The sequence below is a fragment of the Corapipo altera genome, unplaced genomic scaffold, assembly GCF_003945725.1.
Source record: "Corapipo altera isolate COAL_440 unplaced genomic scaffold, ASM394572v1 61411, whole genome shotgun sequence".
Classification (NCBI taxonomy): domain Eukaryota; kingdom Metazoa; phylum Chordata; class Aves; order Passeriformes; family Pipridae; genus Corapipo; species Corapipo altera.
This window is the reverse complement of record NW_020884875.1, coordinates 21,012,860-21,127,301: the sequence shown is the minus strand read 5'-3', so window position 1 is coordinate 21,127,301 and position 114,442 is coordinate 21,012,860. Positions and strand designations below refer to the sequence as shown.

General features: G+C 40.9%; 1 protein-coding gene across 1 annotated transcript; it reads left to right on the top strand.

Annotated features, from left to right (window-relative positions):
* Window positions 1–33,034: 33,034 nt before the first annotated feature.
* Window positions 33,035–107,822, top strand: EGFLAM (EGF like, fibronectin type III and laminin G domains). The gene is made up of 23 exons (XM_027635291.1): window positions 33,035–33,155; window positions 50,489–50,601; window positions 52,533–52,616; window positions 54,206–54,232; window positions 58,574–58,691; window positions 58,944–59,079; window positions 65,559–65,725; window positions 73,894–74,009; window positions 74,254–74,590; window positions 77,069–77,169; window positions 78,390–78,490; window positions 79,564–79,708; window positions 81,601–81,790; window positions 85,484–85,609; window positions 86,365–86,608; window positions 90,984–91,095; window positions 92,646–92,762; window positions 96,820–97,000; window positions 101,486–101,564; window positions 102,398–102,541; window positions 105,001–105,084; window positions 106,157–106,260; window positions 106,789–107,822. Exons 1-23 carry the CDS (start codon window positions 33,035–33,037, stop codon window positions 106,941–106,943), a joined length of 3,102 nt encoding a protein of 1,033 aa, XP_027491092.1. The 3' UTR covers window positions 106,944–107,822.
* The last annotated feature ends 6,620 nt before the right edge of the window (window positions 107,823–114,442 follow it).

Below are 114,442 nucleotides of genomic sequence, written 5' to 3'. Positions count from 1 at the left end.
CTTTCTTTCTTTCTTTCTTTCCTTCTTTCCTTCTTTCCTTCTTTCCTTCTTTCCTTCTTTCTTTCTTTCTTTCTTCTTTCTTTCTTTCTTTCCTTCTTTCTTTCTTTCTTTCTTTCTTTCTTTCTTTCTTTCTTTCTTTCTTTCTTTTCTTTCTTTCTTTCTTTCTTTCTTTCTTTCTTTCCTCTTTCAACATGGCTTCTCCCACTCTCATCCAACCACTCGAAGGAACCTTTCCAGCATTTGAAAGCAACACAAAACAGATCCTCTCTGTTAAATAAAAGCATTCAGGAAAGAAACTTTTGGAGGGGAAGCGGAAACACTGAGATGAGACTGGGCAGAAGGACCTGTTGAGCCCTGGTGGGGTCCACGGGCCACTGGCCCCCTCTGGCGGCCATCGCTCCGCGATCCCCGACGACAGCAGCCTCGGACGGGCACTGTGGACCTTGCCGTGGCTCGGGTCACCCAGCGTTTTGAAGCTGCTTGTGTGCCTCTTTTGACTTCCTTGGCTCAACAATTTTCAGTTGTCGAAACCACTCTCCATTTCTTCGTTAAGTCCCGTGCTTATCCTGCATTATATAAGTGGCTCGAAAAAATGTTGGCTGCTCTACCATCCAAAAGCCTGACATCAGAATTTAGAGTGCAAAAACGCTTACATGATGCTAGCCTACTCTTTCAACTGGTGCTATTTTAAACTTACAAATCCCCCCTTATTGATTGAATACTCTTGCCATAGCACACTTGTGTAGATTTTTACAAGGGGAAGCACCAAGAGAGCCTCTGGTCAGAGCTGTACACTGTGCAAAGCAAATTCTGAACTCTGATATGGATTTCTTCAAATGGCAGCTCATATCTTTAGAAATTGCTGCAAGTTTGTGTAAAACTTGGGATACTGAACAGTAAAAACATTGACCTTGATCTAAATTTTTGCTCCTGGGATGCTTTGTCTAGTAATATGTTAACATGATGAAGTTTCAGCTTTTTCTGACCAGTGGAACCTCCCTCATTACAACTGAATCCTACTAGCAGCAGGCCTGCTGTCCTTAGTGATCTTTCAATGCTTAAACTCCTGCACTCACTATGATTGAAGTGATCATATTGTACAGATGGGTCTTCTTGTTTCTCCATATATTTTGTGAGTTTACAAGTTTTGATACCGTAGTATCTCATCTTTGTGCACTTTCTGTATCCTTTTGCACCACGATAGCAGCGCATAAAATGATTACAGTTTCTTCCAAAGCGTTATAAGAGACCTCTTACTTTTCATTCTTCATCAAGCTTTATTAATGAGAAGAGTACTCTGCACAGGGCTCTAAGCTAAGACCTCACCATAATTATTCAGATTCATCTCAGGGTTAAACATAAAATATTAAGAGAGATTCCTTTAGCAGTGTTGAAATACCATAAGTGAGCATATCTGATGCTGACCATGCATATGATATTCCCAGCAACTGACTGACATGCCTTCAAAAGATCAAATTCAGCCTTCCTTGTGTGATGTAAGATAAAAATCTGGCCTAGGATTTAACTGTACCTGGTAATTAAGTTTAAAGTTTAAAGAACAATAAGGCCTCCCAAACCTCTCCAGGCCTACAGTAAGCATGCAGGAATCTTGGTTGCCATTTCTGCAAACTGTTTACAATTCACATACCTCTTAAAATCCAATCCTGATCTCAAATTGCTGCTCATAAACAACATATCAGAGATTTGATGTATGAGGGTATGTTCTGAATTTCCCTTTGCTAGCTGTAGCATGGTTAACTTCTAGCATTAAAAACCCCTCTTATATCTCTTATTACAAGCAATGCTCAATTAACTACTTGAATATATCTCTCAGTCAACGTGTTTTTTTGGTGACTGGTGATGGGAAGGCAGATACAACATGCTTTATTCTCCTCTTCTTTCGCTAGCTGCCTCTAAATGAGTATTTTTCACAACTGGAGTAAGGCAGCCTCTCTTAAACATCCTGGAATTTCTGTGGCACTCCATCTGACAAACCAGATGTTGTCAATCTTCAAAGCGTGATAAAAAGCTGACCTTTCAGTCAATGCTCTTCCTCAGTCTTAACACATCAGTGTTTATTAGTGAACCTTTGTAGTGCAGTAATAATTAAAAATTGTGTATACTCTCCTGTTTCATGAAATGTACTTTTAAGGAGGGAGGAAGGTCTTTGCGGGACATACTGTTCAAATAAGAAAGAAAGAAATTACACACCTGCATTTACATAACTTTATAATATAAAAAAAAAAAAATTAAGGTCTCTATCTCCAATATTAACTTTCATGAAGACAGACAAGCATCCCAACACATATGTTACTCTGGGGAACTAGAGAAATTGTGCAGAAGTGAAGTTTGAGCTGATTCTAGAAGAATTGTGTTTCAAGAGAGATTTAGGGGCAAGAGAATTTGGAGAGGAGAACTGGGATGCACAAGACTGACAGGAGAATTTTTTAAGGTAAAGAACAGGAACAGCTCTCTCTCATTTTACCTTGCCCTCCCTTTACTTGTGTTTAAGTGGTAAAGATTATGCTTTATGGGCTCACTGAAATCTGTCATGTCCTGAGCTGGGATTGTTCCCAACAGTCATTGATGTAAGAGGTTATCTCTAAGAGACAAAGAATGAGGACCTTAAAAGAACCAGAGATACCACTTACACAGGAATATGCAACGTTAATGTAGCCTAGTCTCAGGGCTATTTGCAGTTGAGCCTCTATTCTTGCACTGTGATATCCCCCAGGGTGGCCTTGCTCTTGCCTGGGGCAGCCACCGGGTATGAGGGATGATACCAAATAGTGTGGCAGAACAGAGAGCACGGGGGAACTCAGTTCAGTCTCCATGGCACCACTGCAAATTAGATTTAGTAGAGACATGAATCTACATGCCATAGCGCAGAAAGGATGGGTGTGACTTTACAGGAAGAAAACAGCACCTCAGGAATGTGTTGGAACTCTTTGAAGAAGCTCTTGGTTATGTGAACATGTGCTCATCTCCAGGAGAATTTCGGTGATGTTTCTCAAAGTGTCATAAACCCACTAATCTATAAAAGAATGAGATTAAAGGTCCCTCATAGATCGATAACTAGTTACAGGTAGAAATATAGAATATATATTTCAATCCTCTAGTGATCTTTTCCAGGACCTGTGCTATGTGACTTGATGTAGAAAAAGGGAGTGAGAAGGTAATAAATTTTGCATGTGATAATAAATCACTCACACCAATAAACAGAAGAAACAGCTAGGAAGGATTATACACCCTGCAGAAAGATCTCATGGTGTTGGCAGGTTAGAGGATACAATACCTAGTGAAATCAAGTGCTGCCAGACATGAAAAAATGCATTTGAATGAAAAACAAACAAATAACCCCCCCCCCCAAACCACCACCAACAAAATCAACCACCACCACCACAAAAAATCCCAAACAAACAAACAAAACCACTAAAAAACCCCAAACATAGAAAACAAACAAACAACCCAAACAGGTACAGGAACAGATTCAGAACTAATTACTACCTCCCAGGAGGGAGACTAATAACAGAAATCTGTGAAAATATCAGCTCACTTTACAATAACAGTTGAACATAGAATAGTAAGAGTTACTAGGAGAGAAAAAGGGTCATACCATTATGATACTCCAGAAATTCATGCTCTAAGTGTATTCTGACCACTGTTTTTGACTCAGAACTGCTGTCACTGAGAGGACAGACCTCAAAAAAAAAAAAAAAAAAAAGACAACATTTTGAAGGGTGGCAAAGATGCAGCAACATTTGTTCAAGGATCAACTAAATAGGCAAGGATTCTGCTGCCTTCAAAAAAGATATGCTACAGGGGGAAAGGAAGAGGTGGCTATGAAACTGTGAGGAATACAGAGAAGGTATGTAGAGAGTCCAATCTCTGGGGATAAAGGCACTTTTAACAGTGTGTGTTGTGATGGGACAAGGGGCAATGTTTTTTTAACTAAAACCAGTCTATTTAGATTATATATAAGGAAGAAGTTTTCTTACAAGAAAGGTGGTGAGGCACTGGAACAGGTAGCTCAGGGATGTAATGGATGTCTGATCTCTGGAAACATTCAAGGTCAGGTTTGATGGGACTATGAGTAACCCGACCTAGTGGACAATGTCCCAGTTTATAGCAGGGGGATTGGACAAGATAACCCTTAAAGGCCCCTTCCAATCCAAACTATTGATTCTATTATTCTTTTTAATAATAATGTCAGAACTAGGACACGTTAAATTAAACAAGGTAGTACCAGACTTGACATCAAAAGGAGGTATTTCATCACAGGCACTGAAGCGTGCAAAACACTGGCATGGGTTTGTGAATGCCAGAAGTTAGCATGAATTGAAAGATAGGATTCATTATTTGAATGGAAGAAAGTGCTGTTTAACATAAAGAGGAAACGGAGTAGTTTCTGTGCTAGGAATGGCTGGAGGCTGGAAAGGTACTCTGAGAAGGCCTGTAACTCTTGAGGAGATGTTTTGGGAGAGGAATGCTGAACTGAGTAAATCTACAGTGCGACTTACTTACATTCTTATGGCTGGGAGAAGTAGCAATGGGAATGTATGGGCTGTCCAAGATCCTTTTAAGATACGAACTTGTCAGCCTATGATGATATTTAGGGTTCTCTACTTTCACCACTGGTTTTATCATGCAACCATGTGCAAGATCACATGTGGTATCGGAAGGAATGCCTCTACTGGTTCATGTGAGCTGCCAGACTGCAATGGAAGAGTAGAAAGTGCTTGTGCTCTGGGAAACACACTCAGAGTAGCAGATGACTTTCCTCCCAAGAACTCAAGTGCAAGCACCCTTATGTTTCTAACAACAATTCTGCCTAATGCTGTTGTGCTTGCAGGATTATCTTTCTCCTATTAGTGTCTGAGAAACTGCATACCCATGACAGTAGCCTTTTTTCCCCACTAGGTGTCCCACAAAACCAACAATTACAGTCATTCTGCTCAAACTGCGCTTATTTCAGTCACAGAAATTTATCATCTTTAAAATAAGAGGTTTTACTAAAGAGAAAGGCTTTATTCGTCTGTATACTAGTGTTTGAGGCAGTACTGCAGATGAAACTTAGTACGCCAAAACACATTGATTAAACTAGATTTCAGTAGAAATTTATTGTTGAAAACTGGACTTTCTTCAAGGGTTCAAGTTGAGAAGTTGCAAATGTCTAACTACACTACAGGGGACACGAATGAACAAACCAGTTAAGGACCTGGTCGTTTTTGGGCTGTGTATTCTGCACAGCTCACACACAGGTGTTCTTTGCAAAGAAGGTCCTATCTTGTTATTAAGAGTGTTTGCGGCTTTTTTTTTTTCTTTTGGGGTACTGCCTTTCTAAATAAGGCTTTTTCTTTTAAAATTTCAACTCTTATATCTCTAAATACAGATAAGATCCCCATATTACTCTGCTTCCTCTTAGTAACTCTTCTACTGAGGACACGGAGATTTAATTGTCTGAGGATCACTATATTTTTTTTATTTGAACAATAGCCAAGAGCTTCTGCTCCTGCTTTTGAGAGAGACAACAGTGGATGAGTGAGCTAAAAGCTTAAAGCTGTTGCGATTACTGGCTCTACAACTAGCACAGTGTCCTGGAATTCCCCTTCTGTGCTATCTAGGCAGCTCAGTTTGGGAGACCCTGTTCTAAGTGTTGCTAAACTACATTTACATTTTTGTTGCTGGTCGCCATAGAGAAAAGATCAGTTTCTATGCCTCCTCTCACCCTCACAAGGAAGTTTTAACTGCAATATCTCCTCTCAGACTCCTCTTCTCCAGGCTGAACAGATTAAGTACCCTCAGCTGCTCCGCATACAGCTTCCCCTCAAGGCCTTTCACGATCTTTGTTGTCCTCCTTTGGACTCTCTCTAAGACCTTAATGTCTTTCTTATGCTGTGGTGCCTCAAAATGCACACAATATTCCAGAGGAGGCTACCCCAGCACAGAGCAGAGTGGGGCAATCCTCTCCTGTGACCAGCTGGCGATGTTTTGCCTGATGCCCCTCAGGACACAGTTGGCCCCCTGGCTGCCAGGGAACTGCTGATTCAAAACCAGGTCATTTATGAAGATATTGAAGAGGACTGGGCTGAAGAAGGAGCCCTGTGGAACCCCACTAGTGTCTGGTCACCAGCCTAATGTTACCCCATTCACTATAACTTTTCATGACCAACCTAATAACCAGTTGTTCGCCACTTGCATGACATGGACCTTGAGATTAGCTCCGTTGGTTAGAGTCTGGTGCTTATAATGCCAAGGTTGTAGGTTTGATCCCTGTAAGGGTTATTCATTTAAGAGGTGGACTTGATGATCCTTGTGGGTCCCTTCCGACTCAAATTATTCTGTGATTCTTTTTTTATGCAGCTGTGTTTTGTTCAGAAGGATACTGTAAGAGACAGTATCGAAAGCTTTACTGAAATCTGAAAAGACTACACCAAATGGCTTCTCTTGATCAACTAGGTGGGCTACCTTGTCATAAAAGGAAATCAGATTTGATAAGCAGAACTTTCCCCTCATGAAGTCATGCTGGCTGTGACTGATGACTGTGTTGTCCTTCAGGTGTTTTTCAATACCTCCCAGAATAATCTTCTCCATAACTTTACCAGGCACTGAAGTGAAACTAACAGGCCTGTGGTTCCCAGGGTTCTCCTTCTTACCCTTCTTGAAAACTGGGACAATATTAGCCAACTTCAGTCAACTGGGACCTCTCCAGACTCCCAAGACTGCTCAAAAATCATGGGGAGAGGTCTTGTTATGATATCAGCCAGCTCTTTGAGGATTTTTGGACGAATCCCATTAGGTGCCATAGATTTACAGGATGTCAGCTGGAGCAGCGGATCCTGCACAACTTCAGGGTCAACTAAGAGGTTACCATTCTCACAGCTATGTTCCTCCATGGACTCTGAGACTCCCTTAATCTGTCCTTCATGTTGAAGATAGAGGTAAAGAATGCATTTAATACATTTGCCTTATTTATGTCTCTGTTTGTGAGATGACTATCCTCATCCTGTAACAGGCTGATGCCGTTGGATTTTCTCCTGCAGTGGCAAGCAGCATCTCTATATTCCTCCCTCATCACTTGACCTTGCTTTTACTGGGCATACACTTTCCTTTTTTGTCTTAGCTCCTTATCTTCATTCTTTATGTTGGTGTTTCACTTTATCTTAAATAACTTTTCCCTTTATTTTAAATAACTTTTTTTGTTCCCTCATTTTTACCTTCTGAATATAATAAGAGAAATGATTGTCTCAGCCATGATTTTCTTAAAGTATTTAATCCAGTTCTGTGTGATAGAATCACTCTCTTTCTTTGTACAGAAAATGTCTCTTGCTTGCACATTTCATATTTAAATCTGGTACATTCATAAATGTTTGAAAACCATTATTGATTATCTGTGAAATCAGCATAACATGCTTAAACAGAAATGAGACTATATTATTGTATTTTTTTAAAATATCTGCAAGCATACTGGTTCTGTCAGATAGAAAACTGAGCCTATCCCAGAAGCAGAAATATGTTAGTTTAAGGATAGTATTTTTACTACTTGTTTTTATTTTACATTCTGCTCAGGTGTAAATATTTTGCTTGATGTTTTCCATTACAATGGATTGTTCTTTTCGCATTGTATGAGGAGGACTTAAACTTCCATATTAGAAAAAAAATGGCTTATTGAAATTAATATAGCAATTAGTCAACTACATAGGTAGCGCATTTTGCATTTCAGAAGAATACAACAGTTCCCTTTTTTTCTTCGGCCCACTGAGTTTATTTTACGGTTGGAAAACACATTGTCTTCCAAGAATCTTGAGAAATAACATCTGAGTAAAAAGTGCCAGAAAGGCATCACACTTGCAGAGTTAAAAGGGTTTTTATCTTCCTTGGGTGATTTGTTGTCATTCTTGAAAAAGTCCTTTTGGGGTTTTGTTCTTTTGATGTAGAGATCTAGATGAAAAAAAGAGATCTATGTTAGTGGTTTAATATGTACACTCAAACCTGATCCAACACACAGTGAAAGCAAAAGACTTCCATTAGCTTTTATGGGCCTGATTTGATGCCTTTTAAACATTAGCATATCCTCCAGTGCAGCAGCTGATAAACTGTTGCTGATTGTGACCTTTGAAAATGGAGCATGCCAGGGTTTTTACGCTCTTCCAACAGGATCCCTCCAAGTTAATCATTATGCACCAATATCCTTTTGTAAAGCCAAGTAAGAGAAACATTTGTTCATACTAGTTACGTTTTAAATGTCTGCCACTATCCCTTTAATTACACTTTCCCCTTCCTATTTATTACCTCTGTAATTGGATTCTTTCAGTATGCATAACCTGTTGGGATATAGTTGGTATGAAAGGTACCTTAGGAAATAAGGTTTTATTTCATAGGGAATTGTTTTTAAATGTTGGGTATATTGGTCATTGATTTCATTTTTATTGCACTCTGAAATCATAAGCCACTTGAACAGCAAACTCTTATATCCTTAACAGCAAATAGGCAATGAAAAATGAATAATACATTTTATTTATGTTGCTTCCTGCAAGTTCCATCTAAGCCCATAGGGTGAAGATTTAATTTTCGTTGGACTGTGTAGCAAGCAGCTGTGCATCCATAATATATCACAAAGTAAATAAGATCATAGAATCACAGAGATACTTGTATTGGTGCATTTAAAAACAAAAAGAAAAGTGGTGAACTGTGCTCCTGTTGAATAAGGCCCTTCTTTTTGTTTCTGAGTTCAATTTTTACCCAGAGATCCCACCACAGACAAGTACGGTGGATTTTACATTCTAGTGAAGGTGGATGAAAGTAAATTGTACTTAGGCATCTAAGGAAATGGTTGTGGGTAGATAGATCATTAATTAGGTATCCAACTTAACTAGCTTTGCACACAAGTGTTAGAGCGGCCTCTTGCTTATCCCTACCACAGACATCAGACATATCTACTACACAAGCTCTTAGGAATTTGAGTGTCTTGCCAGCACTCAGATGGCTATCTTGATGTTAGTAAAATGTGGTGGTGTTCTCCAGCACCCTCCCTTTCCAACCCATCCTTCTTTTCAATGGTTCATTTGCTGCATTCTTGCCAGCAAAATAACCCAGGGTTAACCTGAGCTATTTTTGTTTTGTGTTCAGCCTCTGCTGGGATTTGAGTGGTTATTATCAAAATAGGTGCACAGTCAGTTCTAAAGAAATAAGAAGATAGGGAAATGAACAGGCATAAGAACAGGATAACTAATTGGAGCACTATTGTGGCAGCTTTTCAGGCAGTAGAATCCTTCTACTAAGCTACAGCCAAACAAAGATTCAGAGGTGGCCTTTGCAATGCCTAGAACCACTCCTGTGGCACAGATGGGACAGCGACACTGTCCAGTCCTGGAAATCCCCAGAGATCTGGACTCCACTGAGTATTTCTGACCCTGCATGGCTGAGTGGCCTTCAGAAAGTCACACTTCTATAGCTCAGTTTTCTCATCAGCTATGCAGGTGTTACCTTTTACTAGTAAAACACTTTCAGTCTCACTGGTGGCTGTCTAAGAGCTGGGGATTGTCAGGACTGTGATGCAGCGTGAGACTGTGTGATATTGCAGGTAGGTACTGAACATAAAACAGTCCTGTGAAGACTTTCACTAACAGACTGTTGACACTCATCTGGGGGCATTTTCTTCTACAGCCAAGGGAGAGCAAGTAGAAAGGCTCTTCTAAATACAGTATACTATGTATAACAATTATCTTTCTTTCAATGGAAGGCTTTGTGTCTATCATCTCTGATGCTGGTAGGCAGAGCTAGACCCCTGGTAGCCACTCCTTCCTCCTACCCAGGGAAGGTTGGTATCATCACATTGAAGTTTTCTTCCATGGTTGCCTGTAATACCTGGGAAAAATGATACAGGAGGCCTCTCTCAATCCTGGGAGCCTCTGTCCTGGGGGTTCTTTTGAACTCTTTTTGTCCTACAACACTCTGGGTGTTTTTCCTGACAAACCTGGTGGGCTGAAGTAAGGACTGTCCCTGAAATACAAGGGTAGCTCATATGCTTCGCTACTACAGTTTTCAGCTACTTTAGTTACCTTCATGTTTATAAGATTTCCTTCTTACAGTAAAGGCTAGGACCTTACTTATTTTCAATGGAGGCTGCGCTGCTGGGTTAATCTCATAGCTCTGGTACATAGGGCTCTTAGTGTGGTATTGTAATGTTTACAATATGGATTGAATCAGGTACTCTTAAAGAATAAATGAAGATCAGATGAATAGTTAATTTGGGAACAAGAAATTTCAGTGAGTTCTAGTTTTTCTGGATAGGTCCTCCACCTGTGATCATTCATTGCTAAGCTAAAACCCTCTTCCAAAAGTTCCTTCTTGTTCACCACTATTTTTGGTTTCAAGTGTCTCACCCCCCCACTTTGAAATAAGCTCAAAGCTCAGATCTTGCCTCACAGCTTCTCTGTCTATGTTCTCTGCTGCTCTTTTGTCCTCCCAATGCCTTCCCCAGCCCATGGTTGTAGTTGGCTCCTGTTTTTATCTCATCTCCCACAGATGACTGACTTCTACAGGTTCAATCAGCATTGAGTGCATTAGGCAAGTGCCTTCTCAGCACTTGGCATGATGTTCACAGAAAAGAAAATTAAAACTCCTGGTTCTTCTAAATCTTCCTGTGAGTCTTCTCTTTGGAAGGGGGTGAACTTTGTATCTTGTACAGGACTCTGCTATTCACCAGCTCTTAAGCCATTGAGGATTTATTGCCAAGATCCATTGCTGACATATGTGTTTTTCTTGAATGTTGCAGCAGGAGTTAGGATACAGCTTTGCTGATCAAGCAGTGATATTGAACAACAATGGCACTATACATGATCAGAAGTATTTTTCCAGCCAGCAGTCTTGGCAGCACAATGCCCCCTCTCATCAGGAGATGCCTATGGGTATGCAGAATACAAAGTCAGACTGTGTGCAGGAGCTGTTTAACTGAGCAACACTATGCTCTTTACCAACTATAGGCCACAGTGGAAAGGGGACCAGGGCATGGAAATTCAGACTGAGAACAAAACTTAGTTCTTGGACATAGAGACCAAACCTCATAACAGCAAAACTTGTCATGCAAAGACCCGTTCAGCAAGAGCTGTTCCCCCTAAAATGTATTACTGTAAGTGCTCTGACACAGGAAGAATATGTGTCTGTCCTATTTACCACGTAGTAAATTGGATACAGCACAGCCTTTAATCCTTCTGCTGTAGGGAGGCCCTGCGATATAGGAGGAAGTATCATCAAGTAATGTCTGCGCAGAGATTTCTGAGAAATCAGTTCTGGAGTGATGGAAGGTTATGGAGCTACTCAGAAGTTCCTTTCTCAGCAAAGGCAATCAATCTTTGGGATGTGTAGGGATAGAGTATAGTGTCCATATCTAATAACAACAGGTTTCAACACATACCCACAGAAATCTCTTCGGTCTCTACACGAGTGCTACATAAACTGTGTGAGAAAGGAGATGTATTTGGGAGTCTCCTTTTTTTTTTTTTTCTCTTAATCTGGGTGGAATTCTGAGACTGAAGGCTTCAGAGTCACCATCCTTCACAAATGTTATTAACAACAAATGCTACTAAATTGTAGTTATTATTTGATGGTCACTTTCCACATGAGAATCAGTCTAGTAGATCCCATGCTTCTCTTGTTTCTGCCAAAGTTGGACTAGTCATCCCAAGGGCTCAAGATGGGAGGTGGCATGCAGAGTGGTTGTAATATGTCCTCTGCTGGTGACATCAGTGATACCAATGCATCCAGGTGGATGCTGCAGGGATTTCTCCAACCTTTCAAGGTTGCATTGTGGTGGTGAGGTGAATACACATCAATGTGTTCTATCTCTTTCACAGGGAATAAATGAGACAAGCACTCACAGTGAGATAACCAAGATACTGCAGCTCCCTCACTGGTCAATGACCTTCCTGGACAGACAAGCCTTCTTCACAGCATGATCCTATACCAGTGCAGGGAAATGTGCTTAGGACTGCTTTGCTGTAAACCACCTGTGTCTGCTTTCCCAGTAAATGGGGACTGCTTTAACTGCTGGTGTCAAAGAAGCCTATCCTGGGCTGAAATACAAGTGTTCACAGAGAAATTTGCTTGAGCTTGGCTGAAGAGGGTCTGTGCATGGACGAGTCTGGGCAGAAAGGGACCTCTCTTTGGAGTCCTGGTACAGTGTGGCAGTGCAGTGTCTTTGCTCCTCTGCAAACAGCTGGGCTCCTCTAAAGAGAACAGAAAATAATCACATTTTCTGGGTGTCCAAAACCTCATCTGCACTTCTGATCTGTGGAAGAAACTCCCATTTCCATATACTGGGCTTTACATTCAGATTTCTCTTTTTTGCTTATCATTAAAAGCACAGAAACTGCTGCACACAGTAACATATTCAACCTCCCAGCATCTGTGTAGAGGAGGGAAGGAGCCTTCTGGTATGCAGCCCCAGGCTCAAGTCCTGTTTCTTTAGGAAAGCAGCAGGGAGAGAAGAGAGAGAAGATTTTTCCCCAAGTACTGAAGTTGCTTTTCACACGTATTTTTACTGTAGTAACATTATGTGTTAGCTTAGTGTATTTAAATGACTAGAAATTCGGAGAATAAAGCACTCACTGACAAAGGCACTGACCAAAGACAGGGTGAGTCAGCTGGAGCTACTACAGCTAATGTAGGAAAGTACTTTCACCTTTTGTTGCTATCGTATGCTGGTATGGGTGTTTATGTGTGTGTGTGTGTGTTTAACAGCCTGGGTGTAGAATAAAACAAATGTCATTCCCTTGACAAAAAATATTAAACATCTGACAGAAAGTGTATGTTCAGCAATTGCATTCCACATATATTTTCTTTGCTTTTTAATTTATTTATACAACTACACCACTCACAGCTTCGTGGTCCTTTGCACTCAATGAAATAGTTTCTCTGTGGATAGGATTCACTCTTTTGTCTCTGTCTTACGTACTGTATGTGAGAATTGGAGAATCTAATATACAAAATACAGTGCAATAACAAAAGAAATAACAACCAACAGTATGAAAAAAAATTAGATCTATATGGCATGAATACCTCAGAGATAAAAAAAAAGACTTCATTTCTGCCAAAGGAAAATGGAGAAACAGAGAACAATAATATAAATGCTCTAGCAAAACACTATATTCCTAGGCTTGCTCTTCTGATTAATTCCTAATAAAATACACAAGCTTTTCTAGTTATTTAAATCCAGTCATAATATGAGTTGCTTTTCACTGATGAATTCATAGTCTGATGGCCTAAATTTAAGAGAATGGTGGAATCTGAATATCCTGCATCATCAGCTTGTGAATCAGGTGATGTGCAGTCAGCCAAAACAGATTGGTGAGGTAAAATTATAGAGGCAATGAACCTGAGTCTGAATCTTGTCCTTATCAATGCTGATGGCAAACTTCCCACTGACTTTAATCTAAATCTGTGTTTGTCTGTGAGGTTGGATAAATTATTATTAACTTAACACTATGCAATATAAATGTTAAAAGGGAAAAAAGAAATAACAAGGACACAAATTTTAACATGAAAACTAATCATTATATTTTATATAAACAGTAAGTTTTGTTCTCAAACTGTAAATTATCCTTGGAATTTACTCTTTTGCAGATTTCTCTAAAATTGAAGATCAAGAAAAGATTACATTTTCTTTCTGGGAATTTCCTTGTTGCATTAGAGAAAATTAAATCTGAGTTAAGATAGAAATTTGAAACTAAGCATTGACATTTTGAAATAACACTTTTGGTTAGTTTCAAAATGTTGTTTTGGAAAATGGAAATATTTTCTCAAAACTGGTGTTTTTCCAGGGGTGGATGGGACTCTGGATTGGAAAATGCAAGAAACTTTTCTCCTACACTAATTCATCTACCTGACTTTGGAATTTGAGAATGAAGCTGAAGCAGTTCTTTAAATGAAAATTGAGTGTTTATAAAGAAGAATAAACTCCAGTGACTCTCTATCTGTATAATATTATTTCATATAATACATTTTCTGCATTTTGCAAAGCAGAATGGAAGCAGATTATACATCTATGCAGTGTTAAGCATAAAGATATCCTGGTTTCTACCACAGCGCACTCAAGAATCAAAATGGGTTTGTCCAGTTCTCTGTAAGTTTAATAAGCCAATGCATAGGGCTTTCACACATCCAGGGAGGTAGCTCAAAACACTCACTCTAGCCCACTTTTTTTCCTAAATACTTCTCAAGAAAGTACTAAGTGCTTCTGCTGCTCTACAGATGTTCCAGGCTGCTGCTGCTGTAGCTGCATCACTCATGGTCTCTGGAGTCTAACTAATGTCTAACACATTTCAGCTCTTTCTCGCTTCAAGACCATCACTTCCCTGCACTGACTTTGATTTTCTGCAGATTTTCTCGAGGTGAAAAGAACCCATGCTCCAGACAAACTCAGACCCCTTGTGCTGGATACAGAGCTGATACTAATCTTGCTAAGCTTAGAAGCTCAGCTCTAATGTCCAACACGGTAAGTCGGCCTCATCCTGTCCCAGCTTCATAAATGAAGATTTGGAATTTAGCCTTACATGATGGTTCTCACCCGGACGAGCCAGTTGTTTCAGCTGGGTATACTAAGGACAGGCCTGAGATGACCAAAATCAGCAAGACAAAGTTGGTAATGACTCTTAACCAAAGATATGCTAAGCTTAAACTCACTGCCCCAGCCTTAGTGCTGGTAGACAGACACTGGGATTAGCAGTGTAGTAAGGACTGCACAAGGGCTGAGATATATAGATATGGATATATATGTAGATAAATATATAGGTATATGTTAAAAAAAATTAGCCCTTCACAAACTACACTGTTCTGTGTCTCACCTCTTCCTAATCTTGGCCTAGCAAAGAGATGCAGGTAGCTATCAAACTTGGCTTTCCTACCTGCTCCAGTGTCTTGCCCACCATGCTGCAACAGGGGCCACACCAGGCTTAGCCCACAGCAAAAACAGAGTGCTCTTACTCATTCCTCTGCTCTTTATCTCCCCACCCTCTGAGTCTGAACTTGCTGACATGAAATTACAGTCCATCTCCATATGTTACATACTGATGTGCTTTACTATCTGCTACAGCCAAGAAGCAGCACTGATTCTCTGCTGCATGGGAGAATCTAGATTTCCCCTGACATAACATGTCAGATATTACTTCACAAACTTTGCACTGTTACAGTACAAAATCAAAAATCTGGACCCTATTTTGATTTTTTATTAATAGCTGTTTGATGCTGGTAACCAAGTAGAAAATAAGACTGTTTCCTGGAATACAGTGAAAAGCAAATGGAATTACCACTTGCTGCAGATACTCCAAGTTAGCTTCTCATTCTCTCTGAGAATGGAAGAGGGTTAATTTTTCATGACTTTGCTGTCATCTCTCCCTGTGAGCAAAAGCAGAGTCAGTGCAGCCACGTCTGTCTGTACAGGTGCCAGACAGAGCACTCCAGCCACCTTGGATGAGCTCAGTATAGCACCAGGACATCCTGTTTCTTCATCACTCATTCTCTTTCGGTGGTTTATTGATAACACAAACACCTGCTTGTGAAGCCAGAAGGCCTCTTGCTGTTAAGCTCTAAGTTGTACTGGGTAAGGAAGATCCCAACACTTCACAACCCCTCACTTCCTGTCCCCCCAGTTCGAAAGTGTGTGTGTGTTTTGTTATAGTCCTCTCTCTTCGAATTGAAAAAGTGAGGTAACTCCAGGAATGTCTTGTTCAAATGATGTCTTGTTCAAAGGGGATTTTTTTGAAGTAGGGCCTGCCTGTAGAGGTAGGATAAAGGGAATTAATTTTAAACTGAAAGAGGATTCAGACTGGATATAAGAAGGAATTTTTTTTATGGTGGGGGTGGTGACACACTGGGACAGGTTGCCCAGAGAAGCTGTGGATGCCCTATCCCTGGAAACAGTCGAGGTCAGTTTGGATGATGTTCTGAGCAAAATGGTCTAGCTGAAAGTGTCCCTGTTTACAGAGAGAGTGATTGAACTAGATTAGCCTTAAAGTTCCCTTCCAACCCACATTATTCGGTGATTCTATGATTTTTATCAGGATAATTCTTTTAGAATATGTATTTTCTGTGTCCAGTGTAAAACACCATAACACCTATATAATGTCTGGTGAGACTGCTGCAGTTATCACTGGGCTGTGAAGGGGTATAGACTGGAGAGGTTTCTCCTGATTCTCCTGAATTGCTGTCCTGAAAGTGGGACTGGGGAGGAAGGAAGACTGTGAATGTTCAGAAATAATATTATTTGCTTTAAAATAATATAAAAAATAACCAGGTGAACAAATTTCTCTTCCACAATTGCCTTTTGTTATTCAATTCTTTAGGATTTATGCAGAACACCCATTTTTGCCTCCAGTTTAAACTAGAGCAACTGTGGTTTAAAACTAAATATTTAATTCTACACATGATCATGTGACTCCAGGACCTGAAGTTTTACAATGCACAAAATGTCATCTCAAATATTTCCTTTAAAAATGGAGGGATTCAGAGCTCCTTTAGCATTCCAATAGAGTCCTGAGCTGGTTTCTTCACCTTTGACTTCCTATCTTTATGATTCTCCCTAGACTTGTTTCATGTCTCTGACCTTACATACCCTGCACACTTGCATGCTTGGCTCCAGTCTTTTCCCTGTTGGAATTTGCTCTTCACTGATCCTACTCTCTTGCACTCACCATCTCTGTCTATCAAGACACATCTTCTTTTTGAGTATGTCTCTCAAATCTCCCTGTTTGTCATTATGCTAAACCTGTTTTGGGACTGTATCCATGTACTTTCATCTTTGACTTGAAAACAAAGTGGATTTTATCCTCTCTTTTATTTTCTTTTCTCTTTTATCCTCTGTTTGCCTGTTTATGGCAAGGCTGCACTAAACATTCTAGCACTTCTCTCTGACAAAGCATTTTCTGGCTCTTTGTGATTGAGCCATATTATGATGTGGATGCTGGTACCACTTTTTTGCATGCAATGTTCACTATTATTCTTTTGTTGTTCTGCCTTTCTCTTAGTAATTTATGTTGGGTATGCCATTGCCTTGATTATGCATTCACTGCATTTACATACACAATTTAGGAAACTGCACGATATTAGTCTTGCTTTGGAATGATGGCTCTTCTCTTTAATACACTGACTTGTTGAAATGAAGATCCTGTCATTCGCTCACTAGAAGGTAACCATTCCATTTCTCTACCAACTGGAAATATATCCATTTTATCAAAGAGTAATTACTGAGCTACACAGACTTCCAAGGGAAGAAATTGAGAGCGGGATCATTTTGATGAGGTCAAGAACGTCTCATAGGCCTAATACCCTACAAGGATGGTAAAATTTGCAGGACTCAATGTCTAGTCTAAGTCATTGTTCTCCTTTTTTCTAGGAGGACAGGGAGGAGCGATAAAGTCACTGCTGGTGTAGAGCCCTTTCTCCGTAGTACTTCATCCGGTTCAAAGGGGAGAAGTTTAGCTGTGCTGTTCCATCTCTGCCCACCTTTTCTCTGTCCAATTGCATAGGAGTAATAGCAACCATTGAAGAAGTAGTTTTATACCTCAGACTGGGCTGCTGAGATGCAGCGTGAAGGTCAGGTAGGACAGGACCAGCTGTACCTACCAGGTAGAGCCAGGTTGTGAGGGAGGGGGAGAACTATAATCTCCCCTTTAGTTTATTTACTCAGAGAGGAGTGAGTGGAAGGTTCCTTTATTCACAAGAACTGTTCTTGAAATGTTCCAATTGCCTGCAGCATCGTTCAATTTTGCTTATTATCCATGTGCATTTTCCCTTTTTTGTGTTAGTTGTTTCATGAGGTTTTTTTCTCCAGGGTTTTCCAGCCTTTAGATCCTCTCTAACATCTTCCAAGGTAAAACCTCACTCTAGAATTATAGCTGAAAAAGACCTTTAAGATCATTAAGTCCAACCATCAGCCTAGCAGCACCACCATGTGCACCATTAACCATGTCCTCAAATGCATACTCGCATGGTTTTTGAAGACTTCCAGGGATAGTAACTCCACCATCTTCCTTAGCAGCCTGTACCGATGTACAGGGAGACGATCACTGCCCTGGTCCTGCTGGCCACACTATTTCTGACACAAACCAGGATGCCATTGGCCTTCTTGGCCACCTGGGCACACACTGGCTCGTGTTCAGCTGGCTGATGACCAGCACTCCCAGGTCCTTTTCCATAGGGTAGCTTTCCAACCCTTCTTCCCCCAGCCTGTAGCACTTCCCAAGGTTGTTGTGACCCAAGTCCAGGACTCGGCACTTTGCCTTATTGAACCTCATTCAACTGGCCTTGGCCCATGGACCCAGCCTGTCCAAATCCCCAGCCTGTCCAGATCCCAACTGATCCATCAAATCTAAAATAAGAAAGCAGTCCTTTAGGGCTGGACTGTGAATTTCCAACCTAAACTGAGATGAACGGGAGGAGCAGCACAACCTCAGGTAGAGGACAAAGTGTAGGTTTTAGCCTTAGTTCTTGCCCCCTCACTTTTTCTGGAGAAGCTTGTATCTCTAGCCTACATAATTGCACCACCCCCTCCTGTCCTTTTATCATCAGCCACCGACAGTGGTTGGTTTCCACAGGAATGGGAGGAACTTATTTATCCCCACTGCTGCCCATTTCTTAAGTAAGTCACCACTTTGCTTCTCATGGTATGAGGAGAATGAAGGTCTTTTTATTTCTTTCACCCAGCAAGTTGGAGCAGTATCAATTTAGTTCTCAAGACAGCATGTCACACCAGCAAATAAATAAATAAACCCCAATGATTCCCTACAGCTTTGACAAGCCTGCACTTTAGTGTTTGATTTCTGAGACTCACACTGTAGCTAATTGAAAAGATCTGTTTACATTTTTTTTCTAAGAGCTCTGTATGACATTCAAACTATCTCATGCACATAGAACATGGGCAGGGAACTTAAATCCTTACAACATGGCTAGGTATTCGTAAGGGTTTAAAGGGAAATAGTCTCTTAGCACATGGCCCCTGTGCTCTCATTCATACGAAGAAAATTAGGCAAATTTTTTACCACCTAGAAAAATTTTTTTTTTTTTTTTTTTTTTTTCTAGAGTTCATGAACAATGGGTTTGCAAATAGCAAGAGAAGTGGTTACAGCATGTGATTATAACCAGCAGCAGAGCATGTCTGGATGGTTTGTCACAGCCATAATGACACCAAGCCTATTGCACTCAGAGGTGACAGATGTGTCAGTTGGGTTCAGACACCTGTGCTGCCACAACTGCTTCAAAGTTAAGGACCAATTGCAAAATGCTTTACTATTATGTAGGTGTGTTTCTGTGCAAGCTGTGGCTTTTTTGGTGTGGGTTCTGGGCTCTGGGAGTAAGTGGTGCTGCAGTGCAGCTGTGTGCCACAGCCTGAAAGCCAGATCATCCTGGGAAGATCAGAGACGGAGCACTGTAGACATCCTCTTCCTGCTGTGTCTTTCTGGTGGTGCTGGACAGAGAAAATAGTAGTTATTTAAGAATTAAAGTCTGCATAAAGTTAGCATCAGATTAATAGTTAGAGGAAAGGTTACAGTATTGGCTTTCAGCTGTACATAGTAATGCAATACCTTTCAAAACGAACATGAAACTGTTTTAGGCTCTTAATTGCATGACATATGGGCCTCACAAAATAGATTTGGTTACTTGAGGTCTTGATGAACTGTTGGGCTACAGAAAACAGAAATATATAAAGTTTATTGATCAGGGAGGCTAGAAGAGTGAGCCTGGAATAACTGCCATTTTACTGCATGTAAAGGAAACAATATTAGTTAGATCCAAGTGGCTCTCTTAAAAGAAAATATCATGACTTACTTTTGGGATTGGTACAAGAATAGAAATAAATCAAAGAAAAATTAATCCAGGGAAGATATAGAAAAGTATTCTTTAGGAAAGAGATCTAAATATGACACCAACAAGGCAGCACTCATTATATTTTCAGATGGCTTTATCCAAGAAGCAGCGTGATGTCTCACAGACACAATACAATGGATGCAAGCTTCTGTTATTCTGTTAACAAAGTGCATCTGGAAGCCCCTAAAGATCTGAGAAGTTTTTATGGGCATAAGTTTGTTCTTTATTTCATTCTTTTGAAAATATTTTTTTCCTTGAAGGTGGCTAAAAGGGGAACAAACACACATACCTTCACTATGTAAAACAAAAAGTAAAAACATTCTATGATGCTAAATATAGTATTAGAATACTTTTAATTAATAGGAAGACTCAACAGCCACTGTCTTCCTCCTGGATGAGTGAGAAAAGGAAAACCTTGAAGACTTTGAGGAAGTGTTTGGAAAACACAAGCTACATCAACACTGGGACTCTCTCTACTCCCCACACTACTGTAAGGTAATTTGCTGGGGCCAGACCTTTGGTCACTGTAGGAGACAGTGTTTTTCTAAAGCTGATGAAGTCTCCTAGGAGCTGTCCCGACTTAAACCTACAGAGGATCTGACCTAATATATTACAAAAGATAATATGGTTGATGTAAAGAGGGCATACATTTATATCCTTATTGGCCATCTGTCTGTTTGGCAGCAGCAATGTTGACCTCAGGAAACGTGGCTGCAAAGCAAAGACATTGGTGGCATTTGTTGCTATGGCAGTTCCAGATGAAGGCATGAGCTTAGAGCTACATAACAAAAAAGTACTCAAGTGTCTCCCTTTAATAATATCCTTGGATTTCCTGCATCCAATGGCTATGAGATTTGATTCATTTATATGGGAAAAATAAAAATAATGTGTAATACTTAGTAACTAGAATATAGAAAAACAACCCAGTTCATTCCACCTAATCTATAGTTATGCATATGCTCATTATCACTTTTCTGTCTTGAGCCTGATTCTGAACTGAAAAATGGTAGCATAAATCCACAATAGCTCCACTGATATGAGTAGAGATGGATAGGCTACTCTGAGTATAAGCTGTTGTATTTTTACTTTCAAACTGTATAAAGATCAGCAGTTACTTCCTTCTAAAAAGAAAGTAATTTTTCAAATTTTTGATAGTATTCATTGCTTACTAGAGTATAAACAAGAAATGGACAGCTACTCGATGTAGTTAGAGCAACCATTTTCCTGGATTTTCTTATTCTGTCTGGAAATTTTGTCTGGACAGAATTTAAGAACTTTTGGACATATTTTAGGAACCCTGGGTACCAGGCCTAATGAAGCAGCAGGTCTGATGGCACGCATTAAGTATCCACATCCCACCTAGTACGGAGGATTTTTATATTAGCAGAGCAAGTACTACACCATGCGCACATGGATATGTTTCTGAAAGGAAAACCTTTAGTACAGCAGTACTAATGAAATTATAATATTACAGAGTACTTCAGTTCAAAATAATTTTAAAAAGATGTGGCATATAGTAAACCACTGTCTTAAAAATGTGACGTTCTCAATTCTTATAGTATAGAAGCTGCTTTTTTTTAATTAAGCTTATAATTTCATTTTTCCCTTTAGCTCCTCATTTTCAATATTACAGCTTATTTAGTGGAGCCTTAGCTTTACCATCCTTGCTACAACATATCTGTGCAGATACTAAGACTATACAGAGGATCCTATTAATCTGCATCATGTGCACGTGAAGAACTAAGGCAGTCTCTAGGGGGCTGGGTCAATAGCTTCCTCTCTCTTGTCTTGGTAAACCAAAGCATAACTTGTCACTTCTTCACTTTTTATTAGAAAGTAAATTTGATGGGTTCTTCTGGTGTCCAGAGGAGATTTCCGGACTCACTAAGACTATGTAAGAGTTTTTTCGGTTGCTATATTCAAAGCAGTGTAGCTTGGAGACCTTCATGCTTTTTAGAAGCTGGATACAAAATCCTACATATGTGCATAAACCAAAATGTGAAGAGAAGTTTACCAACTACAGCAGGTGCCCTTTCTGCCTTGAACTGCAGTAGAAACCGAGTGGTTGCAGCTTCATATGGCCTCATCCACAGGGGTGTTAAGCATTATGCCTGAACACCTCCACAGTCACCTCACAAATGTGAAATCCTCTAAAGTCATTAAAAGATTTTCTGTTGATTTTATCAGCTTTGGTTCCAGTCCAGTAAGGCAATTGCACTAATAAGCTTTGCAGAACTATGTGCTCTAAATAACAAAGTGTTTTATTCATATTAGATCAACAGTAACAAATGCTAAATCAGATAAGTGAAGAACTCATATTCAAATTACAAGCTGAATATACCTTTCCGTTCACTTTCTCTAAGAGAAAATAAATTGGTACATCCATTGCAAGGGGACAGCAGGCCAAGTTCACACATAACTTTAAGTCTAAAAACACTGCCTCACAGTGACTTCATCCCTGCAGTTGGGATGCCATTGATCTCAGCAGTAGGTAACAGAGAAGCAAAGGGCAATGTGGTCAGCATTGAAACTAGGGTGGTAATTTTAGGAAAACAAGCTTAAAAGGGAAGAGGGAAAAGAGCATGCTGTCCTACACCTCACCCATCCTGCAAGATGACATGACTGCTGAGTGGAAATGCAAGTCAAAACTGCCTTGGCATTAGACAACTGCTGGAAAACTGCTGGCCTTGAATTTGAAAGTCAAAGGAAATTGAGATGCATGAACAGGCCAGAGGGCAGCATAACTGACCAACACCTGAGGTATCTTTAAATAGACTGCCGTGGATATCACATGTGATGTGAGCCTACAGCTGCCCTGCACAGAAACAATTGAGCACCTTTAGAGTTATGAATACATCAGTGGAATGGAATGGTACCCTCAGCTTCTGAAACAGCATTACAGATCAGCACCATTTTCCTTGTACTGTCTTGCAACTTGCCAAGACATTTGAGATCTGAAGTATGAATCCACAACATAGTCATTATGAATTCAAGAAAAACTGGATGATGATTCCTGGTCCATACAATCTGCTGCTCTATGACTACTCAAAAGTTCATTTGGTCTTGTGTTCTTGGGGAATCAAAGAATCTCCCAATTCCCTTATATTCACAGTCTGGACAGTTCCTGTGCCAGTGACTGCTGCCAAACAATCACCCTTAGTAGTCACAGATGAACTTGTCTCTCAAGAATTTGATAGAACCTAGACACGGTGCTATGGGTGAAACAAAAGGAAATTTCTGTATTGTTTAAAACACCATTCAGCCCAAAAAATAAGAATCACAGTTTTATGATAAAATGACTACCTCACTAACCCAATAATTTTGTATTTCTAGAAGCAGGAGGCTTTTCTGATGATAAGAAAGAGGTAAGATCGTATTGAGTTAGGTTTATGAAATAAATAACACATCTTCCTTGTGTTTTCTTGGTCAAAAAATCAAAAGGTTAAAGATTTCACAACTTATTTACCATGTAATCCTATCTTAGTGCTGTCAGAACCTTTACGGTTCATTGGTTGGATCTTGCTACCAGCTATTTTTAAATAAGTATTATTACTCTGTTAGGGCAAGTATTAAAAACAGTTTTTATAGATCTTTTAAAAAATTTATGATTTTCAAAAGCTTCTTAGAGGCTTATCAAGCTACAAGACAGCTGAAATTAACTATACAGTATTCCCTCTCTGTTTTAAGACAGTGAACTAATCTGTGGCAAGTGAAGTTTTCAGTGATTTTTGGAAAGAGAAATAGCAGGAACATCTTAGATGAATCGATGCACAAATTTAGTTGGAAACCTCTTACCTTTCACATTCATGCAAATTGGGAGACCATGTGATACCTACAAGTGGGTTTTTTAATGTCAAGTCCCAGAGGTGAACTGGTATGTAATATTGTATCCAGCGTGATGTGTTCAAAACCTCAGACTTCAGGAAAATAACTGGGATCTTACGAGGTACGTGGTGCTCATTCAGCAGTTTTCTTCTTGATCCTCTGAATTGGAAAGGAAAATTCAACTTCTTAAGACTTCTGCTTTTTCCTCCAGTGGTTATATTTCCCTATGGAAGGAGTGGAAGGGACTGACTGAGTGAAAGTGAATTAGCAGTTCTCGTAGTCTTCCACTTCTTCAATGGCCTTCCCAGAAATTTCATTTTTTCTGCAAATCCCTCCTTTACTGCTCTTCCCTGCAGGCAAGGAGGGTGGTGAAATTCACTGATTTCCAGTGAATAAGGAAATTCACTGGAGCACAATGAATAGGTATTAGTGAGCAAAATAAATAAAGCTGCATATGATTGCCCTCCCTATCCCTTGCCTCTCAGGAATGTTATCAGCATAAAAGTGAAATGATAAAATTGGAGCAATATTCACCCCTTCTCTTGCAAAGATTAATAAGAATCATATTCCTTCTGCACACAGAGCAGAAACAGACAATAGTGCCCTTGCCTCTACTGTATGGGTACTCCTTTCAACAGAATGAGAATTAGGAGCAATTTGAAAAAGCCACAAATTGCATTATTTCTCACATGGGGTTTCCACAGAATTCATCCCCTCTCCCCCTTATCTACTGTAAATAAACTATACAAGTCCAAAGATACATGGAGTCCACTGTAAAATCTGAATGGTTCTTTGTGATCCATGTCTTCTTTCCTTATTCTTTTCTCAATAACTTGGATGAAGGTACAGAGGTCTCCTCTGTTTGCTGACAACATCAAGCTGGGAGGAGTGGCTGATACCCCAAAGGGCTGTGCAGCTCTTCTGAAGGACCTCAACAGGTTGGAGATGTGGGCAAAGAACCCTCTGAAATTCAACAAGGGCAAATGCAGGGTCCTGCACCCGGGAAGGAATAACCCTGGGCACTTACACAGGGTGGGAGCCAACCTGCTGGAAAGCAGCTCTGCAGAGAAGGACCTGGGACAAAATGCCCATGAGCCAGCTTGTCCTCGTGGCCAAGAAGGTCAATGGTATCCTGGGGAGCATTAGGAAGATCTTTGCCAGCAGGTCGAGGGAGGTGATCCCGCACCTCTGCTCAGCCCTGGTGAGGCCTCAGGTGGAGTCTGTGCTCAGTTCTGGGCTCAGCGCAAGAGGCACAGAGCTACTGGAGCAGGTCCAGCAGAAGGCAAGAAAGATGATTAAGGGACTTGAGCATCTCTCTCGCAAGGAGAGGCTGAGAGAGTTTGTTCTGTTCAGCCTCAAGAAGAGATGACTGAGAGGGCACATCATCAATGTATATGAAGTATTTGAAGAAGAGGTGCCAAGAGGATGGAACCAGACTCTTCTTGGTGGTGCCAAGCAATAGACAAGCGGCAACGGGCAGAAATTGATGCACAGGAAATTCCATCTGAACATAAGGAAGAACTTTACTGTGGGGTGACCAAGCACTGGAACAGGTTGCCTGGAGGGACTGTGGAATCTTCCACACTGGTAATGTTGAAGAACCATCTGGATGCAATTCTGTGCAATGTGCTCTAGGATGGCCCCACTTGAGCAGGGAAGTTGGACTGTTGGACTGGATGACCCACTGTGGTCCCTTCCAACCTTACCCATTCTGTGATTCTTTGATTCTGAAGTCCTGATTAGGAATCTGAGGGAACTACCCCAAGAAATTACATCATAATATATATATCTATATAAAATCATAAGCAGGAGCTACGTACCAGGCTGCGAAGTTTACAGATGGAAGGGTGGGAAGATGATACATACTATACTAAGTAAAAAAACAATGAAAGACAACCTTTGAAGTCACGTTTTTTGAGAGCAGCAGGAGGACTGAAATGGGAAAACAAATATAACGATGGTGCCCTGAAGTCCTCAGAGCATTGTGGATCATTCATTTTTCTTTATATTATTTTCATAAACAGAAAAGACAGAAGAAAAGAAACCTATATATAATTTTCCCAACACCTCCTACACGTACAAATAAATATGTAATATTTGCTGCAAGTAAACTTTACAAGTGTCTAAAGCAACACTTATATTTTTTAAAAAGCTCATTTCTTCCTACTGCTGCTTTTTGCTACATTTAACATAGGTCCAAGAGAAGAATGTGCTTTTTTAAATCACCAGAAATAAAACTGGAAATTATTGACCTATCTGAGATGAAATGGTGAGAGAGACGTATAGATTCTTAGGTGAGAATTTTTTGGAAATTTTGTCTTTGTGCTTCTGCTGTTTCTTTGTAAGCTGAATTACGAACAATATGAAGAAGTCTCTGAGTTCAAAACAATGCTTTCTCTACTTTACGAAAACACAGACAAAGAAGATAAAAGGAGAGGGTATTAAAAACTGAAACCTACAAATCCACAAACAAATCTGATAGAATAACTCAACAGCTTTCTCATAAACTACAAGAGTAAGGTTTGGCTCTTAAAAGCTACCACTCATGTTGCTAGCCCTATTTCCAAGTGGCTCCTTGTGCTTACAAATCTTCCCATCTCGAAGTTGAATTTACTCAGATGGAACGGTCTTTGGAGCTTACCTTGGATGTTTGTAGAACACTGGTACCCTAATCTATGGCCAAAGGGCTGTCAAATTATTTGGTATACAAGTAAGAAAAAGCACTATTTACAAAAACAAGCTTCCAGGATTAAATTTTGGATTTGAACATATAGACTACAACACTCATTTTGGAGTGTTTGCACAAACGAATGATTGTGCTCACTGCTAATCACATTTATTTTAAATTTTATACAAAGTAATGAAGTTGGCCCACAAATAGAACATCAAATGTTTATTCAGTATAATCCTATTGTTTTAATACTAGTTAAATATGACATATACATGCACATATATGCAGTTCTGCATACTAGTTCTTAATTATAAATATACTGCAAAGTGTCATTCTGTGAGTAATAAAAACGTATAATGTTAGGAAAAAGCACTTTATAATATGATAAATACTAAAGCAGCATAAGTGAAAATTAGTGAGAGCAAAAGAGTGAGACAACAATGAGGAATATAATGGTTAATACTGGCCAGGTGACTGCAGGGCTATGGCCACTATTTTTCTTGTTGCTCATCATCCTCCCATTCCTGCTTTTGTTCTCAGCATTTGCTTTCTACATGGCCAAAAATTTTGAGCACAGCAAGGATTTCCATGCTATTTCTTTGTCTCCGTGTGTAGAATTACTAGTCTTGACTGGAGTTTGTAAGTCCTGATAGAATACAAGGAACCAGTGACTTGTAATTAATAAAACTAGTCTGAAACGGAATAGGAAGCAAAGAGATGGAGGAACTGAAAACCAGACTGGAATAGAGCAGGAAGCAGGAAGGGTAGGAAGCAGAGCTGACAGCATAAAGAAAGAAGGTTGTAAAGACTCTCTCATGCAGATCTGATCAGTAGAGGTCCTTTTTTGTAGCACAGTTATCCCTTGCAGATGTTCATGTGTGTGGCCTTTCTGGTTATGCTACAGCCAATCCATGTGGGACCAATGGTGGACAGAAAGAATCTGAGGCCTTGGAAAGTGTGATGGACTTCAGACTGTCAGTCTGGGGAATAAATATATGGAAAATATTTATTTACGTGACAAGAGAAAACCGATGCTGTGTTGTTTGGTTTTGTTTTTTCAGCATTTTATATGTGTAAATTGGTAGTATGTCGTTGATGTGCAGTTGTTTCTGTATTAAAACATGAGTAAATAGCAGGCAGAGATTGTTTTGGGTTTCTTCCCCAAAATGAATTAAATCAAGGCTCCATAGACTGTCTGATGGAAAGCAGAGAGACAGCAAGAGCCTTGAAGGCTCAGTTCAGACCCAGATCCAAAATAAGTAGAAGGTGTAAGAAGCTAAGAACCTAACAGGATAAACTCATCCCTTCACTGTTTCAAGGTAGTTTAAATTTACCTTTAAATTAACCTTTATATATTTCCTAATAATGTAGTAGGGAATAAACACTACAAACTCTGCAGGGAAACTGGAGTGTCCATGACTGTTACTCCCTGAGTCTGTTGGGCAGCCTGAACTTACTTCCTGACCTGTTCAGATGTACGCTGGCTTGGGGTATCGGAAACAGGTCTATCCAAGTTACTCAGTTAAGCCAGAGGAAATCAGTGTATTCAGAAGAGTTATGGCTTTAGGTGAAATATTGCATATTGTCATACACATTCCACGCACATCTATGGCATTTTGTGATAAATGAAATACGAATTGTAAACAACTATTAAATTGTCAGGTAATTAATTATTTGGTTTGGGGTTTTTTTTACCTGTTAGACAACTATTTATAATAATGATTAGCAGAAGTAATGAATATATAAATTCATGAAACATCACTGCTCTCTGATTAAATTATAATAAGATACCATGATTTGTTTGTTACTTCTGTAAAATTAAACTGACCCACTAAATTAAAGTTTGCTGATTTTAAATGATATTACATTTGTGACGTTTGTATTTGAAAACCAGTGAGTAATCATCCTTCTATTTTCCATAAATTTATGAAGTTACTAAAGCCAATAAAAAGATCCTCACTTCTATATAATTCAATTTATCACATGTATAGATTGGTATAATTCATAGTCAGTATCCAATATCTTATGTTGGAATTAATGCCAGTATGGTAAAATAGGTAGAATGACCTCGGCATACTAAAAGAACCTTAGTAGGCCAAGAGTTTGTGCTCTTCCTTTGAGAAGAAAAAGAATAAATTCCCAACAAAAATCTATAGTGGATCATGGACAAACTGACACAAAGCCGCATATTCAGAATTTGTTTTTTTGAAAAATGCTAGATTATTTAAAAAATTAAAAAAGAGGGAGAACAACAAAATTTTTGAGTCTTCAGTCAAAAAAAAAAATCCATTCTTCATAATTATGAAAATGTACACATTCTTAATGTCTTAAACTGCCCCCACCACTGTCATCATCAAAAGAACTATAAAGGTGTAAAATATTCCATTTCAACATAGATGTCTCCATTTTTATAATGCTACCTCTAAAGATTCTTCACTGGTTTTCTTTTAATTCTATTCTGAACTAAATGTGTCCACATGTGGAGCAACTCTGGAAAATGTTATAAATTTACATGCCTCTTTCAAGTGAAGACAAGCCCTAAGGCAAAGACATGGCTTTTTTGCCCTCATGAATCACAGTGGAAAAGCCTGTTAACCTCACTGGCCAGACTCCTACACTCTCCAGTCTTTCCATGTGCTCACTTAACTGTCCACAGAGAAAGGTTTCCCTGTGTTTACTAAATACTTTTAGGGTAAACATCCTGTTTTAGGTCCTTCCACAGCAAACTCCTTGCTCAGTAATTTATTGTAAAATCAAGTTGAAAATAAGTGTAGGGATTTATTTCTAACTACGAATGACTAACAGTCTAGATATCTGCTTTGTTTCTTTGAGCGTCCTCACGTGCTAACATTGAAATTTACCCCAAAAATGAAGTCCTGTTACACTGGACTTCCAAAACCCGAAATGGAGACTATGGTCATGCTTGAGCATTTGGTTCTTTACATTTGTATCTATTTTTATCCTTTCAAAGAAAACGAGTGGCTCTTGATTTCAGCACTTGCAAATCCCAGTTGCAAGCTAAATCAAGTCAAACCTTCTGGATGGAGCTTTTAGAGGGATCTGGGTATGCAGAATTATGAGACAATGTTTCTCCTACCCTCCCAGAACGTCATTCCTTGCATTCCTATTGCTGTATGTACATGTGTTGCCTCTTAGAGAAGAGATATGAGGGAAAAATTCTGTGCTCTGCATTGTATCCCCTTGCTTTCCAGACTAAGAAACTGCAGACTGGAGTCTGATTCCCTCCTATTGCTACGGAATGAGAGAAAGGATGGAACGTTTGACCTGAACACAGGTCAACAATCTCCAAATTCGTATGCTGGCTTATTTAACATCTTCCTTGATGGAGCACATTTAGCAGATAATGATGGAAAACTGTCTCCACCACCACTAGACTCCTAGGTTTATGGATTTTCAAAAATTTTTGTCTCAGTCCTTATCAACTACTATTTACAACCACCGATGAACCAGGCATGTGACAGATAGTTTACATGTCTTTGTATTCTCAAAGTCAGAAAAAAAAAATCTCATCACTAGCATAGAGATGGCTTCAGGGCTGAATCCAATCACAGACCATTGATTAAGCCAAATCGAGACAAAACAAGTTGCAGGTGAGGATAAGGAGAAAAACTGGATGAACATGCAGCCATGGTGTGTCATTACCAACTGTGCTTCTCTAGCTCGGCAGAGTCCCTCATGATAAAGGTAATTTTTTCATCTGTAAAAGGATGGTGTGTCTCACAAGCTGGTCTGGGACTGGCACATGAATCCCTCTAAAACTCAGCACTGTCAGAATTATGTTAGTTAAAAACTTCACTCATCTTGCCATCTCCCAGATCAATGAATGGCAAGGCATACATTTATCTTTTAAACCTAATTCTAAGTTTTAATTCTAGATCCTCCACTAAAATGCTTCTCCCTCTGGAGAGAGGTTGCAATAACAAATGTGGGCCAAGCATTATTAATTATAATCAGTATACTTCTGGAAAACAACAGGGACTATGCCAATGAGGAGAGTGTAAAAATCTTACCAGTGAGAAAGCCACTGGGACTTATGTTGTTATTTAGAGGGAACTGAATGGGCTTATGGGGAATTGCTGTTGTCGATAGGATTTTCAAGAAGAGCACCTCGCCATACATCCAGAACTGAATATCCCTCTCCACCATAGCAGAAGGCAAGTTTCCAATTTGCATGGCTGCAGAGATAATCTCCCAAAATTGTAATTAAAATTACAAAATCTATCTGAATCTTATAGTTGCTGGAAACTCAGTGGTGTAAACTTTGGTGATGCAGTCAGTTTGGCCTCCATATGCCCAACTTAATCAGAGAGTACTTTTGGTAGACAGGCATATGTGAGAAGACAAACTACAGTGGCTAACACGAATACTGCCAGAAAAGAAAGTCAGAGGAAAGAAGATAGAGATAGGGGTGTGAAAAAAGGAAGAGATCAAGTAAGAAGAAAAGCAGAAATAGTAATGCATTTGATGACAGCACACTGTACAAACAACAATGGCTTGGAGGACATATAAGGCTGAGTCTTTGCTTTTCTCCACCCTGGCTGTGATCTGTCTGCCATTTTTACTGGTGAGTGAGCAGTCCCATGTGACTTCCAGGCACATATGGAATCCAAAGTTTATTCTCTTCCCTGTGAACTGCAGTTTCACATCACACCCACTGCCGCGACCCGGGTTTGATTCCTGGTCAGGGAACTCCTCTGGGTAGATGGAGTTTGTCAGCCCTGTAAGGCCATCCATCTAAGAGAAGGTCACTCTAAACAAACCTATGTCCTGAGGACCTCACTGCCACCATCCAAGCTCGCTCGGTCCCGGCAGATGAACCTTAGGATTAAATGGTGGGCTCAGTTCAGCGCACACTGTGTCTCACCTAAAAAATCCACTGCGCAGGCTCGAAGGGTAATAACCTTTCCCAAATCTTTGTTCGCGAAGACTGGCCATGACAGTTCCTGACTCTGCCAGGAATTCCTGCCATGAGTCCTGCACTTTTCCTACACCTACTGCAATTCCTCCTCTCTGCAAAGGCAGATTGATAAGGGTGTGAGAGAGATACACCACTGGCATCCCAATTATGCTAAAAAACACTAGTCCTCACTTTAATTCCTGCAGCCTCAAGCATACTCTCCTGGCAGTGATCACTCTGAAACTTGCGTTCTGCCCTTTCTAAGAGGACCAGGTGTCTGCCTCCTTTCCTTGTCCCTGAGGTAAGCAAGGGCTGTCCTCTCAGCTGTTTCCTGTGAGGACTTTGATTCTCTTCGACTTTGTCATGAGGTACGTACAGTGCTTTTACAGTTAGGGGCTCCAACTCCCTTCCTATAATCTTCTGTCCGAAAGGACTTCATCGTAATTTCCTTGTCTCCTCTCATACCCTGAAAGGGTACAGATTTCCTTATTTTCCTACATCAGCATTGTTCCCACAGAGAGACAGCTTTTCTTCTGATGTCTTCCTGGGTTTTCTCCACATGTCATAAAATTACAGCCTGGAACTCATTGAACGGAGTATCAGTGTTATGAATTCAAAAAGAGACTGTATAAACATACATAATTTATATGGACATCAAACCCACTGAAAGTTATCAAAGTAAACAGCAATATAAACAGATGAAGGTGATTTCCAACCCAAAGCCCACACAAACCCTCAGGACATAACAACTCTGGTGTTTCAGGGTTTATAACTAACCAAGCTTAGGATGAGACCTGAAGCAGAGGGTAGATAATCTCATGTGTGCTGGTATTAAGTTTTTGGTACTTGCCTCTCTGTCTGTTAAATTTCAAAGATGGGATACCAGACCAAATGGATTTGGTCTCTTGTCCCACCAATGCTATATTGTTCTGAAGGGATGTTTTGGTCTTCTTGCTTATCTCTGCTTTTTTGTGGGATCTTCAAAACCCAGAGCTTCCCCTTGCCTTGCTCCCCCCAGCTCTCCCCATCCCTTCTAATCTCCACAGGAGTTTCTATATTAGTCTGAGTGGCTGGATAGGTCTCAGCCTCCATCTGGGGGGATTAAACCTAATTTATCCTCTTAATTCAGCAACAACTTCCTCGCCAAATCCTCTTCCTATCTTCGCCTTTGCCCCACAACTTGGCTAGTACTTCAGGGTCGTACCTCCGAGGAAAAAAAAAAAAAAGGAAGAATCCCATGTCAATATCGATGCTCCCCGGGGAGGGAAGCAGCCGAGCTGGGATCTCGCAGGGTGGGACGGGCCGAGGACATCTCCCGGGAAGAGGGACGACAGGAGTCCCCGCTGAGGAAGGGGTGACACCCCGCCGCACGGCACCTAGGGGTGGGTCCTGGCTGTCCCCGTCCGCGGGCAGGGTTGGCCAGCCGAGGGGCCCCGGCGGCACGGGGGTCTCCCGGCAGGGGACGCCCCGACCCCTCCATCGGGGCTGGGCCGGGCGGCGCCACGCGGGGGAGGTGCCGCGCAGTGCCCCGCGCCGGGCGGCCGTAATCCCATCAAAGGGCCGGACCCAGCCTCCTCCCCCCTTCCATTTCCGTCCGTCCCCGTCCCTGTCCGGTGCAAGTACCAGCCCTGCGATCCGCTCCGCTCCAGCCCGACTCCCCGCCCGGTCGCCGCCCGCAGGGGACGCGCGGCGGCGGCGGCCCCCCTCGCCCGCGGCCACCGGCCCCCAGCGCCCCGCTCGGGCGGGGGGACGCGGCGCACATGGAGGGGCCGGGCGGCTGTCACCGCCGCTGTCACCGCCGCTGCCTCGCCCTGCTGCTGCTCCTGGCTTCGTGCATTGGGTGCACGGCCGCGCCGCGCAGGAACATCCCCCGCCGGCAAGGTAGGGCGGGCGGCAGAGTTGGACGGAGGGTGCCCGCCCCTCACCGACAAAGCGCCGGGTCCCGTTAGCACAGGGGCTACCCCTGGCCGGGGACAGGGGGCCGGGAGGGTGACGGTGTCGGGGCAGTGCCTCGGGTCGGGCCGCCGGGCTCCGTCTGGGGGAGAGCGCCCGTGAGCGGGTGCCCGACGGGGCGTCCGCTTCTCCTCGCCCTGCCCTGTGAGCCCCTGCTGTGCCCACTCACGGGGAGGAGAGGATGCCCAAAGGTAGTGGTAGGGAGTGTGCCACCGAGAGCCGTGAAGTTGCGGAATCGGTGTACGATCCGTTTCTTCCGGCATCTTGCACCCAGTGCTGGTGGGTTCGGTCGAGTTACAGACCAGGACCAGATTGAGGCTACTGCGGAAGGAGTTTTTCCCTGGATCCCGTAACCTGCGGTGCTGCGTGGGCAGAGTTAGGATCCAGGTGAACGTCTGAGCCGGTCTGAGGTGATCTGTCGGCAAGGCTGTGCTGTGGCTGTGACATGTATGTGTGTGGCAAGCGAATAACATAAGACATGGAGTAGTAAACGTGAAAGGAAAATTACTAGGAAAGCAATCATTTTGTCCAAATATGTAGTTATTCTGTACCAAGCATGATGTGGTCCTGATCCTACTTCTGTCTGAGCGTTACCCGTGTCCTGCGGGAGTGTTCTCACGGCTGTCGGGGCGGTTTGTGCATTGATTGAGGAGGTTGTTCATGGTCCTTAGTGGCTGAAAGTTAAAACTTGGAGTCTGAGCAACTTTTACAGCCCTTTTACAATCTGCAGTGTATGAAACACTGAGGTAAAATATAAACAGCGAGATGGGACACAGTGCATGGTAAAGTTTGACATTCTGCATGCTTTAAAAATCGTAGTGCTAAGAGAAGATAACTATGTTCAAGACTGTGGAGTCTTTGAGGCCAGCTGTGACTTTTATCACTGAGTACACTGGGATTGGTTCAATTGAAAATATAGTAAGTTTAGTAAATTCTACCTCAGCTCACAAAGTGTTTGTAGCTTCAGATCCTTTTTGTCTTTATTCCACAGTGTTTAAAGATTTGCATTGCTGGTTTTTAGAGTCGTTACTGTGCATTCTCTTGCTTCTGAGAGAAAAACCCCAAATGACTGTACAGTTGGAATCCTAATACTTAAATACAGCCTGAGCTTAAAACCCTGACTGGACAGATGGCTAATTTTACTGGTCTGACCTTGTCTCTTAGGGATCTAGTCCCATGATCCTTGCTTGGCATAATAGCTACCATTAAGTACTTGAGGAAATTAGGCAGACAGTCGTTGTGAATGAGATGATTAGTAGCTTGTGTTAAAAAAACTGGATATGTGAAGTTGTGGATGGAAAGTTATAAATATTTTTAAATATTCCTCTACTGTAGCATACTGATGTATTTGTTTCCCCTAGTTACAGCAGAATGACAGACCTGGGGAAAATGAATTTCAGTGCATTAAAACAGTTTAAAGCTTGGAAACTAATTGTAGCATTGTGAAGGAGATGAATTAGTATGCTAATATTGTGTTTACTTTTGTTAGTACATATTTTGTGTTCACTTTTTATAACATATTTCAGGTTCACTGACTGATTCAATCATTCCATTTTTACTTCTTCTGCTGTATAAGAAGTAATGAGTTTTATTTGGAACAATTTTTTCTACAATTTGTGCAAACATTTGAATATCCACTGGTAGCAAGATTTGAAGAGGGAAACCCCCCAGACAGTTTGTGTGCAACACTATATGATTTAAATCCCATCTGCATTCTGCCCAGGGCTATTGTAATTGCAGGCTTCTGAGAACCCCATGGCTGAGTCCTTTCTGTGAAATGTTGGTATCAAAACACTGAGAACAAGTGTAGTAACTCATAAGTAACTCATATCTCTTCCTTATTCTGCAGTACATCACATGCTGGGTGGTTAAGAGTGGAAAGGAACTTTCATTTACTCACAGCTCCAAAATCACACAATCAGTGAATAAAGAAGAGATAAGATAATGAAAAGTTCTTTAAGATATTTTTTTCTTTCACTTTGCCCTTTTAGTAGCAACAGAAGTGAGACTTCTACAGGAATTGTAACTGAGGTGAAAGCTAAAAGTTATATTGAGAGAGAAGTCATAAAACGAGTTCATATTCAATAACAGGAACTGACTGGGAGGTCCTGTGACTTGAAAGAAAAAAGATAGTAAAATGCATCTCCATTTTTCCCAAGTTTTAGCTCAGGGCTCAGCTTACAAAGATCGATTTTGTAATCCCAAGAAAGCAGCTGACTGAGAAATCTGTTTGTGAAGTTAAAAATATATAGTCAAATGGTCAGTATTGCAACTTCTTAAATTAATCTTCAGGGAAAAAGGCTGTCATGCTCAAATCTGAAACATCCTGATGACTGCTAAACTCATTTGAACATTTATTTACAGTTACATAATACATTTGCTGGAGACAAGGAAACAGGATGACAGACTCCTTGGGAAGGGTTTAAAACAAATCCTTAGACACTGTGTCGTGAATAGCATAGCTGGGAGCAGATTAGCCTGGGATTCTCTATATCTTGTATTCCCAGAAGTTGACACTCTTACTGCTGCTTTTGCATTGTTTTCTTGATTTTACCTTCTGCAAAAACACAGGTTTTCACCATTTCTCTTTCAAGTTTCAACTGGGTGAAGATTAGAGAGTCTAAAACTAGCCCCCACTATGTTACACTGCTGCTAATGTAAACACAATAATGTTGAATTTTAATGGTTCTATGATTTTAAAGAATTAAAGGAGAAAGAGCTGACCAATTAGCTGATTTCCTGTGGATGTTCATGGCATAAAGTTGTTGCACTGTATTGCATTGATGCTTTTTTAGTAACAGAGTGAAAAGTTCCAACGCCCTGTAGAATAATAAAACCGTTAAGTTGGTCTACATGGAGAGTAAAAATAACCATATCTGATGCGTAGGAATGCTGCTTGTTTTATATATATATTATGCTTGCCAGCTAATATAAACAAAGAATTCAGCTTGTATCTATTTCCCATATGTCCCTACCAGTAGACATCACTGGCTTTGTGAGGAAGTGCTGGGGGAATCAGATCGGGTAAGGTCTGAAGACTTTACAAGAGAATAGCACTCAATATCAGGGCCAGATTTTGAAAAGAGCAGAGAACCTTGGTTAGCACTACAGTAAATGACTTTTTTTTTTTCCAAAGAACTTGGCACTGTGATACTTGAATTCTTTAGAAAATCTGACTATAATAAGAGCTGTTTGATACAGAACATTTTTGGAAGTCTAGCCATATTTAGGTATTGAAACTAGTAAAACTGCCTTAAAATTAGGTCTACAGATATAAAAATGTAGCAGCCTTTGGGAAAGAACGTACTTGCTTGAGTTTTTAAATATTACAATTTTTTTTGAGCAACAGTAGAGTGAATTGTAATTCAGTGTCATAATAAATCCCACATGTAAATCATGGAAGGCTAAGGTTGATTTGCTGCTGAATATGAAGTGTCTTAGAAGAGGAAAGAGTCTCAAGCTAAATGATTCCTAACATGAGGGCTGCAGAGCTGTCAGAGATAGTGCGTGTCTGTGAACTAAAACCAATAAAGAAGATGTGAATAATTTATTCAAGGGAAGATTAATATCAATCTTTTATTGTTTCAGAAATATCTATGTCTTCAACATCAATAAAATCAACCAAGCACTAATTATATATGTATTTATCACATTTGGGTATTAGTTGCACCACAACATTATGTGTCATTCCCATTTTAGGTGGACTTGCTCTTGCTCTGGAGTCCACACTCTGGTAAATCCAGTATGTTTTCTGGTTTTAGTTAGCCTCACTCACAGCAAAACATGTTGTGTCCTGTCCATCCTGAAATTGCTATCTTCCTCTGTAAAAGGAAACATTCAGTAAACGTTTTTCTTGGGCACCATTTTCCCAATGCCCCATCTAAAATGACTATTCAGACTTTCACCAGCATTCAGAAAGGTAAAATAAGGCAAGATATTTTAAATATTGGTGGAACTGTACTATACCACATATTGGGGTTCCCAGTGATGCTTTGGAGAGGAGTGTTTTTTTTGGAGTTAAGGCACTGGGGCAATCCTTGGGAAATCTTTCTGCCCTGAGGCCGTCACAGACTGTCTTTAAGAGTTTACCAGTCCTCCTGAGGCCAGATTCTCATTTTTATAAATGGGATTAGAGTGGTTTTATGCTTTTATCCCTTTCCAACCATGACACATTAGACAGTGGTAAGACTTGGGATAAGCATAGTTTTGCCCCAATTTTAATCAGTGTTACTAGACTTTAATTTAGTGATAGTATGTAGGTAAATGCCTCCATATCTTCCAGAGTTCCTTGCACAAAAAAACACCCTCTTTTTCTCTGGCAGATACGCAGATACACTGGACTAGACAGAGCACAGCACTGTGTACTGTGTACAGCTTATGAGGAGCACACACAACAGTCAGACTCATCTCGAACTTAATGGCAGGGATTCTGAGTGTCAGTCATCCAAAGGACACCTGAAGGAGCAGAAGAGTACCGTGTCTTAAAATGAAAAATTTCAGAGAATGAATTCCCTTCAATGCCCCTCAAACTCATCGATTAGCTAAGAGTATACTTGGGTCTTTCCTGTTCCTCGGATCACGCTTACATTAGGACTCAAACTTGTGCCCGATTCTGTTTCTCACCCTTTAATGTGGTCTTATTGAAAATAAAATTTATTAAAAAAAGGTGCCTAATGTTGCTGCTTCATGTCCTCAAAACAGGACTGATAGAACGTTTTCAACAGGGAAGTGAAACCCTAAAATGACCAAAGAAAGTTTTTCATATTAAAAGTTATTAAAGGATATTAAAGATACCTGAAATCTAAGTAAATTGCCATGAATAGGTCTTTGCAGAGTCTGTTATTTCATTATGGAGTGTACAGTTTGGCCATATTTATCGGTGAATGTGCACTAGTGTTCTGTGATCACATAACAAAAGACTTTTTAAGCCACAGGTACAGGAGACTATGTTGGCTGTGTGATCTTGAATGAAATTTCATAATGGTTTTCTGTGCAAACAAATGATCTATCTAAAAAAACCCCCCAAAACCAAACAAACTCCCAAACTGTTCTTCATAACTAATTCCAACTGAAAGGAAATAATTTTGAGTAGGGCTAGGCAAAATTTAATTTCCTTTTATTTTTTATTTTTAGTGAAGATGCTTATATATGAAAACCAAATTAGTTATTTCATATAACATGAACATCCAAACCACAGCAAAAGATGAACTTTTTTTTTTCAGACTTTTAGGCTTGTTGAGCTGAGAACAAGCACAGCCAAGTTCATCTTTGAGAGTAACTGCTTCAGGAGGGCTTAAGCCACTGCAAATTGGATGCTTAGGGGGAAAACTTCATCACGAGGTACCTAAATAGCCTAGAGAATGATACACTGTGTGATGATCCATAAAACTCTGCAGGTGAGAGGTGTATAATGTGAAATGCATCAAATTCATGCCAGTTCTTCTGTCGAGCACAGTGTAACTACACCCAGGAGTAAAGATTACCGTTGAGGAAAGTCAACGGTATATTGGCCTCGAATGAAAGAGGAATCCACACAATATCGGCACAGGCAGCCATTTGTTCAAAAGGAAGAGAACAGCTATGGGGCCGTGGGAGAAACACTTTGTTGTGTTGGTGGCTTGCTGACCCTGCAGTTGGATAGTCAAAATACATTGGCTTAGTTTTCTTAAAAAGATCTTTCATTCAAGCATTGCCAGAATTAACCTGGATAATTTTTAGAGCTAGAAGATATAAACCATATGCAGGTGCTAACATATTCTGAACCTGGCTTTCTGAGTGTAACCCCAAGTAGTGATAGGGTGTGTTTCTTATATATATACATATATATATATATAAAATATATATATAACTATATATATTATATATAACAATATAATTATATATATGATATATTATATAATTTTATATATACACTATATATAATATATAATTATATATTATATATTATAATAGAATTAATAATATAATATAATAATATATATAATAATGTGATTTTTATATATATATATAAACCTTGTAGTTAATAAGTAGTGATAGGGTGTGTTTCTTTGTGGGAGAACAACAGGATTATGAAAGCTGGAAGGAACAACTTTAGAAGAAGACTCACCACAGCAGCGGCTTCTTGGAATCGATCAAAGCAGAGAAAAACAACTCCTTGCGTTTTTATTGTAACTGTTTCCCCCCGAGTTATGTATGTCCCCTGGTCCACGTGGTTCCCCCCCACTTACAGCCATGTAGTCTCCCCTTCCTCTGATCTACAGACTTTGTTGTACCTGCCTTTCCCCAAACCCTTGTTGACTATTGGACACAACCACCCTGTATCTCCCATTGGTCAGTGGGCTCCCAAGCGACTCCCCTGCCCCTGTACCTCAACCCAATCACAGCTCTCCTCCCCACCCTCCCCCCGAACCCATTTAAACCGCGCATTTTGAAAAATAAATCCTCTTTCTGCCACGGAACACCCCGGGAGGTTTGGTTTTTCTATTCCCTGCTCAAGGGGACAGTGAGACCAGACTCCCCCAGGGAAAACCAGCAGAGAGCAGCACTCAGATCCGTTAATTGGAGCCCAACGTAGATTTGGGAAGGGCTTTACCCATGTTTGTTGCAAACACATTGGTGGCTAAAAAGGCCAATACGAGATAGACACGTCTGATTGCAAAAGGCACAGCAGAAAGACTCCTTAGATGGTATATTCTGCAAGACACAATTCTTTCTGCGTTGTCTTTTCTCCCCAAGGGTGATCCTGCATGCTTTCTCAAAAGCATCACCAGCATTATAGATGGTGTGTATTATAGATGGTGTGTCTCCAGGCCTCCCAATTGGAGGCCAGAGTAGACCAACTTTGATGATCAATATGGCCAAGGCTGAGATGTTGTTTCAGGGAGTCCTTGTATCTTTTCTTCAGGGCTCCTTTCTTGCGGCAGCCGGTGGCAAGTTCACCATAAAGCAAGATCTTAGGGAGGCGGTGGTCCTTCATCCTGGAGACGTGCCCTGCCCAACACAGCTGTGTTCTCAGCAGCACGGCCTCAATACTTGTGACTGCTGCTTGTTCTAGAACAAATGTATTGGTCACATAATCTGACCAGTGGATGTTTAGGATTGTTCGGAGGCAGTGTTGGTGGAAACGTTCTAGGAGTCGCAGGTGGTGGCGGTAGATGACCCACGATTCAGATCCGTATAAGAGAGACTAGACAGCAGTTTCTTATACATATATATAAATAATATATATATATAAACCTTATAGTTAATAAATACTTTTTTAATTACAGTGCAGATAGCAGTCATGTTAAGAGAGTCCTTCTGAGAAGACACTCAGCGGTTCTGAGTTTCCCCGTGTCCTTGGAATATAGTCAGTCTAGTTTAACTCATACAGAAAGATCTTTGAAGATGGAAGACTCCCAAGCCATGTTATGCTTCCCACCTCTCTCAATTTAAAAAGTAATTTAAAATTGCTGGTATCTGTAAAAATCATGACAGAGTCAAATATCAATACCTACATTTAGAGTTTGCACTTTGAATCTTTGAATCTTTCTAAGATGATGGGAAAGGGGCATCTTGTGAATGTTGACCATGCTACTTTCAAATACAGAAAGTCATTCTGATCCTTCTGATATGTCAGAGGCATTGTTACACATATAAAGTTTTAAATCAAGACTGACTTTGTGTTGCTGGGCTCATAAATCTTCTGAAAAAAATCCTAAAGGCAAAAATTATACAGTATTTTACTGAAGTTTAATTCTTCCATGCATGAAAAATTTCAACTAGAATATAATTTTAGGAAAAAAAACCTTGAACAAAACCTGCAAACTACAAATGATGGAAAGTAGGTGTCTAGGACCAAAACTTTTGTGGTTTAATTAGACATAGCAGAAGCCAGAATTTGTTTCTCGGAACGGAAATGTGAGCTCTTTTTCATATTCTGGTTTCTAGACAATTACAGGAGAAGGTAACATGTTTCTAAAAATAAGCAAACATTTTATGAAAATGACTGTTTACAGAGATGTTGGTGTTGCAGCTGATACTCCAGCCATGCCTGGAGGCCAGCATTCTGCTGGCATTTTTAGTTCCTGTTCCCATTTCATGATATTCTCGTGCCCACATGAACTGTTGTGTGCAGGTTGCTACTGTTCTCATCTTAATGAACAGTCATAGTGGCAGCACTGTGATGTGTTGATTTATGCAGCCAAGAGTTGTGACTCTGTCTATGTGTGTGTGAAATGACTCACTCAGTAGTGTGCTTGGTGCCTTCCAGCCATTTACACTTGCAATGTCTTAAGATCATAGGATAGAAGAAGAAACCTGCAGAATATAAGCAGTTCTTTCAGGCACTTCTAGAGAAAGGAATAGACAGTAACTAAAATGAGTTTAAAGGGGGAAAAAGTAAGCTGTTTGAACCAGCTGATGGCAAGAGAAGGGCATGGCTTGCGTGAGATAGCCCTGGTAGAGGTTTGGGCCAAAACGTTTCTTCAGGCTGCAGAAAACAGGGTGCCAGTGGAACAGGGAATGCTTTGAGAGAATTATGGAGCATTAGACACTAGCTTTGTAGATGTCAAAACTGTGACTGGGTCTTGTGCTATTTTTTTCCTTATGTATTTGGTCTTTATGCTGTGATATATTTCCATCTCCCATTGTCTCTTGCAGTGAAAAAGGTTTTGTCCTTTCCTGTCATTCTCCCAGCTTTCACATCCTGCTGCTTGTTACCAATTTTCTGGATACACAGCCACATACTACATTAAATTAGTGCAGGGATTCAGGTTTAAAAACCACATCTACTTCAGTCACTTAGTAGAGACAAAGAACTTCCTCTGGTTTTTACTGTTAGTGCTGGTGAATGGAGACGCTGACTGCAGAAGGTACTGAAATTGTCCCATTTCTTATGGAGGAACTGTGTTGGAGAAGGATTTCCTGCTCCTTGAGAAGATGCTGGATTTCCTCCCTAACCTGGCCTTCAGCAGCTTTTAGTAAAACTTCAGTTGCCATTGAGCAGGTTTCTCCTGTCAGGTTAGGGTCACTGTGCAGTGGCAGCCTTTGTGGATGTGCTCTTGCACTCCTCCATTAGGAGGAATGTTACCTGGAGGTCAAGCGAGATGATCCTTCCTCTCTATGAGGGGGACACATCTGCAGTACTGGGTCCAATTCTGGGCTTCCCAGTAAAACAGGAGACATGGATATACTGCAACAAGTCTGACAAAGAGCCACAAAGATGAATAAGTGGGGAGAAGCTGAGAAGAATAATTCAGTTTTGGGAGTAAGATACTTGTGGGGATCTTAAAAATGTTTATAGCTGTTGGCTGGAGTAATGAAGATGGAGCCAAGCTTTTCTCAGTAGTGCCCTATGACAGAACTGGAAGAAATGGGCTCAAAGTGAAAGCAGGAAATTCAATTTAAATATAATAAAATACTTTTTTTACTGTGAGGGTGACTGAGCATTTACCCTGAGATGCTGTGAAGTCTCTGTCCTTGGAGATATTCAAATCCCATTAGGTAAAGTCATGGGCAACCTTCTTCAGCTGAGCCTGCTCTGAGCAGGGGTTTGGACTAGGTGATCTCCAGAAGTACCTTCTAGCCTCAGCCCCTCTGCGATTTTTCAGTGTGTCACAAGAATCTCTTGAAAATGTCTGTTTCAGGTCTCACATTCAGCTTCCTTTGGGCTGTCTTTCATCCTGTCATGGACTGGAAATACCAACTGGACAAACTACTCTGCTTTCTACAGGGAAATGGGTGTTTGCTGGAGTTTTGATCGGTACAAAGATGTTTGGTGGGAGGTTGCTACCCTTTGTCTTCTGTAGCTGTATGAGGCCTGTGCCAGAACCTTGGGGATAACAAACCTGCACATTTATTTTGCGATCCTTTCTGGTACATGACCAGATAGCTTGTGAGTAATGAGTAATGAGGTTCAAAACAATCACTCAGGATTTGGAGGGATTGTGGGAAACCATGATGCTACATGTCTAGTCCTCACCCTGCACATTTGTTGCTTGTCACATGGTCAGCTTTGTCCTCTTTGTACTTTAATCTTTTTGCACGTGTGTCTGTAAAGTGTGTGTGATTGTAATTTTTTTCTATCTGACCACTTTTCAGGAAGATCCCATTGCATTTTGTTTCTTGTACTAAGAAAGCTATTTCTTCTAGAGCTGTTTTGTTCTGAATTTCAGCAAGAGAGAAATACGTAGTAGATAAAGCAAACAGATTAAGGGACATCTAGGAGAACATTTTTCAAGTATCGTGAACAATTTTGCCAAGATTCCTGTTAAAGATAATAAGATTTGGATAGCAAACACTTGAAAAGTACATCCTTAAGTGATACTGATAGATGGTAAAAGAAATTTTCAAGTTATTTATTTGAAATTTTTCAGTTTAACTGGCCTTTTTATTTATAGATATATTTTTAACCATATAAGGAAACTGTATTTTTGATAATAAATACAAAGTCTTTTATATATGGTTCTCTTATATATTGCACCATGTTATAAATGCTCAGAACATGCAGCAGACTGACTTTTATCCTTATTTTTGTCATTTCATTTCACTTCAGTGAAATTCCTGCTTAGTAGTTTATTTTCACCAACAATACCTAAGACTCAATCATGAACTTCAAGCACTATTTGATCAACTTTGTTAGTGTTTTCCTCTTTCTGCTTTGAATTGTTTTCAGAGTGCCATGCTTTCTGGAGCTCCTGTAGTGGTAGTGCTTCCTAGCACCTCAGATGCATAACCCACGAGATAAAAGAGAACAGCTTTCTTCTCTTATTATTTTTTTTTTATGGTGGAAATGGGTTGAATTCTATCACATGGCTCAAATCAGTGCCAATAGGAAGGGAGAAGCCCTGGGATAGGAAGGTGGAGAGAAATGCCTGGAGGAAGAGGGATGGAGGAATGGGGAGGTTGCAAAGGGAAAGGGATGAGACCTTCCCCTGGCCACTGGCAGTGAGCAGCTGCTTTTGCCCAGAGGAAGGATGGAACTGCACATCTGGATCCCTGGATTTTTTTCAGATGCAGTTTCTCCTGTGCTCACCTCAGGCAGCCTGTGCAAACCCATGAGGCTGCCTGGGTGGAAAGCTGCTTTCTGCTGGTCCTCTGCTGAGTGGCCTCTTAAATGATGGATGCTCACAGTGTAGTCCAGGTATAGAAAACTGTGGAGGGAGACAGGGTTGGAGGGAATGCCAGGACAAGCTATTGGCATGCTGGTTCTTAAGCAGCCTGTCACACTGATTATTAAAGTCTGTTGCACAGACAAGGTATCATCCTGTTTCTTGATTTCAGCTACCTTCTGGCACTTAACCCTCTGAGACACTTTTTTTAAAAGTTATTTGAAAACTGGTGAAGCAGCCACTAAGAGGGCAGGCAATGGCAGGACAGGCAGGGTGCTGGCAGCAGGCAGGGCTAACTGCAGCCCACCAGTCATGGACACATCCACAGGGACAGGACATGACAGAGCCCAGCCAGGAAATCCCAAGCCAGGAAAAATGTTGAGCTTTGCATTCAAGCAGTCAGTAGGCTGGAGTAGTGTGAGGTGAGCTTCCGTGCCACCCCTTCTCCAGGAATGGGAGCCTGGCTACCATTTTCCTCTACCAGGCCAAGGTGCTGCAGAAATGTCAAGAATTACGGCAGCCATGCCTCAGCTCTGTGGCTTTAGCAGCCAAAGCACAAGCCGGATTTTAAGGGACTGAGCACTAGATTTTAACTCAGACTTCCAGAAACGCATCTGAGATTATGCAGGTGGAGTGTCTTGGTGAGGCTTTTTACAACCCTTTCATTTACTCTGGAAGCGGAAAATGCTTCCATCAGGTGAAATATTTCACCAGGTTTTCTCAGATGCAGGTACAGTATATGCAAGTTTGCTTTTGTGTTAATCAAACTGGCTCCTGATTGTGTTCCTCTTGACAAGACAGGTTATAAACTAGGTATAAACTAGACCTTTGCTCAGAGATATGATGTCCCCTGTTTTTATAGCCTTCAGCACCAGGAATTCCCCAAAAGTGATTCCAGTGTGTAACCATCCAAAGAAGTTTTTTCTATATCTGTTTCTTAATTTTTTTTTTTTGAGAAAGCAGTTTCTGCTTTTCGTTCTCAGTCCTAGAAATCACTGTGCACTGTGCAGAGCTCACTTCCTCTCTTCTTCCCTTCTCTGCAGAGTTGGAGCTTCCCAGGAGCAGACCTCTGCTCCAGGGAGGAGTGTAGGGAGGGAATCAGGGCTTCCCACTGCTGTCTTTCTGTTCTGTGGCCTGCAGGGCCAAGGCAAAGCAGGAAAAGCTGCGACAAAGTCACCAGTGACATTGTGGCTGTTTGTAGTTAATGAGATTTGCTGTGTTACACTGTAGCTTAAGTGCTGAGCTTTGTCTCCTTCATTCCCCTTCCTTAGCCTATAAAACCCCTGGTGACTGTCACCTCAGATGTACCTGTGGCAGATAAGCGACGCATCAGAAAAACATCACGTGGGTCCAAGCTTGTTACTGTTATAATGTTGAGGGTGTTTTTTCATTGTGTTTTTTTTTCCCAGTATTTTTAAAGGACTAATGAAGGTTGGTTTAGTCTCTCCAAAAATTTGTGCACTGTGGTCTGGGTCAAAACCCATGATACCTTTACAGGCCCATGTTACCTGCCCTCTCTGCACTGGTATTCAGTGTGGCAACATGTAGGTGATCCAGTGGATTTCCTTTTGTCAGGATCTGATGCAGTCAGAGGCAACTTATTCAGAGGAATGACCATCAGGGTTTTCCCATTTTTGTTGTTGGTTTTTTTTGGTGTTGATGTCGCTACTCTGGGTGCAGAACCAGGAGAGACTGGTTGAGATTTTCCGGTTTCAAGTCATTGTCCTTTGTAGTTATTGTGGCTGCAAGATTCTTGCTCTCTGACGTACTGCTGCTGGGCAGTGGGAGCTGGAAAATGCTTCAAAGAAATATAAAAAAGGCACATTTTTTTCATTTAGAATTTCCTGACCTTTTCCGTTTGTCATGCTGTCTTCCTTCCACTCTGGTGTTTGCATAACCTCGTTCTGTCTGTAAAATGAAGGGAAACAAGAAAAGACCTTATTGCTGCTTATTGTTTTATAAATAAGGATTTCACCAATATTTCAGTGAGAGAGAGTGGACCATAATGTACTTTGTTTCACTTCTAGGAATGGGCAAGCTGTTTTCCTGGAAAGGTGCTATTACAATGATAAAATGTTATTTCAGTAAAACTTGGGGGTTTTATGAATTGGTGAATGCAATGAAATAATGTTTCAAACAGAAGAAATTCAAGGATATTTCTGGAAAATCCTTTGTTCTGAAAACTTCAGTTTAAGTGTATTTGAATTCTTTTTCATGAGGTCTTTTTATTCCTTTTTCTTCTCACTGTGACATGTTAGTAGTGATAGCTGGCATTTCATCAACAAATTTTTCATGTTTCATGGAACACAAATAGGAGACACACCAACCTGGAAAGTAAGGAGTACTTCAGTCAGTATGTCTTAGCTGTTACTCAGGGAGATTTAAAAGTAAAATAGTGAAATGCTTATCTCCTTTAATTGGCCTGTGCCTTGTCATTAGTAGTAGTACAGAAAATGTAGTATAAAGATTTTGGTTTTCGAGCCCACAAACTACTAAAGATGAAATGAACCATCTGTTTTCCCTGAAATGTATTACCGCATTATTGCATGAGGAGTGCATGAGTGAATTATTTGCATATTATTTCATGATGTGTAAGTATCTGTGATTACCTGCAGGCCTTGAAACAGCAAATACATCTAAAAAGAAAAGATAAAATGCAAAATATAGTTAAAATTCTAAAAGAAAAATTTCTAACACCAGATATTACATTCATCACTACTTCTAAAAAAATCTGTATTCTGTCACTATTATTTTAACCTAATTTAAAATTTAAATCAGTTTTGAAGTTTACTCTAGAATAGTAGTACTATTAGTACACTGTAAAACAGTAAAGATGAATTTTATCCAACTCATCCAAAGCACTTCAGATGTGAAGCTTGTGAACATTAGAAATGGTTTGGTTTTTTTTTTTTTTTTGAAGTTGGGTTTCTTTTCTCATAATTGTTCATCACTGTAGTAAGACTTTGGGCTCAGTCCATGACTGGAAGGAAGAAGCTTGCCTGTGTCCACATAAGCAGTTTTCTTGCAGTAGTTGAAGGAAAAGATCAGGCTGAAGAGATTGCTTAATTCATCGCAGTAAAGAATAGCATCATTGACTGGCCCAGGCTGGGGACCATTCCCAGGAGGCACTTAATATGTGGAGAGAGGTTGTTGTATGTAGCAAAGGGAGCCACAATGGAAGCAATACTTGTATTGAGATGGGATAAGCTTTTTTACCATCTTTAGTTTGAATTGTTTTTGTGAAGTAAAAAGTTAAATAATGGTCATTATTTGGAAATGGTGAAATTTACTTCATCTGAGGGAAAGGACTCATGTATTCTTCAGCTTACTTGGGGAGCTTGTTTGGTGACTTCTTTACCGGTTTAGCAGTTTTTGCACATTTTTAGAAGTACAGAGCCAAAGATGTATAAGCGAGAAGGGAAATAGCTGTAAGCAGAAAAGTAAACACAATATTGTCAGCTCAACATTGTTTATCTACAGCCAAATCCTCACTAACTTCTTGTATTTGATATACTTTCATAATGTATAGTCATAATATGTGTAACAGTGCTCCCCCTTAGTTAATGCCTTCTTTACATGGGACAGGAGTCATTACTTCCATTACCATCAAAGCATTTTGGACAATATTGAAATTTCTGTGCCCGATGGGCCAGAAAGGAGAACAACGGTGTTTGTACAAAATGTGTTTACTTGTCTTTTTATATAAATTGATTCCTTATTCTTTATGATTAGAGCAAATCTCCATGCCTTCTGAGGTATTCACCAGGCCAAACTGCAGAGCACATTGGCAGAAGGGATCATCACTGAGGCAGATTTTCAGAATATGTACAAGCAGTGAATATGTCACACCTCCCTTGCTTGCAGATTCCCAGTCCAGTGGGCTGCAGAAGGGAGTATGCTCTGTTGTAGTTTTGCACTGTGAATGGTGCTACCAGGTTAAGAGATTTTGTGCTGAGTTTTGAGAAGAGATTTGACCTGAACTCTTTGGGTACAAATACCCAAAGAGTTTACCCTTGGAAACTATTTTTATTTTTAATAGTCTAAACATGACATTTGACATAAACCCATAAATATTTAGACCAGTTTCAGTATCTGTTTCTAGTGTGCCTAATACATGATGCTCTGTAAAATCATGCAAAATACATGAAGCTCATATTAATCTCAAAACAGTTTGTCAGTAAAGCAGCAATATATGTTGCAGCAGTTGTGATCAGCTGCAAACCACTTTGATATGGTATTGCAGCAGAGTTGTTCAAAAGCCATGACACCTCCTGCAGCTCAGTGCCATAAACATTGCTTGTGACAGATCCTGCAGTCACTTTGCCGTGGTTGCAAAGGGAAAATTCAGTCCAAAAATGGACATTTTTTGCTTTCTGCCTGGTTTTGTGAAATTAAGACTCTTGACAACCAGCAGTGACTCTGAATGCCCTGATGCACACTGCTAGGCTGTCAGGGCAGGAGCAGTGACAACAGAGGACTGTGGGACTGCCACACTGCATGAGATACTCCTCTCTGCCTTGCCCTCTGTCCTCCCCAAAATAAGTCTGTGCATGGGTCAGGGATGCCACAGGCCTTCCTTTTCCTCTTGGCTCCTGGCTTGGGCATGAGGCAGCCCTCTTCCTGACAAGGGGAGTGCCGTGTGCACTTCTTTTTGCACAGTTTTATCACGGAGAGGGCAGGAGCCAGTGGTGTGTGAGTGCTGAGCTTCATTTGAGGCTGCTTCTGGATACAGTGCTTACACCTGGTTCCCAAGCACGCAACCTGCTACTGCCCTTGTTGTGCTAGAGAAATTTCAAACTTCTATAGAGTTTTCTCTAAATTCTAGGGTTAATTAAACAAGGAGGATAGAAATATAGGTCTCTCTGACTCCTTGCTCTTATTTTCCCTGTCTTAGGCCAAGGCTTTGTATTTACTCCTCCAGTAACAATTTATAGGCCAGTGTAACTGAGGTCAGCATTTGGCTCTCGGTGTCTCTTTCATCAGCTGCAATCTGGAGATAGTAGTGTTTTCTAGAGCTGAGTGAATAATTCATGACATGGCTCCTTATTTAACAGATGTTGCCTCTCTGTTTGCAGATAGTCTGCAAATGGATTTCATTTTGTTCAAATTTATTTGTTGTTTCAAATTATTCACCAAATACTTTCAGCAAATAATTTTATTGGCCTAAAGTGCATTCAGAATATGAATTTGAAACCTGCCTTACATGACTGTTTGTCATTGCTAGTTAAAATTTGTTTTTTTGGCAACTATGCCTTCCAGGAAACTTGTCTCATAGAACTTCCCCAGAAAGTAATACAAGTATGCCATGAATATGTTAAGAGTGAATGTTTAGGGGGTATTCTTTCTTCATTATTACTAATGATGTGTGATGTCAATCTGCCTCCCTGAGTGTTGTGAAGATTGGAAAGGTGTTTCCTGAATGTGAAATGTTTCTTAAGCGGACAGCGATACCGTAGCCCTGGCTGCTCATCTCTGCCTCTCCTTTCAGTTGCACATGGTACTTGGTAGTGCATGGTTCCAGCTACTGCTGAGTACAGGGCAGGAGGTGAGCACAAGAGGTAGCACTCTGCTGCCCCAGGAACAAGCAGGAATCCGAGGGATTAAGTCTGTGGTAATGAAGAAAATGGGTAGGGGCCCAGGGAACGTGGCAGGATTTGATTCTCATCCATACCATTGAACTCCTTTCCTTCCCCAAAGATATCCATACTGGTGTGGTTCATGAGCTGTGCTGTCCTTCAGACCATTCCTGGGAGACTTTCCCAGCAGACTGAATCTGCGCCACAGGCTGTACAAAGAGTATGGATGTGTGAACATCCCTGTCTTTTGATCCTGGGTAGTATCCAGCATCTCAGGAATACATTTAAAAACCTAGGGGTTGCTCAATGGCATTGCTTGAGGCACTGAGTTCTCCTGAGCTGATCAACAGCTTTTCCACTGGGAAAAGGAGGTGTCCCCCTTTGCTCCCTCTTTCCTGGTATTCCACTTCCACCTTGTAAGGCAGAGGTGGAAAGGAAAAAGGGACACCCAAGTTAAATCTGAGTAGTGGGCTGTGTTTAATAGTTTGGAATGAGGGGCAGCATAGGTCTATTCTTCAAATCCATACCTGCCAGGTAGCTAAAGGAGAGGGCTTTTTGTCCCGTGGCTACTTATACAATGCTGTTTTGTTTTCAGCAGATAGGCTGGGGCCTCCTCTCAATATACTGCTGGATTCACTGAACTGCACAGCGTTCAGCGTGCAATGGAAGATGCCAAAGCAGCACGCGAGCACCATCACGGGATACACAGTAAGTGATCCTTCTGCTCCATGGCCTCAGGCTGCACATGTGGCACAGTGAACTGGGCGGGCAGGAGAGCCCGTTCTCATAACAAACAATGCTGTCACCTGGAGAGCAGTCAGGAGACAGTGGGCTTGAACAGATTGAACGGTAACTTTAAGAAACAAGCAGATCACGGTTTAGGAACAAGCTACGATGGGAATTTGGGTTGGATACCAAAGGCTTGCAGTGGATACCAAGGGCTTGCAGTGGATATATATTGTTTTTCTATTGTGCTTTCCCTGCAAGGGTCTCAGTGCTTTCTGCAGCTGATAAAACAGTAAAGTAGAGCAGAGCAGGTTGATATCACACTGTACATTCAGATCCTTTGACTTGTGCTTCCAGCCTGAGAGTTACTTTAGCAGGAATATCTCATGCAAACCAACCTTCTAAAACTTCCCAAACTGGCAGCAGGTACAAGAAAAGGCGTGTTTCATAGTGTCTCTTCCCCTGATAGGAACTGTACTGCATAGCATCCCTGGGAGCCTGGCTACAGCCTTAAATAGCAAAAGGGATTTTGCTTTATTCCCCTTCCACCTCAGAGTAGAGTTTCTGTTAAAGAAGCTGAGTGATTTTCCTGTTTTAACCAGCAATTTTGTAAGGGTGTCTCTGACCTGCACCAAACCACCATATTACTCTTCTACCTAGAGGGCAAAAGAGAATGGCTGGCCTAAACTGCTTACAGTGTTTTAGTGTGCAAGCAGAAGAGCAATGAGCACTAATATGCCATTCAATCTTTTTTGTTAGATATTGCTTTAACCCAGGTATTCCATGGCAATAAAATTCAGTCCCAAAATGGAAGTTCGGCAGTGGGAAATTAGCACCAAAAGTGTGGCAGGTTAACTAGGATGTGTTGTTTTCCCCTTCAAGAAAGAAACCCCAAAACCGAGCAGATTTTTTAATCAGCATTTTTTGTGGAAGGATATGAAATTTTGAGGAAAAACGTATCCAAATTTCAGTTTTATATGAAAAGATGGGAAGCAGAATGCTCCTGACTGCCTTTATTATTAATGTACACTAAAAGAGTGAGAATATTCCCTGAGATAGGTACTTCTGGTACATATGTTCCTTCATCCCATTGTCTTGTAAATGACACCAGTGCAGCCCAGCTGCAGGGTTGTTTTTGTTGTTCTGAAAGTGCTTGTAGTCTAGAAGTAAGAAGCACTTGGCCAGGACCTGCCTCAGCTGGGCTCTGCGTGTAGTTGGGTCCACCCTTCTGTGTGAAAACAGAGGTGCAGTGAGTAAGTGGCTAAAGTCATAAAGAGTTTTCACTGTTCATGCAGTAGATCAAGCTTCTGAGCTCCAGTTTGTTTTTAAGCCTTGAGCCCATGGGTGGCATGATAATAAAACCAGTGAGAAACAGCATTGATAGAGCTGTACCCAAATCATCTTCACTGTATTAACTTTTGACCCTTTGACATCTCCGGGTCTCTGTGTGCAGGAAAGTAGACTCTCTCTAATTAGTCTCCAGTACATGACAACAGACATGGAGAGACATTTTATGATAGAGCAATTTTTATAATGTCATAATCATGTAATGTCAACATCTTCCTTATAAGAAGGTGTCTAACTTGTGCAGGCTAGTCCCACAAGTCTTTAGCTGTCCATGCTGGCCACAGACAAATGATGCACAATTCAAGTTGTTTCAAGTCTGCCCTAAAATCTAGGCTGTGTTTCATATCTGTTCAGCATATACCCTGTATGATGGTATCCTTTGGTCACACTGACAAATTCTAGCCACTGAGAAGGGAATGTTAAAGGACTTTAGCTTTTCATACATTCGAAAAGGTAGGAGGTTGTGGGCTCAAATGCTGTCCACAATATGATAACAACGCACTCAAAAGTCACTCTGAAGCACTGAGATATTGCTTTAACTGGTTTGACTATGTCTTCTTCTCAAGGTCTTTTACTCAGAAGTTGAAGGTGACAAAGCAGTTAAACAGCTCTCACATGATGTTCCCCTGAGTTTGGATATGATTAGCATGGTGAGTATTTCTTTTCACCAACAGTCAGAGCGCTGGAGAAGAACATACAAGTGGGAACTTGCACATGTCTCTGTTGTCTGACTATTTTATCATGTAAAAGAATTGGAACTTGTTTGTATCTTCCTAGTACTGACCTTTGACATCTACTAAAATAGAACTTTGAATATGCATTTTCTGTGTGTATTCACACATGGAAGGGGTGGAATTGCTTGAGTCTGTGCGCAGTTAGAGTTGCAATATCAGTATATGTGTATTACAGTGTCTTGATGCAGGTGTGTGAGTTAACACACAGAGTTTTCAGTGTGTTTTTAGTCTCTGTGTGAGACTGTGGCCTCCTGAAGTATGTCTGCTTTAGTTGCACTTTTTCCAAGTTCGTCTCCTAGAAGATTCCCTCAATTTCTGTTTTTTTTCTTTTGTTCTTGAAAGCATTACTTTTTCTCATTGCTTTTCTTTGTTTGTTTGTTGTTTTGTTTTGTTTGTCTCTTTGTTGTTTTGTTTTGGTTTGGCTATGTTTTTTCTTATATCTCTCCGTTGCATTTTGTTTTTCATTGTCCCCTTCTCTTTCCTCCTTTCCTTTTTCTTTCCCACTTCTTTCCACTTCCATTTGTGAATGAACACTGCCATCCTATTCTGTTGCACGGCTTAGCAGTTAGTGCCAAAATGAAAGCAATTCTCCCTGCTTCTGGGTGGTTTTTGTACTGTCTACTTTTAGATGGTATTCTTGAAGCGTGTCAGTGCTTCCTCAGTGCAGAGAAGCTGCTCCTTGAGATCAGCAAGTTGGGAACAAAGATTTTCTGGACTCTGCTTGAGCAGAGAGTGGAAGTGTTGCAGGTTGGGTGCTGTGAGGGGAGCACTTTCACACCATGCTCTGCAAAGAGCAGTCTGTCCACCAGACAGCAATGTTACCAGCACAGGGAACAAAGGCTTACATGTGCTCACAGAGGACCATTGCAGGCTTTCCAATCTTTCTTTAGTTATCCTTCTTCATCATTAATTTTTTTTCCTCCTTTTTCTTCTGCTCATCTTCATTCTCCTTTATTTTCTCACCCCTCTTCCTTCAGTTTCCCCACCTGATGTTCAAGAAAATGCATTCACTGATTCCTTCTGGGCAGTGCTTGGAAACCTCCCCACGAGAAGTGTGAATGAGGGGGATGCTCAGATTTCCTGCAGTTTTCCATCACTCTGGTTGTCAGTTCTGAATTCTGCAGGTTTCTGGTATCACAGTGAATGAAAGAATATTATTCCCGTGATATATTTTTTCTTTATTTACACATTATTTTTTCACTTCTTATCTTTATCTCTGTTTCCTCTCTTGCCTTTTTTTTTTCCCTAAAAAACATTCCTGCTAGTAGTGCCAAAAAAGATAAAACAGCACATTGTTTTTTTATCTTAATCTGACAGCAGTACTTCTTACTCACTGGGAGGAGAGTCTGTATACCAATACTCATGCAGATGATTAAAAGCCAAATAGACTGCTATGTGCTGCAACATTTACCTTGTTTTAATTCCCTGACCCATTATTTATATGGTTTTGCCATCCCTTATTAGTATGTTAGTTCTTTAACAAGTCCTATTTTGCTTTTTTCCAGGGTCAACTTGAAGGACAAGCAATTTTTGTAAGTATTGCTTCACATGAGACTTGGTCACAGCTGTGATTTAAAATGGAATTGAATGTTCCTGACCTGGTCTTTCCACAAATTCACACACAAAATTTAATCTCAGATGTTGATTATAGTTAGCACTTAGATCTTTCGTGGAAAAAAATACAGCAAATAGTAGCAAAAGCTCAAAATCCAGAGGCAAAGTAGCTCCCTTTTTACCAATGGATAAACCTTTTTTTTACTCATCATAGGTATTTATGATTTTCTTTTTTTGCTGGAGTAAACTTGTGTAAAGAATGAGATACATCCAGGCAGTGAGTACTTAAAAGTGATGGGGACAGCCAAGTAATCAGACACACAGTAAAAGGGAAGAACAAAGTCTGGGACTTGGAGAGGAGATGGAGAGGAAAAAATCTGAGCCAGTCCAGCAAGAGCCGAGAAGGAGGAGAAGCTCAGGAAGAGGCCAGCCATGAAATGCCCAGGAGGAAAGAGTGGGAGAGTAGCTACTGTATAAAACAAATTTGGAATAAATACTAAGTCTCTTAATGGCTTTGCAGCTGGTGAATCAACTGATTATTTCCAGTATGGCATGCAGTCCAGTCTAATTCCCGTGGGCAGTAAACAGGCTGGCTTTATTGTGATGGGAAAGCAATCAAGTGTTGCTGAGATTCGGTTTAGACAAGGGCAGAAATTTCAGTGTTTAACAGAAATCCCTAACACCAACAACCTCTTGCAAACTTTTGTTTCCTGAGACCTGTTGTAGGAATGGAGAAATCTCATGAAGTTGGTGAATCTTGCCCAGCTTTCATGGTCAGAATTAAGGGAAGTTTGGTTAACTATAGGAGGCTGATGTCAGAATGAGACCTCGGGATACACTTGAACCAGGACTATCTGGTTCAGTCCTTGCTGAGCTGAGTCTGGATTGTGACTTTTCAGAGCTGAAGTTCCATGCTGGGCCCTTTTGTTCTGCTTGATAAAAATAACACTTCTGAGGGGTGCTTGTGGAGAAGTATGACTGGCTGGGATTAATCAGCTCCCAGCTGTCATTAATCCTCAGGAAGTGGTGTTCTCACTGAAATACTTTCTGTTATATTCATACCAAATTCAACAGAAATCTGCAATAGTCTTGTGGTTAAGTCTGCATAGTTCGTGTTTCCATCACTAAGCCGCCTCTCCTGGTGCTGGGTACAACCCTGTTGCTTTCTTAGAGGCTTCTCTGTACCGAGTGGGATGGTTGTAGCAAGAGGTGATTTGCACTGCCTGTTTCTGTGCAAGTGTGTGTGCATATGCCTGTGTCTTAGCAAGTGGATAATGTATTATAGCTGTATATCATCATGAAATAGAGAACATGCAAGTGACAGCAGCCAGTCTGATTTAGTAAGGTGGTTGTTTGTTATAAATGGGCATGGCATTTAGGAACTTGAGCACAAGTAGTTAAAAAAGAAGAAAAATCAATAATAATTAGTAGACTTTAAAGATGGGAGGTTTCAGGTTGGGCACAGAGCCCTGGGGAGCAACAGTGCTCCCTGTCAAATCACTATACACACCAGTACAAAATGGGAAGTGACCAGCTGAGACCAGTAGCGCAGAGAAGGAATTGTCATCAGGGAATACAGCATCATTAAACCCAGCTCAGTTCCTGCAGCTGTGCTGTAGTTAAGAGTTTGAAGTGTTTTTGGATTAAAACAAAACAGAAAACAGACTTTCTTTGGAAAATAATTTGTAATGCTAGTTTCTGTGAGGCAGCTTACTGCATAGCCTCACAAGCAGTTTCAACACACTTGGAGGGAGGGCAAGCTGTGTGGCTGGGCTGGGAGGAATATATGGATTATTCTATGTGCAATTGACTCTTCTACCACAGAAAAGGCATCACAATGCTTCACTCCATTCATCGATGTGAGATTGTAATGAAAATATCAAATGCCATTTTTTTGGGTTTTAGCAAGAGTGTTCTGTAAGACAAGAAAGTGAGGTTGGTGACTAGTGAAGCCTTATCAGCAATGTAATGTCCAGTTTGGGGTATCATGCTTCAAAATATAGAGGCAATCTGAGTCAAGGAAGGATTACAAAAATGATGGCAAGTTCACTCTTCCATATACTACCTAAATTTATTATCTGTGAGGCCACTCTGTCTCTTCTGGGAGGGAGAAAACTTAGGTTTAGGTTTTAAGACCCATCTCCTAAATACACGTCAAAAAAAGAGATGAAACATGTACCCACAGACTGCTGGACAATAGGGTACAAGGAAACATGTTTCTTCTCTAGGATTTGATTTGATTTGAAAGTGTTCTGGTGTAAGGTGAGTATTCCCTGAAATTGCTACAGGTCAGGGTAGCTTTATGGTGTCCTGAATCTTCAGTTATTCATTGATGTCCTGATTCTTGAAGATTAAAAGACACTTGGTCTCATGGATAAGCACTGTATGTCCAAGAGCTGTGTTCATGGAGAGGATGTTGCTAGAAGGAGGCAGGTAGCCACATGTGTAAGGCATGAGGTTTTGAGGGTACGCATGTTGAACTTAAAGACCTAAGTAGATATTAGGACTTTGGCCATACGCTCAGTGAGATTCCTTCTGTTTAGTTCATTGTAGACTTGGGTCTGGAGGTAATAACATGAGGCAAGTACATGAATATCCAACTCACTGTGGAGAACAAGGTCCCAAATAGTGTGAAAACAATAAGACAAATAATGAAGAACTTTTTTTTCCTCAGAAGAATGAAAGAGGAATACTGGCAGGAACAAATGTACACAGTTTAAATGCAGACAGTCAGTATGTATGGCATAGAGGATAGAAAAGCAGGAGTAGGGTCACTAGTATTGTCACCAGGAGGAGGTGCTGGGTTTTCAACAACTGGATTCTCAGATCACATTTTGAAAGATCTAAAAGATCTTTTGAAAGATTTCAGTGCCTTCAGCTCTGAAACTGAAAGACCCAGATTAATCTTTCAGAGTGAGTGACCTTGCCACCTCTCCTTGGACAGTTACTTTTCCAGTATTGCTGTCATCTCTCTCAGGTTCATCTAGACCATTCAAGCAGATCAAGGGTGAATGATGGAAAAACAGGATAATGGTCAGGTGGTCCATGTTAATAGGAAATCAGTGTTGGAGCTCCAAAACCACAGCCAAAGGAATGATAGATGACAGGGTGTTGCCAAAAAATGTTGCAGTAATAACATAAGTTCTCCGAAGGGTAGAGAGGGAGAGTTTTTTCCAAAAGATCATAATAAGAAGATTTAGCAGTTAATAAAATTTTAGGATTGTTTACTATTTAACTGGAAATGCAGATTTAAAGTCTGTTCCAGCACGAAAAGTATATCTCCGCATTTTCACATGTACTGTGACTAATGTTTTTAATATCAGAGAATGAAAACTGGAAAAAAAATCTCTGTAAAATACTTTTTTTATGAGACCTTTCTCCCCCTCCAAGAGCAGTCTGTGGTGTAGAACCTGGTATTTCTGTTACTTGTATATACTGTCAAAATTCCTAAGTCTGAGATTAAAATAGAGACTAGAGGTAGGCTGCAGGTAAAGAATACTGAATTTCTGTACACATGTGCACATGATCCAATAAAGATCAGATCTAGTGTCTGAGGCTCATCCGTTGTATATTCAGCAGCCAGTGATGAAATATAATGTTTTGGTGACATTTTTTAATTTCTGAGAGATTTGAGCAGGCTCCTCTGAACAGTATTCAGCAGCACAAGGTCTTCATATGGAGTTGAGCATTGCCTCCCTTACAGTAATTGTCTGTGGGTTAATCTTTCTTTGTTTATAGCAGAAGGACAAATAAGGGAAATACTCACTTCAGGTCAAGGCTGATAGCTGAGCTCATAAAATTGTGAGAGACAATGGGATAGGGTTCTGCTCCATGAGAAATTAAAGATCATCAGTTCACACTGCATCAGATTGCTTCATTCTCAGGAGTTTTTATGGCCTATGAATTTAAAACAAAAATAAAAACAACCAAAAAAAGAAAAAAAAAAAAGAGAGAGAAAATGCACCAGGCTGATACCAAATACCAGCAATTGGCTCAAGGGAGAGAATAGTATGTGCCTTTGACTTCACCAAGGGAAAAACTGGATAGTAAATGCAAATGATCTACAGCCTTATGAGTTATGCTGAGAAATGGATCCAGGTCATCCCTATGGATTCCCCTGGGGCGAAGCTGCAGCTTGAGAGGAAACACATGGTACTGTTTGAGTTTGTTGTTTCTGAGCTGTTCTGGGCTAGGGACAATCTTCCTGGGAGAGTACATGGAAAATGACCTGTAAGATACTCAAATCCCAGCTCACAGCAGCATCCCCAGTTACAATGGAGAACTTTCACACTGTGCTTGTCTCCTCTTGACTCTGGCAGGATGTTGTCATTGGTGACCTGAAGCCAGGCACTCCACATCGCGTTAGCATTGGAGCATATGGCTGGGCAGGAAAAGGACGACCCAGCATGCCCAGAGAGGTGACAACCTTATCCCAAGGTAATGCCTGATACAGGGCTATGTTGCAAAACTGGAAAGGCACATGTCTGTAACACTCATACCTAAATCTCTGTCGTATGCAGTAATATAATATTTTGCTATTATTTTTACAAAAATGTGGGGTTTTAAAGGGGCAATAGGTGAGAGGAAAAGCCTATGAATTTGATTCCTGGGTCTGTGGGAGTTAGGTCATTGTGTACAGTAGCCCAATTTTTTCTCTAATGCTATTCCTTTGCAATTCTTCTGGCTTAGATAAGTGCATGCCCCCGGCCCCACCCTACCAGCCCCAGATTGTGGTAGTTTCTGATTCAGAAGTTGCATTGTCCTGGAAGCCTGGAGAGAGCGAAGGAAGTTCTCCTATCCAGTACTACACGGTGGAATTTATCAGGCAAGTTTGCCAGTGGAGCTTGAATTTCAGTGTTTGTGTATTACAGTGGTTTTTGATTTTTGTTTTTGGTTTTAACCTAAACTGCACTATTAAACAGCATATAGATCCATTTCATAACTTATTTACTTACTGTGTATAGTACACTTTGTTTTCCTCTCAATACGTGTTGAATTACCATGAAAATTTAAAGACAAAACCAGAAATAATACAATTTGTTATAAAGTCACCAGTAAATTGTTCTTTCTGATTGAAGAAAAATAAGGTCTGATTTGATCTGTTCCCTGCAATAATGGCTTTGGTGAATGAAGTTTTAAGTTTCTCCTGTCATCAAATGCTGTCAAACTATGCTGAGAAAAGAGTGTGTGGCAGAGCAGTTCCCCTGGGCCAACAGTCCTCTGGGCTGCTATAGGACATAATCCAAGCATTGAAAATTCAGTATGTTAGGCAGTTTTACCTGAAAAAAGTTATAGAACCATAAAATTGTCACAGTTGGAAGAGACCTTCAGGATTATTTAGTCCAATTGTCAACCCAGCACTGCCACTGTAGTCCATAAACCACTAAACCGTATCACCCAGTGCCAGATACAGACACCTCTTGAACACAAAGTCATTTGGGTCTTGAGCTTGTAGGATGTAGACTTGCTTTTTAATGTTAATGCTAATCAAATTTACATGAAATGTTGGTCTCTCTGTTTAGGGTTTGGGGGGAAAGGGGGTGTAGATGGGGCTTTTTTTTTTTTTGTGTGTGTGTGTTCTTTTACATTGAACTCTCTAAAATTTGCAACAATAGAACTGAACTGTGACAATTTACCAATAAAGTTGCTTATATAAGCTGCATAGGAAGGGTCAGGAGGAGGTGATTGTATCTGCAAGCACAAACAAGTATTGGTACTTGACTGTCCATGTGCTTTCGTGAGCTCATATGTTCATACAAAGCTGTTTATTTGCATTTGTTTGCCCTTATGTTTACTCTTACAGTGACTGCAAAATTCAGCCTTTCGAAGTTTAATCCTTTGAGTGAATACTTGATGACAGGTTTTGGTTGAGGTTCCTGGATAAGAAGAGGGATTGCTTCTTTAACTACTCTGTTCTGTAAAGGTCAAATATTGTTCTTCAGGAAAATAGAGTAATTTTTGATAAAGAATTGTTGTTGTTGTTGAGATAGACAGGAAGGACTATTGATTTTCAAGGTGCTCAAAATATGGTTGCAATCTAGAAGATATAGATATAACAAAAAGAATTCCCAGGCTGAAAACCTACTTGTGAACTGAAGTACTTTTTGGATCAAAATGCCCCATTATTTAGTGGGAAGCCATCCAGTGTTCATTGCACTGCAAGGCAGGACATGGGGGCTGAAGATTCTTATCTTCCTCATGCAATTTCTGCTGTAGAATCACCAAGAAATTTCTCCAATATCTATTTTTTGAACACAATTTTTATCTGAACCTTTTGTTCTCTGTGCATCTTTCTCATTTACTCAGTGGATGGGGGAGGGATTTTGTTGAGTTCTGATTGCACTTCTACAGGCTCTGTGCTTTTACTGAAAAGTGGAGCCTGGAGGTTTATGTACACGTCTTCACAGCACCAGGAGCCTGCTAATGGAAGAAGAAGTGGGCGCCGTCATCTCCATCTGACATATTGAAAATACACCCTTGAATGTTTTTGTTCAGCCAGGGAATGGAAAGTTGCCTTCACTGTTTAGGTCTAAAGATGTGAGTGATTGAAATTTCAGTGTTTCATTGGTTTTGGACTTCAGAAAAGAATTTGCTAGCAGCACAATGTTTTGATTACACTGTTTAGTTTGAGGTTTAAGGCTCAGCTGGAAGTGCCTTTGTTAATTTTGGGATTATGCTCTCTTAGACTTGGAAGCTTAATTATATATTTGGAGAAAGTTCAATGAGCCATAAGCTCTAATAGCACTTAGAGGTAAACATTTAAGTTTCATTGTCTTTTGCTGCATATAGTTTTAATTACTATAAAATGTACTACCATGACTTAAAGCTGTTAAATTAAGCCAATGTAAAACTAAAACAAATTGGTTCAAGCAAATTTAGAATTAAGTCCTCTTATGTCAAAGAAATACAACATTATGCTGTGCTTTTGTGAAATTAATGACTTTCTTATGCAAATGTTTGATTTCTCTTCGGTGCAACACAAATGTCTAAAAAGTATCACATTGTTGAAATCATTTCCACCTCTACAGAACTAACTTTATGACTAGAAAACGCATACTGGGAGAAAACACTCTTTTCAGTTTCTCAACTGTGATATCAGGATTAAAACCTCATGAAAATTCAGTGCATTAATTGTTTTCAGATATCAGAATCCACTCAGGGTCTAGGTTTTGTGGTTTATTTAGGCACTTTGTATAGTTTTCCCTTGGGACTCTTTGGTTCCCTATAGGCAGTGGAGGGCTACAGGTGGTTTCAGATGTAGGAGGAGCTGGGCTAGTGAAAGTTCTGTTCTGCTGCTGACTTTTAAGAGGATGCTAAGGAGACCACACCCCCATCTTGTCTAAATGCTGAAAATGAAGAGGAAGACTGTAGGGACTCGATTCTCACCTCATCTTTCATAAGAAATGTGTGAGAGAACGCGTTAAACGCAAAACAGCTGATAGTGTCTGTAAAAGTTTGTAGGGTCATTGTAAATATTCTTTTGGTTAATGGTGAGAAATATTTTAAGACAAATGGCATTTTTATGAAAGCGTCTAAAGTGATACTGTAGACTTCAGCCTATGGGTTTGTGTGTTTTTCCTAAAGACACTATAAAAAATTAATCCTCAAAATGCCTTGGATATTTTCACTCAAATACTCCAAATACTCAAATTTTTAATCTGTTGAATGCCTACCAAATCTTTTAAACTTGATGGTTAACTTACCCAAATTTTCATGTTCATATAGCAGCTACAAATGTTTTAGCAATGTATCCCTTAAAATGATTAGGTCACTTTCTTTTCGTCTTGTTGGTATGTAGACGAAATGAAAATCTTTCAATATTAATTTTGGCATGCAGGGCAAATTTTTCAGTATCTTGATAGTGATATTAAACTTCTGCTGCAATGAACTAGGCAGGTCCTGCTGATAACACTGGGAGATTTGCCAGTATTCAGATGTTAGGGTGGAGCAGATTCAGCATAATGTTGTGTGCACATTTCTTAATCAGTTTGAAGCCTTCCCTCTCTCCCTCCACCAAAAAAAAAAAAATCTATCCCTGAATTCATTTCCTGTTGAATTATCTGTCCCTAGTATTGCACTGAACTAGGCACTCATTGTTTGCTTTTGTTTGCAAAGAACCTGAAACAAAAGATCTGACCAGGGAGACACCTCCCACTTTCCAGGGAAAATACCTTTAATACTTTTTTCCTGATTGTTTCATCAAACAGTCATATCTCAACATTTATCTCACTACCTGTGAGGGTTAAATCCTTCAAAAGGTAATTAATGAAGAAAGAGGAGTGAAAGATGTAGAAATTAGAGAGGAAGTGCTTAACAATATTAGACATGATCAGAGGAATATCTGACAGGAGACTGAGTTTAAAGAATTGGCCTTTTTTTTCTTTCCTGGCAGTTGGGTTGATATATTTTGTAGAAAGTGTCAATAATATTAAATAATAATAATCAATGAAAATAATATCATATAGTGTGCTATATTCAACAGGAAATTTTTTTGTAGTGAATGAGAATGTATTGTATTTGTCATTGTATTTATTATTTATAGGAATATTTTTAAAAAATGTTTATAGAGATGAATTTGCCACTTGAGATGATTATAAACACGGCAGAGAAGAACACTCAAAAACATAATAAAGATTGGATCGCTAGCAGGTGCTTCACTCCTAAAACATTTCCAGGTGATTTTAAAAGGAAGTTCAAGTGAGTAGAAAATTTTCATTCTCTGCATCAGAAAGATTTCCTTTCTCAGACCGAGTCAATCTCCACATTACAGCATAAAGCAATAGTGCAAATATTTTGGGTATGTATGGCATGAGAATTCTACCCTTGGTTTATACCCATTCTGTCCTGTTGGCTTTAGCCATATATTTATTATCTCAAAAATAGTCTGACTTGGTCACTGGCAAGATTCTTTCTGCATGGCACTTGTGCATTGGAGGTGCACAGCTGTAGCTTCAAGAGCAGACTCTGTCTGTGGAAGTTGTTTGATTTCCCCATGCACAGTTACAACCTCTGGAGCTGCCCTGCAAGGTGTGTGACAGAGAGACCCTATGCAGGGGAATGTAGTCCTGGAGTAAGCTGGGAAAAGCGATATCAAAATGAACCCTTCTAGTGTAAAAGTTAACAACAAAATTAAATTTGACACACACACACAAACACAAAAGAACCATGGAGACAGTTTTCAACAAAATGTTCTCATCTTAGGGAACCCAGGAGCTGGCTGTCCATGGATAAGTCACCAGCTGAGTTTGTTGTGTTCCTCTCCCCATCTGTTTGCCATGTTTTCATCTTGTACCAATTTGTTTGCACAGAGAATGTTCTGGAGAAGTAGCAAAGGTCAAGTGATAAATCTCCCTCTTTCCCTCTCCTTTAGCTGCAGATGCTTACATGTTTGCAGGAATTTCCGTTGTTATAAACTTCTACAGAAAGAAATGTTGTGAGAGACAGCATATTTGAAGGCTAGCCTGTGTTTTTGTTATCTCCTGAATCTTTGTAGAGCACAATGTGTCCTTTGGGTCCCTTCATCAGAGGTGTGTGTTTCCATTTGGGCACAGACATCAGCAAGGTCTATTTCAAAGAGGCTGTGAGGCAGCTCTTGAGCTAGCAGGAATTCTTTGGAAGGGAATTGCAGCCAAAAAAGGATGTGTACAGGAAAATTGAAAACACTACTAAGTAAGCGTGTGGAAGGAAGCAATGTTAACAGTTTTCATTTGGAAAACACTATATATTTTCATTTTGGCCCAGGCATCAAAAGCTCAGAGCAGGGGAGCAATGGAAGAGTAGCCAAAATAAATGCTCTACTGTCAACCAGGAAATGGTGGTGGAGGGTGACTTAAGATAGTCTGTTTAGCCATCATTACATCTTATGCATTTGTCTGATTTTATTTTTATTTTTAGTAAGACAATGAAATACTTGTGTCCTATGTACCACTGCAGGAGCCAGGCAGCTGGGGGCTGTTGCTTTGCGACTGCATTTGCAAGCTGGCACAAAACAATGGAACTTCAGTGATCAATAAATCTTGTATTGACTGGTAAAAGAAAACATACGTTGACTTCAGCATTTCCTTCCAATTGAAAATAAACAAATACAAAATGCCTGCCTTGTGCTATAATTTTAATTCAAAGACTGTTGGAGACATTTGCAGCTAGTCCTGTGTAAACACTGGTAGATTCAGGGAGCACTTGGAGGTTACTTCCTGTAATAAATATCACAAGGACACTGAAATAATTTTCTCTGAAAGCAATTTCTGTCCCTATTTTACTTTCATAAACTTTAATTTTAATATTTTGGGTGACCTAGCATGAATGCTTACATTTTTGTTTTGTTTGTATTTGTTTAGCTTCTCATTCTGTTTTCTCTTTGATAAGAAGAGGCCACTTTTAGAGAGAGTGGAAATGGTGTGAAAACATCAGAATACTCTCTCAAAGTAGACCAGCCCTTTCCGATGTCCCTCTGTGTATGAACCTAAAACTTTTGATACCAAACTGTCATGTGAATGGTTATACTGGTTTCAGATGAATTATAATGGCACTTAGAGAAGCATTTATTGGCAGCTGGCTTCCAGTATGAATCAAAAGTTAATCAGGCATTGTCCAAAGACAGACATAGGAAAGCTGTTGCAAAATATAGGTCATGTTCTCTGCATGATTGTTCTGTGGGTTTTGGGTTATCTTTGTGGTTGATTGGAGTGTTTGTTGGGTTTTTTGTTTGTTTTGTTTTGTTTTGTTTGTTTGTTCTTACGGTTTCTTTGTTGTTTTTCCTGAAGAGGAGACTTTGGATCCAGATTTCCCTGCATGTGTGGATTAACCTGATTACCTAGGAGAACAAATACTAGATTCTCATCTTGCTAATGCTTGTTTGAAGTGACTTACTGGTATTAGAGCACAAGATCTTAGAAATAAATCAGGATCTTTCCCACTATTGCAAAGTATTACTTTATACAGCCACACAGGTGGTATAAAGCAGGTGCAGGTAATAGACCTCCACTTGAAAGCTATCAACCCAAAACCCATGAAACAGATAAATAGACCTGGATTTGTCAATCAGTCCTTTAAATAACCTCCTTGGCTTTATAAGCAAAATCTGGATATTGAGTTTGTATGATTGCCCAGTTTTGATATCACAGGCTTCACGGCTTAGTAATGGTTGATTGCACAGTCCGGGTCCTTTAAGAGTGAAGGGTTTCAGTGATGACTTAGTAGACTTCTATCTCATTTATTTGTCTATTTTCCAGGAAAGTTTAAAGGCAGTTAATTTGTACAGCGAGCTTTAATTATTTATGATCTGGTCTTTGTTTGATCCTCAAGGCCAGACCTTGACAGCAATTGGACGGTAATAAGAGAGCAGATCCAGATGGAGTCCATGGTTCTCAAGGGACTTCTCCCAAACACCAAGTATCAGTTTGCTGTCCGAGCAGCAAACTCCTATGGATCAAGCCCTGCCAGTACACCGAGTGACGTCATCCGAACATTCAGTGAGTAGAACCAGCATTTTTCAATTAAAGCTATATAAAAATAAAGTATATCTGCAAATCAATTGTATCTGGGGCAGTCTGTGGAGGTCTGCTGATGGAAAAAGTTGCTCTACAAGCACAGGCACCCCCATTCTGACACCATTCGGTCTTGTCTGAGGAGCTTGCAGCACCTTGTGAAAGTCAAGCTACAAACAAAGATTTGAAAAGAGCCAGGCAGCAGTGCTCTCATGCCATTTCTCTGCTCTGGAGGTCATTGCCAGATATTTTTGGATCACTACTTACTGACTTTTGTGCTGGTAGCATGCAGAACTGATAAGTGAATATCATGGGGAGAAATGGGAGAGACAAGTCTATTGTTCACCTTTTTTTCTGTTCTTTGAAACTGAATCTTATATATTATAGTTATAATTTCAGCCACAAAGAGAAACAATGGAGGAAAGGGAGCCCAAACTGGCAAATCATGGGAACTATCTGGGCTATATCCTTAATGTTTCAAATTTTTATATAAAAAAGTGTATCAGTACTTTTAAGTTCCACTTTTGAAGGCATTTATAGGGGATGGAATACCACAAAAGAAAATACCTGAATAAAATTTGAGCAGATTAATGAACTATAAAAAAACCAGAAAAACTGACTTTTTTTCTTTTCTCCCCCTTCACATGCAAATCAACTTTAATTAACTAGCAGAAAATGAGCAGTGAATATTTAGGTAGGACTGTGAGCTCTGCAGGAAGATTTTGCATGCTGCAGAAATGTGGACAACAGGCTTAGTGATCCACCAGTGTGACCCTCTAAGGATTTATTTCTAAATTGCCTCCTTATCTTGGAATCCTTGTTTTCACTAACTCTTATAAGGTAGTTTCCATTCTTTTTATTCCTCTGTCATAAATTCAGTCACTTAAACATTTGGCATGTAGTTTGCTAGGGCTGCTGAACTCATAAGTTTAAATCCTGAAGTAAATATTTGTGAAAACTCTGAAGGTGCAGTGTGTTCTGGGGTTCCTCCTTCCCTCGATCCTCCAGGATCAACTCTTACTGCTTCAGGCACACATGTGTACTCCTTAGTGTTTTGTTTATCTTTGGATGTAGGTGGTTGCATCCTTTGGTCAGAAAAGATAAAGTGTTTAGCTCTGTTAATAAGGGTGGAATTGTCTTCATGTTCTGCTTATTACTGCAGTAGTCCAGAGAAGGCACTTTGCCTTTGGAAGCTGCATGTTCTGCAGAGGGCTGGATATCTATCATTAGAAGTTGGAATCGAATTCACCACCAGTGTGTATAAGCACTGATTTCTGGAGAGGTTCACAGGGGACATGAGCTTGGTTCTCTAGGCCTGGATCAGATCTGAAAAGTCAATGTATTATGCATGTTTCACTTCTCTCTGAACGGGCTTAAAAATTCCATGCCGGTCCAAGGCAGGCACATGGGTACTGCAGTGGCTGAGAGGTTGATCTTCCTGCACTAAGGGGCTGTCAGGGCTTGGGCAGAGCCCCTCATGAGGGGCAGAGCTCCTTCAGTGCAGGGCTGTGGTGTGTCTGTAATGTGCTCCAGCCTCGCATCAGGTCACTTGTACTTGGGGCTACTTTGGCAAACTCTGGGCCCTTTGCAAATGCAAGTGTTGTTCCTTCGAGAGTCTGCTCTAGGTTTACAGGGTGGATTTTTAAAATAGGCTTAAAAACTGTGCATAGCCACTATGCATGAAAGCCTGTGTCACCTTGTGGATACCTGTCCTCACAATAACTAGCTTTTTGCAGAGCAAGGAGTGGTGTTCAAAAGTATTGGAGGATGCATGCTTTTAGAAATAAATTCTGTGGCTTTCTGGGGGGGGGGGTGTGTGGGGAGGAGTGTAGCTGAGATGATAGTGTAGCTGACAGCAGCTCTCACTTGTCTTTAGTTGTGATGTCTATGTAAGAGACTGGTTTGATGTTAACCAGATACACAAGTACATTGTGAATTAGTAGAAAAGCTAAACTTCTGTTGTGAAAAAATGCCTTGATTAAAGCTGTGCATAGCCTGAACATTTAATTTTCCCCAAAGCAGTAAAAAACCCTGAAGAATGATTTAAACTACTGACAAGTTTCTTGAAACAAACAAAAAAAAGCATGCTAAACTCAAGGGCAACCAACTTACTCCTAATTCACATTATGTATCTGAAGGCATTTTCCCACTTCTAGTAGTCAAAAAGCCCTGTTCTTTGGAACTTCAGTTACTCAGGCATAAGTGTTCAGTGTATTTGAGGTGCTCTGGGTTCCGTGGTTTTCAGCAGTCACTGCAGGATGTGCCTCCCAGGCATCTCACAGACACCTGATAATCCTCTGGGAATGTCTCAGGTAATGCATCTCAGGTGGCACCAGTTGCTTGACAGTCTCAAAGCGCCAGCAGATACCTCTAAGTCACCTATTGTTGCTGAAAAGGCGTCAGACAGTTGGCATCTCTGAAATTGAAGCATCTTTATTTTTCAGGGTGCATATCCTAAGAATTACTGTCTTCATTGTTACCACAGTTCCTCCTCCAATCTAAACAGTGAAACATGCCACATGCCATAGATTTTTGATGCTATTTTTCTGACTGCCTGTGTATTCTTGAGAAATACCTGAAATATTTCAGGAAGCTGCCAGAAGTTCATACAATAATTGGCTCCTTTGCATTACACTTAGTTCACATACAGCTGGCACCTAAGCACCTTAGTGTGTTTGGATTTCAAGAATTTGTAGCTTTATGCTTGTATATGCTGGATGCTTTTGCCTGACTTGAAATAATTAGTGCTTTTCTGATGCTTATTTCAAATGAATTATAAATTCCCAGTATTACCTCAAATGCAGTGGAACTTCGGGGTCTGTATTGCCTTGCATAGATTTTCTTGCAGCTCTTCTAGGAAGGCTGAGGCAGAGATGAGACCACACTACTTCGGGAGGTTTTCTGCTGGGGCTTATCTCATTCTCACAGATAATTCTCTCATTTTGTTTTTAAAAGGTAGGTGGCTTTGCAGTACTCTTGACTGCATTGTTTCGGTTCCCTGTAGGAAAACGTTGTCTTTATTTGCTCCTCTAAAGGGATGCTGACAGTATCACCTAATGTGACAGACCTCCCAGGGTCTGAAAATAGAACATGTGGCCTTGATTATAAGCAGTTACCCACTTACCTAGTAAAAAATATATACTTGCTTTATTGCTCCATTTTCAGGGATGAAAGAGAGAGCAAGTTTCCCCCAAGGGCTCTCATTTATTTGTGATTTGGTTTCATTAATTTTTTTCTAGATGGAAATGATGTAATAAATCAGTTTTTTGTTGTCTTTCTTAATTACAGTTGTAGGTTGTGGGTATTTCACTTATAGGGTTGTTGGGGTTTTGTTAAGTCAGATCTTTCAATGTGTCAAGGACAATTCACTGGAAATTTAAAAGTTGCACATGCTCAATTTAGAAACAACAAATAAACTCTCCCCAAGAATCAAACAAAGTGTCATCACCTGCATTGCTTAAATACCCTTCACCTCCTCGGGAAACAGATGGGGTTTGCACTGTTCCTGGAAGGTCACCAGCCTTGGGCTTTGCCAGACCAACAAAGGAAGTGTCTTCTGTTAAAAATACCCTCCCGCTTGTCTCCACAGAAAACGTGACAGAAGTGTCTGCTTAGTTGGGGCACATCCCTTCCTCTGGTCCTGGCTGTCACCACCAGGCTCACTCTGAGCCAGGCATTGGCACAGGTGCTTAAATATTCTGTACGGAGTTTTAATGTGTCAGCTGTGGCTCAGGCACAGGAAAAGGGCAGTCTCTGCCCAAACCTTGATTTAAATGATAGTAATATGTCTTAGAAAATGCAAATGGAGAAGGTTTTCCACAGAACTATTTCCCACTGATCTCCAAAGGCTTTGCAAAAGCAGTGTTGGTAGTTATAGGGACATGGACAAAAAGCAAGGAATAGGCCAAGTGATATGCAGCATCTCACTGTGAGTCACTGAGAAGCACAAAAGTCAGATTTAAATAGTCTTGATGTGTATTTGATTTAGACCTGTGAAGGGTTCTGCATGGAGGGAGTCAGTTTCTTAACATTTCCATTCAACCTGCCCATGTTGTAGTGCACCCTGCTCTGCCTCCTACACTCTCTTGTGTCTTATCAGCATGCTGGTGGCAACCTCATGAGCAAAACAAAAGTTTATGTGGCTTTCTATTTGTTTTGAGAAAGATTTCTTTAATCTAACTTAATCCCTGATTATTTGGAAAGAGGCTATAGTTCATGACCTCCATGAGTTTTTCAATTAATTATACAACAGGATTATAGGACCTAGTACAGGGTCTTAATCAGACTTCATCTCCTTCCACACTCTAACATATTTAATTAAATATAGCATGTTTATAATCTCTTCAGTCTTGTTTTGGTATTTGCAGAGTACCACTTTGCTTAATTGTCCCTGATTTGTCACCCATTATGAGATGAACTCTCCACTAAAGCACCACAGTGATGGAGGGATTTCTCTGCAAAAGGACCTGTTAATTTCTTTCATTTTGTTTGTCCTGTAGTTTTATCGCATCATATCACATGTGACTGTCACGCCATGTCCAGTGAGCAAAAGCCAAGGGTAAGGAAGAACAATGCAACTGAGAAGCCAATGGGCTTACATTTCGTCATTCGTGTGTGTACTCACCTGTATAAGGGCGTAATCAGAAGCAAGTGCATTCCATGACTACATTGCTCCTGGATGCATTATGAGTTACCCAAACTGCTCACAGATCAGTGGGTAGAGCAATGGAGGGTGTACTGGCTGAAACTCAGATAGGTAGAGCCAGGAAGGGGTAAAACTGGAGATTTGGGGCAGTGCTAGAGACCTGTCGATACTAGGGCACCTTCTGAAGTTACATTCTTTCTGGTGGCACTAAACTTACATCCTGAAGGTCTTTGAAGAGAGGCCTCAGAGCAGTCTTTTCACCAGACACAATAAGACACCTTCTTTGCTCTCTCCAGGCTCCAAATGTTGTACCAGTTCAATAATGACAAAGGAGTCATTGTCTGGTTTAAAATAGTGGGTACATTTTGTCTCCTAGGGTCTTCTGTTGGAAAAGCATGGAACATTTTGATCTCCCAGATGAAAGTAGCACACCTGCTACTTGGGGAACTGCCAGCCTCTCCTACGTTACCATGTCTCATTGCATGCTGGTAGTTATTAATGTACTCTAGTGATAACTCAACTCAAATCAGGAGAGTTACACTTCCGTAAAACTGGCATGGTGTTAAAATCATGTCCATACCTCTAAGCAAGTGTGTGTATCTGGATGTAAATTTGAGACCTAACATTTTCCTGTGTATGAATATAAAGATATTCATATATAGAATATATATATAGTCATACAAAATATTCATGAAGATATGACACTCTTATTGAACCTACATCCCACTAAGCCAATAGAAAGTTTGACTGAAAAGAGATAAAATATGACAGCATTTGGACTATAACAGATGTTGTTGTAGCTTATGACTTCTAAGTCAGAAAATGGAGTTTGTATATCATAGCTTGTTTGAATACAGATTGGATTGTTTCCCCTGACAAATGTTTGTGATTTTTCCTTTTTTTTTCCAAATCATCTTTTGGCTTTCACTGCTCTTAGGTAAATTACAGTTTCATTTATTAGAAGAACTAAATCAGCTTTGAAATACTTTCAGATACATAGTACAAAGGCAATTAGTAATAACACAGGCTTGACTTAAAAGAAACACTCTTCTAATGAGTTGAAAATTGCTGCATCTGCTGGGAGCTGAGTTAATGCTTGGCTCTGCTTCTTTGGTATGGTTTCTCTTAACTTACAAATCATATTTGTAATGTTTATGTTTGAAGTTTTACACAGAGAAGTTTCTTTGTAGAAATGCATTCTTATAGAATCACTGTTTCCGAAGAAGGGGATTCTGATGTAGTTATGTATAGAAGATGCACCTGGATTAGACGATCATCATAGGTCCCTTCCAACAGAACAATTTTCTGTTCTACTCTACTCTAGTCTTCCTACGTTCCTGCCTGGAGTAAAATTATCCTGGAAGGTGATTAACCTGAGTGACCGTAGAAGTGAATATGAGGAGTAAGGGCTTTTGTTCACATTGTAATAATACCTATTGTTTTCAATACATTGGAATTCATTCCAGTGATTGTAGGATTGGGACCGGTTCATAAATGTGCAATCTGATTCTCTAACAGTAATCCCTTGCCTGTGCATTGACAATCACTAGCAGAAATAATCTGGATGTAGCTCATCTAGTTTGCCTCATCTCATTACCAGTCATAAAGCTAAGAGTTCTCTGCTCAGCTTATTTGGTAGAACCTGGTGCTGAATGTTTAATGTACATCCAAACTGTATTATTTACAAATGACTAGCTTTACATGCCAGAGTGGAGAGACTTATCCATATTCTGTCCTAGTCTAGCATGCTGTTTTGGTTACAAGTGTGTATGCCTCATCACCTCTACTCATTTGCCTCCAATTTTTCTGTATGGTGATATAACATGTAAACCCCATTGATAAATAACTCCCAGAGAGCATATGGAGTGTGACCAGTGAGCCAGGCAGGGCACATTTTCATGTCTGGTGCACATACGCTTGATTTCATAACTGTCTGCTGGGATTTCTGGGTTGCAGTCACAGCAAAGGAGAAAAGAGTACAAAACCATTTAGATAAGTGCACTCCCGCCCCTATCAGGTCAGCGAAATACTTTTTCTTTATTGTCTACCGGGGTGAGAGATGGCTGACCCCAGTCAGATTGACTCAAGCAGCCCAATAGCACTGGGTGCACACTACTTCTTCTGAAAGTTTGCTGAGCCTAGTGAGCTTTCTCTGGCTCCATCGGGTTGTTTAGTACCGGTAGTGAAGTTCTTCTCCCCACCAAGTGGCATTTTCCGAGCCTCCTTTCCGCAGACAGGCAGTGCCTAGCAAGACTTTGCATCTCTGCACCTTGCAGTGTAAAGGACCTGCTAACTACCAGAAAATATGGACATCTTCTGACTGCTAAAATAAACAAGCAACTGTAGTCAGCTCCTTACAGACCCTTTGTAAAGTGAGGGTTACCTATGCTGTTTTTAAGTGATGAGAAAATACTTTATGGAAAAGGCAAATATATAAGTCTGTTGTTTTAATGGTTAGAAAATGTCTGTTTTTAACCTTGCTGAAATGATAAGTAACTGTAGTGATATGGTTACTTTTACTATATTTCTTCATGATTTCTGGTAAATTTTAATAGCTAAAAAGTGTAAATCACTGTTTAAGTAGAATTTGCACTGTAAAGTGCAGAAAAGTACAGATATTTTCTATGAGGATCCCCTTACTGTTAAAATTGTCCATTCCCAGCCCAGACTCCTTTGTTGCAGAGTTCAGAGCTCCAGGGAGAGACAGAAGCAGATTATGTACATGAAAAACACATGGTCATAGAATCATAGAATATTCTGTGTTGTGAGGGACCAACAAGGATAATTAAGTCCAACTCTTGGCTCTGCACAGGACAATCCCAATAAATGCACAATGTGCTTGAAAGTGTTTTCCAAATGCTACTTGGACTCTGTCAGGCTTGGTGCTGTGACTGCTTCCCTGGAGAGCCTGTTCCCATGCCCAACTATCCTCTGAGTTAAGATGTTTTTACATGTTTCATTTTTCAAGGTGATAAATTCCATTTTAAAAATAGTCTAACAATACACTTAGGACGCTAATTTCAGGAGCTTTGGGGTCAGTGGAGGCGGATTACATCCTAAGAAGAGCATGCCCTACCTTTGTGCATCTCTTTTACTGTTACAGTTTATTTGGTTGCCGGTAGGGCAGATGCAGAACTGTGTATTTATAAAAGGGAAAAGCTTGACCTAAAAACTATTTGGTCACTGAAATGCTGTCCATGCTGAAAAAGCTCAGAAATTTTGTCCCGGGAGAATGATTTGCAGAGGGAGAATGGAGCTTTGCCTACTTTGTTTGTTTAATCACCTTAAAAGTGACTTAATGGAGGCCTTGCCTTTGTTTTAAGTTGTGTGGACATCACTTGGACAGCATCTCCCATCTTCAGGCTGACACTTGCATTGTCTGTACAAGATGAACAATGACGTTACTTCAGATTTTAAGTGTTGTGAATTGGGGGATGGTAAGGTCGGAATTGCTGTGTGTAAAGAGAAAAAAAAATATGAACTGAATGTGCCAGTTATGTCTTTTTAGGCTCTGAAGAGTTAGGAAGTGGAAGCTATGGGCATCGGTACATCACAGACACAGTGACTGGTGATGGTGATGGATTTGATGTTGATGATTCAGACTATGACATTTATATAGAGGAGGTAAATTTCAAGATTTCATTTTGGCACTTCTGTTTTCTTTATAGTCTTGATATTTTAAAGTGTCTGGTCCTGTCAGGTAATTTAATATCTGATATTATGTACTCAGATATAGTGATGTGGTTGCTTCATTTTCTTTGTTGAGGGTGAGTTCGTTTCCTCAGATCTGTATCTTGAAAAGTATTTATTTCATTTCCCTATAGCATTTTAGGTTTTACTGAATTGGTGTTTCTTTGTTTCCTTTCAGCTCAGACCGCTTCCTGCTATTAAAGGAGGCAACAGAAAATTCCTGGTCAAAACTAAGGTTGCACCAGGGTCTAGTTCCAGGCTCCTGTCCCGGGTCCTTACAACCACTTCTGAACCCACTACTTCCACTCCCACCACCACACGACCTTCCACCACGGCGAGAGCAACCACAGCTTGGGCAGCGAGGAGGGGCAGCATGTCCTCTGCCTCGCGGCTCTTCGACCTGTCCTGCGACGAGGCCGTGTGCTCTGTGGACAGCTTCTGCATCAATGACTATGACCGGGGCGGCTCCCGCTGCCACTGCAACTTGGGGAAAGGAGGAGAGACCTGTGCGGAAGGTAAGGTGTCTGTGTGCCTGCTGCTGCTGGCTCCTCTTTGTCTGAAGCAAGGAACCAACCAAAGCGCACTTTGGAAGCAGCCAGCTGGGCTTAATGGATCCCTAAGGATAGCAGCAACTTGCACATCCCATTTCAGACATCATCCCCTTTTCTTCTTTCTCTTTGGTTAGGGGTGAAAAAGTTATTCTTTAATAAAGTTGAATACAGAACCTGTGTGAAGGTACACAGGGGAAGTTAATCCTCCTTTCCCCCTAAGAGTGAGGGGGTGATGAAGCCACATATGTTGGTAGTCACCTGGGTGTGACAGGGTCCATTGTGGCATCCACAGCTTCCAGCAGAGATATTCAACCCTCCTTTCATGCTTGCCTTTTGTCACAGCTGGAGCCCTGAACCACTCCCATTTCCAGTGTGGTCTGTTGGATGATGCTGGTCCTGCAGGAGGGATGTGAGTCAAAGCTCCCATTGCAAAAATACCACCAGAGGAGGCTTTCCCCATTGTCTGCAGGGCAGAAGTGCTGGAGTGGTAACCCCAGCACTCATGCCAGGCAGACAGGGGAAAGAGAGGAATAAAACCCTCTTCCCAGTTCAGAAAGCATGACCTGAAGTCTGGGTATATTTGTCCTGGTCAGGACTTGTCACCCATCCTTTTGCCTTCTTTTAAGGCATCTGAACCAGGACAAGAGCTTGCTGAGCTGAAGGAGGCCATCCTGCTTCTTTTTCCCTCATTGTCTTCTTGATCTCTCCCTTTGGACACCTAAACTCACCCTTTAGCAGGGTTAATGCTGAGCAGATCACCTGGTAAGCCAGTCTAGCTCCCTCACCATACCATAAGGAGGTTACACTTTTCCCCCCAGAGTAATTTTTCTTCTGATTTGGCAACCAAGGGGTCAGATGAATGCCAGAGCTCACACAAAGATAGCATCCTTTTGGTTATAGTGGTGCTATCCCTCCTGCCAAAAAAGAGCTGATCCATCCATCCCTCTGCATGCTCATCTGACCTGCCAAGACTCTGCCACAGAGCAGAGTACTAGGGACACATGTATCTTCAACAGAGTGATGTTAGACCTTTGTGATGCACAGTGTCATGCATCAGGGTTACAGACACTGAGAGTATTTTATCTTCTTCAAACTGGAGTGCTGGAGCAAAGAGATCTCATTCTGAAAACAATCTGTTGTGACTCAGCGACATGAAACAGCTGCAGATGTGATTTTAGGCCTTGATCAAATATGAAGAGTTGAGGATTTATTTGAACTGACATAGCTGTATACAACTTGCAGAGCGTGTTTGTTAACATCAGTCCAAACCCAGCATTTTTCACTCGGGAGTGTGTTATTCCTTAGTAAGTAGTAGCACCATGGGCCAATATTCCTTTGTACTGAATTTCTCTTCAGCAGTCAGTATTGTTAAATAGTATATTAATCTGAATGGAAACAGACTTCTCTTCACAATCTACAGCTGCATGGCACTCTGATCCAGTCAGTTCTGCTTGCGATCAGGGCTTGCTCTCTGCTGATGCTGCATTCAGTTTTGTAGCACAGGTCCTCTTCACTTCAGCCTAAAATGTATGCCTTGCAAACAAAAAAGCTGAGAGAACTGTATCCAGATACAAATACGCAAGAAAAACACACTCAGTATTCAAATAGCTAAGAGAAATAGGACTCCTCTTTAGACTTAAATCCGCTGCAAAAATAAGAATTCAGGCCTGAAACTGTGTCTGTCCTCAGTGCTTCTTAGGGAAATTAGCTGCAAAGGGAGCAGTAAGACATGTCTGATTTTCATTGTCTCTCAGGGTCAGGGAATAACATAAGACAATGAAGAGTGAGCATTGATAATGCCAGTGGACAAGACCAATGAGAAGAGCCACTGTTGCAACCGGGGATGGAGAGGTGCCTACAGGGGCCTTCTTCTTCCCATCACTCTCTTCAGCCTCTGCCCTGAGCTAACTTGAGGGAAGTGCTGGAAGCTGCTGGGCTGTTAAGAGACATCCAGTGATTCTCCAGATGCTCAATGCAGCAGCTATAGAGCAGTGGTGACTAATGCAGCCTTGAATCTAGCCATACTTCCGGCATATGTTTTCGTAATCCTGCCAAACAGAAAATTACTTTGTTCTCTCTTTGTTAAATGAATTCTTAAAAGAAGATAAATACAAAATTGATGGGTTCTGTCTTCTGTAACAAGGATGAAAATCTGGAGAAATTTTCTCTGAAGCCTGTGATTAAACTGTTGAACAGTATTTGGCCCTCAGTATCCTGTTTCTTTCCAAGTTCACAAGGTCCTTGGGAATAAAGGAATTAGTTGTGAAAAGTGGTGGGAGGACAAGGCAAGAGGTTAACTGATTGTTGACTGCTGCTGAATAATGGCCTCTGGAGGAACTCTTCCTTTCATTTCCACCTGATGTTGTCTAGTACTAAATGCGTATATCGATTTTTATATGGGAAAAAGCTGCTAAATAACAGGCTTCTCTCTTTACTTTTCAGACATCACCATCCAGTATCCTCAGTTCTCTGGCTACTCATATATCACCTTTGAACCACTGAAAAAATCCTACCAGACATTTCAAATTACCCTTGAGTTCAGGGTAAGTTTGAGCAATTCCAAGCTCACATAGGAGTTTTAAATTTTATTTACTTATTCTAGTGCAGTGGACAATAGCAAAATAACAGCTTCAGTATAGCTTGTAATGTAATTGTGGTGAACCTGTACATAACCTTCATCTGTAAAGATCTGGCTTAACCTTCAGTGAATGTAAATGAAGTTTGTAAGCAGCTAAAATGTTTGCATCCGTTATTGGTAGGCACAGCATGAGAGAATCCCTGGGACTAATAATACTGGTGTTGTGGACTAGCAGCAGTGTACGTTGGCAAAGTTATAGTCACATGAAAGAGCTACAGGCTGAAGTACACACGGAATTTTTGTGAATTGGTGTTTGGAAGTGGCATGCAGTATCTTTACTTAAAAGAAACTGTGATCCTGTCATTTAGAGCAAAACACCGTATCCTGTATTCAGAGCTCCTCTTCTGTCCTCCACGATTTAAGTGCACATTATTTTCTACCTGTGAAGTTTGAGACACCAGCTGATATATTCAGGATACCTTACTACTTAAATTACAGGTCTGGCTTGGGTTAATTCTGTTTAGGGACAGAACTGGTAAGGTTGCCTGTAGGGAGGATGGCTGAGCTCTTGGATGCATCCCTGCTCCCACAAAAAGGCAGACTCCCCAGCTTCACAGCCTGGGTGTGACACTGTCACTAGAGCAGCAGCAGTCTGTTGCCTTATGTGGTGATGTAACACTCCACTGGCAGTTTGTCACTTTAAAATGCAGGATGGCTGCAAAAAGCCACTGTGTCAGCTGTTATGCACATATGGAGAAATGCTGCCGGCATGGGTTGTTCATCTTGAAGAGTGTCAGGCTCACAGAACATGTAAAGTAGGGTGTATGTATTCATGTTCAGTAAGTTTAATGTGTCTACACTTAACAGGCTTGCTAGGACATTCTTGCTAGACTTTGTGCTCAGTAGTCTCACATGGAACATGTATAACAGTCTTTGGTACTTTCAGGCTTTTTTTTTCAGGTCTGATAGTATCATACTGTAAGTAGATAGTCTTAAACCACTTAAGGCAGTGATTTTCTAGGTTCAGGGTTCAAAATTGATCAACCAATTTCTGATTCTGCAAGTTAAAAACTCGATCTGAAAAATGCTGACCCTTTCTAGAGAAAAGTTCTCCACTGCTGCTTGCTTTTATCTGTTATGCTGAGGCTTAGACTTTGATTTTTCATGTTGATAAAATGATTACAGGCTGAATCAGAAGATGGTTTGCTGCTATACTGTGGAGAAAATGAACATGGTCGAGGTGATTTTATGTCACTGGCAATCATCCGGCGTAGCCTCCAGTTCAGGTAAAACTTCCATCCTAATTTGATGTAAAGAGAAGGAGCCATTTCTGCCTCCTGGGACTGCTATATGTGATGAATATCTGCAGTGTCTTTGCATTCTGCTCCATGCAGTGCACAAAATGGACAATGTAATTTAATTTAAAAATTCTTTAATACTTTTTTCTCTCATCCTTCTTTAGTGTGTGAACTTGTACCCTGTTGAACTGTTATACTCAGACCTCAGTGTAAAGGCAAAATGATCAGTTTTCTTCAAGATGTTAGTCTGGGGCTCATTGCTGTGTTATCAAAAGTCCCAGTGAGCTGCTATATTTGCTGAGGTGATGGTATATCGAGGGGTACATAGTCAATGTTTTTGTTTTGCAGCAAAAGACTTGCAGATAATGTATGAAAATCCAGCATTTAATGCCAGAAAGGGGCCAGGAACTTCATCTTGTATTGCTTGTTTAGATGAGAGTTGCAGGTTTTTTAAATGAAGGAGAGGGTTTCTTGCAGTCTGATGGATATGAAGCATGTGAAAGAGTATCTCCAGGATCTCCTTACTTGGGAAAATGAGTGCTTTGAAAGTGGGGAATAACAAAATGGGTGATGTGCCTTAGGTAGTGTTTTTGTTCACTTACACTGCATGGCAGGCAGGCAAAGTGGCACATTTTGTGCGCAATCAGCTCCACAGAGACTCTCCTGGAGGTCTTCTTGTCAATGAGTACTGAGTTTCAAGTACAGTAGGTGAGTTATTAATGTAGCACTGCCTTTCACAAGGTAGCTAGAAAAATTCCCAGGAGAAATTACTGTGATAGCAGGAACTCAGATTCTAATACCCTCCATCTGTTGGCAAACTTTGCAATGCAGCTGGTATGGTCAGAGAATGCAAAATATTCTCCATGGTAGGAAGACAGATGATGAAGTTTGAAACTTAGAACAGATATACTAGACCTGCTGTCTGATTTTCCTGTACTTATGTGCAGTGTGGAACAGAGAGGTTCCCAAGTGCAAAAGGAATATTTGGAGTCTAAAAATGACTTTTGGTTATTTGATTATTGTGAGTTTATCACCTTGCCCTCTCTGTCTCCTGCTCCCAGGTTCAACTGTGGCACTGGAGTTGGAGTCATAACGAGTGAAAACAAAATCAAGCTGGGGAACTGGCACAGTGTCACGTTGTTCAGAGATGGGGTGAATGGCTGGCTCAGGATGGACAACAATGCTCCCGTGACAGGAAAATCTCAGGTTTGTAATCCTGCCCCTGCAGCTCAACCTTGGACCATCTCAAAGTTATGATGACAACTTTTTTCTTGCTATCAGAAGTCAGATTAGATTTAGAAAGTACATTTTTATTCATCAGTGTTGGTACATTTAGTGAACTAGTACCAGTGTACAGATTACTCTTCCAAATATGTAGTCTAGAAATCACAAAGATAAATATCCCCAAATCCCACTACAGTTTTCCTGTTGTCTTCCACGCTTGCTCTGCCACCCTTCTGCTACTCTTTGCTAGTCTCAGATAAAGGCTGCTGTTAGAAGTTTACTAGATTGTTCAGCTGCTGTCCCTGCTTGCTTTCTTTTTTAGCCTCAGAGAGCTACTCTGCTTCTTCAGACATAAAAATTAGATCTATATGGGCATGCAAGCATATATATTTATGTATAATATGTATATAGCCACACAAGGTTTGTATACAGAAGTATAATTGGACGCGTATCCTGGAGATAGATTTAAACAGAGTAATGGAAATAGACATTCTGCCCTGACTTATGTTAACACCAGTAAGCTCATACAAGGCTTACAGGGTAAAATACAATAGAGGAAGATGCCTTAACGTGCTCATCTGTGGCCAGAAAACGGAAGTGAAATTAGGCACTGGAAGAAAAGGTAGTTTCAAATTGTTTCAGATGCCTTTCCTTTGATGGTCACTATTAGCATGTCATTCCTAGCCCTGAAAAAAAGCAGCTTCAGTCATCTTATTACGGTACACTTCCATATACAAGCACTGAAGGGAAAAATAATTGCACTGCATTGAGTTCTCATCAGCTGGAAATGACAGAGAAAATAATTTCAATGTCTGTCGTATTACTCTCTGTTTCCAATGCTACACAAAGGGCACATGTGAATCAAGAGACGTGTACAGTCTCTGCAGTGAACTGCCCAAGTGAATACCTGCAGACTCAATAACTTTATCTTATTTAGCCAGATAAACATAGGCTGTGGTGATATAATTTATTGTTTTAAACACTATGAGGGCAGGGCAGGGATGAAAAATCCAGAAAGCTTTTAAACTAAAGGTCAGTGCTGTCTCAAACACACATTGGTTAAAACTGACCCTGAATACCTGGGAATATTGAGTGTTTTATTCTAAAGGTCAGTGAAGATTTGAAGCAACTGCTAGGGAGGAGGCAAAAGACGTATCTTGATCAATTTGTGGAAGGAACTGTGTCTGTTGCCCACAATAGCATAGAGTTTGATTCAATGGTCCAAAAAGGTTCTGTTGCTTTTTGATATTTTTTGTTCTTTCCTGTACACTGTAGCAGTGCTAGTAAACTTGTATGTGTACATTTCTGTAGGCTTGCTAATGCCCCTCAAAAAAGGTGGGCACTAAATTTAGCACTGGCAAAGTGAGCAGAATCCTTCTCAAGTGGTAATTTTATTGTCTTTTGTCTTTTCTTGTTTGTTTTTTTTTGTTTGTTTGTTTGGTTTTTTTACTCTTGTTTTTTGTCATTTCATTATTATTCAATGGTAAAGACTTGCTGGTTTCTGCCCAAAAGGCAATATCACATTGATCTCTGTCCCTCAGGGCTTAATGTTTAGAAGACAAACAATTTTGGCAAAAGTAAAGGAAAGAAATTACAGCAAAAGTCATATCACAATCTCTCCTCAAAACATAGTGATTTTTAAGTTTGTTATTGTGCTTGTAGTAGTCTGATGGATGCAGGTGCAAAAAAGTTCATTTAAAATGGTAGACTGATTTGAGGAATGACTAATGGAGAGGAATTACCAGTAAGCAACCCACTTAGTCCCTGACACAATTCTTTGTGGAAGAAAAAAATTGATTGTAATGACTGTGGATTAATAAGTTATCCTGTGTTACATCTGTTATACAGAGTGTTGTGCTCTGTTTTCCCTGCAGGGCCAATACAGTAAAATTACGTTCCAGACTCCCTTCTATGTTGGCGGTGCTCCCAGCGTGTACTGGCTGGTCAGGGCCACAGGCACCAACCGTGGGTTTCAGGGCTGCGTCCAGTCACTCAGCATCAATGGAAAGATAATTGATATGAGACCCTGGCCATTAGGGAAAGCTCTCAGTGGTGCTGATGTCGGTAAGTATGGGGTTCTTTAATTAGTAATTAACCAGAGGTTACTTTTTAGCCTGTTGAAACAATGGTCCAGGTTTGATAGATGTAAGGTGCAGTCTCTGTTTTTTGCCTGGTTTTATTCTGAGCACATTGCTTGTGGTGTGTCTGTAGTAGAATGCACAGTAGAATCACACTGCACAAGTAAATCCTTTGTGGACACAGTTATTGTGCATAATAAATAGTAAAACTCATGAGCAAACAGTGATCTCCATGCTGCTGATGTTACGCTTGCACCAATATTTCTGCCAGTGTCTCTCAGGATACTTCATGCTCCTGACCGACACGATCACGTCATCAGAAATCAATAGTGTGTATGCTGAGGTTGTATTTGAAACTATAAGGATCGGAAAAAATGTGTTTTGCCTAAAGATATCCATGTACTGTCCAAAGCAGTACATGGATATCTCAGACCCACAGCAGCACTGTGGCTGTTACAGAAGGCTTTTCCCCATTAAACCCCATCACTGCTGAAGCAAATAGGCTTTCCTGACTACTGTCCATTGTTTTACTTTCCAGAGTCACTGTGTCATTTGAAAATAGCTTGGAATAAATACTTTCAGCAGCTTTGTGAAGTGGTATTATAGCATTGTCTCCCCTTCACAGATTAAAAGATGGAGAACTAGGGAAGCTAATTAATTGACTAGTCCTGTCTTACTTACTAATCTATTTCATCCATGTAATGGGAACTTAAAAAAAACCCAGGACAATAAAATCCTTGCTTTAATGACCTCCCAGTCTAAATAGTTTAAGAGTAAACCCAAGTTAGAGAGCAAGTGCTAAAGGCAAAAAATAGATGCCATATCACTGAACTCTCTGTGCCATGCTTCAACCACAAAGTCATCTTTCTTCTCTTCTTAGCTGTGCATTTGGCACCTCAAGAAGGAAGCAACTAATAAGAAACTTCTTAACAGTTGCTGTGTATTCTCTAGATACCATGATCAAACTTCTGTGCTATACAGAGGGAGAACAGAGTGGCCCAAGAAACAGTTGCTGAAAAGAGTAAGACTTTGGAAGCAGAGTGTAATTTCACGATAGAATGAGAATCTATGGACTTTAGACAGATGAAAGCCCTGCTGAAGTTCCCTGAGCCCTAATCTCTATGGGCTTTTGGGCTGCAGCTAGCTTCATTCCCATCCATGAATGCTCCACATACTACTGCATTAACAATCAACATCAATAAAAACAAATGCTGTGTTCTGCAATGTGTGACTCGAAACTGAGTGATAAAGCCTTACTGTCCTTACGTGACTGCACACATTCATATGAAACTGTACCAGAAGAGACTTGCAAACAATACGTCATGTAAGTTAAACACAAAAAACCTGCAAGTAAACTCTACTAGGGTTTGGGGATGACTTTTGCTCGCCAGATTTTTTTTGTTTTGTTTTGTTTTGTTTTGTTTTGTTTTGTTTTCTTTCTGTTAGCAAAATGTATATAAATCAGAGGTGCTGTGGCACATGGATCACAGAATTGAGGGTGGGGAGGAGAGGGGACCATCCTGCCCCTGCGCTGCCTCTACTGGCTACAGCAGAAGTCCCGCTGGACCGTGAGCTAAGGGGCTGCAGGAGAGGCAGGGCTTGTGGTTCAGAGCAGGCACAGCAGGACCCAGGACTCCTGCTGCAGCTTCTCTCCTTCTTCATCTGCCATTGCAGCCAAACATATGCAGCCATGAGACTCGAGATTTGCCTCTTCAGTGTAGTCACCCATGCTGGCCCAAAGGTTGTGGTGATAAGTCGCTGAGATAATGGGAGAGCAGCCTGTCCTTAAATACCAAGACTGCTCCAGTTCAAGCTGTTTCTCACACCAGTGGTCCCATGACTTGTCCCATTACTGTTATCTTCCTTGTCCTTTTCCGTTTCTCAACGACTTTACTGTTTGACCATACTGCCAGCACTGATTAAAAGTGCAGCAAGTGCAGCAAAGATCAGCATTGTCTTAGTTTTCTGTTTGTATCTTCATGCTTGATACATTGAGATCCTTGTTTACACACAGGTCTTGGCTCTGTTTCATTGTCTATAAAATAGAGCTAATCCCAATCACTTCTGTTAGTGTCACTATAATTGATGAATATGTGAGGGATCTGAGACAAGATAGCTGTCCCGCTTTGATTCACTTATGGCCATTACAATGCAGACTAGAAGGGAGAAACATAGGTCAATGAGCACTGTGAGCATCCCTTCTCCCATGGCTGGGTGTGGGGCAGACATAATTGTCCCCTTCCACAGAGAAAGAACATTTGTTTCCCTTATGGGGGACTTGTATATTTTGTCTGTGCTCCTCAAGTTAGCCCTGGAGCCCTGTGTCATGACTGCTGTACATAGACTTTCCCTCCATACAATGAAAAATGGGCTGGCGGGAGATTTTTACATGTGCAATATGAGACAAGCCTAATCTGGCAGGGACTTATACCAGGTGACCTGAGAGCTGTTACTGCCTCTGTCCTGAGTCAGTGAGAAAAGGTTATTTTCCACTGCCGACAGCAGAGTGATCAGGATGAACCAGCACATCAGCCACTGACATCTGCATACTTGTCTGTGGTTTTCTTTCTGGCTATGGGATGGGAATTCAAACTGTGAAGCTGAGGCTGTACTAGCACCAGTGCATTATTGAAGCTATGTAAAATCCTGGTCTGGAGACCATCCTTACAATCAGAATGCTGTATTTTAAAAAAACCCAAATACTGCAATGGTTTTGTAAGACTTCTCTCAGTCATCTCAGATAACAAAAACTATTCCCCAGTGTCTATTTTCAGAGCTGCCTCATTAAACTTTTGTCATGTCAGAGATGATACTTCAACATGCCTCGAAACAAATGTGCAATTCTTAGTTTGTCCCTCTGAATGTGTGCTTACATTTTTACACCACAAAAATCTTACTTGAGTTTTCTTAATGTATATGATCAGTTTGTTATTTACTGACAAGGAGAGAGTTATTTGATCAGAAACTTAAATAAAGGAGAAAGCAAGCAAAATCAACAAGAACTTCAATAAGATGTACATTTGACTGTTGTATAATCTGACTTACAGATATCAGTTTTAAGAAGAAAATTAGTAAGTTATTTGTTCTACAACAATTTCAGTCTAATTCCAGCAAGAAGAAATAATCTCCTTGTTATTTCAGTTGATGTGCCAGCATAGTAGAAATGCTTCTTAAAAAGCACATATGCTGATGATATGGATCCCTTTTAGTTCAGACTAGAGGGTTGCCAACCTCATTTTGGCTAATAAGATTAGTTGATGATGATTAACACCTTCCATGCTCAGCATGACATGGATTCACAGTGAACAAAGAAGCACTTAAGATAATTGAAATTAAACAAGTCACAGTGCTTGTAAACAATCTAAAGAAATTTTTTTAATGAGGAAATAGGAAGAAGAGCAGAAGATAAGTAATCCAGGGAATGATTGAAAACTATATTTGCTATGGTTTGTAGTAAGGGCTACTTTTTGCTATTTGTAAGGTCTCTTGCTGGTCTAGTATTAAGAGGAAAAAATACTAAAAATCAAATTACTTTGTCTTAACTGTACACCATTTGACAAAATGGGAAAGAATTCTGTCAGGGGAGCATATTTCATTAGTTAGTAGTGATATTCAACAGCTAAATAAATCTTCTCTGACAAACTTCTCTGATATATTGGTATTCTGACTCCGTGTTTAGGTGAGTGTAGCAGTGGCATCTGTGATGAGGCAGCCTGCATCAACAGTGGTACCTGTACTGCGAGCAAAGCAGATTCTTACATTTGCCTTTGCCCTCTTGGATTTAAAGGTCATCACTGTGAAGAAGGTGAGTGGGTGCTGGAATGCTTCTATTTCTTTCTACGTGTTATTTAGTGTTCAATGTGTTTTCCACATAGAGACATCTATATGAGATCTAGAGACATCTGAGGAGGTCCTGTGCTGTTACGTCGACAGAAGAGAGCACTTATTACTTCATCTTTTTACAGTCACATACTGAAACCCTTCCATCACCACTTTGGCGCTACCTCCAGCTCCTACATAATCAGTGATTCTCAAACGTCTTTGCTTATTTAAACTAACGGTAATTAGGCATCTCAAACTTACTTTTTGAAAGCTAAAATAATGTACCACTCCACAGCTGCCCACTAATTCTAAAAAAATACCCACTTTTCTCCTAAAACCAGTATCAGTTGCATATTCTGAAATGTAAAGGACACAATAGCAATTTCCTGCTAAAATCAGAGAGATAAAAATAGCAAAATACATGTAGCATTATTTTATATGTTGTAGAGCTTTTCATGCCATCACTCATTGTGTGCTTCCTACTTTGAAAAAACTTATGGTGAATAACTAAAGAAAAGAAATGTGATGTTTCATAGTACTAATATGTCCCAGGAAAAGCAGGGAATTAAACTGTGTTGGCTGAGATAAAAAAATATTTTTAATTTCAGAGACAAAATTTTGAGGTTGTTTTGCTAAATGTTAGCTTTTCCTTAACAAAGGGAGTTGATACTGGTTGGTAAGTGTCAGTCTTTTACATTTGAGCCTCAAGTGACCTGCTTGTGATTTCTGGATTTCCAGCACTCACCTTGGCCATACCTCAGTTCAACGAGTCCTTAAGATCATTTGCTAGCACACCCTGGCCCTTGGAACCACAGAATTACCTTTCCTTCATGGAGTTTGAGCTGACATTTCGTCCAGATTTAGAGACTGGTGTCCTTTTGTACAGCTACGACACAGACAGCAAGGACTTCCTCTCCATTAACATGGTGGCTGGTTATGTGGAGTTCAGGTTCGACTGTGGCTCAGGAACAGCTGTTATCAGGTAAATGGTGTTGCTTATATTTCCTTTCCAACAGTGCCATGGTGCTAATCCGGTAGAGGAGGGGGCTGGAAAGAGTACAGGCTATGATGAGGCGTGTGAGCCCACTGCTCTCTGGTGCCTACTTCTAAGGAAGCACAGAAATGCTAAAACTGTATTCAGGGGGAGAGAGTTTTCTTCCTATAGTGGTTTATGTTTTAAAGCTTTATTATCAGTGCCACCACCTTACTGTAGATGTTACTTTTGTATCCGTATGGTATTGCACAAATTCCCTTCTTGCCTCCATGACATTGTACCATAGCTAATTGGGGGATTTTATCCATATATTTTCTACCACAGGATTTCACAATATTGGCACTTTTGTGAGCATCCTCCACCCTGATTTTGAGTTCCAGGCAGTAAGCACCAGGGTGAAAGTGACACAAGAAGGTATATCTCCAGGTCTCTCCACTTCCTCATAGAGCTGGTTTTTGGGAACCCGAGGCTAGGTTCCAATTTTTATAAAGTAAGCTGTCTAAGAGATGTGGTTTAAATTAGTGCCCCAGGTTTCCCGATAAAGACAGACGTTTTGAGAATGATTCATTGCATTCCAAAATTGATGTCTAGGACAGAAGCAATGAAATGCCTCAAAAAAGGCTGTTCTCCCTCTCTGCGTAGCTGAGTACCCAGTTTCCAGGCAGCTGTTTCTAGGCTTTCTGAAAAGGCGATGGGCTGAACAGAGGCACTCAGTGTGTTGGGTATGGTCCAGGAGTCTGCCAGTTTGACTAGTCTGACTTGATATTTGAAATAATCTGTATAAAGCTTATATAAAATTTGTACACTGTCTGCAAGTCTTGCATACCAATGACTCCTGTGGATGGACATCAGGAATTTTGACTATACTGCTATTAGGAGAAATGTACTGATTTTACACTGAATGAGTACTCAAGAAAACAAACCTATTCAGATGACAAAATAAGAGATGAAATTTCAAGGGAGCAAATGCAAAATAATACACAAGCCTAACAATGTACAGCTCTGGAAAAACAGTTAGTGTTGTCAGGCAGATCCTGGAGTTGTCATGGATAGTTCTGTGAAAGTAACAGCTAACTGCTCAGAGGCAAGTACAGAAATGTAAGTACAATGCAGAGAATTATTAGGAATGGAATAAGGAACAATGCCTCTGCTAAACCCCACAATGCACTCTGTCTTGAAAACTTGCTGCTATTTTGGTCAGTTCATTTCAGAAAAAATTAGCAAAATTAAAAAAGAGATGTAGTGTTGATACCTAGGATAGGGGATGAAACAGCTTCTACAAATATAGCAGGACCTTTCAACTGGAAAAAGAGTTTGGTGGAAGTATGATAAAGCTTTTTAAATTGTGATATGGAGTTGAATGATTATTCTGTATTTTTTTCTATGTAAGAATCAGAAGGATTTTTGTTGTTTTTTTCTTTTCAGACAGCACATAAATAAGTTGTGGAAACTATTGTCACAGCATGTTACAGATGCCAGAACTATAAATAGGTTAAAAAAAAAATTAGACAGATTTGATGAAAGCTCCATTGAGAGAGATCAAACACAATTGTACGGATGCAGCCTCTGACTCAGGAAATTGCTAAATGACAAGTTGCCAGAAGCCAGGATGATATATCAAGGGAAGAATCACTCCATACTTGCCCTGTTCTATTCTCTTGCTGAAAAGTGGTAGAAATAGCTAATTTTGTAGACCTCTGCTCCAACCCAGAATAGCCCTTCTTACAAAAGCCTTCAATCTTTACTGATTATGGTCATCTAATTCCTGTTACTGACAACCATAACACATTGAAGTAATTTTTTTTTTCTCCAAGAATATTGTAGCACTTTAGAACACTTTGGACCAAAGTTTTACTGAGATATAGGCTTTTAAAATGTGGCAAAAGCCACAGCCACATGCCTGGGAGTGGACACTGCCCCTTTGTGTTTGAAAGGTGAAAAGCAAGCTGGATGCCAGCTAGCACCTGAACTACATGTACTGGGTGAAAAGAGTGTGGTGAGATAGCTGGGTAATGGAGACTCACGAGACAACCTGACTTCATTGAGAGTTGTCAGGTTGTCCTGTTCACCTCCTTTTTCTAGATAACATGTGCAACTCACACCCTGTTGTCAACTCTGTCAGTGGTTAAATAAGATAAATAGATTCCCTATTTTTCATGCTGACTTGATCAACATTCGCTTAAAATTCTGCCCTGATCTTCATCATACTGATTCATGCCTACCCTTTGTCTTTAGCTCCGGGACTATAGCTCTGGGCAACCTAGCTACGTCTTCCTTAGAACCATCAGGCTGTTAGATATAATTTATTCAGAACACAACTATGATATCTTTTTAATTAGAATGAGGCAAGCTTATTTATGTATGTCAGCAACAGCAGTAGGAAAGCTGATGCTGGTGAAGCTTGTGTTTTTCCTGGTGTGTCCCAGGATGGAAGTAGCACAGTGTGTACAAGGGGCTTGACATGGAGAAGGGATTCTGAAGGGATGCAGCAACTGAACTATTTGCTGAGATATCTCAGAAGAGAAATTGTTGTCCCCTGGGATTTCCCTTGGCCAGGCATGCACAGGATCAGGATCTTCATGATTTCGTGTATTTTTTAAGGTTCAGTTTACATGGGGAAAAGTAACCTCACAGCACGTGGAGAGCCAGGAGTGTTCAAATGCCTGAAGAAAATTTTGTTTCAAAAAGCTCGTGATTCCAAGAAATAGCTTGCAGCTCTGAAGTGAAGACTCCGCAAGGCTCAGTCATTCCTAATTCTAATTAAATCTAGCAGAGCAGGTGAGTTAGCATTATGATGACCTAATCAGAAGACATAATGTTTATATTGCCACTTACTAGGTGACCAAACCTATCTGGTCCCTTTATATCTATACATTGACTTCATCAGGGTGATTAAATTCTGATTGATTTACCCGAGGTAAATGGTGCTACCTAAGAAGAAGAAGAAGAAGAAGGAGAAAAGAAGAAGAAGAAGGAGAAAAGAAGAAGAAGAATGAGAAGGAGAAAAGAAGAAGAAGAAGGAGAAAAGTAGAAGAAGGAGAAAATTAGAAGAAGAAGAAGAAGAAGAAGAAGAAGAAGAAGAAGAAGAAGAAGAAGAAGAAACAGAAGAAGAAGAAGAAGAAGAAGAAGTGACTGGCATTGCTTGATGATATTTTCTTATGGAGCTTTTCTGAACCAAGTGTCATTCAGAAGTGACAAGCAGTATTGTCAGCATCATCCAAATATATAAAAACAGACTTTGAGAAAATTGGGAGAATCAAAATAGATACAACAGAAAGATTTCAAAACTCATGTCGATTGTTAAGAAAAAAAGAAGAAATTGTTATTTTCACATTTTCAAAATTATATACCTTTTTGAATCAGCATTTGAATCACTATTGACTCACTATTTAAAATCACTTTTTTTTTCATTTCTTTCATTTTGAAATATATAATATTTTTTCTTTTTTAAATGTAAATAGCCTGAAAATACAAACCATTATTTCACCCCCAAAAATTCTGTGTTTTTTAACTGGAAGCTAGAAAGTCTCCAGGAGTCCTAGATAGCAGGATTTCTTGTTTTTCCAGCTTGACCAGTGAATCAAACACAGGTTTTCATTGCTCCTGGAGGAATCCTGCAAGATCTCATTTAAACATAAAATGTTTTAACCAGTGTAGTGAAATGACATTTGAAAACAAGGTACAAAGATCTGTTAAACTTGTAAAGTGAAATGTAGTTTTGCCCTTCATACAGGCTGCTATTCATATCAGTGTTGAACTAGCTGAACAGTTTAAAAATGCCTCCTTTGAGACTGGCGAATACTTTGCACAACTGGGGATTATTGTTTCTAGCCAAGATCTCATCACATTAGGCTTGTATTTTAGTTACTTCCTGTTAATGTACAGCATCCGGGCTGCACATGTGTGTGTATAGATGTCACTGTAATAGGATACATAAATTGAGATGATAAGCAAACACAAAGTAGTTCTGTTTTAAAAGAGGATGAAGGATGTAGGACTAGACCAATCATTTAGTGGGAAGCTTTTAGTGAAATGAAGATGTACAGCTGAGACAAAAATTTGTCTTTACTCATTATAAGTGACTGAACAGAAAAACTAGCTTAGAGGTAGCTAAAACACAGGCTGATGATAGAAGCATTTAATTTATAAATAAAACTAGAGTGCTTGTTATTTGCTGTAGGAACATGGTCTTTGCTGATGTGGCTCAGAAAATTGTTACGCCCTTATAAGGAAAGAATCACAGTGGTTTTATGGTTATTTTTTTATTTAGGAAATCCTCCCAGAGGACTTGACTTTTTAACATCACAGAATATCAGGAAGGCAAAGTGTTACATACTTGAAAGTTTTGTTCCCCTTAAAACAGGAGTGAAGAACCTGTCAGTCTGGGTCAGTGGCATGAGTTGCGAGTGTCTCGCACAGCGAAGAATGGTATCCTACAAGTGGACAAGCAAAAGCCAGTGGAAGGGATGGCAGAGGTGAGCATATGATATGACTTGTCTTGAATGCAGCTGTTAGACTGTAAAAGTGATTGCATAGTGAACTATACAGTCTGCTCTCAAAGCTCTTACAAGCTTAAAAAAGTATACACATTAGGGAAACATCTCCTTAAGCCCAAAGTTGGAAATCTGTGAGCAAAGTCTTCCCTCAGATGACAGGGAAGCAGCTGAAATCCCTACCTGCTCTTAACATGTAACTGGACTCACATTTTTATGTCTGGTTCATACATATTCTGGAGGTTCTTTTCTTGGTGCTTACTTGTGGCTAAGTCTGCTGAATAATGTGTACTGTCGGAAATTTGTCATCTGGAGAAGAATTATGCTGAAAAGTTTGTGCCCGAAGTCCTGTTCTTTAGCTTTCTCTGAATATTGTCCTGGAAAGGTAGGCCAAAAGACAATTGTTTCTTGTCTTCTTGCAAAAGTAATTTGTAGGGCAGAGTAAGGGCTGAAATATTCAAACAGTTGATGCATTTTGTTCTTTACTCACCGAGAGATTATAGTGAGTCAAGTTTGTAATAAAGTGAAATTGTGCTTGTACCAAGTGGGATATTCACTCTAAGTACTCAAATGCAAGCACAGAGGTATTTTTTTTATCTCAAGAACCTGAGATTAGAACTGCTTAGAAAGTGTCCTTTATTCTTTCCTAGTGGACAGTGTGGACAGAAAACCAGACTTCAGATCCTGTTGGCAGAATAATCAGCAGCTTTTTCGGCAAACTGGGAAGCTTAGACTGTTCTTGTTCAATTTAAATAAATTGAACATTCAGTTGTCTGTCAAGAAACAAACGGAGTGAGAAACATTCAGTTGGAGCAGTCAAGACTTCTTTAGATACATGGGTTAAGATAAAGACTCTCATTTTTTTTTCTCTTAAGTGCTTCAGTGCAGCTGCAGGAGGGGGTTGGCTGGGAGCTGCCAACAAAGAAAGCACAGAAGCTTCTACAGGGCTGGAATCATGCAGTTATCCTGTCATTAGCTGTTAAATGTCTTTTAGTTCACTCCAGGACCCTGACGATTCCCATCAGGTATCCTGAGCAACTGCTTCTAGTAACTAATGCAAGCTCAATGTTTCTTTCATTTAGCCCCATAATTTGCTATCGGTTATCTTTTCAGACATTGGAAACATTAAATTAGTCTCTGTTGTATGAACTTTGCTCCAATTTTAGCTTTATGAACCTTATTCGGGTTCTAGATTTGCACCAGTGTACCTCAAGGCTTTGCAAATAAAGCTAGATGTGCAGTGAGAAACACAATGAGTCAGTCTCCTTTCTTTCTTTCAGTATTGCCATTTTGAAATACATGAGATTTTCCAGCTAGTTTTGATCAGGATAAAGCACAGTCAAGTAGAGAGTGTCCTACAATGACTTTCTTGAGAGAATTGTACTAAAAAATGTGATTAACAGAAGTAAGGAAGTACTGAAGTAAGCTTTATAGCATTTAATGTAGGACCATAACAATTAATGTAAGCTAATCTGAAGATACAAGCATGGTTCCAGCTACTCTAATAAAATGTTATTCTGTGTTTTTTGCAGGGGGCTTTTACACAGATTAAATGCAGCTCTGAAATATTTATTGGTGGAGTCCCTAGTTATGATGATGTGAAGAAGAACTCTGGGATCCTCAAACCCTTCAGCGGGAGCATCCAAAAGGTATATGCCCAGACAAACACACTGGGGGCATTTATTTCCATCCCATCTAATGCACACTGTATGTGGAAACTTACCCATATGCGACTGGCAATGTTCAAAATAACCTAGGATTTCACCTCAGGAGCCCACCACAAAGTGCTTAAAGAATTATTTCACAGCGAAAAGTCATTAAACTTTAATAGCCAGTAATTGTTACCACTACCAGTCTCCCTCTTTATTTCCATACTGTACTAATAAATGAGCAGAAGCCATATGGGATTGAATTCAGAAGGACATACAAAGCTATGCAAAGATTAGCATTCTCAAACTTCCTTGTTGCATTATATATAAATAAAGAAATGGAAGAAATGCTCAAATACTTGTGTATGCACACTAAGACAGTTAAGTGTCTGACATAACCAATACACTTGTGAGTGAAAAAGAATCCTAGAATCCTAGAAAAGACCTTAAAGATCATCCATTCCAAACCCCCTAGCTTGGTCATGAGCAGAGACACCTTCCACTAGACCATGTTGCTCAGATCCCCATCCAGCCTGGACTTGAGCACTTCCAGGGATGGGACATCCACAACTTCTTTGGGTAACCTGTTCCACTGCTTCACCACACTCACAGTGATGAATTTCTTCCTAATACCCAATCTAAACCTACTCTCCCTTAGTTTGAGGCCATTCCCCTTGTTCTATCACTCCTTGCCCATGATCCTTTCCAGCTTTCCTGTGGCTCCCCTTTAAGTACCAGAAGATACTATAAGATCTCCTCAGAGCCTTCTTTTCTCCAGGCTGAACAATTCTGTGCCTTTCAGACTTCCCTCATAGCAGAGGTTCTCCAGCCCCCGATCATATTCACGGCCTTCTCTGGACTCCCTCCAGGGGCTCCATGTGCTTCTTATGTTGGGGACCCCAGAGCTGGATGCAGAGCTCCAGGTGGGATCTCACAGGGGCATAGTAGAGGGGCAGAATCCCTTCCCTCGACCTGCTGGCCATGCTGCTCTGGATGCAGCCCAGGACATGTTTGGCTTTCCAGGCTCTAAGTACACATTGCCAGCTCATGTCCAGCTTTTCACTCACCAGCACCTTGAAGTCCTTCTCTGCAGGGCTGCTCTTAATACCAGCATGTATTTGTGCTTGGGGTTACCCTGACCCTGTTGCGAGACCTCGCACTTGGCCTTCTTGTTCTTCCTGAGGTTCAAAAATTAAAATGGATTCCAGTCCCCCTTGTGTATTCTTACACTGCACTGCAGATGCACACCTCACTGCCTTCCCCTCATACGATTTTATATGGGGCACATGAAAGGATGATATCTTTTCCATTGTTGGCAGACATTAGGGATAATGTTCCCATGAGGTCAACTGTGCATGGGTGCAGTTCTTTTCTAGAAAATATAAATTCATAGTCAGTCCTAGTAAATAATCAAAAGAAAGTTCAAACTGAACTAATTTTTTTCATCCTAAGCATACTTAAAATAATTTGGATGCAGTTAGAAGGTTGGCCCTGAATCCTCATTTAAAGCAGAGAGTTCTTGTGTCAGGTTAATGCAAACAAATAGCAAATAAAAAAAATTCTAATAATAGTTTTTTATTTGAAAAATTGAAAAACTCTGTACTGAATCATGTTGACAATTGCTCAAGGACAGAAAAGTAATTGCAGTTCAATGGAAATGATGTTATCCCTTGGCCTGACATTTTTCACTGTCTTTGTCAGCTGTCTAGCAGAAAATATGAAGTTTGGGGAAACTGGGGGAATGTGTAATACCGGTAGGAACAGGTCAGTCACACAAGCAACAGTGGGAAGGCGGACTTGACTAAATACAGTGCATTTTGGAGTGCAAGAGAAGAAGCCTAGGAGCAGATAATACAGGTCACACTTACAAGGTGAGGAGTTGTGCCCTAGAGTAAAGACAATGACAAGGTTTGGGAAATTCTGAGTGTGAGCCCTTATTTCTATGAGGTACTCAGTAAGGCGGATGTCACAGAAACACAGGATGTGCTGAGTTGGAAGGGACCCACAAGGATCATCAAGTCCAGCCCTGGCCCTGCACAGCATCATCCCCAGGAGTCACACCATGTGCCTGAGAGTATCACCGAACACTTCTTGAACTCTGTCAGTCTTGGATTTGTATTCTCAGAGACCTGATGGGATGTCAGGGAAGAGTATTACCTGCCTTTTGGGTACTGGGGACATTTAGTTTCATGCTGTGTTTATACATAGTAGGATTTTGGAGAACTGCATAGAAATAGAGCTACAAACATCACCAATACTGGAAAATATTCTTGAGTGTAAAAAGACCTACAATCACAATCTATTTAGTTTACTAAGATAAGGTTGAGAACTGGCTTTGTTGTGGTCTGCTAGTTCCTACGTGGTTTCTTTGGATACGAGGTGCTGGAATTATGCAGAAAAAGACTCGATGAGAATCAAAGGCTGGAATCTGAAGCTAAGTTTAAACTCAGAAAAAAAAGACATGTTTTTATGAGTGTGGGCTTTTTAACCTCTGGAACAATGTAGCCAAACTTAGAAAGAAGCTGAAAAGGTAATGGAGTCTTCCCTGGTTCATCTGGGATTGGATGTTTTTCTGCTGTTGGAGTTGTGCAGGACTGTTTCAAATAGAGTATATATGCTTGATGCAAACCCTTCTCCCACTAGGATCCCTAGAGTGCATTGTCTGAGTTACCAGGAGGCAGAGTAACTATTACCTTTTTAATTTTTGGCCTTAAAAATCTATTGTTTGTGAAGATGGACTTTTTCTGATGTAGCTGAGACAGAAGCTGTACTCACATGTAATCTCTCTTGCCTAGATATCAGCTGAGATTATACAAATGTTGATTTATTTTGGAGAACATATATTTCTGACACATTAGGAAAATCCCACCATTTAGCAGTTCTATTCCATTTATGTAAAAACAGTTTTGTGAAGTCATTACTTATATTTTTCATTCATCTTAACTCAAGCTTCTTCCAGGCAAGATGAGATACTAGAAAGCAATAGAAAATGCAAAAAACAAGTGGTTCTGCTTAGTATTTCTGTTGTCAACACTCATCCCCTGAGGGGCTTCCTGATCTCAGAAATGCTTTTCCTCAGCAGTGCTCATCTAATTTTACCATCCTAGCTCATGGCTCGGTGTGCTGGTTTAAAGGTTAACCAGCAGGGGAAATGAACTCAACTCAAAAGAGAGATTGCAAGTCAGAATAACAATTTAATAAAATAATACAATAAGCACGACTACACAGACAAGCAATTGGTCTCAACCCACAAAACCCAAATGTACAACCTGGCACCCCAGGGCACAAACAAAGTGGTGCTCCCTGGGCCCCCCCTGCGTCCAAAGCAAAGGGAGAGGGGAAAAAACCTGCTGGTGGGAGAGCTGCTGCAGTCCGGCCAAAGTGGTGATTGCAGTTCAGTTGAGGGTGGTGGTCTCAGTCTGACTGAGAGCGGTGAGCTGCAGTCCTCCAGCTCAGGCAGCAATACTTAGCCCCTCCCCCAGAGCGGGGAATTCCGTAAAAGGATGCTCAATCCTTCCCTCAGAGTGGGGAATTCCATAAAAAGGTGTGAGGGTGCTCAGTCAGGGAATTCCACAAAAGGGCATGAGGACAGGAGCATGGGAGGGGGGGTGGGGGCACCTCGCAGGCCTCTACTGACAACAGTTTCTGGGAAATGGCATGGAGGGCTATAGAATACACAGTTTTGGGCTACACCCATCCAATGATGAATCGGTCCCAGCTGTTCTAACTAGGACACTTGGCTACAAAGCACTCTGCCAGTAGTCAAACACAAGCCTGGTAAATCCCACACAGCTTCACCCCATAAGGGGGTTGCCCAAGGCTGTGTCACACTACACATGAGAAATTAATCTTCAGTGGGGCAAGGTGAGCAACAGGATGAGCTGGACCTCTACAAGTGGAAAACACACATTACAAGAAATAGGATTTGGGCCAGGTTTTGAGAGTTACATTTCTCTGACGTCTTCTAGAGAAGTCTTCTAACTAGCAGTACAATACTGTAAATTTTGGAGTTTTTACAATTTATTTTCCTACCTTTTTTTTTTTTTTTAACACATAGATTGTCTTGAATGACCGAACAATTGATGTGAAACAGGATTTCACTTTTGGCATCAACCTAGCAAATGCTGCCCACCCCTGTGTGATCCCACCATGTGCAAATGGAGGCACCTGTGTTCCCAAGAAGGACAGCTATGAATGTGACTGTCCCCTGGGCTTCGATGGGCAACACTGCCAAAAAGGTAATGATGGCTGCATTTCAACCCAGAAATCTGGAGCTGATCACAAAAATAAGAAAGATTTAGCACCTACAACTGCTGTTTTAAACATCCCTTGAAATAGAAAACCTGGAGGCCAGAGCTCCCTTTACATCTGTGCACTTTCCATGTACCCAGGGAAGAATTTGTTTTGTTGTTTAGGAACATGGTAACTGTTATCCCAGCACAGAGCTGTGATCCATAGATAGTAACCTGGTATCTGGTTGCTTGTGGTGGCCAACTGCATAAACTCCCTAGTTATGCAGTGATATACAAAGGGAGAATTCCTGACAGCGTCCTCCAGCCAGCAATTGTGTTACATCCTGAAGCACAGGCATCAATAACCCTTGTAATTTTATCTGTGGAGCTGACAGCAAACACTGTTCTCATACAAAAAAAGGTCTAGTACTGTTTTAGACACTGACTAATAGTAATTTCACCATCTGCACAGACACTTCCTTGGCATGGCAAAAGAGACAACCAAGAAGGAAGACTCACCTAATGTGCATGTTACTCATCTTTCCTCAGAGCCACTGTAATAGTTCAAACCTTATATTCAGAAAAGTGTTAAGATTGCATGAAAAATGTTTTGAAAAACGTGCCTTGGGTTATTCCACTAGATGGAGATGTTTCCCTTCTGTCAGGCTTGGTCTTGAAAAACTCCAAAGGGATGGTTTTGTAATGTAACAGTAAACTCAGTTCGAAAGGTCTGACTGACCCACTGCTTCATTTCTCACAGACATAGACTTCAAAGTTAAAAGTAGTGGTTCTGGTTAAACTGTGGTGAATAGATTGGCCTTTTCTTCGTAACAGACAACATCTTAGAACAAAAGCATTTTATTAAGATACAATGCAAGCAACCCCTTTGCTTACGTTGTTGTGGTCTAACTAATAGCCAAACACACGTCATTTACCCTGTCTACTTTGTGGGGAGGAGGGAGAATTAGAATTTTGGCTTTGTAGGTATGTACAGGGTGCTAAACTCCTGACTCCAAGACAGTATCTACAGCTGTACCGACATCTCCAAGGGCAGTCAAGGCAAGGGAATGATTTGCAGTTTCAGTGTGTGACTCCCTGTCTGTTTGATGAGCTCCTGTCCTTTTGCTGGTGCCAGAGCTCCTGGCCCACTCCTGGGCTCCTGACCTGTGCTGAGCCCTGGGAGCAGTGTGCCAAGCTCGTGGTGCCAGCAGTGCTACTGGTTGCTGTTGTCATCTGAATGAGTGTCCAGGCTTTCAGAGACAGTCTGAAGCACCTTGTGCCTATGACAGCTGGATCCAGGGTGCTGCTTCCTATGTGAATCCAACCTTGATTCATTTTAAAGTGTCCAAAAACACAAGTCACCTGGCTTCTGTCCCGGCTACCTGTGGCTCCTGTTCTGGTGCAGCTCACCCTCCCTGCACTTGTGCAGCTTCAGCTGCCACCGAAAATCCAAGGTTTTGCTGATGGATGTGCAGAGAGCATGGAAGTCCCTCCTGAAACTCAGTCAATGAGAGCCTTGATGAGGACAACCGGAAACAGGTTTCTCAAAATAATCCTTACCTGTGTCTCTTTGGTGGGGTTCAGATGTGGCAAAGGTAGGATGCACATCTGTGTCCGCTTCTATTTCAGAACAGGGTTTTGGTTAGTGCACTCAGAAGCTATGTGAGGTGAAGGTGCTATCTCCATGCTTCTTTCTGGTGAGCTGCTGTAACTCCACACTCTTAAAAACCTAGTGCTTGTGAGAGACTACACATCATTCTTCAAAATTATACACACCACTTAAAAACTCAAATAATGCTGGTGTGAGGTAAATGAGATATTGATTCATATTTTAATGGATCATCAGCTGAGGATTCAATAGAGTTTCTGCTGGCATTGTTAGGTTTTATATTGTTCAAATTGTGGTGAGTGTTAAAGGTATTTTTGTACTTAATTACAAGATGGAGTAGAACAGCAAAGTGCTGTTTAGAGCTGGTTAAATATTCATGATTTCCTGGTTAGAGCTGATACCTGGGTAAATCTTTGTGAGTCACTGGGATTTGAAAGCTAGGACTAGCAGCAGGGTTTGGTGCTGGTCCTAACTGTCTGCACCTTTGAGTGTTTTGAGTGGGCAGACATAAATACTTGGGGCAAAACAATAACAAAAGAGTGCTACCTTCATGGGTAATTGTAGTCACTCATGAAAATGGTAAGTGGAGGATCACACATTTGCAGAAAAGTGGGCATGAAACTAGTCTAAGGGAGATTTTTATGCTTTAGAATAATAAAACCAGAATGTTCTTGTTTTGTTTTGTGCTGACTCATTGCAGAGTGTGGAAGTTACTGCCTAAACAGTAAGTACTGCAAATTATGTGAAAACTGCTCTGTCACTGTGTGTCTGTCTGGGTGCTGGGTTTCCATTAAGCCTTGCAAGTTTCTGTCAATAAGCCAAAATATTTTCTAAGGTTATGTAGTACTTCCTTAAACCTCGTGCTGTTGATATTTCGAACTGCATCCAAAGCACCTGCCAAGCTCAGAGCAGCAGCTGTAGAGCTGTCCCTGTATTCACAGAGCAGAGGGGCCAGGCAGCTGGCTGAGTGTTTTGTGGAGGTAGGTGCTACTTCAGGTTGCCCTGTAGTTCAGAAGTCATTCCTCCTTGTCACGAGAGCTTTCGTGCTTCTCTGCTGAATCATAATAAGCAAAGAGTGGAGGTGTTTCATCCTAGATCTCCTTACAGCCCCAGTTCCCTCCCAGCTGCAAAGATCCTGCATGCATCAAGGGTACTGCTAAAATTTATTTGGTCTTCCACAACCAAATTCAGTGCAGCAAGTGAAGAGCATACAGAAGAGCAAGCAGAGATAAATGCATATCAAGTTCTAAAGAGGAAATCAGAGTGCTTGGGCAAGGGCTGTTGCATGGCACGGGCACCTTCCCCTGCTGAAGGCAAGAGCAGCGGGGCTCTAGTGCAGGATGTGATGAAGGAACAAGGGCTCCTTTCATGCTCTGCTGCCGTTCGACATGGTCAGAGACTCTCCAGTGCAGAAAGTGTCAGACCTGGCAAGGAATGTCTGGTCAGTGTAACACATCTTTTGCAATCTTCCAATGATGTTGGTAGGCTGCAGACTGGCTATGGCCTGTGATGGTTTCTTTAGACACATTAGGCAACTTTCCTGATTTCACTGTGGATGAAAACAGTCATTTGTCACTATCTAAAATTCTCAGTCTTGGCACCTAGAGCTAAATTTCATATTGCTGTTACTGGCTGCCAGACTCCACCAATTGTTGCTTATCTATGTTACACTGAACTCTGAAAGCCCAGCCAGCCACTGTGTTGTGTAAAAAAAGCAAGCATCCTTGCCCTGGAAAGCTTGAAATTTATATAGATGAGATTAGCTGTGAGTTGAAGGGATTAGCCCTAAGGAAGAAAATAGGATGAAGGCATCTATTTTAAGTAATTTATACAACTGGCTTATATTAATGGAGCAGTCAGTTATGGGAGATCAGCAACAAAATGTAGGATGTTCACTCAACAGAAAATCTGTTCAGGCCAGTTTCCAAAGCCTACTGAAGGGCTCTGTATTAAGGATGTTCAATGATTTATATCACACACAGCTGAGTTATTTTACCAAGTCTTCTCCATGGGCAGCGGTGCACCAGATCCAGGTCTGACTGCAATGTGTGCTGCTGTTCCAGCAGCCACACAACATGAGGGTACCTGGGGCTGTCTCTAGAGACATGGAAGATGCTCTGTGGGGGACACACAAAATACCCTCCAAGGCAGAGCTGCAGTGTCAAATGCACACAACCAGGGGCTTCACAGCCTCTACCAAGCAGCCTATAGCATGGTCTCAGTTACTTTCAATAGACCTAAAGCGACCAGGGACCCCCTGTAAATCCTTCCAGGAGATTGCCTCACCCCACACTGCACCCCAAAGGTGAGCTCTGAACTGACAGCAGCCACTCTGTGCAAAGTCACACTAAAGAAGAACATGGGAAGCTCACAGGTTGTGCTACCTCTTGGCCTTCTTTTGCAGCGTGAGAGGTCCCAGATGTGCTCTACATATGGTGCTCTGTTGGGAAATGGGGAGGACTTTCTTAGACTTATGAACAAGGGCGGTTAATGCATAAGCTGTGGCAAGAGGGAAGGTTAAATCACATAGAGAATCAAATAATGTGGAAACAGGGATAAAGGTAGAATTTGCAATCTTTTCCCTATACTTCATGTTCTTCTGTGCTAACATTTGCAGTGGAGCAATACATTAGGCCCAAGACATGAAGTCTGTAGGTGGAAGGACTGTCAGCAGCTTATATTGCCTTAACTACTGCCCCTACATTTAGGTATGAACTGGTAGTGTCTTTTTGCAAAGCTGAGTGTGTTCAGCTCCATTCTGTTTCACTTGCAGGTGCCTGCCAATGAAGCAGTAAATCAATAAAACTCTTGTCTCTATTTTTTCCTTTTGTTTCCATATCAGCTAACCGACACTCATCTTCGTTTTTTTACTTACTTCTCAGCCATTACAGAAGCAATTGAAATCCCGCAATTTATTGGTCGCAGTTACCTCACATATGATAATCCAGATATCCTGAAAAGGTAATGTGTCTGCTGTGAACAGAAATATTCTGTTTTGTTAACTGTTATAATGCTAGGACCCTCACGTGGGAGGGTGTTGTATATTTAGGTGTTTTAAGCTGTATTTCCCATATTTTTATATTTCAGGGAAAAAATACATTTTAAATGCATATCCTTACAGCTCAGTTTGTTATAATATCTGAGCATCTTGCAGCCTGTAGAGAAATGGCACGCATACATCTGACATGGACTGGTGTATGCTTCCTTAGAGCAAAAACAGACATACAGAGACAGTATCTTTAAAGAGATTGAGGACTTTAACTCCTCCTTTAGCCTAAAGTTTACGTCCTCGAAGTTATTTTTTTTTGGCTGCTGTGTACTCTAGAAGATCCCCAGCACATTGTGGCTTGTTTCAACAAATTGATCCATCTGCCTGTATTTCAGCCACTGACTAAAGGAGGCTTCACCAATGTCGTCACCTGCAACTCAGTAGCTGTCACCTACTGGGACTTTCTGATTTGGCCTTCTTATGCTTCTTCCACTGTCTTCTGGCTAATTCTCAAAATTTGCTTATTGGAATTTCACACTAGGCTTGAGGAGAAAAGAATTTTCTCTTATTTGTGTGGAATAACCTAGTATCTATTGTGTTTGGGATTCTGGAGGGACAAATTCAATTCCCTTCCACTGAAATGCTGGAAATGGGGATCCTTCACACATCATCATGCAGGTGTGTTGCAAGACAGCAACCCACAAGACCAGCAGAGAAGAAATGCTGCATGATCTTTTATGATTTTTTTTGAAAGGAGACTGTCCTAGTTCACTATTTTACTGTTATTTTTTTCTACATTAAACAGAGTATCAGGAACAAGAACGAATGTGTTCATGAGGTTTAAAACTACCATGAAAGAAGGACTTTTGATGTGGAGGGGAAACAGTCCCATGCGAGCTAACAGTGATTTCATCTCTCTAGGCCTTCAGGAGGGAGCTTTAATATTCAGGTAAAATTCCTCTCCCATATTTGAATATTCAGGTAAAATTCCTCTCCCATATTTGTGTAGCACACACTACACTCAGGGCTTGAAGGAGTTACCACAACACATCCAGTGCACTTGTCCTTTGGCATAGTGTAATACACTCAGAACCTCAAGATTTTGTTCAGTGTTGGGTCCCATTTGCTGTCTAGTAAAGGATGTGAGTTGAACAGGTAACATGCTACAAGCTTTGCATCATTTCTATTCTCTCCCATTTTTTAAAACGTAATTTTTTATTGTTATTATCTAAAAGTTACCTTATGAGGGGATCATGCTTCTTGAAGCACTCACCATCTCAGTTAAGCAGAGCAGGGTAGGGTGGGCAGAGGGATCAGGGGTCAAGGACAAACTGCTGATGCCAGTGCTCACTGTGGGCTCATTCTTTGCCAGAAAGTGCACATGGGAGCAGGGCTTCTGCCATATCAAGCCCCCAGATATTCTACCCTGTGGCGCACACACAGCTGTCACCAGGCCTTGTTAGTGCCACCATGCACAGAATTGATCATTTAAGAAATAATGTGCTGTCAAAATGCTGAAGTTGGGGACTATTGGGAAATGTTGGGTTCTTGCTCCAGAACCTCTTTCTCCCTTGCAGGCACTCAGGCAGACTCTGCAACTTTTTGCATGATGCTTTTTTGAGCCTCCTGTCTTTCCTCTGATTCCTTTTTAGGTTGTGCAAGACAAGTACTGAAACAGCAAACTACATATGTAATCATTATTATGGATTGTTGTGAGACACTGTTGATTAAATGGCAAAGATTATGTTATTTAAGCTAATTTGGAGCCATCTTTTACTTTACTTGTCTGTCATTTGTACCATAGATACATAGATAAGTTGCACATTTCTACTTAAATTAATTTCTTTTAAGCTTTTTTTAAATGAGATTTAAAAAAAGCTACTGTATTCTGTCATTGTTCCAGACACAGTACATTTTCTATTAAGGTTGTTGCTCTTCCTCAGACATGAAGATACACAAAGGTTTTAGGAGAAAACAGCTGAATTTTACTGAAATTTTACTGTACCTTTTACATTTAGGAACATGAAAAATTAATTTCCAAAAGTAAAACTCTCATAAGCAATCGCTGCATACTGAAGGAGGGCAACAAAGAAGATGGTGAAAGGATAAATGCAGGAAAAAAATGGTCATTCAGAAAGGTTGATCTTTATGCTAGTTTTTGGCCTTTTGAAAGGTGAGGTCCGTAGAATATCAGGGCTGTGAGTTGGTTGGAAGCATTTTTCTGTAGCCCAAGTTTAGACATCTGTCCACTGTTCTGGTCCACTTTGAAGTCCAAAACCTATCTTTTCTTTCCCATTTTCTATGGCATTACTCCCTGTACAATGTACCGGCTGCTGTAAATACTTTCTGTTGCTCCCTGCTTCTGCGGAAAGTTATATCACTGTTATAAGGGATCCCCTTTCATAAGGGATATGCATCTCATTTTTGCAAACACCTTGATACAATCCTAAACACCTAAATTCTTCCATAGCTTCTGACCTAGACTGGTATCTGCATCCTGGGTTAAAAGGAGATTTTTGCCTGAGACTCACTTAAACCCCTGGGGCAGAAACAAATTCAGGGCAACTATTTTGCTCTAGATAGCTCATGACTTTATGTGCTCTTCTCAAGTACCTTATCCTGGCCATAAATTAACTTCGTGTTCAGCCTTTTTGAAGAGGTGATGTTGATTTTAATCTCTTCTGCTTGGTATGGGCTGAAGTCCGGCAGCAGCTGACTCTGGCTAGTTCATCCTGCTGTGCAGGATGAGCACCCAACACTGTGTTGTATCATCTACTTCCCCTTTATTAAGGGTGGCCCAAACTTCTGGGACCTAGAAATTAAGATACCTGAAGTGTAAACATGATGAGAACACTATGTCTGCTGAATAATTTTAGTAGAATCAGACACAAATAAATAATTAGGGTGGGAGCAGAAGCAGGAAACTTCATGATTATCTCTGCATTTATTTATTAGGCTTCATCCATTCTAAAAGGTCTTAACCTTGTCTATAATTCAGATGAGTTGTCAATCTGTTATAGATTCTGTGCCAATTTGCTTTTGTAATGATGTAATTATTAACCTTGTTTGCAACTTCCCACTGTTTCTCCCATTAGGCCAAAGGTCACTGACCTTCATAATCCCGTGTTTCAGGGTGTAATTGCCTTGCAGAGGCTCCCTTCTTGTTCCCATGGTATGGTGGTGATGCTACCCACTCTGACCTGGGGAGGAGGGAATATTGACTGCTCCTCTGTGAGCCTGACTTTGTAAAATAAGAGCACTGCTGTTGGGACTATTTCAAAGGACTCCAATGGTTGCCCCAGAATCTGAGCTGTAAGGGAGTAAGAATGCCTGAACAACTTGGCAGGCAACTGGTCCTTGCAAGGAAGGCAGCAACATTTTAATGACTTTTTTTTTTTTTAATTGTAGCTACAATTTGGGCAGCGGCATTGCTTCCATCATGGTGAATGGCTCGTTCAGCGACGGGCGGTGGCACAGAGTCAAAGCTGTTCGGTAAGCAGACATGCTTCATCTGGGAGGTGTTTTGGAGCCACCCTGCCATTAAAGATGCTGGCTGGTGTGTCTGGATGCTGGTTGGGTGTGAATCACTGTGGCTCCACACTCAGACACAGCTTAGGAGTGGAACTGTTAGCAACTTGGCTGTTTCAGGATGATGTACGCAAAGATTATTATATTGGAGGTGACAGTGCTAACTCGGCACAGCTCGAGGCAGGCTGCCAAAGTCATGCAGGGCTATTCTGGGGCTGTGACAGACATTCTCTTAAACCCATACCATTTGGATTAAAAGTATTTTTCTTTAACATCTGCATTTTGAAATTCCCTAGTGAGCATTTTAGTGGCTGGCACAAGCACTGGAACTTGGACAGTGTAAGCCTACTTTTTCTATTTGGAGGAGGTATAGACATCTTGCAGTGTATATACAACTCATATTTATAACTCATTACCTAATGGGAGGTAACTGTGCCCAGCACAGAAAGCACACACCTCTCTCTTCATGAGATGCTGGTTCCCTGGAAATCACAGTCTGACATTAGCACAACTTGTTACCAAATTCAGTGAGAATACCAAGTGGCTTTTATGTCAATGCTGTTTTTGACCACACTTAGAATGGAAGTGGCCAAAAGGCATTAGTAAGAAACAAAACTGCCTCTTAGTATGTTTTATCTTAGCTTACCTGGTTTTTCCCTTCTGTTGAAGCTTCTGCTGTTTACTTTTAACATTAGATTTGTTTTTTAACAACAGGTCAGAAGCTGTCCATCCGGCTCTCTGCTCTAGCTGTGCAATCTACTTCTTTCCTAGCTCTTTCTTATCTGCAGATGTATCCCACACCCTTTGCAGGTCTTTGATATCTTAGTCCTTATTAAAAAAAAAAACAACACCCTGAAGAGTTTGGACTACCATAACACACTGTCTGTGGGGCTTTCCAGCAGCGGTCCCAAGCCTCTTCATGAACCCTGCCGAGCACTGAATTTCCTTGGTCTCCTGGCCACTGGAAGATATTGCTGCTCTTCCTTTTGCCTGGTAATAGGCTGGATACATGAGAGTGGTTTGCTTTTCATTTCAGGGATGGACAGTCTGGCAAAGTAACCGTGGATGATTATGGTGCCAGGACTGGTAAATCCCCCGGGAAGATGAGGCAGTTAAATATCAATGGAGATCTCTATGTAGGTGAGTGCTCATTGTTCACATTTGGGACCCAGAATAATTTCTGCGTTTGCAAGGTTGGCTGCAAGGTAGAGTGTCCCAACTCTGTCCAGCTCAAGATGGAGGCACCACGTGGCAGCTTCTAGTGGTCCACAGCCTGGTTAGTGTGAGGAGGCCTCTTTGACTGGGATGGGGTGGGGGAGGATACACCATGGGGTGCACTGTGATACCCTTGGCAGGTACACAGAGAAACAGTGAGTGGCAGCTGCAAACCCCACACCAAATTTAGTAGGAATCTGGGCACAGGCTTCTTCAGCTCTTACTGATGCTACAGTTTCTGCAATAAATAATTATCATCCCAGTTCATTACCTCCAGCTTATCTCCTCTGTATTTTCAAGTACTTAAAATCTGTATTCAAAATAACACTGTAAATCAAAATTCCCTTCTGAGGTGCTCTAGGAAAGCTAATGGCATTGCTGGGTGTGCAGTCTGCCAAGCAGAAGCAGACACCTATACTGATGAAGAGTTTCTGATGTCTGCCTTTCCCCCAGGTGGCATGAAGGAAATAGCGCTGCACACGAACCGTCAATACCTGCGAGGGCTGGTGGGCTGCATCTCCCACCTCACACTGTCAACTGATTACCACATCTCGCTGGTGGAGGATGCCTCCAATGGGAAGAACATCAACACATGTGGGACTAAGTGACAAGAGAGGAATCCCGGTGCTGAGAACTCATCGTGTGCTTGTGTGTGTGGCCGAGTGTGACACAGTCCTCTACAGCTGGACCATGTTCGCCATCTGGGAAGGTGACAAAGCCAAAGGGAAACCCCAAAAAAGAGAACATTTTCCCCTCTCATTCACTCTCCTTTCCTGACCAAATGAAACCAAGTATTTTTTGTGTATGAACCATGCCCTCTACCCCTACAGTGTTTAGTGAACGCTTACGGTTGTGCATCAGTGCAAATGGCAAAGTGTGATGTTGTGAGTAGCTCAATGACTGTGTTGTGGTTCTTAGGTTATCTTTTGTAGTATCAGAGAAAGCACCTGCAGTCATCCCACCCTGCAGTGGTACAGCGACTGTGCTGTTCAACAAATACACCATCAGATAGTGTATTTCAGCAATCACATGTTGGTCCTGGAACAAGCAGATCTTACGACTCTCTGATTTAGCTAAATTATGTTTCATCCTGTGTAACAGGAGAACAACTAAAATCACTGGTTTCAAAATACTGTTGTTTGTTGAGGAGGAAAGTTCTTACAAATCTACTTTTTTATTACAAGCAACAAAACCAACCAATTTTGTAGAAGTAATTTTATATTGTCTATTTTTTATAGCAGCAGCAGACCTGCTTACATGGCATCTCTTTAAACATTTATGTGTACTATACAGTTAGCTCTTTGCACACTTTCCTAAAAATAGAAAAGTGACCTGTGGCTTAATGTCTGTATTATACAGTTTTAATGGGGATATTTGTGAATTATGACCAGTTTTACATCTGACTCTTTTTGTTCTGTAAATTTTGACAGTTTGAAATTGTACATTATGAAGCTTTCCTGTCTTAAACAGATTAAAAGATTAGGAAACAAGAGCAAATGCCTGCTACTGTGGTATTATAAATCACTTTTTTTTTTTCCCCCGGAGAAATGAGAAAAGGGATTGCAAGAGACCTTGGTGGGTCACAGTCCTCTTAAAGTAATATATTTTCTAGGCACTGGAACAACACTTATGAAGCTTGATTACCAAACTGCAATTTAATCAGGCGAACAGAATGCTGTTGAGACACAATTAGACAATGGTCGAGAATTTCATAGTCTGGAGATTTTTCTTCCTTAATTCTTTGTTCAAAGTGGATGAGTGAGCCATTTTTGGGGGTGGCAGGGGGAAGAAGAGAGACCCACCAGAGCTTGCCCCATGCCCGCAGTGGGACAAGCACAAACCTCCTCAGTGGCTCAGGCTCATCTGTGAGCTAAAAGGATCTGATGAGGTGGAAGTAGTGGAAGTTTCTGCTGCATTTTTACTGATCTCAGAGTGCCCCTAGGTCCCTGGGTGCTCAAAGATATTCCCTAGACTCATCCTAACTATAGCTGACCTGGATAATGGCACATGCAAAATCCTACTAAGGAGATCCCAGCTCTGCCCTACATGATGAAAGGGATACTCAGATCGCTTAGGTGAAAGATCTTGTGCTCCTTGTAGAAATGGTAGGAGTGGTAAAAACAAGTGCAGGTACTTCTTTAGAAACAGAAAGTAAGACAAAAATACATGGTGGTGCCAGCACATGTTTACTGTGCTCTGCCCCCTGTTCAAATGGCACTTTTTTAAAAAAGGTCTGTAGAAGAGCTGGAAAGACTCATGGTTTTCCTGCCAGGAGAAGCAAAGCCATTCATGGTTCTCGTGCTAGGAGAAGTTTTGTTTGGCTTAGGGAGGGAGAAACCCGTGCATGGTCAGGAAAAAGCAGGATAAAGTATACAAGATCAAGGTGTGTCTTTAAAATGAAAGCAAATGGAATTTGATGCCTTGGGATGTAAAGGAGAATTGTTCAGAGTTTGAAAAAGGTTGAAAGCTGAAACCTCTGGAGGCTAAAGGTGTTTCTGGTTGTTCACTGCAGCCCTGTGGTGGTGGACAGACACAGTCTGCGCTTGGGTTGTGTCTCAGCTGCCGGCTCTCTGAGAGGGAAAACTCACATTTAAAGAGCTCAAGGGGTTTCCCGGATGCTAATGACCTGTCCTGAGCAGGCACAGAGTAGTGAGATTTTACTGGCTCTACCCCTAATCCTGGGGACCTCTTGTGCTGCCAGTGATGGGGGACTACAACGGTCCACAAATAGCATCACCCTCTGCTCTGTCTTATGTGCCTTGCCTTTCCCACCCTTTCATTTTTGTCGCAGGGTTTGGAGACCAGTTCCAAGAAAAACATCTGGTGGGAGAGGTCTCTATTTTAAGATAATTTACTGCAGAATACAGGGGCGTTTTAGTACAAGGCGGTACTTCTCCAAAACAAAAGCTACTCTTTGAAACAGAGGGTAGGGAGGGGAGTGGGTAGGAAATACCTCTGTTGTTGTTGTCGTGGAAAAAGAAGAGCGGCAAACGGCAGCTCCCCAAATGCCTGTTTCCAACTATGCATATCACCGCGCGAGAATTCGGAGCTGGCGACACATCACCCTGCAGTGGTGCAGGCTGAGCACAAGCAGCACAGCTGTGTGGTGCTGGCCAGGCGCGGGGTGGAGAGTAGGATAGCAAAGATGCTAAGCAGTTTGAATCATTTAAGAAAAAAAAAAAGTCCTTTCTGCATCCTTTTAAAGATAATTGGAAAAACATCCCTCATCCACGTCTCCACTCTCCCTGGTGAAGCTTGGGGCTAGGCGAGAGGCTGCGGTTTGCACTCCAGGGGACGAGCAGGAGGTAGGTGCCAGAAACTCAGGAACATCTGACCACAGGTAGGGGCTCGCCCCTCCGCCTTCAACCACCCTCCCTCTGATGCTGGCTGGGGCAGGGAAGGGGAAAGAAAGGTGGACAGTGCATGGCAGAGTGATGAGTCATTTTCTCAGGAACTGGCCTGAATGTACTGCTTGCTGTCTCCAAGAATGTTTATTAGTCACATTATTTATTGCTTGGGCTGACTCAGATGCTAGGCATGACTCTGGTGCTGAACAGGATGAGCTCCTGCCCATTGACAGAGCATGTCTCTTTTGCCACAGGTACCTGTGCAAACCAGCAGTGAAGGCAGCAGTCACAGGTGCTTGTGTCTCTCTTTACAATTGAATCCCCTTCCTTAAACTCCAGTTCTTGGATTTCTTCCTAATTTTCCACACTAATCCCAAAATATGCAACCTTCCATTTACTAGGGCTCAACACTTACCACCAAGCCATCCTTGATGGACTGAGTCAGGCTTTGTGCTGGGCACTGGCTGCTGGGCATAGCTGCCCCCTGGCTACCCCTTGCCCTGCCCAGGGCAAAGAGTGTCTTGCTGCTCTCCATCACTCCTCCATCTCCATGGGAACCACTTGGGAATCAGCAGTTATGTTTAATCTGGTCATCCTAGACAAAAATAAGGAAAAAAGAAAAAAAATAAACAAAAAGAGAAGTCGAGGGAAACTAAAGCCAGATGAGATTTAGCGATGATCTCTATGGTAGGCAAATCCTTGCTGCACTGGTCTGTTCTGGGTGATCAAAGATGAGGGGCCAGGAGCTTGTTTCCATCCCAGTCCTCCCAGCCTGGCCCCAGGGAGCAAAGAAGCAAAGAGGAGAAGGAGGAGGAGGAGGAGGAGAAGGAGGGGGCTGCCAGGGTTGGGAAGCTGCCCATTCCCTGGTGGAGCATTGGCCTGCGGTAGGTGCTTGTTAAAATTTCGTGCCTGTTACTGTTTTGTCAGGCAGACTTTGCTTTTTAGAGAATGTTTTCATTCTGTTCATACAGCAAGTAAGCCCAGTGGGAAATGCACTGTTCCAGCTCTACACGTTCAGATCCCTCCATGGCAGCATAACCTTTCAAGGGGAAGATCTCCTCACTTTAAAGGACTGGATACAGTACAGTTGTGATTTACTCATGGAGAGCAGCAGCCACATCCTGTCAGACAGATGTATCTTTTTACTAGCATTTTATTTCTTGAGTGGTGTGTGTGGGGTTTTCCCTTCTCCAAAGCAACACCTTACTCTGATGTCTGAGTCAGTTGGGGCACTGCCTGCTCCAGCAAGTGCATCCCTCTCTCCCAGTCCATTTTTTCATTTGTTTGAGTCACTGTAGGCACTGTGGGTCAGGTGTTGAAGTGTCCCTGACTCTGCACTTGGGCATTTCACACATGGATAACAGGCTGGCGCTGGCACCAGATTAATGTGGTCACTGCAGCTCTGCAAGGTCCTGGCTTTCTGTCCATAGGGACAGAAAGCCAAACCCCCTGCAATGGGGACTGCCTGGCAGTGCTGTGACCGACTGCCCTGATTTCTCTTGAATATCCATTCACTGTCAGAGCATTTTTCTTTGTTCACTGTGCACAGGACAAAGACGACATTGTTCCTCTCCTCCTGCTATTTCTTTTCAAAGCTTCCCTCAGTCTTCCTTTCTAGGAAAACAACAGTGCTGGTCCTTTCAACACTGTCCCCACAGGGCATGTTTTCCAGCACCTTATGTTACTGAGATAGGTGGAGAAGTGAGGAAGAAATGGAGCTGCACAGCACAAACACTCCATGTTCAGGGTCACGAAACAACAGCTTTCTAATTTATTTTTTGTTTTGCAGACCTTTAAATAGTTTCTAGTGGCAGTAGTGACAGCATATGCCATCACTTTTTGTGGACATAGTGGAATTTTCCTAAATTTTTCTGTCTTTTGGAAACATTGAAGGAGTAATATTTAACATTTTCTTTACCATTTCTCTTGCTTGCTTTTTTTTCCCCTCTCTACAGCTTTTTTTTTCTGCATTGGCAAAGCAGAATTCAAAAATGAAATCACCAATTTATCATCACGTTTAGGCACTTTTCATTTTAACTGATTGTTCTTACCAAAACACAGATTTTTTTAATAACTAACAAATGATCCATGCACAGGGACTCTATAAGCTTTATTTATGTGCTGAGAGAAACATTTTGTGGTTGCAAATCCAGGGGAGTGCTGTACTCTGATGCTACAGCAAGTGTCACAATAGGAGAAACCAGCATGGACAGCACAGTGAGAGTCAAGCAGAAGATAAGGATGTGTGCTGGAACAGGGTGAAACAGGGACAGGGAACACAGATGGTTTGACTACCTCTCCCCATCCTCATCACAATGGTGAAAAATGGGACAGTTCACGGTCCCTGGCAAGAAGCCTCCTGATTTCATGGTTCTCTGGTGGAGCTGTTGCATGAGTATATCCATGCCAATTGATGGGATTCCCAGCTGTGAGCTGTGTTAAATATCAAACCCAACAGGGTTCTTTTAGCTCTGGGAACCAGAAGATGGAGGGAGATCGGTCTGGAACTCCAGCCTGTTGTGCCTGCACTGACCAAAGCAGTATCAGGGTTTGAGAGGCCAGCTGTGGGTTTCGTCTTTGGAACAACTGAAGCCTTTCCTTGTTTCCAGTTCTATGACTTTCAGTTTTTTCAGAGCAGTAGTTTTCAGTTCTGCTAAAAGACATAGCGCCCTTAACCCACCTCCCAGAGCTCAGTGGAGCTGCCACATCCTCCCTAGCTTCTGTCACACCCACAGGCTGCACCAGTTTGCTATTGCAAGGCAAGGAGTTGACTCAGACTTGAGACTGCCTCCAAGCAAATGGGAAGCACAGTGGCACCATGGTGGCTTCATATGATGTGCAGTAATACAGCACCTCTCTGTGCACAAGCTGCTAAGCCCAGGTGTCACTCCCTAGTTAGTGGCTAGATGAGCCACAAAATTCCTTGGCTGTCACTAGGACACCACGTGCCAAGACAAATGGCCTCAAAGGTAAGGCCCATGTTGTAACCACAACAGAAGCTGACCATCTCCATTCCACTAAAATACTCTTAGAAAGTGTCCTATGCCACCCAAACCAACCCTACAGTGTACAGCCTAGGCCCATTCATCCCACTGCTACACTTGGAGTAGGGATGTCCACCGTGCAGACCTGTCCACCACAGAGAGCCTCTAGTGGCTCCTCTCTGCAAACAGGCAGCCCGAGTGTACAGGGAAATCACATCACAGATGCCAGCTGGGTTAGAGCCATAAGCTCAGGAGGACACAGTTAAGTGAACTGGCCTTCTTCTTATCACTGCATCATTAGAGCAGGAGGGCTTCAGTGAACCTTGTATGCACATGCTACAGCATGTTGTGCCCAGGAGAAGCTGCTTGGGGAGTATCTGTGTTACTACCCACTCTGCCTATCAGGAAGCCAAGGCTGTGCTTGCCAGATCCTGTGGTTATTTACTCTGGCACAAAATTAGAATAACTCTGTGTGTACTGGAGCATGAGCAGAATTTAACTCTTACCTAAAAAACAAACATGAGAGCAAGGAATATGAATACATTTAAGAGTGTAAGAAAATATATTTATTAAATTTCATGGCAACTGTATGGCAAAAATTGTTAAATACATGCGTACTTTTAGACACCCAAGCAATACAACAGGAATTACAACAAGCAAGCAAACTAGGTTTAAAACATATGCAAAGTTGTATCTTAATGTTAGGTTAGTCTTAAATGTCAACTGCCACACTGAAATATTATATCCCCAACATGATCCCATGCTTCCTTTTTCAAGCATGCATTTGTTTAACTGCTTAGCTGATAAATTTTCATATTGATACACTTTGTTGAATCAGTATTTTACTTGGCATGCTACAGCTTCATTAAAGTGCCTTGTGACGATTTTCCTAAAATTGTAAAAGTACTTTTTCAGTAGCGGATCTGGAAGCTGGAAAACTTCAGTATCATTCAGCAACAAAAAGACGTTGAATGACTGATTACATTTAGTGTGTTATGAAGACTAAATCAGTACATCAAGCTGACAAAATATTCTCCGAATTAATTTCTATAGATGACTATTTCAAATTGGCAAATAATATTTTCACTAGTATTAAACAAAAGTCCATTAAAATCTTTGTAAAAACAGAACATAAAAACATCTCTAAACAAATTATTTATGCTGTAAAAAATATGGTATAAAAAGAGCTAAAAAAAATTGAACCTGTTCACAGTATGTATTTTTAATGTTACAGCATTATAATACAATGTTGTGTGTTTTTTTAGGGTGACCTGCATGATTCCACCAGTTCTGCTGTTTTATGTACCACAACATTCTCAAAGTTCAAATTACTGTTACCTTCAAGTAGGATTTCAGATAAGAGTTGATTCAGTTGTCTTCTCTTTTTGCTATCCCCTACTTCACAAACTTTTATGACATCCTATGAAACATAAAATTGTTGTTCATCCTAAGCCACTCCTGAACCACATTAAGGAAACACTGACAAAGTGATGTTCAAGAATTCTTTTTTTTTTTTTTATTACTATTAAAGAGTGTGACCTTGCCAGTTTCTATTTTACCTTGCCCTGGTTGAGCTATTTATTTTTTAAGTTTTTCTTAATCCAAATAAGGAAAATGAGAGCCTTTAATTTTTTGCTTCATCCCTGGGTAAGTTTTACTCGCTACACTTTGCACACAACATGAGACCAAATGAGTTGCAAGGGTATTGAAGCTTCTTGTGGAAGTTGTGCATACACCTTACTCCTGTAGCAACAGTCAAAGTGCAGATTTGGGACT

What these genes read in the sequence shown, in the direction of transcription:
- EGFLAM (XM_027635291.1), top strand. Translation starts at nt 33,035, where the DNA reads ATGGAGGGGCCGGGCGGCTGTCACCGCCGCTGTCACCGCCGCTGCCTC. An exon ending in GAGGGAGCTTTAATATTCAG is followed by an intron (nt 102,542 to 105,000) that starts GTAAAATTCCTC and finishes TTTTAATTGTAG; the next exon opens with CTACAATTTGGGCAGCGGCA. An exon ending in CACAGAGTCAAAGCTGTTCG is followed by an intron (nt 105,085 to 106,156) that starts GTAAGCAGACAT and finishes TTTTCATTTCAG; the next exon opens with GGATGGACAGTCTGGCAAAG.